General features: G+C 42.9%; 5 protein-coding genes, 1 long non-coding RNA gene and 1 other non-coding gene across 9 annotated transcripts; 3 read left to right on the top strand and 4 right to left on the bottom strand.

Annotated features, from left to right (window-relative positions):
- Positions 1–46068: 46068 nt before the first annotated feature.
- On the bottom strand, positions 46069–52189 carry HNRNPH2 (heterogeneous nuclear ribonucleoprotein H2). 2 transcript variants are annotated; one of them, XM_005594146.4, is made up of 2 exons: positions 52092–52189; positions 46069–48299 (listed from the first exon to the last, which is right to left on the bottom strand). In XM_005594146.4, the coding sequence occupies exon 2, from the start codon at positions 48244–48246 to the stop codon at positions 46897–46899; it is 1350 nt and encodes a 449-aa protein (XP_005594203.1). In that variant the 5' UTR covers positions 48247–48299; positions 52092–52189; the 3' UTR covers positions 46069–46896. The 2 variants fall into 2 exon arrangements, with proteins under 2 accessions (XP_005594203.1, XP_005594204.1); XM_005594147.4 differs by having other exon boundaries at positions 52104–52189.
- Positions 52190–52485: 296 nt separating this feature from the next.
- Positions 52486–62593, top strand: GLA (galactosidase alpha). Of its 2 annotated transcripts, none has more exons than XR_012430360.1 (7): positions 52486–52701; positions 55777–55951; positions 58274–58451; positions 59324–59415; positions 61142–61369; positions 61521–61718; positions 62297–62593. XR_012430360.1 is itself a non-coding variant. In XM_005594145.4 (7 exons), the coding sequence occupies exons 1-7, from the start codon at positions 52508–52510 to the stop codon at positions 62585–62587; spliced, it is 1290 nt and encodes a 429-aa protein (XP_005594202.3). In that variant the 5' UTR covers positions 52486–52507; the 3' UTR covers positions 62588–62593. The 2 variants fall into 2 exon arrangements, 1 of the variants encoding a protein (XP_005594202.3); XM_005594145.4 differs by having other exon boundaries at positions 61142–61303.
- Positions 62594–64296: 1703 nt separating this feature from the next.
- On the bottom strand, positions 64297–69322 carry RPL36A (ribosomal protein L36a). Its single transcript, XM_005596080.5, is given in 6 exon segments — positions 64297–64364; positions 64634–64756; positions 68397–68464; positions 68646–68751; positions 69162–69191; positions 69193–69322. Coding segments are annotated over 6 exon segments (432 nt in total). The 5' UTR covers positions 69277–69322; the 3' UTR covers positions 64297–64343.
- Positions 69323–73713: 4391 nt separating this feature from the next.
- Positions 73714–110997, top strand: BTK (Bruton tyrosine kinase). Its single transcript, XM_005594143.4, has 19 exons — positions 73714–73843; positions 84784–84954; positions 85482–85580; positions 88758–88826; positions 90376–90457; positions 98105–98233; positions 98556–98623; positions 99365–99552; positions 99971–100033; positions 100753–100807; positions 101399–101478; positions 101658–101785; positions 102517–102591; positions 103133–103304; positions 103824–104040; positions 105390–105454; positions 106106–106224; positions 106744–106901; positions 110493–110997. Exons 2-19 carry the CDS (start codon positions 84814–84816, stop codon positions 110562–110564), a joined length of 1980 nt encoding a protein of 659 aa, XP_005594200.1. The 5' UTR covers positions 73714–73843; positions 84784–84813; the 3' UTR covers positions 110565–110997.
- A 737-nt stretch (positions 110998–111734) lies between these two features.
- TIMM8A (translocase of inner mitochondrial membrane 8A) lies at positions 111735–114792 on the top strand. The gene is made up of 2 exons (XM_005594144.5): positions 111735–111926; positions 113787–114792. The coding sequence occupies exons 1-2, from the start codon at positions 111795–111797 to the stop codon at positions 113946–113948; spliced, it is 294 nt and encodes a 97-aa protein (XP_005594201.1). The 5' UTR covers positions 111735–111794; the 3' UTR covers positions 113949–114792.
- A 572-nt stretch (positions 114793–115364) lies between these two features.
- LOC141409465 (uncharacterized) lies at positions 115365–116193 on the bottom strand. Its single transcript, XR_012430361.1, has 2 exons — positions 116016–116193; positions 115365–115699 (listed from the first exon to the last, which is right to left on the bottom strand). It is a non-coding gene; the product is annotated as an uncharacterized lncRNA (long non-coding RNA).
- Positions 116194–135640: 19447 nt separating this feature from the next.
- On the bottom strand, positions 135641–135747 carry LOC123571448 (U6 spliceosomal RNA). The gene has a single exon (XR_006695611.2). It is a non-coding gene; the product is annotated as a U6 spliceosomal RNA (small nuclear RNA).
- Positions 135748–144179: the final 8432 nt, after the last annotated feature.

Raw genomic sequence — 144179 nt, 5'->3', positions numbered from 1 at the left:
ATTGATCCCTAACCTAATGGAGAGAGGCACACAAAAAATACAAGAGTCCCTTGAAAGAGCAGCCATGGTACAGTTTGCCAAGAGCACTTGCAAGAGAGTGCCGGAAATGTAGTCTGAATCCATGGGATGAGGAGCCTTGCATGCCAGCTGGGAAAGAGTGCATAGTTCTCTTAGGTGGGTAGCGGATTGCCTCTGAGGGTGTTTGTGTGACGGTATTAGAGCTAACTTCAGGGAAACCGTTCTGAGCAGCTGTGTGTAAAGTGGCCTGGTTCTGGAAGTCATTATAGGCGTATGGTATTTGAGGACTTGAACCACCTGCTCTCTCCAGGGAGCGCTCTACAGTGTGGACATTAGCCAACCTTGATGGAGAAAGACAGAATGGAGACAGATGCCACCTGGTGATTAGAATCAGAGTTGCAATTATGAAAGTCAGAACAGAGGACTTTGCAAGGGAAAGAGGAAAGGAGGGAGAGGCTTGGACTTATTGGCATCAGCCAGATCTTTCTGGAATGTACCACTCACTGTCAGCAATCCTCTGAATATAGGACTTTCTGTGGTCTCTAAGCCCTAAAACTAGACATCCACTTCCTGCCCGAGCTGAAGCGAAAGCTGCATGTGTAAGTGTGTGATTATTTGGGGTGAAGAAGTTTGAGACATAGCAACACACACGTAAGTAGATACATCACCGAATCAATTACTCTGCTCTTTTCCCAAGAAACCAGCATATTGTACACATATTTCCAAGACATAATATATGTGTATCTAATTTTTTTCAGTTGGGGATACATATTTTTGCTCTTTACAAATTTTTATCTTTTTTTTTTTTTTTTTTTTTTTTTTTTTTTTTTTTTTGAGACAGAGTCTCACTCTGTCGCCAGGCTGGAATGCAGTGGTGCGATCTCGGCTCACTGCAACCTCTGACACCCTGGTTCAAGCGATTCTCCTGCCTCAGCCTCCGGAGTAGCTGGGATTACAGGCATGCATCACCATGCCCAGCTAATTTTTGTATTTTTAGTTGAGACAAGATTTCACCATGTTGGCCAGGATGGTCTCAATCTCCTGACCTCGTGATCTGCTGCTTCAGCTTCCCAAAGTACTGGAATTACAGGCGTGAACCACTGTGCCGGCCTACAAATTTTTATCTTTTTTTTTTTTTTTTTTTTTTTTTTTGAGACGGAGTCTCGCTCTGTTGCCCAGGCTGGAGTGCAGTGGCCGGATCTCAGCTCACTGCAAGCTCCGCCTCCCGGGTTCACGCCATTCTCCGGCCTCAGCCTCCCGAGTAGCTGGGACTACAGGCGCCCGCCACCTCGCCCGGCTAGTTTTTTGTATTTCTTAATAGAGACCGTGTTAGCCAGGATGGTTTCGATCTCCTGACCTCGTGATCCGCCCGTCTCGGCCTCCCAAAGTGCTGGGATTACAGGCTTGAGCCACCGCGCCCCGCACAAATTTTTATCTTAATAAATGTTCCTGATTACAAAATTTCAAACAAGCCAAAAAGGTATATGTGTAAATTAAATTTATCCTGTCTGTTTCATCTGCCTGACTCTCACTTCCTGACCCAAATATTTTCACTGAAAATAGGTGCATGTTCTCCAGATGTTTATGTACATGTAATTTACTACTGTATAGCTACATATAAAGAAAAATATTTACATAAAATATACAAAATACACATATTCTTCAAAACTGTAGTCATATTATACATGTTCTTCTGCAATTTTCCTATTTCACTTAATATGATACCTCCGATTTTCATTGACATTTCATTAGCTAATGTTTACTGACATAAATATTGCTCTTTCAGTGAATTTTCTTTTGACCTCATTGACCCACTGTTGGTCAGTAAGTCTGCATAACATATCACAAATATAAGCCCCATTCGTTTGCAAATATTCTCTCTACTTTTCTTTCTTTTTCTTTTTTTTTTTTTTTTGAGACGGGGTTTTGCTCCTGTTGCCCAGGCTGGAGAGCAATGGCACGATCTCGGCTCACCGCAACCTCCGCTTCCCGAGTTCAAGCGATTCTCCTGCCTCAGCCTCCTGAGTAGCTGGAATTACAGGCATGCACCACCATGCCCGGATAATTTTTTGAATTTTTAGTAGAGATGGGGTTTCTCCATGTTGGTCAGGCTGATCTCGAACTCCCGACCTCAGGTGATCTGCCTGCCTTGGCCTCCCAAAGTGCTGGGATTACAGGCGTGAGCCACCATGCCCGGCCTATTCTCTCTACTTTTCACATAACTTTTACCTTTTTTTCTGCTATACACAGTGTTTTAAATTTTTCAATAATGTTAATTAAAATTATGCAGCTTTGTAAATTTAAAATTATTACAAAATAAAGTTTAGCTTTAAAGATAAATAATAAATCACACCCATTAGGATGGCTATTTTAAAAAAAGAGAGAAAATAATAAGTGTTGGTGAGGATGTGGAGAAATTGGAATACTTGTGTATTGCTTGTAGGAATGTAAAATGGTGCAGTCACTGTGGAAAATAGTATGGCAGTTCCTCAAAATATTAGGCATAGAATTACCATATGATCTAGAAATTCCACTTCTGGGTATGTAGCCAAAAGAAGTGAAACAGAGACTTGAACATATATTTGCACACCCATGCTCACAGCATTACTCAGAATAGTCAAAAGGTAGAAACCACCAAATGTCCATGAATGGATGAATGGATAAACAAAAGATAGTATATCCATACAATGGAATATTATTCAGCCTTCAAAAGGAAGGAAAGTCTGTTACATGCTGACTTAGAAGACATTATGCTAAGTGAAAGAAGCCAGACACAAATGGACAAAACCTGTATGATTCCACTTATATGAGCTACCTGGAGTAGTCAAATTTATAGAGAGAGAGAAAAGGATGGTTGTTGCCAGGGTCTGAGGAAAAAGAGAATAGGAAGTTATAATTTAATGGGTATAGAGTTTTATTCAAAATGAAGAGTTCTGGAGATGGACAGTGGTGATGGTTGTACAACAATGTGAGAGTACTTAATGCCACTGAGCTGTACACTTTAAAATGATTAAAATGGTAAATGTTATGTTATATTGTATAAATAAATAAATAAAACAGTTCATTATAACAGAAATTGAGCAATACCCTGGAGAGCATCAAGTGCCAGCACCCAGGGAAATTAGAGCATTCAGAGCCCTGGAGGCTTCAGGACACAAACAGAAAAGCTTTAGAGTAATTTCAGTTTTCACTATTTAAGCCTCTCCTAACTACCAGCCCACCCTCAAGGATAGGGATTATGCAAGTGCATGAACACTAGGAGGCGTGGCTCATTGAGATCATCATCTTAAAGGCTGCTTACCTCATTTGTCCATGTCTTTATATTGGCTACTGGGAAGGCTTCCTGTATCATAAGAATTAGTCACATATATTAATAGTTTGCAAATATTTGCTGTCATCATTTTAGACAAGCTTTACTGATTTTTTGCCATATACTGTGTTTTAAATTTTTTAGTAATAATATAATTTAAAAGTAATACAGTTCACTATTTTAAAAAATTAAGCCATACCCTGCCCAGCATCAATTACCCAGACAGATTGGAGTACTTAGAGCCCTGGTGGATTCCAGACACCATGGGAAAAGCTTTAGAGTAATTCCAGGTTTCACTACTAAGCAAACATTTATAAGACAGTTTCCCTGATTTACTTAACATCTCCTAACTTCCTATACCCTGATCTGAATTACGGATTTAATAATAAGTAACTTGAATAGCTAAGATCAAGGGAGATCCCAGGAGCCTGGAGCTTAATCCCTCACCCACCAGGCTCCCCAGGGTAGATGTGATGAAATCACCATTGCCCACACGAGCTGTTCTAAGGACCAGTGACTGGTTCCCTTACATTTTAGGAGAATGATATAGTGTCACCCCCTGCCTGAGTGAATGGCCCATGTCATGGGCCTGGGCACACTGCAAACTCTGACCCCTTTGCTTTGACTCCAGGCCATGTACTTCCACCAATCCTCTCAGCTCAGTGCAATTCTCTGTGTACCCTTTAAAGAATGAATGCTGTTTTGTTTATTTGTTTGTTTGTCTATTAGCCAGATCAGTGGTTCTCAGACTGTGGTCCCTAGAGCAGTAGCATCAGCATTACTGGGAACTTCTTAGAAATGCATATCTTTGGGTCTCACCCAGATGGTCTGAATCAGAAACTCTAGGGGCAGGGCCCAGCAATTAGTGTTTATACACCTACAGATGATACATGCTGAAGTTTGAGAACCTCTGCTCCACTCCATAAATGACTGATAGAGTTTTATATGTTATCACCTCTCATGAGCCACAGTCTCCTCAGTGGAGGTGACAGATCCCCCTGCTTTACCACAGTGGTAGGAAAAAATGGGAAAACCTGTGCAGATAGTATCTGGTGATACTTCTGCATTGTAAGAGTAATTACCTTCTGGGGCTGAGAAAAAAAAAATAGAAAATCCCTATGCCATTTCCTTTTTTAAAAAATTATGTTTTCTTGTCCTCCTTATTTTACCTTTTACATGACTCTAAAAGAGAATATAATGAGAAAATCAACAAAGAATGTCTGGCACATAAAAGGACTTCAACAAATGTTAGTCAGGCCGGGCGCGGTGGCTCAAGCCTGTAATCCCAGCACTTTGGGAGGCCGAGACGGGCGGATCACGAGGTCGGGAGATCGAGACCATCCTGGCTAAAACGGTGAAACCCCGTCTCTACTAAAAAAATACAAAAAACTAGCCGGGCAAGGTGGCGGGCGCCTGTAGTCCCAGCTACTCGGGAGGCTGAGGCAGGAGAATGGCGTGAACCCGGGAGGCGGAGCTTGCAGTGAGCTGAGATCCGGCCACTGCACTCCAGCCTGGGCGACAGAGCGAGACTCCGTCTCAAAAAAAAAAAAAAAAAAAATGTTAGTCCTGGTCTACCCTGCTTTCTTTCTCACATAAAGAGAAGACTTTGATATAAACTGCATAGAGCTATTATAGCTATTTTAGCTAGAGAGCTATTATAGATAGCATCTGGAAATGTAAGCAAGAAATGAAATACACAGGTAGGCCAGCTTCGTGAAGGCCCACAGGCACCCAGGCACCCAAGCACCTGCCCTCCCCACTGCAGCCATTGCCAAGATTTATAAGAAGAAAGTCAATTAAGCTAAAGAGGTGCTCAATAAAGAGCCCAAGAGAAGATCTGAAGGTAGTAGTTCAAGCCTGCTCCTGCAGAAGTTAAAATTAAATCATAAACAAAAGGCAAAGTGAAAGCATAAACCTTAAGTAAAAAGTACAAACATAAGGGAAAGGAAGGGCAAAAGGGAAACTCACTGGAGTGGCTAAACAAGACACTAAAGATGGCAAGAAAGGGAAAACATAAAAGGTGAATCCAGCCTCTGATGCAGCAGGATGAAAAGAAGCCAAGTCTGAACAGCATATTTACACTCAGTATTATCAGGGGTCCCAATACTTACTTCTTCTACAATATGGGGGAATGGTTTTTATCAAGCACTTTGAAAATCCAAGTTTTTTAGTAGCTCCAGGAACACATTTTTTTTTTTTTTTATACTTTAAGTTCTAGGGTACATGTGGATAACGTGCAGGTTTGTCACATATGTATACTTGTGCCATGTTGGCGTGCTGCACCCATCAACTCGTCAGCACCGATCAACTCGTCATTTACATCAGGTATAACTCCCAATGCAATCCCTCCCCCCTCCCCCCTTCCCGTGATAGGCCCCGGTGTGTGATGTTCCCCTTCCCGAGTCCAAGTGATCTCATTGTTCAGTTCCCACCTATGAGTGAGAACATGCGGTGTTTGGTTTTCTGTTATTGCGATAGTTTGCTGAGAATGATGGTTTCCAGCTGCATCCATGTCCCTACAAAGGACACGAACTCATCCTTTTTTATGGCTGCATAGTATTCCATGGTGCATACGTGCCACAGCGACAGGAACACATTTTTAAGAAGGAAGAGATTCTACCCCATTCCATTTTTATTTTATTTATTTTATTTTATTTATATTTAGATAAGTGTCAATGCTTTGTTTAGAAGAGGAAATCATGCACTAGCTGCCTATTTTTCTGTAAAGCTAGAAATTAGTGGGATGTTGAGCCGGGCACGGTGGCTTACGCCTGTAATCCCAGCACTTTGGGAGGCCTGGGCGGGCAGATCACCTGAGGTCAGGAGTTCGAGACCAGCCTGGCCAACATGGTGAAATCCCGTCTCTACTAAAAATACAAAAATTAGCCGAGTGTGGGGCCGGGCGCCTGTAATCACAGCTACTCGGGAGGCTGAGACACGAGAATTGCTTGAACCCAGGAGGCAGAGTTGCAGTGAGTGGAGATCACACCATTGCACTCCATCTCAAAAAAAAAAAAAAAAAACAAGTGGGGGGGGGCGGATATTGAATTAAAGGAAGCTTTGACTGTCTTATATGTCAACTTAACATTCCATAGGTTGGATGCAAGGGTAGTTTTTATTTCCTTTTATATGAAGCATAACGAAATGGTAATTTAGAATCACAATTTCACAGTTAACATGTCATAAATATTTCAAATTACTTATTTATGTTATTTTACTAGTTACCAAGCAAGAAAGCTATCAAAGGCTATTGGGGTTGTGTCAAAAGCATTCAGGAGCCAACTTGAAAATGATCGCAACAGCAAATTTTAGCATCATTAAAAATAACTGCAATGAACTGATGAGTCAAAACACATCGAATATGTTAAAACTCTAAGAATTCATAATAATACCAAAAAAAATCTTTATTGGCCACCTTTGAAGGATGATGCTAAGGGAATCCAAATTGCCCCTCACAGTGACCAGTTATTGAGATAAATTTTCCATTTATAGAAGGTTTTTTAGGCCGGGCACAGTGGCTTATGCTTGTAATCCCAACACTTTGGGAGGCTGAGGCTAGTGGATCACCTGAGGTCAGCAGTTCGATACCAGCCTGGCCAACATGGCACCCCCGTCTCTACTAAAATACAAAAATTAGCGGGGTGTGGTGGTGCACACCTGTAGTCCCAGCTACTCAGGAGGCTGAGGCAGGAGAATCGCTTGAAACCGGAAGGCAGAGGTTTCAGTGAGCCAAGATGGCACCACTGCACTCCAGCCTGGGCAACAGAGTGAGACTCCGTCTAAAAAAAGGGGGTTTGGGGGTTTCTGTTTGTTTGTCTTTGAGACGCAGTCTCGCTTTGTCACCCAGGCGAGGGTGCAATGGCACGATCTCGGCTCACTGCAGCCTCCGCCTCCCAGGTTCAAGTGATTCTCTGCCTCAGCCTCCCGAGTAGCTGGGATTACAGACATGCACCACCACACCCAGCTAACTTTGTATTTTTAGTAGAGATGGGGTTTTGCCATGTTGGCCAGGCTGGTCTTAAACTCCTGGCCTCGGGTGATCTGCCCACCTCTGCCTCCAAAAGTGCTGGGGTTACAGGAGTGAGCCACTGCACCAAGGCCTTTTTTTTTTTTTTTTCACTAATAAATGAAGAAGGAATTACAGAAATTGAATATCACCATCTTACAATTCCCTAAGGAAATAATGAATCTAGGCTATGACCATTGATGGCCACTAACATCTCAGAAAAAAAAAAAAAAGAGCTTCAGTCAGGTAGTATGTAATTCTTGAAAGAAATACAAACAACAATTATGAAATATTCCTTCCAGAAAATCAACCCTGAGTCAAAACAAGCCTCTAGATCTCCCAGTTTACAGGAAAATAGGAAACAAAATAATATGTTAATCAATACCACAGGGATGGAGTCAGCAAATTCCAGAATGTGGAAAATTTTACAGGCTAAACAATCTGTTTTCTTCAACAAAGAAGTTGAAATAATTTTAAAATAAAGCTGGGTGTAGTAGCGTATGCCTGTAATTCCAGCTACTTGGGAGGCTGAGGCAGAAGGATCACTTGAGCCCAGAAGTTCAAGACCAGTCTGGACAACATAGCAAATCCCCACCTCAAAGTACAATAAAATAATTTTAAAATAAAAATACACAGAGAACCAACAAATTAAGAGAAACTTTTAAAAAGTCAATAAAATACAATATACGGACTTTGAATCCTGTTTTAAACAAATTATAAAGGAAAAATCAGACAATTAAGAAAATTAGAACACAAAATGAAGATTTAATAATTTTAGGGAATATTGTTAATTGTTTGATGAATAATAATAATACTGAAGTTATGGATTTTTAAGTCGAAACTCTTTAGGAGGATTAAATGAGATTAGTTATGAGTTTATAATTGTTGAAGTTGGTTGGTGAGAATATGGCAATTCATTACCATTCTATTTTTATGTATGTTTGAAAAAGTCCACAATAAAAAGAAGTACATATCTATAGTACTTTAAAATTCAACAATCAAAAAACAACACCATTAAAAATGGGCAAAGGACATGAACGATACTTCTCCAAAGAAGACGCCTATGAGGCTAGCAAATAGATGAAGAAGTGCTCATCATTACTAGTCATCAGAGAAATGCAAATGAAAACCACAATAAAATACCATCTCATACCAGTCAAAATGGCTTTTGTTAAAAAGAAAAAAAAAGAAAAACAGGTGTTGATGAGGCTGCAGAGGAAAGGGAATACTTATACACTGTTGGTGAGAATGTAAATTAGTTCAGCCACTATAGAGAACACTTTAAAGATTTCTCAAAGAACTAGAGTTGAACGACCATTTAACTCAGCACCCCATTACTGAGTATATATCCAAAGGAAAATAAATTATTCTACCAAAAAGACACACACACCCATATGTTCATTGCAGCAGTATTTACAATAGCAGACATGGAATCAACCCAGGTACCCGCCCACCAATGGTGGATTGGATAAAGAAAATGTGGTACATATTCACAATGGAATACTACACAGCCATTAAAAAAGAATGAGATCATGTTCTTTGCAGCAACACCAACGTAGCTGGAGGCCATAATTCTAAGCAAACTAATGCAGAAACAGAAAACCATATATCTCGTATTTTGACTTATAAGTGGGAGCTAAACATTGGGTGCACATGGACATAAAGATGAAAACAACAGACACTGGGGACTACTAGATGGGAGGCTGGAGGGGGGAGAGGGTTGAAAAACTACCCATGAAGTACTATGCTAACAATCTGGGAGATGAGACAATTTATACACCAAACCTCAGCAACATATAATTTACCCATGTGACAAATCTGCACATGTACCCCCGAACCTAAAATAAAAGTTGAAAAAAAAAGCATTCATATTCATATATCTTCTTTTTATACACAAAATCATAATAAACCATGGAGGAGCATTATCTTTTTGTGCCTTTGTTAAGATGCACATTGTGATAGTTGTGTAATTCTTAAGTAGATTATAAATTATCTTTAAAAGAATTTAGTGGTAATAATCTAAAATTGTGTCATTACTACAAATATGCTCTTTGTGGAGTATCTAATAACATGCTTTGCTTAATAACTTGAAAGAAAATACAAATAGATTCAATTAATGTCCTTACTAAGATTTAAGCTCATCACAGACATAAATGCAGCATTGGTCTAGTTTGATGGAAATGATTTGGCAAAAGCTTAATAATGGGATCAGAAAAGAGAGTATAATTAAATGTGTTCTGTAATTAAATGTTTGCCTACTTGGAGACTTAGGACTGTCCACTTCCACTCTAATTCATAACTTACTGCCAAAGCACCATGTTTCCTATTACCTTGGGTCATTTGTACCTGCCATTCCTTCTACCTGGAATCCTCTCATTTGTCCTCTACATTTGATGGGCTAACTTCTGCTTATCCTTCAAATCTCTTCTTACCCATTGCAATGGACTAAATGTATCCCTCCTTCCCTCAAAAAATCCACATGTTGAAATCCCAATGCCCAATGTGATAATATTAGGAGGTAGGGCCTTTGGGAGGTAATTAGGTAATAAGCATGGAGCCCTCATTAATGGAATTAATGCCCTTATAAGAAGAGGCCAGAAAGCTAGTTTGCCCTCTTTCTACCATGTGAGAGTACAGTGAAAAGTTAGTAGTCTGCAACCCTGGGAAGAGGGCCCTCACCAGAGTCCAGCCATGCTGGCACCCTGATCTTAGACTCCAGAAAGGTGAGGAATAAACTCTTGTTGTTTACAAGCCACCCAGTCTATGGTACTTTGTTATGACAGCCCGAATTGACAAAGACATTTACTTTGGGAAGGATTCGCTACCTCAATGGTGTGCTAGAGTCAGCTTGGCCTGACTTACAAGAGCCAATTATGAACAACTCTTCCCAATTCTTTGTTCAGTTGCATCAATATAGCACATTGAAATTGGCCATGATGAACAGGGCATGGTGGCTCATGCCTGTAATCCCAGCACTTTGGGAGGCCGAGGTGGGCGGATCACGAGGTCAGGAGATTGAGACCATCCTAGCTAATATGGTGAAACTCCATCTCTACTAAAAAAAAAAAAAAGAAGAAGAAGAAAAGAAACAAACAAACAAAAAATAGCCGGGCGTGGTGGCGGGCACCTGTAGTCCCAGATACTCGGGAGGCTGAGGCAGGAGAATGGTATGAACCCCGGAGGCAGAGCTTGCAGTGAGCCGAGATTGCACTACTGTACTCCAGCCTGAGCAACAGAGTGAGACTCCGTCTCAAAAAAAATAAATAAATAAAAAGGAATTGGCCATGATGGAAGTATTTACACCATGGAAGTCAACAAACACTACAGATCAGAGCTTCCATTTTTTTTTCAGAGAACTGATTGTTAAACATTTTCCAACACACCACTGCCCTGCTCCTTCCCCACCCCATCCCAAGTGTGGGTTAAATGGCTCTGCTCTAGGCTCTGATAATGCCCTAAACTTACAACCATCACTATGTTCTGTAGATTACTTGTCAGTCTTCCCCTCCAGGCTGAAATTTTCTTGAGGGTGAAGATGCTATATCTCTAAAATCTTACTTAGCATCTGGCTTACAGAGATATATAGGGAAGTTTAAACTTTCTTTTTTTTTTTTTTTTTTTTTTTGAGACGGAGTCTCGCTCTGTTGCCCAGGCTGGAGTGCAGTGGCCGGATCTCAGCTCACTGCAAGCTCCGCCTCCCGGGTTCACGCCATTCTCCTGCCTCAGCCTCCCGAGTAGCTGGGACTACAGGCGCCCGCCACCTCACTCGGCTAGTTTTTTGTATTTTTTAGTAGAGACGGGGTTTCACCGTGTTAGCCAGGATGGTCTCGATCTCCTGACCTCGTGATCCGCCCGTCTCGGCCTCCCAAAGTGCTGGGATTACAGGCTTGAGCCACCGCGCCCGGCAAGTTTAAACTTTCTAAAGCTCTTCATGGTCCAGGCTCCCTCTCTCTCCTCCCTATCAAACAGCAGATGCCTATCGTACTTGCCTCTCTGATTCACCCTCTTCTAGGCTGCCATTGCTCATATCTTCTTACAACTAACATCGAGGGACTGCAATAGCATGCAGATCCAGTAATACCTGGCATAACAGATTTCCAAATCTACTCATATACAGGAGATAGAAGTGGTACCACAAGCAGAGTTCTGGTGTAGAGGAGAACCCCCGTAAAACAGATGTGACCAGAAGCCTCAGAGTTCTAGCTCAGCTAGCCTTCCTTGTCGGTGACTACAAATTCTTAGACTGCTAGAAGCACCCCGGAAATTCCAAGAGTATTTAAGTCTTGCTACTCCACAGTCTTGCTACTCAAACTATGATATGAAGACAAGCAGTATCAACACCACATGAAAGCTTATTAGACATGCAGCTTAGGCCCCACCCAAGACCTATTGGATAAGAGCCCACATTTTAACCACATACCCCAGGTGATCTGTTACACATTTCAGTTTGAGAAGCATAGGTCTATAGAACATCAAATTTACTGAAACTGAGCAATTAGGGGCTTAGAGCCATGGAGTTCAGAGTGTTAATGTTAGTGGCCCTTCATAATAACAAATACTATTTTTGTGTCATGAAAATATGGTAAAGATTTATATTCATTTTGGCATTGAATCAAAAAAGAACTCTATGACTTAGCAAGCTCAAATCAATGCAACCCTGAATCTTGAAAGCACACCATCTCAAAATGAAGCACCATAATAAACACCACAGTTAAACAAGCCTGGATTTGAGTCCTTCCTGTTCTACTCACTAGTTGAGTGATCCTAAAGAAAACTATCTAACCTTTCTAACTGTTCATCTCCTCATCTGTAAAATGGTGAGAATAGTACTTTATTTTCAGGCTGGTAATAAGAATTAGATAAGAAAACCTATATAGTAACCGGTGTGTTGTAGTTGCTCATTTAGTGTAAGTTCTCTCCCTCCCTACTACCTGCTTTCTGGGAAAAAAAAAAAAAAAAAAAGAATCATAATAAAACAAACAGCCCAGCTGGGTGTGGTGACTCATACCTATAATCCCAGAACTTTGGGAGGCCGAGGGGGGTAGATTCCTTAAGGTCAGGAGCTCGAGACCAGTCTGGCCAACATAGCAAAACCCCGTCTCTACTAAAAATACAAAAATTAGCCAGGTATGGTGGTGCACGCCTGTAATCCCAGATACTCAAGAAGCTGAGGGAGGAGAATCGCTTGAACTCGGGAGACAGAGATTGCAGTGAGCTGAGATTGCACCACTGCACTCCAGCCTAGGTGACAGAGTGAAACTCTGTCTCAAAAAAAAAAAATTAAAAAATAAAAATAAAAATAAAAAACTAGCCCAACCATGTCATGGAGAACCTCTGGAAATTTAACAGCAAAAAGGAAAATAAACAATATTTTGCACATTATGTGATAACACTATTTCTGCATGATATAATGAGTTGTTCTGATGGGACAAGGTGTGAAAATAAAATATAAAAGCTATTGGAAGCCCCAAGACATTTAAAGGCTTGAGAGAGATGTAACTGTGATCTGAGTCATGTAGCATGTATTTATAACTTCTGCTTCTTAGATTACAGATTAACTCTCTTCCTCATTGTTCTTGTTCTGTAAATAACTAGGGAAGATCAGAGACTAGACTTCCTGCTTCCAATCACTGATCTTTGTTATAGATCAATTGCCTCCTTTCTTGTCCTGCATCTAACTCAGATCGGATAACACCCCCAAACGGTTATCCCATGACAGTTATATCTTCAGTGTGGAATGTTAAATAAACCTTTCCTGAAATAAAAAGACCACCTCGACCAATTGTATCATTGTAATTATACATTAAGGCTTCCATAGAAAGACACTGAAATTCTGCTAAACTTCCCCGAACCTTATCTATATAAATGATCTTGAACTTCTACTCTTTGGAACACTGACTTGCATTCTTTGAAATCTGTGCTTCCTGGGCAGGCTGTCCTCAACCTTTTTGCTTGAATAAACTTCCAAACTATATTGTGAACTTTTTGGTTATTTTAGGTTGACACAGAGTTGAAAGAAAAAACATTACATTCTTTTTAAATGAATTGGTAGGATTTCCTTTCATTCTTTGGACTTTCTAGATCAGTGTATGGAGTAAATATTGTATTCATTCATGCTCTCTGGGAAGCACATTTTGGTCTTGTGTCTTCACCTATCAAAAAAACATACATGGAGAAGGACAAGGCAAGATGGCTGAATAGAAGCCTCCAGTGATTATCTCCCCAACAGGAACACCAAATTTATCAACTATTTACAAAAAAGCATCTTCAAAAGAACTAAAAATCAGGTGAGCACTCACAGTACCTGGTTTTAACTTCATATCACTGAAAGAGGCACTAAAGAGGGTAGGAAAGATCATCATGAATTGCTGATGGCACCTTTCCCCCATCCCCTGGCAGCAGCCATATGACATGGAGAAAAAATTCATGTGCTTGGGAGAAGGAGAATGCAGCGACCTTGAGACTTAGCATTGAACTCAGTGATGCCCTGTCATAGCAGAAAGCAAAACCAGGCTGAACTCAGTTGATGTCTGCCCATAGAGGGAGCGTTTAGACCATCCCTAGCCAGAGGTGGTCAGAACTTGAGTTCTGACAAGCCTTGTCACCACAGGCTAAAGTGTTCTGGGGCCCTAAATAAACTTGAAAGGTAGTCTAGGCCATAAGGACTGCAATTCCTAGGCATGTCCTAGTGCTGAACTGGGCCCAGAGCCAGAAGACTGAGGGTCCCGTGATCTATTGAGACACAAGCCAGGGAGGCTCAGTGAATGCTTATGCCACCCCACCTCCAACCCCAGGCAGCGCAGCTCACAGCTTTAAAAGAGACGCTTCCTTCCATTTCTGTAAAGGAGAGGGAAGAGTAAAGAAGACTGTCTTGTATATTGGATACCAGCTCTGACACAGTAGGATAGGGTGCTGGGCAGAGTTGTGAGGCCCCTATTCCGAGCCTTAGCTCCCAAATGACATTTCTAGACACACCGTGGGCCAGAAGGGACCCCACTCCCTTAAAGGGAAAGACCCTGTCCTGGCAGAACCCATCACCTGCTGACTGAAGAGCCCTGGATCGCTGAATAACCAGCAACAATATCCAGAAAGTACACTATGGGCCTTGGGTTCTGAGATGTGCTGGTTTCAGGAGAGATCCAGCACATTCCCAGCTGTGGTGGCTGTGGTGAAAAACTGCTTCTGTTTAAGAAAAGCAGAGGGAAAAGTAAAGAGAACTTTCTCTTGCACCTTAGGTATGAGCTTGGTCCTTGGAAGTAGAGCACTAAGTGGGTTCTTGGGGTCCCTGATTCCAGGCCTTGGCTCATAGACAGCATTTCTGGACCTGCCCTAGGCCAGAGGGGAGTTCACTGCCCTGAAGGATGAGTCTCAGGTATGGAAGCCCTCACTACAAGCTGACTGAACAGCCCTTGGGCCTTAAGTGAATATTGATGGTAATCTGGAAGTACTTCCCCATGGGCCTGTGGTGGCAGTGACTACAGAGTGAGGCTTATGTGCCTGTGGGAAGGGGAGGGAAGAAAGACACAAGTTTAACTGGCTTTGCCAGTTGTAGAGCCCTAGGGCTTTGAGCAAACATAGGTGGTAGCCAGGTAGTGGTTACAGAGGGCCTTGGGCAAGACCCAGTGCTGTGCTAGCTTCAGGTTTGACCCAGAAAATTATCAGTGGTGCTGGCCACAGGTGTACTTTTGTCACTTAACCCCCAGCTCCAGGAGGCTCAGCACAAAGAGAGAGAGAAAGAAAGAGACTCTGTTTGTTTCAGAGAAAGTAAAGGAAGAGAAAAAGAGTCTCTTCCTGGTAATCCAGAGAACTCTTCCAGATCTTATCCAAGACCACCAAGGTAGTACCTCTATGGGTCTGCAGAAGCCCTAGTGTTACTGGGCTTAGGGTGTCCCCTAATGCATACAGCTTAGATCACAACATCCAAGTCCTTTTGAATACCTGGAAAGCCTTCCCAAGAAGGACAGGTACAAATAAGCCCAGACCGTAAATAATACAATAAATACCTAGTTCTTCAATGCCCAGTCACAGATGAACATCCACAAGCATCAAGACCATCTAGGGAAACATGACCTCACCGTACAAAATAAATAAGGCACCAGGTACCAATCCTGGAGGAAAAGAGACATGTTGTCTTTCAGACAGAGAATTCAAAATAGCTGTATTGAGGAAATTCAAAGAAATTCAAGATAACAAAGAGAAGGAATGCAGAATTGTAACAAATAAATGGAAATAATTTAAAAGAATCAAGCAGAAATTCTGGAGCTGAAAAAATGCAATTGGCATACTGAAGAATACATCAGAGTCCTTTAATAGCAGAATGGATGATGAAGAAGAAAGGATTAGTGAGCTTGAAGACAGGGTATTTGAAAATACAGTCAGAGGAGACAAAAGAAAAAAGAATTTAAATAAATGAAGCACAACTACAGGATATAGAAAATAGTCTCAAAAGAGCAAATCTGTTATTGGCCTTAAAGAGGAGGTAGAAAAAGAGATGGGGTAGAAAGTTTATTCAAACAGATAATGACAGAGAACTTCTGAAACCCAGAGAAGATACCAATATCAAAGTACAAGAAAGTTATAATGGTGGTTTGACCCAGGCGAAGTGGCTTATGCCTGTAATCCCAGCACTTTGGGAGACTGAGGCAGGAGGATCACTTGAGGTCAGGAGTTCCAGACTAGCCTGGCCAACATGGTGAAACCCCGTCTCTACTAAAAATACAGAAATTCGCTAGTGTGATGGTGCGCGCCTGTAATCCCAGCTGCGTGGGTGAGGCACAAGAATTGCTTGAACCTGGCAGGGGGAGGTTGTAGTGAGCCAAGATCACACCACTGCACTCCAGCCTGGGTGACAGAGTAAGACTCTGTAAAAAAAACAAAACAATTAGATCCCATTTGTCAATTATGGCTTTTGTTGCCGTTGCTTTTGGTGTTTTAGACATGAAGTCTTTGCCCATGCCTATGTCCTGAATGGTACTACCTAGGTTTTCCTCTAGGGTTTTCATGGTATAAGGTCTAACATTTAAGTCTCTAATCCATCTTGAATTAATTTTCGTATAAGGAGTAAGGAAAGGATCCAGTTTCAGCTTTCTACTTATGGCTAGCCAATTTTCACAGCACCATTTATTAAATAGGGAATCCTTTCCCCATTTCTTGTTTCTCTCAGGTTTGTCAAAGATCAGATGGCTGTAGATGTGTGGTATTATTTCTGAGGACTCTGTTCTGTTCCATTGGTCTATATCTCTGTTTTGGTACCAGTACCATGCTGTTTTGGTTACTGTAGCCTTGTAGTATAGTTTGAAGTCAGGGAGCGTGATGCCTCCAGCTTTGTTCTTTTGACTTAGGATTGTCTTGGAGATGCGGGCTCTTTTTTGGTTCCATATGAACTTTAAAGCAGTTTTTTCCAATTCTGTGAAGAAAGTCATTGGTAGCTTGATGGGGATGGCATTGAATCTATAAATTACCTTGGGCAGTATGGCCATTTTCACGATATTGATTCTTCCTATCCCTGAGCATGGTATGTTCTTCCATTTGTTTGTGTCCTCTTTTATTTCACACCAAAAGCAACAGCAACAAAAGCCAAAATTGACAAATGGGATCTAATTAAACTAAAGAGCTTCTGCACAGCAAAAGAAACTACCATCAGAGTGAACAGGCAACCTACAGAATGGGAGAAAACTTTTGACATCTACTCATCTGACAAAGGGCTAATATCCAGAACCTACAAAGAACTCAAACAAATTTACAAGAAAAAAACAAACAACCCCATCAAAAAGTGGGCAAAGGATATGAACAGACATTTCTCAAAAGAAGACATTCATACAGCCAACAGACACATGAAAAAATGCTCATCATCACTGGCCATCAGAGAAATGCAAATCAAAACCACAATGAGATACCATCTCACACCAGTTAGAATGGCGATCATTAAAAAGTCAGGAAACAACAGGTGCTGGAGAGGATGTGGAGAAATAGGAACACTTTTACACTGTTGGTGGGATTGTAAACTAGTTCAACCATTATGGAAAACAGTATGGCGATTCCTCAAGGATCTAGAACTAGATGTACCATATGACCCAGCCATCCCATTACTGGTTATATACCCAAAGGATTATAAATCATGCTGCTATAAAGACACATGCACACGTATGTTTATTGTGGCACTATTCACAATAGCAAAGACTTGGAATCAACCCAAATGTCCATCAGTGACAGACTGGATTAAGAAAATGTGGCACATATACACCATGGAATACTATGCAGCCATAAAAAAGGATGAGTTTGCGTCCTTTGTAGGGACATGGATGCAGCTGGAAACCATCATTCTTAGCAAACTATCACAAGAACAGAAAACCAAACACCGCATGTTCTCACTCATAGGTGGGAACTGAACAATGAGATCATTTGGACTCGGGAAGGGGAACATCACACACCGGGGCCTATCATGGGGAGGGGGGCGGGGGGAGGGATTGCATTGGGAGCTATACCTGATGTAAATGACGAGTTGATGGATGCTGATGAGTTGATGGGTGCAGCACAGCAACATGGCACAAGTATACATATGTAACAAACCTGCACGTTATGCACATGTACCCTAGAACTTAAAGTATAATAATAATTTAAAAAAAAACAAAAACAAAAACAAAAACAAAACAAAACAAAAACGGCCAGATGCAGTGGCTCTTGCCTGTAATCCCAGTACTTTGGTGGGAGGCCGAGGCGGGCGGATCACGAGGTCAGAAGTTCAAGACCAACCTGGCCAACATAGTGAAACCCTGTCTCTACTAAAACTACAAAAATTAGCTGGGCATGGTGGCACATGCCTGTAGTCCCAGCTACTTGGGAGGCTGAGGTAGAAGAATCATTTTAACCCGGGAGGTGGAGGTTGCAGTGAGCCGAGATCACTCCACTGTACTCCAGCTTGGGCAACAGAGTGAGGCTTCATCTCAAAAAATAAAAAATAAATAAATAAATAAATAAATAATAAACAAAACAACAACAACAACAAAAAAAACCTGCAATGAGATACCATCTTACCCCAGTTATACCCCAGTTAAACTGATTTTTAACCAAAAGACAGGCAATAACAAATGCTGGCAAGGATGTGGAGAAAAGGGAACCCTTGTACACTGTCGGTGGGAATGTAAATTAGTACAACCACTATGGAGAATAGTTTGGAGATTCCCTCACAAAAGTAAAAATAGAGCTACTTTGCGATCTAGCAATCCCACTTCTGGGCACATAATCAAAAGAAAGAAAATCAGTATACTGAACATATATTTGCACTCCCATGTTTATTGCAGTACTATTTATAATAGCTAAGATTTGGAAGCAACCTAAGGGTCCACCAACAGATGAGTGGATAAAGAAAATGTGGTACTTATACACAATGGCATACTCTTCAGCCATAAAAAAGAATGAGATCCTGTCTTTTGCAACAACATGGATGGACCTGGAGGTGATTATGTTAAATGAAATAAGCCAGGCACAGAAAAACAAATATTGCATGTTCTCACTATTTGTGGGAGCTAAAAATTAAAACAATTAAGCTCATGGAGATAGAGTAGAAGGATGGTTACCAGAGGCTGGGAAGGATAGTGTGTGGTGGGGAGGAAGTGGGAATGGTTAAGAGGCACGATAAAATAGTTAAAAAGAATGAATAAGACCTAGTATTTGCTAGCACAACAGGGTGACTATAGCCAAAAATAATTTAATTGTACATTTTAATAATAACTAAGAGTCGAACTGGATCGTTTGTAACACAAAGGATGAATGCTTGATGTGATGGGTACCCCATTCTCCATGATGTGATTATTACATATTGCATGCCTGTATCAAAACATCTCATGTAACCCATTAATATATACACCTACTATGTATCCACAAAAACTAAGAATTAAAAAATATTAAAACTTGAAAAAACGAGACACAAGCCTGACAGACAGGAGGTAGTAGACACTGAATGCTGGGTGGGCAGCCGAGCTCCCAGACAGCCTTTTCCAATTCAGGGCCACCATAATCTAAGCATCTTCTCTTCACATGTGTTTGTTTCATTATCAGATTGTTGTCTGACCATCTCTTCACCTCCCACTCTGCTCTGTAGACATCAAGAGAAACCTTGTCAGGGTTTAGTCGATGTTACTGTTATTTCGTCACCACTGGATCCTTTGGATTTAGCATAGGACCCAGCACTAAGTAGGCATGTTCAGAAAAGATTTGTTGAATGAATAGGTAATAGGTAGGTAAAATTAAGGGGACTGTGGTGATTTTAAAAAGATGTCCAAAATTATTTGATATTATTCCCTCTAAAAGTGTACGCTAATCTCCTTCCCCTTAAGTGTGGGTTGGAGTTAGTGACATGCTTCAAACTAATAGAATTTGGCAAAAACAACAGTGTGTAACTAGATCATAAAAGACATCACAGCTTTCTCCTTTATCTCTCTCTCTTTCAGATCATTCCCTCTGGAGGAAGCCAGCAGCCATATCATGAGTACACTCAAGCAACTCTGTAAAGAGAGCTACATGGTGAGGAACTGAAGCATCTTGCAAACATCTCTGTGCGCTGTCTTGGAAGTGGATCCTTTAACTCCAAACCTTCAAATGACTTCAGTTTCGGCCTACCTCTTTTTTTTTTTTTTTTTTTTTAGCCCAGGCTGGAGTGCAGTGGTGCAATCTTGGCTCACTGCAACTTCTGCCACCCAGGTTCAAGCGATTATTCTCCCTCAGCCTCCTGAGTAGCTGGGATTATAGGTGCCTGCCACCATGCCTGGCTAATTTTTGTAGTTTTAGTAGAGATGGGGTTTCACCATCTTGGCCAGGCTGGTCTTGAACTCCTGACCTCATGATCCACCCGCCTCAGCCTCCCAAAGTGCCGGGATTACAGGTATGAGCCGCCACACTCAGCCTCAGCTGACCTCTTAATTGCAACCTCATGAGAGACCTGAAGCCCAAAACACCCAACTTAACCACTCCTAGATTCCTGACACTCAGAAATATATGAGGTAATAAAAAATTATTATTTTACGCAGCTAAGTTCGGGGGCAAGTTGTTATGCAACAGCAGATAACTCATAAGAGATTTTCAAACAAATTGCTCCCTTCAAAAGGCAGATATATACCACTACAGATACTAGTGGAAGCAATGTAGGAAGTTGCCATTCTATGCCCCCTTGTTTTATTCTGCCCACAGCATATACCACATGTCTATGCTTCTTCATGTATTACTCAATCAGCTTTTGTGAAGGCCCTAGCATAGTTCACAGGTAAAATTGAATGAGCAAAATGAACACACTTACTATATGAGACCATCAAAAGGGGACTAAAAATCTGCTCAAAAAGAACCAAGAGACAAGAAATCAGAGTGGCTGAAGAAATAATAAGTGGTTTCAAAGAGGAAGTAAAAACATTTTCAGTATATTCTGCAGAGAATAAAATTGTTTTTCTAATCAACAAAAACATAAACTAATATCAATTGAGAAATACTAAATGGGAAACAAATGGAAGAGTCAACATTATATGTAGGAAATGTTCCTATCCAACTCACATAAGCTTCCATAAATTTGAAAATGGTGCTATCAGCAGTGAGGTCTTCTGCAACAGAAGGGAAAAAATGTAATCACAATCAATAAAGACAACTGTCAATTGGAAATAAACGTGTGTTATGTGCCTACTACGTGCCAAGCAAGGGAATCTGCATGGGGAAAAGTGGCTCACTTTTTCACTACATCCAACTTTGTAGCTACCACCCAAGTACAGAACTCTCCTCCCCAGGGTAGGCACCACATACTCACCCTCTCCTCTTTTCCCTCCTCACATCTTCCCTCCACAAAATAGATAGGGGTAGGGGAAAGGAATCTGGAAATAGTGCTGGAGGAGCAAATTTATGCCAATGCTGCTAATGAGACTTCATAATAATAAACACCATTTATGTAACTTGAATATGTATTCAATATTTATATTCATTTCGTCATTTAATACCAAAACAACTTTATTCCTCCACCCTTCTCTAATCTCCAGCAATCTGTTTCTTTACCAAAGACAAGGCTGGCAAGACACCCTCCCCAAGACTTGTTTTCTTCTCCTCTAAAAGTAGGTATCAATGGATTTGATCTGAGGATGTGGTGACATCATGTGTGTGCCAAGGCCAAGTCCTGTGAAAATTCAACCCTAGCATGTTAAAGGATTGTGGAAAATGAAGGAGTCTTTTGAGGCAGCAGAAAATGGTGCCGTTTGCCAAGAGCACAGAGTTCTTGGAAAACAGGACTGAAAATGTGGTCTTGATCCACCGTGGGGGGAGCTTTGACTGCCAGCCCAGTACTCTACAAATAATGTCAAAAAACCCAGGATAGCAAATATACCATTGGCTAGGGTTGGGGATACTTTGGCATGAGAATGCCAAGAATAGTAATATTTCAAATGATAATGATGTAGAAATGGTATCTTTTGTGTCCTTCCTCTTATTTCAAGATCTTACTTATTATGGTTAAAATACATCATGTCTTACGTTCTAAAATTTTAACTCCTAAATTTAATCTCAAATAAAGCTGTGTACATATAAACATCTGCATTTTGCCCACAACTTTTTGACAGTAATGTTATTCCAAGAGCTTGGAGGATGGGGAAAGAGACAGCCAGGGCAAGCAGTATGTCCTTCTGTTGGTAGTCATAGTGATTATAGTCAATAATAATTATTGTATACTTGAAATTTGCTAAGAGAGTAGATCTTAAGTGCCTTTACCACACATACACACACAAAATGGCAACTATGTGAGGTGATGAGGTTGTAATTAACTTGATTCTGGTAAATATTTCACACTGTATACATATATCAAATCATCACAGTGTATACCTTGGATATACACAATATTTATTTGTCACTTATACCTTAATAAAGCTGTGGATAACAGAGAAATTATTCTGACACTTATTGAAATGGTAAGGAAGACTTTATTCAAGACTATTACAAGAGGGGAGAGAGATTGCACTCAACTCCAAATTCAGCAAAAATAGCTATAGATGTATTGCCAATGAGAAGAATGAAAAGGTCAGTGGATAGAGAATTAACAAAAGGAGATATCAAGGGTAGGGGGATTCTTGCTAAAATTGTCTAACAGGATTCTTGGTAAAGGGAAGCCAAGGACTTAGACATCAAGGGTGGGGAATAAGAAACGATCTAATATCAAAGGTGACTAGATATAAAAGGTGGGGAGATTCTCCCTAAAATAACTTAGCAGGAATCTTGCCTAATGGCAGACCAACGTCATGCCCTGGTTAAGCAGAATGCTCAGATGAGCCCAATTAAAGTTTGGTCAAGGAAGGTGTCCTAGTCTGTATCTGCTGTTATAACAAAATACTTAGATTGGGCTGCTTTGTAGATGCCGCTGACACACAGAGACCTCTGTCACCAGCCACAGTCAAACCCACCATGTTCTTCAACATCGCCACCCATGGTGAGCCCTTAGGCTGCATCTTCTTCTGTTTGTAGACAAAGTTCCAAAGACAGCAGAAAATTTTCATGCTCTGAGCACTGGAGAGAAATAATTTGGTTATAAGGGTTCCTGCTTTCACAGAATTATCCCAGACTTTATGTGTCAGGGTGGTGACTTCACATGCCATAATAGCACTGATGGCAAGTTCATCTATGGGGAGAAATCTGATGACCAGAACTTCATCCTGAAGCATACAGGTCCTGGCATCTTGTTCATGGAAAATGCTGGACCCAACGCAAATAGTTCCTAGTTTTTCACCTGCACTGCCAAGATGAAGTGGTTGGATGGCAAGCATGTGATCTTTGCCAAGGTGAAAGAAGGCATGAATATCGTGGAAGCCATGGGGCACTTTGGGAGCAGGAATGGCAAGATCAACAAGAAGATAACTATTGCTGACTGTAGATAACTCTAATAGATGTGACTTGTGTTTTAACCACCAGATCATTCCTTCTGTAGCTCGGGAGAGCACTCCACCTCATTTGCTCACAGTATCCTATAATCTTGGTACTCCCACTGCAGTTTTTTGGGTTCCATATTTTCCTTACTCCTTCTATGTCTAGTTGTATTGCAGTTAAGTTTATGATTATGAAATAAAAACAAAATAATAAAAATACTTAGACTAAAATAATTTATAAAGAATAAAAATTTATTTTTCATAGTTCTGGAGGCTGTAAAGTCCAAAATCATGGTGCTGGTAGGATTGGTGTCTGATGAGGGCCGCCCTCTGCTTCCAAGATGGCACCTTGTTGCTGCATCCTCCAGAAAGGAGGAGCACTGTGTCTTCACATGATGGAAGGGACAGAAGGGCAAGAGAGTGCCCTTCAACCTTGAGCCTTGTTATAAGGGTGCTAATCCCATGTATGAGGGCAGAGACCTCATGACTTAAAAGATATGGCCTCCCAAAGGCTACACCTTTTAATACTGTTTAATTGGGGATTATATTTCTTTTTTTTTTTTTTTTTTTTTTTTTTGAGACGAAGTCTCACTCTGTCACCCAGGCTGAAGTGCAGTGCATGATCTCGGCTCACTGCAAGCTCCACCTCTCGGGCTCATGCCATTCTCCTGCCTCAACCTCCCGAGTAGCTGGGACTACAGGTGCCTGCCACCACACCTGGCTAATTTTCTGTATTTTAATAGAGACTGGGTTTCACTGTATTAGCCAGGATGGTCTCGATCTCCTGACCTCGTGATCCGCCCACCTCAGCCTTCCAAAGTGCTGGGATTACAGGGGTGAGCCACTGCACCCAGCCAATTGGGGATTATGTTTCAACACAAATTTTGGAGGGGTCACCATCATCCAAACTATAGCAGTGTCTTTGCCAGGGGATAGTGGCCTGGAGACAGGATGATAGAGGTAGAGAGAGGTCTGGGAAGCCTTTATGGGGTGGAAAACTGGGGGCAAGTATGGGTTGCTGTCTCTGAAGAGCCCTCCCAACAGGCGGACCTGCCTTTTGGTCAAGGTTGAGGAAAACCCTGTGTGTTCTTAAAACATATCTCTTCTATCCTTGAGTTTCAGGAGCTTTACACAGCAGCTAAAGTCCCCCATGGTCAGGACCAAGGATGTCGGGTTTGAGTGTGCTCATGGATAAAGAAGGTGTATAAGAAAAGAGGAGGACATGTCTTGGGTATGGCTGAGAGTCTGACTCCCAGGGAGTTATTTTATTTGCTGAATCCACCAAGGTCTTTCCCAGTGGAGTCTTGTGCTGTACTAATCTGGTGACCCCTTGGACATACCTGCTTTGCACTGACAAGACTGAGTGTGGGAGCAAGTTGTGAAAAGGATCTTATGACACTCCCAGCCTGGTATCAGGCACAGCAAGCAGATTTCATTCCATCAGCAGCTGTTTTGCAATAGCTCTCGAGGCCTGTCTTGGAGAATTCTTCATTTTTTTGCTGACAGCACTAGGAATTCTCCCTGATGGGAAAGGAGTTTGATTTGTAAACATATTTGCAATGCATTTTCATATCACTTTGCCAGGTGAAGCAGAGAAGATATGCCATGCTTACACATAGGTTTGTTTCTGTTTTGGTTACCTCTTTTACGATTGGATGAAAAAATGCAGGAATAAATGAATGGTTTGTTAACGGAATCCATGCATCCATCAGTCAGTAATTCCCTGCAGTAGAACCACCCTGAGCACTTGTTAAAACACAACTTATTGGGCTTTACCTCCAGAGTTTCTGATTTAGTCTGGGGTGCAGGGAGTGGGGAGAGGAGCAAAGAATTTGCATGTCAAGTACTGCTCATGTTCCTGGTCCAGGAATAATACGCTGAGAACCACTAGCACAAGCCATCAGTAGAGATCCTCTTAGGCCATGATTATTGTGGCTGCAGACTTTCTTTTTTTTTTTTTTTTTTTTTTTTTTTTTTTTTGAGACGGAGTCTCGCTCTGTCGCCCAGGTTGGAGTGCAGTGGCCGGATCTCAGCTCACTGCAAGCTCCACCTCCCAGGTTTACGCCATTCTCCTGCCTCAGCCTCCTGAGTAGCTGGGACTACAGGCGCCCGCCACCTTGCCCGGCTAGTTTTTTGTATTTTTAGTAGAGACGGGGTTTCACCGTGTTAGCCAGGATGGTCTCGATCTCCTGACCTCGTGATCCGCCCGTCTCGGCCTCCCAAAGTGCTGGGATTACAGGCTTGAGCCACTGCGCCCGGCCAAGGCTGCAGACTTTCTGACTGATCTTGCCAACTAGTTCACGCACATAGTTGAAAATGACCCAGTGTTTCGGGGGGTTGTAGGTGGCCTACTCTACCTCCCAGCAAACTCTCCTGGGTAGTAGTGTTAGATTTGAGTTAGAGCACTGCTGGTGTGTGTGTGCATGTGTGTGTGTATGTATATTCACATGTATATATACACATGCACACATCTGTGCTGCTGTCCTGACAGGTACTGCTGTCCTTTGGCACACCTCTAGTGCTGACCACTGACCTTCTTCAGGCTCTCTCCCCTTTGCCTTTCATGAAATCTGGGCTTTTTCAAGGTGAAGGAGATGGTAGGTTGGCTGCTTTGCTGAGCCCTTCAGCAAGCAGACCATCATGGTGAAGTAAGAGGATCGTGGGCTTGGAGCCAGGTACTCCTGGGATTTGCATGGAAGTTCTGCCTCTTAGCAGTTATGTGAACTTCTAAGACTTTCAGGGCCTGTCTGAGGTTCAGCAACATTATCAGTAAAGCTGGGATTATGTCTCTACCTCACAATATTGTTGAGAGCATTAAATGAGAAACCGTGGAGGAAGCACTTTACAGTGTCAGGCACATAGTAGGCATTCAAAAAATGTTAGTCCCTTCCCACCCTATACTCATTTTGATGTTCTTTAAGAATACTCTGACCATGGCAGGGCGCGGTGGCTCACGCCTATAATCCCAGCACTTCGGGAGGCCAAGGCAGGTGGATCACGAGGTCAGGAGTTCGAGACCAGCCTAGCCAACATGGGGAAACCCTGTTCTACTAAAAATACAAAAAATTAGCTGGGCATGGTGGCGAATGCCCCTAATCCCAGCTACCTGGGAGGCTGAGGCAGGAGAATTGCTTGAGAGGCGGAGGTTGCAATGAGCAGAGATCGCACCTCTGTACTCCAGCCTGGGCAACAGTATGAAACTCCATCTTAAAAAAAAAAAAAAAAAAAAAAAAAGAATACTCTGACCAGGCGCAGTGGCTCACACCTGTAATCCAAGCAATTTGGGAGGCCAAGGTGGGCAGATCGCTTGAGCTCAGAAGTTCAAGATCAGCCTGGGCAACATGGTGAGACCCACGTCTCTACTAAAAATACAAAAAAACAACCAGGCATGGTGGCACATGTCTGCGGTCCCAGCTACTTGGGAAGCTGAGGTGGGAGGATTGCTTGAGCCCAGGGGACAGAGGTGGCAGTGAGCCAAGATCATGCCACTACACTCCAGCCTGGGCGACAGAGTCAGACCCCGTCTCAGAAAAAATGAAAAAAGAAAGAAAAAGAAAAAAAAAAGGGAATAACCACCCAAGACAGCTTCTTTTTAAAAATAAATATAAAAAAGAATGCTCTAAGGTAAAATGCTTTCTGAAGTGGTTTCAAAGCCCACAGGCCCACCATGGTCTCTGCCCCAATGGTCCAATGTGCATAAAGCAAGCGGGTTTTGCAGGAGAATAATTTTTATTTTTGTATCATGATTAATCGCCACTTCTAAGCCCTGTCCTGTTTTCCATACTCAATCAATACTTCTCGACACTACTTCATTTATCAGGGAATAGTAATAATGACTGACATTTATGGAGCACATTCTATGTGCCAAGCACTGGGTTTGTCTATAGACATTTTCTCATTTAATCACCAAAACAACCCAATGACTTGGTATACCTGTGATCCACATGGATCAGATGAGGAAACAGATGTGCCAGATGAGGAAACTCAGACTCAGAGAAAGTAAGTACTTTTCCCAAAAATGTTTTTATGAAGACATTCCTATTGCACAGCACTGTCCTAAGGGCAGAATCTCGGCTCACTGCAACCTCTGCCTCCCAGGTTCAAGCAATTCTCCTGCCTCAGCCTCCCAAGTAGCTGGGACTACAGGTGAGCGCCACCACACCTGGCTAATTTCTGTATTTGCAGCACAGCCAGGGTTTCACCATATTGGTCAGGCTAGACTTGAACTTCTGACCTCGTGATCTGCCTGCCTCGGCCTCCCAAAGTGCTGGGATTACAGGCGTGAGCCACCGCGCCCAGCCCTATATGGTAAATTTTTTAGAAGGCTGGTGTCTTGGAGAATGTGATTCACTCTATCCAGCGAGCAGAACTCCCTCACATGAAACCACTATTAAGAGATAGAGAACACGGGACTCATCTTCACTTCAGTCCATTCCAGAGGCAGGACATATAAGGTCAAGAGTGGCCATAGAGGGCTTCAAGGCTAAGGTGTCATTCAGTGAACCTGCCTACAGCCATAAGAGGGAGAATATGCAAACCCTGAAACAGATGACTATGGGAATTTTTAAATGAAAACAGGAAAATGCACATGTTATAATGTCAATTTTTAAAAGAGTAATTCAAGATTATATGTTCAAGATTTGTTGAAAAACTGGAGGAAAATATGCCAGAATGTCAACAGTAATTTCCTCTGGCTCATTTGTTTTCATATATATCTTTTTGTACTTTCATAAATTTCTAAAGAAAACATTGTTACTACATGATCAGCAAAACATACACCATTAGCAAAACTAGAAAAGAAAATCATCACTATATATGCCTTTAAGAAATGTGGTGCAGGCTGGGCACGGTGGCTCACGCCTGTAATCCCAGCACTTTGGGAGGCCGAGGCGGGCGGATCACAAGGTCAGGAGATCAAGACCATCCTGGCTAACATCGTGAAACCCCGTCTCTACTAAAAATACAAAAAATTAGCCGGGCGTGGTGGTGGGCGCCTGTAGTCCCAGCTACTCAGGAGGTTGAGGCAGGAGAATGGCATGAACCCAGGAGGCGGAGCTTGCAGTGAGCTGAGATCGTGCCCCTGCACTCCAGACTGGGCAACAGAGCAAAACTCCGTCTCAAAAAAAAAAAAAAAGAAAAGAAAAGAAAGAAACATGATGCATAAACTTTTGTAATACCAAATGTGGGGCAATTTTTCAACTGCCTGTCAGTGAATTAGGAAACGCTGAACTGGGAAGGAAGTGCAGAATACAATAGAGCCAAAAAATGATGCTCAAGATGGGATGCAGAAAATATGTATTTAGAGCCACCTCTGTGCAAGGCGCAGTTAATCTTTAATCCATACCTAAGTCATAGTGATATGTGTCTGCACTTGTTTTTGTTTGCCTTATCCTGGGGAGTGAGACCCAACTCCTTCATTCCCCCAGGTATACTATGTATCCTCACAGCCCCTCTGAAATGGCAAAGAGTTCCAGTCTGAAGTCTGACCTTCCCAAGTGAACAAGCCGTTCTTACAGCTGGGAGGAAATAAACATGTGCCAAAAAGTAGGTTTTGGATACAGAGACAAGCATGACCATCTAAGACCCAGGAGTGCAGGGAATGGAGGGCAGAAGCTGAAAGGGGAACATCTGAGGCTTAGATCCTTCAGAGAAGCCTTCCAAGATGCTGCTGCCTAGAGCTGAGAACTAGGAATCCTCCTGGCAGTTAATAAACTTCCAAGATCCCATGAATTGGATACAATCCATACTCTCTAAATATTTATTTTCTTCCTTCTGAGACTCTATCCCCTCTTCCTACACTAACCTTAAAGCTGCTTGCTAGTAACACAGGTCCCTAGCAGGGCCATGCCTCATTTGTGGAAGATAAATAGTTCTACTCTAGGATCAACAGCAACCCCTCACACAATGTCTAGCAAAGAGTCAATGCTCAACAAATATCTGTTGAATGAATGAACAAATGGATAGACGGATAGACAGAGGTTTGGTTAAAGCCTTGTCTGGAGATTATGGGCCATCAGTGTTTGATTTGCTTCTGTGGTTAGGCTGAGTCATTTTGGTTTCAAGCAGATAGTTGGTTAACAGTGACTGCAATGGGGCTAAGACAGAGAAAGGCTAGACTATTTGTCACATGCTCTTTAAATCTGAAGCAAAAAGAAATAAAATCAATGGATGGGGATAAGGCATATTGCTTCTGTCACATATTAGCTGAGTGGTGGTATAGAAACTGGTTCTCTTTTCTACAATCAAGTTTTCTCATTCTCCAAAATCCAATAGTGTTTATTACCTCAGAGTTGATTAGACCTCCTTAAAAACAACTAGCCCTATGTTTGACACAGAGCAATCATTCAGCAAGTATCAGTTTTCTTTCCACCAAAACTTCCCTACAGAAGATAAAACTTTGAGATCAACTAAATAGTGCAGCTAGCTAAAAAGCTCTCAAAAATGAGTCAGTAAGGAGAGAAATAAATAGGCATCTGTGTTATGATTGACATTCACTGTTACTCCTATGTAGTAGGAATGAGTCATCTGGCAGAGTCTGGGGTAGGAAGAAAAACCATAGCCCTATTTTTATTTACTCAGATGTCCGTAATATCTTATTACGTCTGCTCAAGGAAAGATATAGAACATTTGTCAGTGCCAGACCTATCACCATACAAGATGTAAGACCTTGGTGAAGTCAAGATGCCCCTCCTGTCTTCACCTCAGTAACAGGATAGCAACAAGTAGCTGTGTCAAACCAACCACCCAGGAATGTTGTGGAAGCCAATAAAAAAAATCTTCTCCATTCTTATATGGTCAGAAACATGTTATGTGAGCCCAAGGACAGATTTAAGAGTCATATTGCAAGTATAAGTCCTCCCCCTAGTTGTTACAGTAGTAACAATAAAAAGAGTTATTTAATATCTAATGGAGCAGGGCTAGATGTCATCCAAGAATCAAAAGTCACAAGTTCACAATCTTTGGAAATAAGAAAGCCATCCAAAATTAAGTGGCCTCTCGGTGGCAGGCAAAGTGCTTTAGCAATATTAACTCATTTAATTCTTAAGACAATTGGCTGGGCGCAGTGGCTCATGCCTATAATCCCAGCACTTTGGGAGGCCGAGGTGGGCAGATCACCTGAGGTCAGGAGTTTGAGACCAGCCTGGCCAACATGGTGAAACCTCATCTCTACTAAAAATACAAAAATCAGCCGAGCATGGTGGTGCATGCCTGTAGTCCCAGCTACTCGGGAGGCTGAGGTTGGAGAATCGCTTGAACCCAGGAGACTGAGGTTGCAGTGAGCCAAGATCACGTCATTGCACTCCAGCCTGGACAACAAGAACGAAATTCCATCTCAAAAAAAAAAAAAAAGAAAGACAACCGAAGAGGTAGGCATTATTATACCCATGCTCTGGATGAGAAAACTGAGGATCATAGAAGATAAGTCATTGTCTCAGGATCAAATAGCTAACAAGTGGTGCAGCAGGGACTCAAAAGCAAGTCTGTCTGATTCCTATGACACCAGTTCTTACAGAAATACCACAACAGAGCTGGGCACAGTGGATCATGCCTGTAATCCCGGCAATTTGGGAAGCCAAGGCAGGAGGATTGCTTGAGTACAGGAGTTCGAGACCAGTCTGGGCAACATAGGGAGACCCCATCTCTACAAATAACTTAAAAAATTAGCCGGGCATGGTGGCACATGCTACTCGGGAGGCTGAGACAGGAGGACTGCCTGAGCCTGAAAGGTTGAAGCTACAGTGAGCTGTAATCACACCACTACACTCCAGCCTGGGTGACAGAGGCTCTGTCTCAAAAAAAAAAAAAGGAAAAGGAATACCAAAACAGAAGTGAAGGCCCAAGTATACATATCTAATTCAAGTGCAAGGGAAAAGGAAGAAATGTTCACTCCTAAGAGCTATTCTTTAACCACAGACTTCTTCAATCCTACTTTCCTGAATAAACTGTACATTTGAAGGGATATGAACATTTAATTGGCAGGGTTAAGTGTAGAGTCAGCATGAGTGCCTGAAGTGCCATGAACTCTCTCTCAAAAGGACACAAAAAGTAAAGAACAGAGAGGAATGGAGAGAAAAAGAAATATAGGAAAGGGTCAAGGGAAAGGGAAAGGAGACTGACAAAAGGAGCTAACCTTTGTCTTAACCTTTTTATTGAGCTACAACAGTCACAGAATAACATGCACAAATCTCAAATGCGCAGCTTAATGAAATTGATATATGTATACACTGGTGTAACTAGACCAAGATATAGAACATCTCCATCGCCTCATAAGATTCCTTCATGCCCCTTCCTAGTTAATCCTCACCTCCAGAGGTAACCACTGATCTGAGTACTGAAAATGCACATTAATTTGCATTTCCTATAATATATAAATGTAGTAATACAGTATATACTCTCCTTTTTAATCTGACATATTTCACCCAGCATAATTATTTTGAGATTTGTCCATGTTGGTATATATATGAATGATTTATTCCATTTTATTGCTAAGTAGTATTCCATTTTATTGCTAAGTAGTATTCCCTTGCATTGATATACCACAGTTTATCTACTCACTTGTTTACGCACATTTGTCTGTTTCTAGTTTGGGGCAATTATAAATAAAATTGGTAAGAACATTGGTGTATACATCTTTATATACACATAAGCTTTCATTTCTCTTGAAATGAAATTCCTAGGAATGGAGTTGTTGAGTTATAGAATGCTCTACTTTGGATATAGTTTGTCCTCACCAAAACTCATGTTGAAATTTGATCCCTAATGTGGAATGTTGGGAGGTGAGGCCTAATGGAAGATGTTTGGGTCATGGGAGCAGATACCTCATGATTGGCTTGGTGCCATTCTCACGGTAGTGAGTGAGTTCTCCCTCTTTCAAAACTGGATTCATTCCCTTAGGAATGAATTAGTTCCCCACAAGAGCAGGATTTTATAAAGCCAGGATGCCTCTTGGGTTTTGCCTCTTCACATGTGTTCATTTCCCCTTTGACCTTCTCTGCCATGTCAAGAAAGCTCTCAGCCAGGTGTAGTGGCTCATGCCTGTAATCCCAGCACTTTAGGAGGTCGAGGCAAGCAGATCACCTGTGATCAGGAGTTCGAGACCAGCCTGGCCAACATGGTGTAACCCCATCTCTACTAAAACTACAAAAAAATTAGCCAGACACGGTGGCGTGCACCTGTAGTCCCAGTTACTCAGGAGGCTGAGGCAGGAGAACTGTTTGAACCTGGGAAGTGGAGGTTGCAGTGAGCCGAGATTGCACCACTGCACTCCAGCCTGGGCGACAGAGCAAGACTTTGTCTTGAAAAAAAAAGAGAGAGAGAGAGAAAGCTCTCACCAGAAGCTGAGGCCATGCCCTTGAACTTCCCAGTCTGCAAAACTAAATAAACCTCTAAATAAACCTCTTTTCTTTATAAATTACACAGTCTCAGGTATTCTGTTATAATAACACAAAATAAACTAAGACACAGAGTAAACATGTTTAGCTATAGAAGATTTTTAAAATACTGAGTCTTAGACCTCTATTCCCTTCCTAGCCTGGCTTTTTTATTTTAGGGATGTTAACTTTACTTTTCCCCACAAAATGAAAATTATATGTACTCTCTATAGAAAATCGGAAAATACAGCAAACTAGAAGGAAAAGAAATCAAAACTCTTGTAACCTAGGGTTCAAATAAGCTCTCTCCTTTCTGAGATTTGGCATTGACTCGAGAATGCAGCTAGAGAGTTTCTGGAAAAGTCACTGGACAGACCATCAAGCATAAAACCAACTTACAAATCCATGGAGATGGTCTCTATGAAAGAGTCAGAGTCTAATATACTGAAAGGCTTGATTTGAACAGAGCCTCTACTCAGGCCCAGAAAGGCAAACAACTCCATGTTCACTGCCAGCCTTCCTAAACATTCTTACTACATAGCCGAGTGGGCAAAGAAACACAAAGCACAGTTTATTCCTATTCTGGCAACTGAGCTTGTGCCTACTGAAGAAAAAAAAAATGCTTAGATCACCTTTTAACATGTGCTACACCCATACAATGGAATGCAATGTAGTCCTTAAATGTGATTATACAGATCTATGTTTATCAATGAAAAAGTATGATCAGGACTTATTTTTAGGATATATTTTAGAGTGATGGTTAAGATCATAGGCTTTAGAGTCAGACTACCTGGCTCCAAACCTAGCTCTTTGTCCTTAAACAAATGACACAACTTTGCTGTACCTCCATTTCACCATCTGTGACAAGGGGGTGATAATAATAATACCTACCTCATAGAGCTGCTTAGGGGATTAAATAAAACACTAGAACACTTAGAGAAGCACTTAGAAAAAATAAAGCTTGGCTCATAGTAAATTTACCATCAACAACCAGAAGTGAGCCATTAACATTTCTCAGCAGTCCTTCTATATTTCTCTGGTCAACCTACAATCTGCCCTCACCCTTACAACTCATTGAACCTTCTCCATTCTCTTTAGCCTTCCAACTCCTCCTCCTTATTATCTCTACATGCAGATGACCATACCCTCATTTACAGAAAAAATAATGGGGTTGGGGGACTCTTCAGAAGGAAGTTCTCTCTCATCTTCCTAACACCAAAATAAATCAACTATACCTGCACACATCCTACCAGCAGTTAGTTCCTCAATTAAGGCAGATACTCTTGCCTTCTAGTGAACACTAATTCCTCCACCTAAGCTTTCGATTCCAGATGCTCCTCTTTCTTAACAAATGTACACTATGATTTATCCTATCTCTCTGCTGTATTTTTAACCACTCACTCCCTACAGACCCTTAATTGTAAACTTCACACATCCACAAAATTTCTCCCTATTAAAAAAAGTCTTCGGCTGGGTGTAGTAGCTCAAGACTGTAATCCCAGCACTTTGGGAGGCTAAGGTAGACAGATTGCTTGAGCCCTGGAATTCGAGACCAGCCTGGGTAACATGGCGAGACTCTGTCTCTACAAAAAATACAAAAATTAGCCCAGCGTGGTGGTGTGCGCGCCTGTAGTCCCAGCTACTCAGGAGACGGAGGTGGAAGAATCGCCTGAGCCCAGGAAGTCAAGGCTGCAGTGAGCTGTGACTGTGTCACTGCACTCCAGCCTGGGCAACAGCATGAGACCCCGTTTCAAAAAATAATAACAATAATAAATTTAAAAGGCCTCTCTTGACCCCTAGTCTCACTTCTGCTTCCACCCTGACTTTTCCATGCCCTTCACAGCCAAACTGCTTCAAATAGTTGCCTATACTCTTTGTTTCCATTAACTTGCCTACCAGCCGGGCGCAGTAACTCACACCTATAATCCCAGCACTTTGGGAGGCTGAGGTGGGCGGATCACCTGAGGTCAGGAGTTCGAGACCAGCCTGGCTAACATGGCAAAACCCCTTTTCTACTAAAAATACAAAAAATTAGCCAGGCATGGTGGCGCGCGCCTGTAATCCCAGCTACCTGGGAGGCTGAGGCAGGAGAATTGCTTGAACCCGGGAGACGGAGGTTGCAGTGAGCCGAGATCGCACCATTGCACTCCAGCTTGGGCAACAAGAGTGAAACTCCGTCTCAAAAAAAAAAAAAAAAAAAAAAAGGTGCCTTCCTCTCTCTGCTAACCACACTCCAATCTATTCCATTCTAGATTTCTGCCCTGTCATTCCATGAAAATAGATCTGTCCAGGACACCAATGCCTCCATATTCTTAAATTTTACCAGTCCACATCTTATTTGACCTCTGAGCAGCAATGGACATTGTTAACAGTCCATTCCCTACTTCTTGAAACAGTTTCTTTTTTGGCTTCAATGACACAAGTCCTTTCTAACTTTCTTTTAAACCTCCCTGCTGCTGTTTCCCAGTCTCCTTTGCAGCATGACCCTCCCGTACTCAACATGAAATACTGGAGTTTCTCAAGGCTCCCTCTTTGATCTCCTACATTCTCATTCTGATACTCTCTGGCCTAGACAACCTTATCCCCACACATGGCTTGAATTATCACCTATATCCATACAGCACACAATTTATATATCCAGTATATAGGCCCCTTCTAAGCTCTAGATCCATCCATCCATCTATATAACTTCTCTTGGGTGTTCTCAAAGATACGTCAAACACAACATGTCTAAGACTAAACTCACAATCCTCATACCTGAACTTAGTATTCAATGTGATCTTAAACGTCCTGCTTCTTAATGCTGTTACTCCAAACATCCAGTTGTACAAGCCAGAAACTGAGAAGTCACCCTTGATCGCTCACTCTCACTGTAAGATATAGGGGGGAGTAAACAAAGTGCGGATTTTCCTATACTCTCTATTTAACACAGAATGCTTCTGTAGCCCCAGATGTATGGGAGAATTTTCCCGTATACCAAGCAATCAATTTTGCAGCAGACGCCAGCTGGATGTCCTCTAACTGAATTCAGTTGTCACTACCTACCTGGAGATAGTGTCAGATCCCATAGTTTGAGAGCTCAGGCTCACAAGACTGCTCTCCACTTCAGATGCCAGGTTGTAAGCTGTGCTTCTGACTGACCCACTATAAATCAGGGTTCCCATGACCCTCTCCTTGGGTTTGATTAATTTGCTAGAGAGGGTCACAGAACTCTGAAAAACATGTTTACAGGTTTATTATAAAGGATATTACAAAGCATATAGATGGACAGCCAGATGGAACAGTCACATAGGGCAAGGTACAGGATAAGGGGCACCAAGCTTCCATGCCCTCTCCAGGAACAGCACCCTCTAGGAACCTCCATGTGTTCACTATCCAGAAGCTCTCCAAACCCAGTTCTTTCACGTTTTTATAGAGGCTTTACGGCCAGGCACGGTGGCTCACGCCTGTAATCCCAGCACTTTGGGAGGCCGAGGTGGGCGGATCACATAAGGTCAGGAGTTCGAGACCAGCCTAGCCAACATGGCAAAACCCCATCTCTACTAAAAATACAAAATTAGCTGGGCATGGTGGTGCATGCCTGTAACCCCAGCTACTTGGGAGGCTGAGGCAGGAGAATCGCTTGAACCCAGGAGATGGAGGTTGCAGTGAGGCGAGATCACACCGTTGCACTCCAGCCTGGGCAACAAGAGTGAGACTCTGTCTCAAAATATAAAAATTAAAAATAAATAAAATAGAGGCTTTACTACGTAGGCATGATTGATTACATCATTGGCCACTGCTAGTCAATTTAACCTTCAGCTCCTCTCCCTTCCCCAGAGGTTGGGGATGTGGTAAAAAAGTCTCAACTCTCTAATCCTGCCTTGACCAGCCCCCTATCCTAAATCTACCTAGGAGCCTCAGCCACCAGTTATCTTTTTAGCATGCAGAAGATACTCTTTTTTATTTCTATTTCTATTTTTATTTTTTTGAGACGGAGTTTCGTTCTTGTTGCCCAGGCTGGAGCGCACAGGCGCGATCTCAGCTCACTGCAACCTCCACCTCCCAGGTTCAAGCGATTCTCCTGCCTCAGCCTCCCAAGTAGCTAGGATTACAGGCATGCGTCACCACGCCCAGCTAATTCTGTATTTTAAGTAGAGATGGGGTTTCACCATGTTGGTCAGGCTGGTCTCAAACTCCTGACCCCCAGTGATCCACCCACCTCAGCCTCCCAAAGTGCTGGGATTATAAGCATAAGCCACCACACCCGGGGCAAAAGATACACTTATCACCTCAGAGATTCTAAGGGTTTTAAAAGCTGTAATTCGGGAAAATGAGGATAAAGACTACATGGTTTGAACGTTTGTCTTCTCCAAAACTCATGTTAAAATTTAATTACCCGATGGGCATGGTGGCTCATACCTGTAATCCCAGAACTTTGGGGGGCCGATACGGGTGGATCACCTAAGGTCAGGAGTTCGAGACCAGCCTGGTCAACATGGTGAAACCTTGTCTCTACTGAAAATACAAAAATTAGCTGGGCATGGTGGCGGGCACCTGTAATCCCAGCTACTAGGGAGGCTGAGGCAGGAGAATCGCTTGAACCTGGGAGGTGGAGGTTGCAGTGAGTTGAGATTGCGCCACTGCACTCCAGCCTGGGCAACAGAGTGAGACTCCATCGCAAAATAAATAAATAAATAAACAAAATAAAAATAAAAAATTTAATTGCCATTATAATGAAACCATCTTTGCAAAATTATAACTGAGGAAATTATGACAGTGAAAGAAATCAGACCTAACCAACTCCACCTTGCTTCTAACCTTTAAGCTGTCCTTGCTCATTCTTGGGCGTAGGTCAAACTAACTTTGGGAAGGAATTCAGTTTGTGGATTGATTCTGAAACAAAATGAATCATAGGCCTTTCCCAAAGAAAAGACCCCCTTCTTGCCTGGGGACTAGTCTGCCTTTGCAGGACTAACAAATTAGCTACAAGATTAGAAATTACAGTTTAGGGGTCATGCAGCCTCTGGCTCCAAGAGTCTGAACCTCCCCAAATTGCTCCTGGGGATAACATCACTATTGTAAAACCTAAAATCAGCCCTTGAGATACTTTTCAGACCCTACACTCCATGGATGAGCTGACACCACCCAGATCTGTAATCTGGCTCAACCAGTTCTGCCATCCCACCCAGGAACACAAAACTGCAAGAAAGACTAACTTCAACCCTTTATGATTCCATCTCCAACCTGACCAATGAGCACTCCGTACTTCCCAAGCCGCTACCTGCCAAATTATCTTTAAAAACTCTGATCCCAGCCAGGCACAGTGGCTCACGCCTGTAATCCCAGCACTTTGAGAGGCTTAGGTGGGCAGTCCACTTGGGGTCAGGAGTTCGAGACCAGCCTGGCCAACATGGTGAAACCCCATCTCTACTAAAAAATACAAAAATTAGACCGGCATAGTGGCGGGCACCTATAATCCCAGCTACTCGGAAGGCTGAGACAGGAGAATCGCTTGAACCCGGGAGGCAGAGGTTGCAGTTAGCTGAGATCACACCATTGCAGTCCAGCCTGGGCAACAGAGCAAGACTTTGTCTCAAAAATAATAATAATAATAACTGATCCCCCAAATGCTCTGGGAGACTGATTTAAGTAATAATAAAACTCTGGTCTCCTGCACAGTCGGCTGTGTGTGAATTACTCTTTCTCCATTGCAACTCTCCTGTCTTGATAAATCGGCTCAGTCTACGCAGCAGGCAAGGTGAGCCCACTGGGCAGTTACAGTAGCAGTGTTAAGAGGTGAGACTTTTAAGAGGTGATTAAGTCATGAGGGCTCTACCCTCACAGGTGGGATTAATGCCATTATAAAAGGGCAAGATTGGTCTCCTCTTGCTCTATCTCTTGGCCCTTCTTTCTATCTTCTGCCATGTCACGATCTAGCCTTCCTCTCCTCTGGAGGACACAGTGTGTGCAAGGACCATCTTGGAAAAAGAGAATGGCCTCACCAGACACCAAACCCGCCCACACCTTAACCTTAGACTTCCTAGCTTCCAGAACTGTGAGGCAATAAATTTCCGTTTATAAATTACCCACTCTCGGGTATTGTCACAGCAGCACAAAACAAACTAAAATAAAGATTAAATGTGTACTTCACAATATCACACTCTCATCCTCCCAATTCCAATCCATTGCCAAGTCCTGCGGATTTTACCTACTAAGAAACCCTAAAATATATCAATCCACTCCATGTAAACCACAGCTACTGTAGTGCAAGGTACTATTACCTCTACTCTAGATTGCTGAAATGGCTCCTAATGAAACTCTCCAGTACATTCTGACTCCTTCCCAATCCTTTATCCACCACACTGTAGCCAGGGAAATATTTTCTTTTTCTTGCTTTTTTTTTTTTTTTTTTTTTTTTAAGACAGAGTTTTGCTCTTGTTGCCCAGGCTGGAGTGCAATGGCATGATCTCAGCTCACCACAACATCTGCCTCCCAGGTTCAAGTGATTCTCCTGCCTCACCCTCCCGAGTAGCTGGGATTACAGGCATGAGTCACCACGCCTGGCTAACTTATTGTATTTTTAGTAGTGACAGGGTTTCACCATGTTGGCCAGGCTGGTCTCCAACGCCCGACCTCAGGTGATCCACCCACCTCAGCCAAAGTGCTGGGATTACAGGCATGAGCCACTGCGCCTGGCCCCCAGGGCAATATTTTCAGACAAATCTGATTCTTCTCCTCATCCCACAGGGCTTCCAATGGTTCTCAGGATATAGATTGAATGGCTTAAGGTGGCTTGTAAGGCCCTACATGCCCTGACCCCCACCACACTGCTGTCCCTACTGCCTGTTGAACTCCAGCCACTTTCATTCAGTCTCTTTTACTCACCATGCTATCTCTGAACACATAGCCTCAAACCAGCTCCTCCAATTCTCACCTCCAATCTAATTAGCCACTATTCTTCCTTTAGCTCTCAGCTCAATAATTGCTTCTTTGAAGCAATTCCTGACCACCTTGACTAGTCGAATACCCCTATTTTACAGGCTCTCATTGCACCATGTACCCTCCTTTTCATACTTGTCCTCATTGCAATACACTTGTATGGCTATTTGCTTGCGACTTGGCTCCCCACTGTACTATGAGCTCTTTGAGGACAGGGACTTAATAGGTGTTTTTGCTCAAATTTCCTCAGCACCCAGCACAAGGCCTGGAAATAAATTGGTGTTTTTTTGTTTGTTTGTTTGTTTGTTTTGTTTTGTTTTGAGTCGGAGGCTCACTCTGTCACCCAGGCCGGAGTGCAGTGGCGCAATCTTGGCTCATTGCAACCTCTGCCTCCTGCATTCAAGTGATTCTCCTGCTTCAGCCTCCCAAGTAGCTGGGATTACAGGCGCACACCACCATGCCCAGTTAATTTTTGTATTTTTAGTAGAGAAAGGGGTTTCACCATGTTGGCCAGGCTGGTCTCGAACTCCTGACCTCATGTGATCCACCCGCCTTGGCCTCACAGAGTGCTGGGATTACAGGTGTGAGCCACTGCACCTGGTGAATTGGCAGACTTTTGAAAAAGAATTGTACCCCAGCAGGTCAGGCTAATATATACTACTAGAAGCACTGTCTGAGAGTGTCTTCTGCCAAACGGAAACAGAGCCAGACACTAGCCAAAAGCAGTAAAGGCATATTTTGAGTACTATTGTAATAGGGGAAAAGAGACTTTAGTATAGAATTAAGCTCAATCCAAAGACAAGTAGGGCAAGTGTGGATTTACAGTCAAGCAGCAGAGTGAGGGAGCCAGTAGAAAGAAAATTCCTAAGGGGAGAGAGACATCAAGGGTAGGGGGATTCTTGCTCAACTGACTAAACAGGATCCTTGCCCAAGGCAGGACAAGGTGATCAGGTATCAAGGGTGGGGGAATTTCTTAGCAGGATTCTTGCTAAAACTGGGCTAGGCAGGCCAAGGACAGGGCCCAAGGACAAGGCATAGTTGAAAAGAAGGCTCAGAGGAGCCTGTCCAAAGTTTGCTCAAAGAGAGAGACTTTGTTACTTTCTCAGGCCAGTGTATGTTTCTTTATCTTTATGTCTTACTTTGCTGCTAGTCTCCCCACAAAATAGATCATATCCCCACTACTCTTTACTTATTATTCCAAAGGCATTTTAAGAGCTTGAGTTATAATTTATATTTCATAAAGTTCTCCTCCTTTTCAATTGCAAATTCAATAGTTTTTAGTAATTTATAGAGTTGTGCAAACGATCACCACATTTTCGTTATCTCTAAAAGACGCTCCATGCCCATTTGCAGCCACTCCCAGTTCCCACCCCATAGCTGCTTTTGAAAGCCATCATATTTGCCTGAGGATGAAAGGTACAGCCTCACTGGAAAAGCAAAAATCAAAACTACCACGCGTGAAATAATTTGAGAACCACCAAGCACTAATTGTGCATTTCTGATTATTTGCTCAAAAACATTTAAAGACAAATCAATGTGAACTAAGGAGTGGGGGGAGGTTTCAAGGAAAACGTAGAACATTTTAAGGTTTTTCTGCAGAGGAAAAAGTGCGCAAAAAAAAAAAAAAAAAAAAAAAGGAAAAGGAATTGGAGTTGAAAAATACTCCAACGAACGAACCAACATGTTTTCAGAACTTTTTGAAGTTCCAATATGGTGCTGTCATGGTCGGTGAGCTGTCTGTCCTTGATCCAGCAAGCAATGTGAGTTTCTAGAACAGAAGGATAAGGATTTATCGCAAGCCATAAAAGTTGAAGCAACACTCAACTGAAAATAAACATGTATTGAGCGCCTACTGTGTGTCAAGCAAGGGGCTCTGCGTAGGAAAAAAGGGGCTCTGCGTAGGAAAAAAACGGCTCCCCGCAGCTCCCCCTGCCCCGGCCAGGTGGCTGCATGCCGCCTTCCACCTACTCCCTGGACTGCCCTGGGGCTGAGAACGCCCCTGGCGCGAGAAGCTGGACTCCCCCCGGGGACCGGCCCGAGATCACTCGGAGCCCGGGCGCCCGGCACAGGTCAGACGCAAGGGGGACACAGCTGGGGCCGGCCCTTCCTTCCCTTCTCCTGTCGCACGACTAGGCCTGCGCCCGGTCCCGACCTGCCGCCCTCCCCCTCCTCCCAGTGAGACCGAAAAGAGCCCGAAGGGCCTGGGAGGGAGGGCGGGTGAGGTTCCCAGGCCTTTCCAGATGCCCTGCCATGTTTGGCAAAGCGATTGTCTTCCCTCTCGGAGCTCCGCGGACACCTGACCCCTCTTCCTCTCCTTCGCCACCTTCCGTTATTCGCCACGCTGGCCACTTCCCCTCTGCTGCCTCCCGCTGAAGCCCCAGCCCGGCCGCGGCCGCCATTTCCCGGCAGCCTCTTCCCTGTGCCTTTAGCCCTGAAAGGAAATGTACTGGGGCGGGGCGGGGGGGGCGCTGTGTGAGGGTCTCCGGAAAGCCGCCGGGGAGGAGGGATGGATTTTTTCCAAACTCTCTCCGCTCTCCCGAAGCCCCCTACCTCACCCTTTCTCCCCGCCTTCTTGTGGGCTTGGGAGCGAGAGAGGAGGAGCTGGTCCTAGCACTGGTCACCGCCACCCTCACCCCACAGATCCTGGGGCACGAGTACCCTTACACCACCCCATAAGGATCCCAGCCATGTCCTCTGTCCTTCTCCGGAGCTCATTTCCTCCTCTCCTCCAGCTTCCTGCCCTTTCCCCAAGACAAAGTTGATGTTTACCCTCCCTGAGACTCAATTTCCTCATCTCTAAAGTGGGATGACATGTAAAGACATCTTGTATATGTGAAACATGCCCTGTGCAAAAGAGGGGGAGCAGGAAGAGGGATGGAGGGAGAAAAAGGGCCCTGGAAAAAGGGTCCTTGGAATGTACGGGTAGATGTTGTAAAGAATGTATCGGTCAGAGCATTAGGATAGGTCAGTGGTTCAGAAAATAATTACTGAATATATTATTTTGATTCTTAGATGTTATCTCTCAGTACTTATCTCTTCTTTCAGAAGCCTAACATTCTCTTCTCAGAGGGCCAGAGCGATGTGTGTTCTGTGCATTTATCTATGCTGACCACTGCTGTGACGGAGGTGGTGGGGCGTCCATTCACAGGCTGCAGGCACAGGGACAACATAACTGTGGAGTCCTAATTAGAAAAAAGAAGTCAGGCTGGCTGGAGCAGGGGAAGGCAAAGAGAGAAAGCAAATAAGCTACAAATTTGTCTTTCTTCATGGTCCAGAACATGTAAACAAAAAGAGGAAGCAGATAAGCTATAGGTCTGCTTTTCTTTATAGCCCAGGACATGCGGCTTCCTGCACAGATAACATACATAACTCACAAACTTCCTGCTCACTATCAAACGCCTCAATTTATCAAACACCCCAGCTGACAGAAGAATGCAAGTTAGCTCCCTACTGCCTTGGCTTTCTCAATCAGCCCAAAAACCATCCTGTAAAATCTCCAGCAAGCCTTTGTTTCTTTGCAGTCGGCTCCTCTCTTGCAGGCTGCCCGTTGCCTTCTCGAAATGTATTTTCCTACTTTCTCTAATAAATCTGCCTTTCTTTACCTACAACTGTCTTGGTAAATTCTTCTACCCCTGCACCACCAGCCCAGTTAGTCGACACTCCCCCGCGACGATAACCCCTCACCTTCCCAGCGGAGCCCTGCACCATGCTAACCTGAGCCCCTTGGACTTGCCTGCTTTGCACTCACGAGAAGACAATTTTGGTCAGTGTGGGAGCAGCTTGTAAAGGGCTCTTGTGACACTCCCGGCCTGGTATAAGGCACAGCAAGTGGAATTTCCTTCCATCAGCAGCTGTTTTGCAATAGCCCTGGAGGCCCATCTTGAAGAAACCTTCATTTTAGCTGACAGCGCTAGGAATTCTACCTGATGGAAAAGGAGCTTGATTTATAAACACGTTCACAATGCATTTTCATATCACTTTGCTGGGTAGAGAAGGCAGAGAAGATATGTCATGCTTACACATGGAATTGTCTTTGTTTTGGTTACTTCCTTTAGGGTTGGATGAGTGAATGCAGGAATCAATGAATGGGTGGATAACGGAATCCATGTATCCATCAGCCAGTAGTTCCCTGCAGCAGAACCACCCTGAGCACTTGTTAAAACACAGCTTATTGGCCGGACAGAGGTTCACACCTGTAATCCCAGCACTTTGAGAGGTCGAGGCAGGAGGATCTCTTGAGCCTAGGAGTTCGAGGCTAGCCTAGGCAACATAGTGAGATCCCGTCTCTATAAAAATCATTTTAAAAATAACTGGGCTTGGTGGTACTCACCTGTGGTCCCAGCTACTCAAGAGGCTGAGGTGGGAATATCGCTTGAGCCTGGAATTCAAGGCTGCAGTGAGCCGAGATCGCACCACCGCACTCCAGCCTGGGCAACAGAGCGAGACCCTGTCTCAGAAAAACACAAAAAACAAAACACAGCTTGTTGGGCTCCACCCCCAGTTTCTGATTCAGTCGTTGGGGGAAAGGGGGTGGGGCGGGGGGGGCAAAAAATAATCTGCATATCTCACAAGGTGGAGGTTCATGCTGTTACTGATTGGGCACCACACCCAGAGAACCACTGGCACAAGCCATCCGATACTTTTAGGCCGTGATAATTGTGGCTGCAAATTTTCTGCCTGATCCTGCCAAATAGCTCACACACGCAGTTGAAAATAAATCCTCTGACTCAGTGTTTGGGGGGTGTTGTGGGTGGGCTGCCCACTCTACCTCCCGGCACTTTCCTGGGTAGTAGTGTTAGATGTGAGTGTTGGAGCACGTGTGGTGGTGTGTGTGCATGCGTGTGCACACCAGCTATACTGCTGTCCCTTTGGAACCTCTAGTGCTGACCACTGACCTTCTCCAGGTTCTCTCCTTTGCTCCCCAGAGCCCTTCTGAATTTTCTTATCCAGCGAAGAAGAGTAAGTGAACATTTAAGATCACAAGGAGCCCTCCATTGTCTCCTGGGATTTGGTGCCATCTAGTGGCTAACTTGAGAATCTTTGCTCAGACTTAGAGAAACTTCTGGAAAATTAACTAAGTAGCCTGGGAAGGCAAAAACACCTACTTGTTTACCCTCTGAGAAAGGCTTCCTGGACAAGGACTGGCTCAACATGATAGGAGTCAAAATGGATTTCTTGCTCTCCTGAAAGCTGTGATAAAAATTAGAAGTCATCAAAGAATCTCAATCACGTCCCACTGCATCTTCAGCTTGAATGATTTTCCAGAATTGATTTTCATTTCCTGAATGAAATGGAGTCAGGTAATACCAACTTGGTATTTGCCTCCCATCTCATTTCTCTGGGTCCCAAGCTCTGAACAGCCCAAGTATAGCAATACAGTTCCCAAGGGGTCAGTGAAACTACAAAGAGATCTGTAGTTCAAGGTACAGTTGGTACTGATCAGAGGGACATCGGGGTCTTAAAGTCATTGAGGGGTGGAATTGTTAATGACCACTGTGATCCAGACAAAAATCTAAGACATCAGCACACAATGCCACAGGTGCTCAGAATCCTCATGAGAGGTGCGAGGTATTGTAAACATGTGGTTTGGACTTTAATAGAAAACTTAAACTACTTGTTATGAGAACAAAGGGGAGGCGATCAGGGATCATAAAGGAAGCTGCTCCTTAAAGTTGTTTGGGGAACTGTGATGGGTCTCAAAACGTGGTCTTGAGACCAGCAGTATCAGCACATTCTCAAGCAACATCCCAAAACTACTGAACTGTAAACTCTAGGGATGGGGCCTAGAAATGAATGTTTAAACAACCCCTGCAGATGATTCTGATGCACATGAAAAGTTTGAGAACGCTGGTTTAAGATAAGCTTTAGATGCCCTAAAATACACCTGAGAGTGTTTAGAGAATCTCCTAATGAATTCATGGAGGAGACAATTTATTTCCTTAACATAAGCCTGCTTCTTTTTTATGTTTTGTTTTTGACACATAATTGTAAGCCTACTTCTTTTTTAACATACAAAGGTGCCTTCTAGTTTGTGATGAAATACAAAGGATTATTTATTCGCTTTCACTTCTTTGGATTTTAGAGAATACTATCTTGGTAAGTGGCTCCAAAAGTAGCTCAATAGTCCTGTAGACATGGTAAGTTTTTTTAAAAAAGAAGAAAATGTTCAACTTTAATATTAATCAAAAAAATACAAATTAAAATTGCAATGAGATATCATTTCTCAACTAACAGACTGGCAAAGATCACAAAGAATAATGTGCATCAATAAGGAGGGCATAAGGGGGAAAATAAAGCACACACTCCAGGTAAAAAGATAAAGTACCAGAATCTTGCTGGTAACACAAATCAGAAGCCTTAAAAATGAGTATATCTTTGACTCAGCAATCCCATTTCTAGGGATATATCTTAGAAATAATTAATAATATATGCAACAATGAACATATAAAGATGCTAAATATATTGTTTATAATTTTAAAATTAAAAATTTTAATTTTGAGGGAATTATAAAGTCAATCAGCGTGCCCATATGACAGAACATAATAAAAATCAATCAGCACAAGATTTTTTCCAGTTTTTAAAAGGAAGATTTATTTAACAAGTTTCACTTAGTACAATACATCTAAATGGAAATCACAATACAAGGAAAGATTTAAACCAAAGCCTCAGAATTTCATACAAACAACACGACCAAACTTCTAAAGTATTGGTATTACATCTTAAAATTGTCCCGTATCCTTAAAAAAAAAAAAAAAAAAAAAAAAAAAAAAAAAAAAAAAAAAAAGTGTACACTCACGTGCCTTACAGGATATTAAACCAAAAAGCTAGAATTAACAAACATGCCAAATGTTTTCACTTTGAATCGTAGACACAGCTCCTATATTTGAGTTTTACAGAAAAGCATGTTTCTCAACATGCATCCGAAGTTTTCAATGTATTTGTGGTATAAGAGCAACATTTAACATAAGTGAAACTGCATTAACCTAAATACGCTTACTGCTTAGGTACACTCCTACAACATAACTAACTTGAGGAAAGCTAAAAATTGTTTTAACAGTTATGGTCAATACTGAACTTTGTTATTATGTCCTAGATGAATGTTTCAGTGTTCAAAATTACTGAGCTTGAAGTTTTAAAATAATCTCAACTTCCACTTTACAGTAAGCATGAATCACAAGCCTGTAATGCAAAACTGTTAAACTTAACTCTTGTTTTCTTAAAAAAGGAGAAAGAAAGATAAAGAAAGAGAAGCTGACCAAGAGTGATCAGAATCAATTATATTTCCCATTTACCAATCATACTGGATATACTAGACATCCCTCCCATTCTATTCAACTCCCACAAATGTACAGCTTTTATATATGGAGTAGCTGTTTGGTGCTCCTTCTCTACCTAAGCAAGGTTTGACTGATAGTCACTGGAATTTTCCTGCAGAACTTGGTCATATCCACTCATACTGCTCTGACCACCATAACCACCTCCATAACCACCACTCAGCTGCTGGCTAGCAGGACCTCCATAACTAGACTGGTTGGATAAGCCCATCCCTCCCATCATTTGGCTACCATAAGCCCCACCACTTGCCCCTGCTGTAGAATTCAAAAAAAGTTCTACATAGCTGTGATCGTAAGCACCCCCACTTGTTCCTGCAGTAGAATTTAAGAAGAGCTCCACATATCTATGTTGCATATTAGCTTTGTCTTTTGCCATAGCTGCCACAGCATCTTCATGAGTAGCAAATTCAACATCTGCCTCACCAGTAACTCTGCCATCGGGTCCAATTTCAATATGTACTCTCATGGGATTAAGAGGTGAGAAGAAATTATAAATATCATTCTCAGTGGCTCTGTAAGGTAACCCCCTCATGTGTACACAGTGCCCTGTGGTGCTCTGGAAACTGGACCCACCATCTCCATATCTATGATCAGACATTCCTGAAAAACAGTAATTGAGGTCTCTTCCAAATCTATCAGACCCAAAGCCATATCCATCATTATAGCCACCATAGTCATCATAGCCTCCATACCCTCCACCGTAGGCACCACGCCTCATCCTTTCAAACCCAGCTCCTCTGCCAATGCTATTATACCCTCTGCCAGCCCCCGGCCTATCATAGGGACCTGGCCGCTGCATAGCCATGAGCTTTCGAGGGGGATCATAGTGGGTTCGAACTTCAGCTCGGCTACTCTTGAAGATCTCAATGTACCTGTGCCCTATTCTTTCCTTGTGTTTCTTTAAGGCCTTCTCAGCTATCTCCTGCGAAGCAAACTGCACAAAGGCTTCCCCTGTGCTTCGCCCCTGAAAGTCCACTGGCAGTGTCATCCCATTTGGCACAATTTCCAACCCTGAAAAGAACTGAACAATCTCTTCCTTGCTACAGCCAAATGGGAGTCCTCTAAGCCGGACGAAGCCATCGTTGGCAGTATCAGGGCTATTCGGACCTGTATGCTTCAACACCCAATCCATTTCAACACTGTTAGACTTGAATACTTCAACGTATCTGTGTCCCATGGTTTCTCTGTCCTTCTTCAAAGCCAATTTCACTTCCTCTTCAGATTCAAGTTCAACAAATGCTTCACCACTTGGTCTGCCTTCTCTGGTGTAGATGAAACGAATACCTGATGTGCCATTTTGGATCTTGCAATCAGAGAAGAAGCGCATCACTTCATCGGCTGAGCAGGACCAGGGTAGGCCCCTGACCTTCACCACGAACCCCTCCCTGCCTTCCGTGCTCAGCATCATGGTGACTGTTGGGCTCTTGGTGGCAAGTTTGGCTCAATGCAATTTTAGTGTAGCTGAAAAAAAAAATTAGAAGACTACTGTCATGGAAAAATGCCCGTGATATAGTAAGATAAAAAAGCAAACTATTAATAGAAAATTCAACTATGCTGACAGCTTTTCTGTAAGATGTCTGTATAAACAAAGAGTTCACCAAATTTTTAACTCATTCATTTTTTAAGTTATTTATTCAATGCCTATTACATGTTGGATACCATTAAAAATTAATAGCAATCGGCCGGGTGTGGTGGCTCACGCCTGTAATCCCAGCACTTTGGGAGGCTGAGGCGGGTGTACCACCTGAGGTCAGTAGTACCACCTGAGGTCAGGCGGGTGTACCACCTAGAGGTCAGAGACCAGCCTGGCCAACATGGTGAAACCCTGTCTCTACTAAAAATACAAAAAATTGGCTGGGCGTGGTGGCAGGCGCCTGTAATCCCAGCTACTCGGGAGGCTGAGGCAGGAAAACCACTTTTATGTACCCAGGAGGTGGAGGTGAGCCAAGATCACGCCACTGCACTCCAGCATGGGCCACCAGAGCGAAACTAAGTCTCAAAAAATAAATAAATAAATAAAATAACATCAACAAATCAGTGGGATAGGTCAACAAATAAAAGATGGCTATATCTGAATATACACACATAAAAAACTTCACTAGATCAAAAGATTAAACAAAACATTAAAATACAAACAAAACACAGGTTATATACGTTCTTTATATAATCTCCTTATATACAAATGTATGCAAATCAATAAAATCAGGGAAATATTTGGGCTTCAGAGATAAATGAAAAAAAGACATTATTGGGAATTCACACATTCATTTTAGAAATATTTTTTAGTTGCCATGTCCAATACTCAGCTCTGGCATACAAGAATCAATAAGCCCAGAAAGGGCTTATGATCCTACAGGAGCACCAAATATCATTATTAAAGATGTAAATGCAAATATACATTATACTTGCCATGACCCTCTGGGTGGGGTATAAGCATAGTATCAAGGAGGGACTAGTTGATCAGTTCTATTGGTTGGAGGTCAAATGGTTAAATGAAACAGACTAACCTGCCCAGGGATCCATAAACGATTTTTTAAAATTATGATAAAGCACAAATAGGAGAGGGAAAAGCAAGAGAAAAGGCTGGCAAGGCATAGATCAGATCCCAAAGACTTTTATGCAGTGCTTAGTTAAGACTGCATAAAAAAACTGGAAAAATAACATGGAAGATCCATAAACCTACCACTCAGAGTAACCACTAATATGTTCATTCTAACTTAAAAAAAATCCCAGTGCAGCAAATTTAAAGAATTAAAACTGTATAGAAGTATATACACACTATATACACTAAGCACCTTTTAAGACTTTTAAACCGGGGAGTTTGTGGGGTGACTTCACCAAAACTCTTTCAGACAGATCACCCCGGCAACAGTGTGGTACTCAGACGTGGAACTAGGGAGATTAGTTAGAACTTGTCTCTTAAATATACGTTAAAGGAATCGCCTAAGGCAACAGGAGTAAAATGGAGAAAAGCTATATCTACACATACCAAAAAAAGTGGAATCTGCGGGACTTGATAACAGATTAAGTATGAGAGAATACAGGTATAGGAGGATACAGGAGAGCAATCTGGGAAATGTTCAAATTTAATCAATCTTCCAGCAAGTTAAAACCAGAACTAATCATTATTTTTCACCCATCAAGATTATGGAAATTAAACGGTGACAGTAAATCAGTGCTATGCAGAGTTCACAAACTAATAATACACTACTAGAGGAGTGATAATTGATATAAACTATTTCCTTTTTGATAAATCCCACTATATCCTGAAAGCAATTTGATAATATGCATCACGCCTTTTGACAGCAAATACATTTCAGTTATGTGCCCTAAGGAGATGATCTGAAATTCAGACAAAGATTTATGGAGCTATATATTCTTTGAAAAGTACTTTATTAAGAAAACTGGAATATTATGCATTTAATTTTAAAAGTTACAAAAATATTTAATAACATGAGAAATTACTTATGCTATAATTATAAGTGACCCAAGAGCACAGCTGCTTTACAATCTCAACTATGTACAAAATACATATTCCCATACCCTTTGACACTGCTAGAATCCTTCCAGGAATCTAGTCAACAGAAATACTTAGGAATGTTCCTTGCAGCACTGTTAGTAAAGGCAGAACACTGGAAACCTAAATAGCCATCATTAGAGGAATGGCTGAATGAATTATACCTTATCCTTAAAATGGAATGCAATGCAGCCATTTAAAAAAAAATCTATCTGCCTTGACCCAGAAAGATCTCCAAAATACACTAAATGAAAGAACATACATAGTATGATCCTACTTATAGTAAAAGATTAGCATGCATGTATATACGTATGTAAATAAATAAAAGAAGATCTGGAAGCAAACTTGTTTTTGAGAGAACTGAAGGGTAGGGGGAGTGAAGTGGGCTTTTCGCTTTTTACCCTATATACTTCTATACAGTTTTAATTCTTTAAATTTGCTGTACTGGGATTTTTTTTAAGTTAGAAAGAACATATTAGTGGTTACTCTGAGTGGTAGGTTTATGGATTTTCCATGTTATTTTTCCAATTTTTTTATGCAGTCTTAAATTTCTACAGAAATTACTTTTACTTCAGCAAAAAAGCAACATAAAACAAATTAAAATGTTTGCATTTCTGGGATTTGGTATAGGAAATTTTATAAAATTGTCCAATTTTGAATGTGGATGGTTATCTGATATGGTCTGTGAGCATTGGGCCTCTTGGAAACAAAGTACAAAGTGTAATAACGGCCATAAAACTACACTGAGGAAACGATTTAACATTTACTGATTGCATATTAAGTGCCTAGCACACTGCATCTGCAGTGATAACAGTTTTCCTATTAACCATCCTAAGGTCTCAGTGACAGATTTACAGGCTGTTTTTTATTACATTTTGTACAATTTTTTTTTTTTTTTTTTTTTTTGGCTTGCCTTATCCCTGGGATAACCCGTCCCATTTAATTCCCTGCACCACTCTATCCCTTAAGAGCCCTTCTGTAGGGGCAGAGAGGTTCTACTTCATTACTGCGTCTCCTGGGAAGGCCATCAGGACTGCTGGCTCAAGTGGGAACCAGGACTCTTTGTGAGTTAAGAATTTGTGTATTTATATGCGTGTTACACACATTTTTAAAAAAACTGTAACGACATAAGGTTGAGTAGTCGTCTCTGGGTGGTGAATTACGTGTATTTTTAAATTTTATACTACATTGTTATTTTTCAAATGTTCGAAATTGAGTATGTAGATTGTTGTTATCAGCAGAAAAATAAACATTATTCGAATACTCAATTCAGTAAAGTAATTTATTGGGCGCCTTTGTCAAGCACGCATTTGCCTAGATGTGACTCTACAGATAAAATTCACTTGGGGCCTCCCCCTACAGACAATCAGGCAGTGGAGACTGAGTGCCTGAATAGATAGACCAGCACTCAGACCACTATTTTCAGTATCTGTTTTTCTTAACTCAGGGCTGTGGTTTTCAAACCTTTTTCGCCTTACGGTCACCCTTAGGGGTCCCCCGAGACCGGCCCAGACAGACAGATATACAAAAACACATACACAGTCATGAGCGTCCACCATTTCCCCACCAGGCGCAGCACAGGCGGCTTCCCGGCACTGAGATGGGGGGGAGGAGGGAAGAGAGCGCGAGGGGGGAGGGGAAAGCAGAGAACGAAAGAGGCGGAGGCGGCCCCCGAACCCCGCTTTGGTCTTCATCATCACCACCCCTGGGTCCCCAGTTCCCACCCACACACCAACCTCTAACGATACCGGGTAATTTTCCTCCTTCTTCCCTCAAACGGCTATAGCGAGACGGTAGACGACGACCAGAACTACTTCTGCTCACGTAAGCGAGTAATCACGTGAGCGCCTACGTCATGTGAGATCTCGGTCACGTGAGCAACTCTCGGCTTAAACTCGGGATCACTAAGGTGCCGCACTTCCTTCTGGTATGGAAATAGGGCGGGTCAATATCAAGAAAGAAAGAGGGTGATTGGTTAGCGGAACGTCTTACGTGACTGATTATTGGTCTACCTCTGGGGATAACCGTCCCAGTTGCCGGAGAAACAGTAACGTCATTATTTAATAAGTAATTGGTGATTGGTCCTCCCCTGAGGTTAAACTTAAAAGCCTAGGTTACCCGCGGAAATCTATGCTGTCTGATCACTGTGACAATGCAGCTGAGGAACCCAGAAATGCATCTGGGCTGCGCGCTTGCGCTTCTCTTCCTGGCCCTCGTTTCCTGGGACATCCCTGGGGCCAGAGCACTGGACAATGGATTGGCCAGGACGCCTACCATGGGCTGGCTGCACTGGGAGCGCTTCATGTGCAACCTTGACTGCCAGGAAGAGCCAGATTCCTGCATCAGGTATCAGATATTGGGTACTCCCTTCCCTTTGCTTTTCCATGTGTTTGGGTGTGTTTGGGGAACTGGAGGGTCTCAACAGGAACAGTTGAGCCCGAGGGAGCGCTCCCCGACCCGACTCTGCGCTGCTTTTTTATCCCCAGCAAACTGTCTCGAATCGGGACTAGCCCTAAACTTTCTCTGTGTGATGGGATGGGGGTCCGGCCAGCAGCCCCTGTTTGTTTCTCTCTCTATCTCTCTCTCTCTCTCTCTCTCTCTCTCTCTCTCTCTCTCCCCCCGCCCCCCCCCCCCCGCCTTCTCTTTCTCTTCCTCTTCTCTCCTCTCTCTATCTCTCTCTCCCTGCCCGGTTCTCCTTTTTCACTGCTCCTTGCAGAGCAGGGCCACCCCATAGGCAGTGTGCCCAAAGTAGCCCTGCCCGGTTCTATTCAGACCCTTCTTGTGAACGTTTGTTCTTCCTCTGCCGGATGCTAACCGTGAGAACATCTAGGATGGGTAGGAGGGATCGGGGACTAAGATTCGTGCCATTTTTTCTCCTTTTGGGGTCGTGGATTTCTCGGCAGTATCTCGAGAGAGTTAGAGAGACCCTAAGGTCGCTGAGATCTCTCCCACCTCGCCTATGAGCGTGGCATCAGGCTGGAAGGTTGACATGGAGGAACTTTATACATTTACACGTTTGGGTGAGGGTTGAGGCTGAATTAGATAGGTATTGAACGTGTCTGACCCTCACAATTCTTATCTGTAAATTGGGATTACAACCTTTTAATTTCAGGGAGCTGACAAAAAAGATCTGAAAAATAGTTCTTATCTCACACAGGTGAACTTTCAAGGAGATAACCTATTTAAAGTACATAGCACAGCGCTTGACCATTCAATTGCGCGTACAGAGCAAATGTTCCCTAACCTGGAATCGATGGGAAAATGAATGTAAACCTACAAATCTGAATGAATATGTGTATTTTTCTGGAGAGAGGATATTTACTTTCTTCAGATTCTCAAAGGGCTCTGTGACTTTAAAAAGGTTAGGAATCACTGATAGATATTGGTAAAAGGTGGCAGTCACAGTACATTTCTGTGTTCATAAGTTATTCCTATGAATATCTTTACAGATAAAGTCAGGATGTTGGTCAGACCTCACAGAAGAAATTGGCCTTCTAAGTTTCATGTGACCCTGTGGTACAGTATGTGTGGCAATTTTGCCCGTCACGGATTTTTTTTTAGTGGTATTTGCATCTGATTAGAAAACTAATGCATGATCATTGCAAAAAATGTAGATAAAGAAGAGCAAAATGAAAATAAAGATTTCCCCCCACCATTCCACCACCCGGAAATAATCATGATTAAAATGTTAATATACAACCTTGCAATTGTTTTCTATATAAATGAAAACATAGATTTCTTTTTTTCATTATATTCCATAAAAAAATGGATCATGTTTATGTCATGTTTGGCTAATGACAAGACCCTGGCACCCAGCCTGGGCTCAAATTCTGCCTCATTGTTACTTAACCCTGTGACATTGGGTAAATTACACTTTTTTTTTTTTTTTTTGAGATGGAGTCTCGCTCACACCATTCTCCTGCCTCAGCCTCCCGAGTAGCTGGGACTACAGGCGCCCGCCACCACGCCTGGCTCATTTTTTTTTTTTTTTTTTTTTTTTTTTGTATTTTTTAGTACAGATGTGGTTTCACCATGTTAGCCAGGATGGTCTCCATCTCCTGACCTCGTGATCCGCCCACCTCAGCCTCCCAAAGTGCTAGTGCTGGGATTATAGGCGTGAGCCACTGCACCCGGCCTTAGTTTTTTTGTTTGTTTGTTTGTTTTTTGTTTTTTTTTTTTTTTTGAGAGGGAGTTTCACTCTGTCACCCAGGTTGGAGTGCAGTGGCGTGATCTCTGTTCAGTGCAAACTCCACCTCCCGGATTTAAGCAATTCTCCTGTCTTGGCCTCCCGAGTGGCTAGGATTACAGGCGCGCCACCACAACCAGCTAATTTTTGTATTTTTAGTAGAGAGGTAGTTTCACCATGTTGCCCAAGCTGGTCTCGAACTCCTGGCCTCAAGTGATGTGCCCATCTCGGCCTCCCAAAGGACTGTTATTATAGGCGTAAGCCACTGTGCCCAGCCTTCCTTTATCTTTTAATTAATGTGCATGTATGTAATCTTTTAGGTGAACTTTTTGTGATGTCGTGCCAAGTTCCTTAAAAAGCCCTTTCGGAAGCTGGGCAGGTGGCCCACACCTATAATCCCAGCATTTTGGGAGTCCGAGGCAGGTGGATCACTTGAGGCCAGGAGTTCAAGACTAGCCTAGCCAAAATGGCAAAAACCCTGTCTCTACTAAAAATACAAAAATTAGCCAGGTCTGGTGTCTCATGCCTGTAATCTCAGCTACTGGGGAGGCTGAGGCAGAAGAATCGCTGGAACCTGGGAGGCAGAAGTTGCAGTGAGCCAAGATGGCGCCACTGCACTCCAGCCTGGGCGACAGAGGGAGACTCCATCTCAAAAAAAAAAGATAAAAAAGAAACCTAAGTACTTTTGGGCTTTGTTATGGATTTTGTTAAATATGTAAAGGATTGCAGGGAGAATTAACTTATTTTTAATATTGAGTATGCTTATCCAAGAGCAAAATAATATTTGTCTATTTATTCAAATCATTTAGAAGCATCATAGTTTTAACATATGGGCCTTGCACATATCTTAAATTTATCTGTAGGCATTTTAGGTTGTTCAGTTGTTCTTGTGAATGGGATCTTTTTCTCCAAATAGGATTATTGTTGATATCTGTTGATTATGTTAACTTTGTAGTTTCTTACTTTACTGAACTGTCTTCTTAGATCTAATAATCTTTTCAATTTCATCATATATTTCTCATTCCTATTTTATTTGGGGTTTTTAGGGCAGAAGTATTAAGGGGATAAGAGAGACAAAAGAAAATCTGGAAAAACAATTCATTTTACCTTACATTGCTTGTAATTACTACCACAGTATTACTGGATTGGAAAAAATTGTGAAATTCCAAGGTGCCTAATAGGTACCTAAGTGTTCACTTAATGAATTGTAATGATTATTGGAATTTCTCTTTCAGTGAGAAGCTCTTCGTGGAGATGGCAGAGCTCATGGTCTCAGATGGCTGGAAGGATGCAGGTTATGAGTACCTCTGCATTGATGACTGTTGGATGGCTCCCCAAAGAGATTTAGAAGGCAGACTTCAGGCAGACCCTCAGCGCTTTCCTCATGGGATTCGCCAGCTAGCTAATTATGTGAGTTTATAGATAATGTTCTTTTTCATTCGGAGGACTGTAAGCACTTCTGTACAGAAGCTTGCTTAGAAACAGCCCTCGTGGCCGGGCGCAGTGGCTCACACCTGTAATCCCAGCACTTTGGGAGGCCGAGACAGGTGGATCACCTGAGGTCAAGAGTTCGAGACCAGCCTGGCCAACATGGTGAAACCCCGACTCTACTAAAAATACAAAAAATTAGCTGGGCATGGTGATGGACGCCTGTAACCCCAGCTACTTGGGTGGCTGAGGCAGGAGAATCGCTTGAACCCAGGAGGTGGAGGTTTCGGTGAGCCGATATCGCACCATTGCACTCTAGCCTGGGCAACAAAAGCGAAACTCCATCTCAAAAAAAAAAAAAAAAAAGAAAAAGAAAAGAAAAAAAAGAAACAACCCTCATGACACTTAGAAAGTAGAATAGCTGGCTGTTATCTGAACATCGAATTGTAAGGCTTATCATGTGGACTTTGCATTCCATCAGCAGACAATTTTTTTTTTTGAGACGGAATCTCATTCTGTCTCCCAGGCTGGAGTGCAGTGGCGTGATCTCGGCTCACTGCAAGCTCCGCCTCCCAGGTTCACACCATTCTCCTGCCTCAGCCTCCTGAGTAGCTGGGACCACAGGCGCCCGCCACCACGCCCGGCTAATTTTTTGTATTTTTAGTAGAGATGGGGTTTCACTGTGTTAGCCAAGATGGTCTCGATCTCCTGACCTCATGATCCGCCTGCCTCAACCTCCCAAAGTGCCGGGATTACAGGCGTGAGCCACTGCGCCCGGCCTACAAATGTTTTGCAATAGCTGTTGAGGCCCATCTTGGAGTTCTCCTTTTGCTAAAACGACTGAACTCTCTAGGAGGAAAAAGGAACTTGGTTCTTGACATAAGCGTGCATGCATTTCCATATAACCTTTGGGAAGCTATTGCAATGGTACTATAAACTAGAATTTTAGAAGATAGAAGGAAAATATTCTGGAGATCATTGAAGAGAAATAGAGTCCAACACTAGTTAAAGATGATGAAGACATTGGCCGGGCGCGGTGGCTCAAGCCTGTAATTCCAGCACTTTGGGAGGCCGAGACGGGCAGATCACAAGGTCAGGAGATCGAGACCATCCTGGCTAACCCGGTGAAACCCCGTCTCTACTAAAAAATACAAAAAACTAGCCGGGCGAGGTGGCGGGCACCTATAGTCCTAGCTACTCGGGAGGCTGAGGCAGGAGAAAGGCGTAAACCCGGGAGGCGGAGCTTGCAGTGAGCTGAGATCCGGCCACTGCACTCTAGCCTGGGCGACAGAGCGAGACTCCGTCTCCAAAAAAACAAAGATGATGAAGACAGATTTTTTTTTTTTTTTTTTTTTGACAGACTCTGTCACCCAGGCTGGAGTGCAGTGGCACAATCTCACCTCACTGCAACCCTCCACCTCTTGGGTTCAAGTGATTCTCCTGCCTCAGTCTCCCAAGTAGCTGGGACTATAGGCACACACCACCAAGCCCGGCTAATTTTTGTATTTTTAGTAGAGACGGGGTTTCACCATATTGGCCAGGCTGGTCTTGAACTCCTGACCTTGTGATCCGCCCACCTCGGCCTACCAAAGTGCTGGGATTTCAGGCATAAGCCACCACGCCCAGCCGATGAAGACAGATTTTATTCAGTACTACCACAGTAGAGGAAAGAGCCAAGTTCAATTCCAAATACAACAAAGACAGGTGGAGATTTGTAGCCAATGAGCAGATTGAGGGGGTCAGTGGATGGAATATGTAAGAAGACATCAAGGGTAGGGAGCTTCTTGCTAAAGGCAGACCGTGAACTTAAACATGAAGGGTGGGGAATGAGGGAAATTGATCAGATATCAATGGTGGCAGTAATGACTTAGCAGGATTTTTGCTAAGGGGGCTTGCTAGGACAGACGTAGGAAGCCAAGGTGGAGGTCTAGTCGAAAAGAAGGCTCATCAGAGAAGTCTAACCAAAGTTTCGTCAAGGAGAGTCTTTGCCAAGGTAAATCTATCATTGCCCTCAAAAGGTAACTTTCAGGATCCCATCAGGAAGATTAGCATGGCTGCTAGCTTTCTCCTCAGTTCTGGGCTATAGCTCACACGCATAGTTTGAACTAGCGCAGCAGAACTGGGGGATTTATTCTTTGTCTGCCAACAAACTCATTTGGGTGATTTTGGGGGTTTGTGGGAAAAAGCCCCCAATACCTGGTGAAGTCACCTTGTCTCTTCCCCCAGCCTGGAATGGTTCTCTCTTTCTGCTACCTCATGATTGTGCTTCTACGATGGTGACTCTTTTCCTCCCTCTCATTTCAGGTTCACAGCAAAGGACTGAAGCTAGGGATTTATGCAGATGTTGGAAATAAAACCTGCGCAGGCTTCCCTGGGAGTTTTGGATACTATGACATTGATGCCCAGACCTTTGCTGACTGGGGAGTAGATCTGCTGAAATTTGATGGTTGTTACTGTGACAGTTTGGAAAAGTTGGCAGATGGTATGTTTTATTCCAGAGATTTAGCCACAAAGGAAAGAACTTTGAGGCCAAGGTAGCTGAGCCAAAGAACCAATCTTCAGAATTTTAAATACCCTGTCACAATACTGGAAGTAATTATTCTCCATGTGCCAGAGCTCCCATCTCTTCTCTTTCAGTTAATTAATTAATTAATTCATGTAAAATCCACACATGCCTAACCATAGCTAATATTGTGCACTTATAATTCAAGAGGGCTCTAAGAGTTAATTAGTGATTGTAACTCTCTATAACACCATTTAGGAGAGTCCAGGTTGTCAGTTGGTCACAAAGAAAGAAGCATCTTCATTCCTGCCTTTCCTCAATATACACACCATCTCTGCACTACTTCCTCAGAACAATCCCAGCAGTCTGGGAGGTACTTTACACAATTTAAGCATGAGCAACTGCCTGTCCCTGCTGCTAGTTTAAACATGAACCTTCCAGGTAGCCTCTTCTTAAAATATACAGCCCCATCCGGATGTGATGGCTCATGCCTGTAATCCCAGCACTTTGGGAGGCTGAGGCAGGTGGATCACTTGAGGTCAGGAGTTCGAGACCACCGTGGCCAACATGGTGAAACCCCGTCTCTACTAAAAATACAAAAATTAGCTGAGTTTGCTGGCACATGCCTGTAATCCCAGCTACTTGGGAAACTGAGACAGGAGAATCACTTGAACCCGGGAAACGGAGGTTGCAGTGAGCCAAGATCGCACCACTGCACTCCAGCCTGGACGACAGAGTGAACTCCGTCTCAAAAAATAAAAATTATATATATATATATAGAGAGAGAGAGAGAGAGAGCCAGCTGGAAATTCATTTCTTTCCCTTATTTCACCCATTGTTTTCTCATACAGGTTATAAGCACATGTCCTTGGCCCTGAATAGGACTGGCAGAAGCATTGTGTACTCCTGTGAGTGGCCTCTTTATATGTGGCCATTTCAAAAGGTGAGATAGTGAGCCCAGAATCCAATAGAACCGTGCTGATAGATAGAACTTGACAACAAAGGAAACCAAGGTCTCCTTTAAACTCCAACATTACTTAATATCATCCTACCATCTCTCCCAGGTTCCAACCACTTCTCACCATCCCCACTGCTATAATTATAGTCTAAGCTACCATCACCTGGAAAGTCATCCTTGTGTCTTCCCCTTTATTTCACCATTCATGTCCTGTCTATCAACAGTCCTTCCACCAGTATCTCTAAAATATCTCCTGAATCAGCCCACTTTCTTCCATCTCCACTACATGCACCCTGGCCTTCCAAGCTACTATCGGCTCTCACCCAGACTGCTGTGACAGCCTGATCTCTCTGCTTCCACTCTGTCCCAACGCCCATCTATTTTCCAAGCAGCACTAGAGTTATCTTATTAAAATGTAAATATCAGTTGTTTTTTTTTTTTTTTAAGAAAAAACCCTGAGACTTAGCAGAGTTATAAAAAATATAAATGACATCATCAGTTCCCTGCTTAAAACCCTTAACTAGCTTCCAATTGCACTTGGAATGAAACCAAACCGCACTGATCCAGCCCTTGCCTGCCTCCCCAATGTCCAAGGGGTCATGGCTCTTTCCCTGGCTACACTGGTTTTCTTTCTGTCCTTCAACACTGCAAGCCTATTGCTGCCCCAGGGCCTTTACACTTGCTTTTTTTCTGCCTGAAACAGTTCTTCCCCAAATATTTTTAAAGGGCCGGGCTCCTTAACATTGAAGTCTCAGACCAAACGCCACATATGCAGACAGTTCTTCTCTAACTACTTTAAAATAGCCCTCTGTCCATTCATTCTTTATCACATTAACCTGTTTAATTTCCTTCTCAGAGCTCCACACTATTTGGAAGTATTTGTTGACTTGTTACCATGTCTCCCCACTAGAGTGTAAGTTTCATGAGGGCAGGGACCTTGTCTGACTTTGACTGTATCCCTAGCATATGGTTAAGTGTTGAATGGTTATTTATGGAATGAATCCCTATTATTCCCTCATCTCTGCAAAACAGTCTTTTTTCTCTTTTTTCTCAGCATCTTAAACCTGATATCCCACCTGCCTATCTACAAACTTTTTTTTTTTTTTTTTTTTTTTTTTTGCGACAGAGTCTCACTCTGTCACCCAGGCTGGAGTGCACTGGCGCCATGTCGGCTCACTGCAACCTCAGTCTCCCAAGTAGCTGGGCTTACAGGCGTGCACTACTACATCTGGCTAATTTTTGTATTTTTAGTAGAGACAGGGTTTCACCATGTTGGCCAGGCTTTTCTCAAACTCCTGACCTCAGGTGATCTGCCTGCCTCGGCCTCCGAAAGTGCTGGGATTACGGGCGTGAGCTACCGCGCCCAGCCTCTACAAACTTTTTATTCCATTAACAAACTATATGCCTAGGATTTAAGTTTTCTTAATGCTTGATGGAGTCCTATGTAATTTTGCAGCTTTTAATTGTACTCATTAAGATCATTTTAGTTCTGATTATAGAAGTAAATTAACTTTAAGGGATTTCAAGTTATATGGCCTACTTCTGAAGCAAACTTCTTACAGTGAAAATTCATCATAAGGGTTTAGACCTCCTTATGGAGACCTTCAATCTGTAAACTCAAGGCTACAAGTGCCTCCTTTAAACTTGACTGTTTTCATCTCACAAGGATGTTAGTAGAAAGTAAACAGAAGAGTCATATCTATTTTCACAGCCCAATTACACAGAAATCCGACAGTACTGCAATCACTGGCGAAATTTTGCTGACATTGATGATTCCTGGAAAAGTATAAAGAGTATCTTGGACTGGACATCTTTTAACCAGGAGAGAATTGTTGATGTTGCTGGACCAGGGGGTTGGAATGACCCAGATATGGTAAAAACTTGAGCTCTCCTTGTTCAAGACCCTGCAGTAGGCTTGCTTCCTATTTTGACATTCAAGGTAAATAGAAGTAAAGTTCCTGGGAGGAGGCTTTATGTGAGAGTACTTAGAGCAGGATGCTGTGGAAAGTGGTTTCTCCATATGGGTCATCTAGGTAACTTTAAGAATGCTTCCTCTTCTGTTGTTTGAATTATTTCATTCTTTGTCTCAGTTAGTGATTGGCAACTTTGGCCTCAGCTGGAATCAGCAAGTAACTCAGATGGCCCTCTGGGCTATCATGGCTGCTCCTTTATTCATGTCTAATGACCTCCGACACATCAGCCCTCAAGCCAAAGCTCTCCTTCAGGATAAGGATGTAATTGCCATCAATCAGGACCCCTTGGGCAAGCAGGGGTACCAGCTTAGACAGGTAAATAAGGGTATATATTTTAAGATGGCTTTATATACCCAGTACCAAGTTTGTCTTGGGCCTAAATCTATTTTTTTCCCTTGCTCTTGATGTTACTATCAGTAATAAAGCTTTTTGCTAGAACTATTATTTCCAAAATAATGCTATAGTATCATTTTAATTTTTCCTACAAGTGCTTGATAGTTCTGACATTAAGAATTAATGCCGGCCGGGCGCGGTGGCTCAAGCCTGTAATCCCAGCACTTTGGGAGGCCGAGGCGGGTGGATCACGAGGTCAGGAGATCGAGACTATCCTGGCTAACACGGTGAAACCCCGTCTCTACTAAAAATACAAAAAATTAGCCGGGTGTGGTAGCGGGCGCCTGTAGTCCCAGCTACTTGGGAGGCTGAGGCGGGAGAATGGCGTGAACCCAGGGGGCGGAGCTTGCAGTGAGCCGAGATTGCGCCACTGCACTCCAGCCTGGGAGACACAGCGAGACTCCGTCTCAAAAAAAAAAAAAAAAAGAATTAATGCCAAACTAACAGGGCCACTTATCACTAGTTGCTAAGCAATCACACTTATTTTCTTGGTTTTTCAGGGAGACAACTTTGAAGTATGGGAACGACCTCTCTCAGACTTAGCCTGGGCTGTAGCTATGATAAACCGGCAGGAGATCGGTGGACCTCGCTCTTATACCATCGCGGTTGCTTCCCTGGGTAAAGGAGTGGCCTGTAATCCTGCTTGCTTCATCACACAGCTCCTCCCTGTGAAAAGGAAGCTAGGGTTCTATGAATGGACTTCAAGGTTAAGAAGTCACATAAATCCCACAGGCACTGTTTTGCTTCGGCTGGAAAATACAATGCAGATGTCAATTAAAGACTTATTTTAAAATGTTTATTTTGTTGCCAACTACTACTTCCCGTCCACCTTTTTCTCTATTCACTTTAAAAGCTCCCTTTCCACCAGGCTCAGTGGCTCATGCCTGTAATCCCAGTGCTTTGGGAGGCTGAGGCAGGCGGATCACCTGAGGTCAGGATTTCGAGACCAGCCTGGCTAACACAGTGAAGCCCTACTAAAAATATAAAAATTAGCCAGGTATGGTGGCGTCTGTAGTTGCAGCTACTCAGGAGGCTGAGGTAGGAGAATCACTTGAACCCAGGAAGTGGAGGCTGCAGTGAGCCAAGATCATGCCACTGCATTCCAGCCTGGGCAACAGAGTGAGACTCCATCTCAAAAAAAAAAGTTCTATTTCCTTGAATAAAATTTTCCAAAGTTGAAACTTTAGTACTAAAACTACTAAACACATATTTACTCATCCAGATACCCACCCCCCTTGTTGAGATTCTCTCCCAATTATCAAAATGTGTAATATTTAACTACAAAGAGCTATAAACATCACTAAGACTGAAATGTAATAAAAAGGATTTATAGGCCAGGTGCGGTGGCTTACGCCTGTAATCCCAACACTTTGGGAGGCTGAGTCGGGCAGATCACGAGGTCAGACGATCTAGACCATCGGGGTCAACATGGTGAAACCCTGTCTCTACTAAAAATACAAAAATTAGCCAGACGTGGTGGCAGGAACCTGTAATCCCAGCTACTCAGGAGGCTGAGGCAGGACAATCACTTGAACACAGGAGGCGGAGGTTGCAGTGAGCTAAGATTGCACCAATTGCACTCCAGCCTAGGCAACAAGAGCAAAACTCCGTCTCAAAAAAATAAAAGATGTATAATTTGGAACTGTTAGGAGGCATTTTAATGAATGGTTATTTTGTCTCTTAAGATTCTTCCACCAAGTTTAGCCAGACATGGTGGCTCACACCTGTAATCCCAGCATCTTGGAACACTGAGATGGGAATTTCACTGAAGGTCAAGAGTTCCAGACCAGCTGGGTAACAAAGAGACCCCCACCACAAAAACAAAGTAGTCAGGTGTGGTGACAGGGACCACTAGTCCCAGCTACTCAGGAGGCTGAGGCAGGAGGACCACTTGAGCCTGCAAGCTCAAAGCCGTAGCAAGCTATGATCCATACCATTGGCATTCCAGTCCACATGAGAGGGAGACCTTGTCTCAAAAAAAAAAAAAAAATTCCACTAGAGTTTCATACGCCAGAAAACCTGTTCTTTGTAGTTATTTTGGCATAAATACGTCTACTTTAAAATGTGAGGGGGAATGTCAAAATGTTTAAGAGTGTAAGACCAAGTCCATAGACAATATTATATATGTTACAGCGTAACTGTGTCTGGAGAACAATGCCAAAATTCTTTATTAAATTAACTGTTATACCAAAGATCTGAGACTTAACTCTTAGTAAAAACATCTGATATTCACTATGTGTTACTGACTTCTCCCTATTAACCTGAAATGTGTCTACTTACATAACCAATAACCACTGCATAACGGCAAACTGCATCTCATAAGGCCCCCAGTGATTGAAGTGCCAAATTAGAAAATTGCAACATACGATGTGAACTCAACCATTCAGCTTCAATCCAAAACAAGTAGTACCAGGAAGAGGCATAAATTTCCCCACGGGCGGAATTGTGTTGATGGCTCTAGCTTATTCCCTCCCAAAAGATGAACGGCAAACAAATGAACTGAACATAAACTCAAGATTTTATTGTCTTCATAATAAAAGATGACACTTAGAACTGGATCACTTGGCCCTGTAACAGAACAGAAAAAAGTTGAGTTTTGTATTTTGCCATGAACTACTGCCCCATCAAGAACATTATCTGTTCCTAAAATGTTCACCATGCTGTTAAGCTTCCTCATTCTTCCTTTCCTCCTTGTAGCAGAAAATCTCACATACCTTTAGCTATAGATCTAGTATTTTTAGAGGATTACCCCTGAGCTCTACGCCAACAATGAATGTTCACCTTTTCAAATAATAAAGCTATGAAAAATATTGCACCTTCCACCCGCAATTATATACCTTTCTCTTCTTATCTCCTCCCAGTTCAAAATGCTTGCATCTTTTAATAGCCAGCATTCTCTTAGATCTGCAGTTGGGCTCAACGCACTCAAGCCTTAGCACAATCTTCTTTGTAGTTTTAGCCTGGAAAAAAATTAAAGCCTTAATAAATAACTACAGAAGATCAGTTTCTTCAAAAATGACTGCTTTAAATAGTACTCAGTGTACTCTTAAGCCATAGGGAGAAAATAATCTAAAAATCAGTGAATTTAAGAGAAAATGTGTAGAACTTGAGGACTAAAAAAAATAAAGGCTGGGCACAGTGGCTCATGCCTGTAATCCCAGCACTTTGGGAGGCCGAGGCAGGCAGATCACAAGGTCAGGAGTTCGAGACCAGCCTGACCAACATGGTGAAACCCTGTCTCTACTAAAAATACGAAAAGTCAGCCGAGCGTGGTGGCTTGCGTCTATAATCCCAGCTACTCGGGAGGCTGAGGTAGGAGACTCACTTGAACCCGGGAGGCAGCGGAGGTTGCAGTGAGCAGAGATCGAGCCACTGCACTCCTGCCTGAGACAGAGCGAGACTCCATCTCAAAAAAAAAAAAATCTATATATATATAAAAAGAGAAAACGTGGTAATAGCAAAGATGGCATGTCATCCAGTTTAAATCCAAACCCCACTCAGATCAAACATCCTAAAGATTCCTATCAAATGGGCCACCCTGAACTTGTGGCCATTCAGCAGCTCTGCATAGTTCTTTAATCCCAACAGTTTGTGAGGCTGAGGCAGGAGGATTACTTGAGCCCAGAGTTTGAGACCAGCCTGGGCAACACAGTGAGAACCTCGTCTCTATAAAAGATCAATAAATTCTAAGACTACCTAGAATTTATGTGCATTCAACTGAATTATGTAACTCAAACTACACTCCCCACTAATACTCAACTTTTTTAATTGTTCCTTTTTTTTTTTTTGAGACGGAGTTTCGCTCTTGTTGCCCAGGCTGGAGTGCAATGGCGTGATCTCAGCTCCTTCTCCTGGGTTCAAGCAATTCTCCTGTTTCAGCCTCCTGAGTAGCTGGGATAACAGGTGCCCACCACCACGCCCAGCTAATTTTTTTGTTATTTTTACTAGAGACGGGGGTTTCATCACGTTGGCCAGGCTGGTCTCAATCTCCTGACCTCAGGTCATCCACCCGCCTCGGCCTCCCAAAGTGCTGGGATTACAGGCGCTTAGTAAGCCACCACGCATGGCCTTGATTGCTCTTTTTACCTAAACAGAATATTGTTTACAAGTTTCATATTTACCAAAAAATTGCAAACATGCTACAGAGTTCTCATAAACCTTACAACCAGTTTCTCATCTTACATTAGTATGACTTATTAACAAACCAACACTGATGCCTTATTAACTCAAGTCCATACTTTTTTAAATTTCCTTGTATTTTCCTAATGTCCTTTTTCTGTTCTAGGACCCCATCCAGGACACAACCTAACATTTAGTCATCATGTCTCTAGACTCCTTTGGCTGTGGCAATTTCTCAGACCGTTTTGATGATCTTGACAATTTCAGCACTACTGGTCAGGTATTTTGTAAAATGCCCCTCTTGGGATTTGTTTTTCTCATGATTAGATAGAGTTATGGGTTTTTTAGTGTCATTTTCATCACACCTTATCAAGGGTGTATATCAACATGACTCACGGCTGTTGATGTTAACCTTGATTACCTGGCTGAGGTAGTGCTTGTTAGGTTTCTCCACTGTAAAGTTTTATTGCATTTTTTCTTTGAGGTACAAACAACCCAATTACACTCTAAGTTATTTTAAAATATGCAACTAAGTTATTGACTTTAGTCACCCTGTCGTGCTATCAAATAGTTGGTCTAATTCATTCTAATTTTTTGTACCCACTAACCATCCCCATCTCCCCCCACTACCCTTCCCAGCTTCTGGTAACCATCCTTCTACTCTCTATATTCGAGTCCACTTGTTTTGATTTTTAGATCCCACAAATGAGAACATGTGATGTTTGTCTTTGTGTGCCTATTTCACTTAACATAATGATCTCCAGTTCCACCCATGTTGTTGTAAATGACTGGATATCATTCTTTTTATGGTTGAATAGTACTCCATTGCATATAGGTCCATTTTCTTTTTTCCTTGTTTTTTTTCTTTTTTGAGATGGAGGCTTGCTCTGTCGCCCAGGCTGGAGTGCAGTGGTGTGATCTCCGCTCACTGCAGCCTCTGCCTCCCAGGTTCCAGCGATTCTCCTGCCTCAGCCTCCCGGATAGCTGAGATTACAGGCCTGCACCACACGCCCAGCTAATTTTTGTATTTTTACTAGAGACGGGGTTTCACTATCTTGGCCAGGTTGGTCTCGAACTCCTGACCTCAGGTGATCCACCCACTTCGACCTCCCAAAGTGCTAGGCACGAGCCACTGCGCCCGGCTGCATATAGGTACATTTTCTTTATCCATTCATCCCCTGATGGACACTAAGGTTGCTTCTAAATCTTGGCTATTATAAACAGTGCTGCAACAAACATAGAAGTGCAGATATCTCTTTGGTATGCTGATTTTCTTCTGGGTATATACTCAGCAGTGGGATTGTTGGATCATATGGTAGCTCAATTTTTAAAAACTCAAATTTCTTAATAAGCTTGCCCCTTTAGCAAGAGTTCTGATACTGCTGCTAGCTTGCAGTTCTTAACTGGCCAAAACCTAGTTAGAACCTGTCTTCTAAACAAGTTATCCAAATGTGAAAAGGTATAAAAAAGCATTCTTTCTGCCACCCTGAGACCAAACTACTTACTGCATCCAAATGAGCACTAAAGTCATTCCTTAATACTTTCTGGAGCTAAACTGCACGAGAGGCAAAGTGCCAAAAGAAATGCTGTGTTGGGCCGGGCGCGGTGGCTCAAGCCTGTAATTCCAGCACTTTGGGAGGCCGAGACGGGCGGATCATGAGGTCAGGAGATCGAGACCATCCTGGCTAAAACGGTGAAACCCCGTCTCTACTAAAAAATACAAAAAACTAGCCGGGCGCGGTGGCGGGCGCCTGTAGTCCCAGCTACTCGGGAGGCTGAGGCAGGAGAATGGTGTGAACCCGGGAGGCGGAGCTTGCAGTGAGCTGAGATCCGGCCACTGCACTCCAGCCTGGGTGACAGAGCGAGACTCCGTCTCAAAAAAAAAAAAAAAGAAATGCTGTGTTGGAGAGAATACTCCATTCCAATCATCGTGCTAGTAACTTTAATGGTTAGCCAAATCACCTAAGGTTTGAGAATAAACAGAAACTCACTCAGCCTGAGAATATGGAATTCAGGAGGAGGCTAGCAGACAGGCCTAAATGGTTATTCTATAAGAGTTTTAAGACTTCACGAGAACAGGTAGCTGACTGCAGGTTTCTGTGATGAGAAACAACAGAACTTAGTGCAACCAACAGTCGAGGATTCAGACATGACGACAGATAAGAAGCAAGGCCAATGAAAGGATTTACAAGTGTACTCACACCTCAGTTCTTAGGAAAGCAGGGCACATTCCTCGATTTTTTGCCTCTTCAGAAGGGAAAGGATAAAAAATCGTAAACACTGAAATAGTGCAGTATTGTGGACTAATCAGACCTGAGTTGCATTCCCAGCTCCATCACCTACTAGATATATCACTGCAGTCAACTGTGAAAACTTCGCTAAACTAACGCTATACCTATATCATGAAGTGTGTGGACTAGAGACAAGTATACATCCTTACTGCAATTAAGTGGGAAACGTCAAATAGTAATTACCACTCACCTTTTTCCGGAAAATCGGCTTAGTTTGCCCACCATAGCCACTCTGCTTCCTGTCATAACGCCGCTTTCCTGGGAAAACGAATTGGTATTTGTTATAATACCAGCAAGTAATTCTTACAGGTTTTATCTTAATTTTGCAGCAGAAATATTAACGCTCAAGTCGGGCGTGGGGGGGAAGAGACCTGGACCCGTATGTTACTCTACAACACAAATGTCACATTAACACCAAATTATGCAGAATCCATCTTACCCTGGGCATACAGAGAATCCTTGCCCTTCTTGTACTGTGTCACTTTGTGGGGTTGGTGCTTGCCACACTTCTTACAGAAAGTCCGGCGGGTTTTAGGGACGTTAACCTAGTAAAGAAACCGTTCAGAACGTGCAGTGTTATTTGACGACAATGGCACAACGCCCTACCTCACCCAGCTAAAGCTAAGGCACTCCACGAGTACTCCTCACTACATGCTAACTCTGACTACAGGGTGGGTCAGCCCCATGTGCTTCAAGCAGAGCTTCCTCCCTCCGTCGAGCCCCAAAGAGGGAAAAGATCTTATTAACTCCACCCCCGGCTAACTCTACCTCTTTGCACCCATCACTTCAATTCCTGGCCCCGTAGCCCGGTCCCTTTAGGGTTGATCCCGGCAAAATTGGGTTGCTCCGGTATATCGAGTCCACACAGGAGCCTGGACCCATCCCGGCACAGCACCGGCGACGAAGGGGGGATAGATTACGCTGGATATTACTCGGCCCCACCAGCAAGTCCTACCATGCTTGCGAGAGCGACACCGGCACGGGAAGAAAGAAAGAAGCCGCGCCGCAAACGGAAGTATATAGGAGGTTCCCGATCGCACTTCCTCATGGGAGTCGGTAGGAGCAATCATAGAGTGTAAGGCTCGACGCAGCGCCCTCCGGCTGCTGAGAGGACTCAGTTCCGAGCCGCGGGCGGGAGCTTAAGGAAGGACTCCGCCTAAAGGGTGGTCCACTCACCCCAACTTCCGCCCCGCAGCTTTGCAGCGTTTCGTCACTTTATCTCTTTTGGTGGACGCTGCTACATAGTGGCGTTCAGTGAAGGGAGCAGTGTTTTTCCCAGATCCTCTGGCCTCCCCGTCCCCGAGGGAAGCCAGGACTAGGGTCGAAAAGAGGGGTCCTCCACCTCCACGTTCCATTCCTGTTCCACCTCAAGGTCACTGGGAACACCTTTCGCAGCAAACTGCTGATTCAATGAAGGCCTGGAGGGAGCCAATTGCTCCAGTTCATCAATCACATGGCCAGTTGGTCCATTCAACAAATGGTCATTAGATGCCCATTATGTGTCAGGCACTGTTCAGGGGAAGGGCTACAGTAATCTAATAGGCTTATAAATGTACAATTATGAACTAAGTACTTTGAAGAAAAGGAACAATGATTGGCGTTAAAGCAGCACCCTTCTGTTGAGGGAGTAAGTCAGCTGCTCTAGGTTCTGAAAAGTGACAATGAAATTGTTCGGCTCCTGTAATAGCAATCATCAAGCCTAGAAGTAGAAAGTATCCAGTGGCTCTTCCCTTCCTTGCAGACCTGGCAGAAGGCATATACTAGGTTTCAAGAGAGTCCAGCATAGAAAGACTGCAGGGTACTAAACATTTTAAATAGATTGTGTCATACAATTCTCACAGTAATTCTAGGAGACAGGTGGTACTATTATTCCCATTTTACAGGTTAAGAAATTGAGGTCGTAGGATGTTAAAGGATTTTACCAATGTCAACAGTATTTAGTGAATCTAGGATACAAACCTGGGTAGACTGACTCTAGAACCTGGGTTCCTTTAACATTATAAAATACTGCTGTTGTGGCCTGGTGATTATAATAGCTAATATATATATATATATATGGCGCACTTACTATATGCCAGGCATTCTCCTAACCACCTTACATACTACCCCTTTTAATCCTGACAGCAACCCCAGGAGGTATGTACCAGTATTAGTATTTAACAGGTGAGGACACTAAGGCACAAGAGATGTTAAGTTTACTTACCTGAAGTCACACAGGTTGTTATTTTTTTGTGGAACTGGAATTTGATACTAGGTAGTCTAACACTACAGCCTTGCACTTAACCACTACATCATACCAAGGAAGCAGGGGCATCTGCAGTGTAGAGGATGGTGAGGAGACAGAATTGGGCTGAGACACAGGAGGAGGTGGCAGTGGAGTAGGGACTGATGAACCATGACAGTCTGGGGTATCTTGCTTGCACAACCCTCCAGAAACATGCGTGGGACCTGAGCTGACACTCTGATCACCCCCTTTTTTGTTGGGTGGTCTCTGGGAATGAGATAATAAAAATATTACCACTACCTGCTACATTTCCTGAAAGTTTCTTTGCCAAACTTCCAGCATTTTCTTTTTCTTTCCAGATTCTTAAGCAATCTCACTGGCCTTTAGGGGTTTATGTTAGTAACATAGAAATATGAAGACCATGAACATGGCCCCTCTTCATTTAATCAACCTTAGTTCTTTCTATCATACCTGTATTACATGGCTTTGTGGGGTTTTTGCTTGTTTTTGCTTACTTAAAAAAATTTAATTGACAAAAATTGTTTATATTCAAGGTGTACAACATGATGATTTGATATGTGTATACACTGTGTAATGATTACCACAGTCAAATTGATTAACATATTTATCATTCATCACCATCCATAGTTACCATAGAGGAGGTGAGGACACTTAAAATCTGCTCTCTTATCAAATTTCAATAATACAATGTTATTAACTATGGTCACTATATTGTACATTAGATCCCCAGAGCTTATACATCCTATAAGTGAAAGTTTGTACACCAATGCTGACACTGAGGTGGGAGGATCACTTGAGCTGTTCTCTGTTTTGGACATGTTCCTGCTCATTAATTTCCCCTAAGATAAGGCACTCAGAACTGGATGCAGGACTCTAGGTGTGGTCTGGCTTTGCAGAGTAGGTGGCATGTTACCTTCCTCTGTCTAGATATTTTACTTCTGTCAGGAAGCCTCAATGTCACGTTGGCTTTTCTGGAAGCCATGTTAACTGACATGACATGCCTTTTGATTACTATCAGCAAAAACCCCTGAACCATTTTCACAAATGCTACTGCTACTCCACTTTCTCCTGGAGTCATTTGAAGTTCAAATTTGGGGCCCAGTTGTGAGACATCACCTTTAGCCCCGGTAAAATACACTTTGTGGAATTTGGCTTCTCACACCAGGTGATCAAGATCTTTTTGGAAACTAATTGCCCTCTTCCATCATCCAGTCTAGCACACAGAGCCTTGCACCATTCATAAACTAACTGGGCTACTTTTTATATTTTCCTCAAAGATCATCAACAAAAATGTTGAACAGGATAGCACCAAGAATAGAACCTTATATTGCATTGGGAATCTGTTCAGGTGACACTCAGCTGTTCATTTGTGCTATCTGAGTACAGTCCTCCTGTCAGTATGGATGAGTGTGCTAGGGGAGTGGTCGTGGGCAGAGGGTGAAGAAGAGCCTACGTCTACTTGCTCTTTTCCCTTGTGCTCCTCTCTCTCTCTTGTTTAGCTCTCCCACTGGATGCCTGTCACCTCCCAGTCCCCACCCCAAGATGGACCTTGAGAAGGGACAGGGCATGTGACAACAAGTGACATAAGATGAAGAAAAGAGGAGGGAAGGTGAATGCCTGTGACCAATCCTCAGGCAGGTGAGTGGAGCAGCTATTGGGGGTGACTAGCAAAAGGATAGAAGTTGTCAATAAAGTAAGGCAATCGTACAACACATGCTGTCCATCTATCTTGTGCAAATGTGAGGATCAACCACTATATCATCAGTCTACAAATACTTTAAATGTTTTTATTTAAAGTCCTGTTGGTGACCGGAAGAGGTGGCTCGCCCCTGTAATCCCTGTATTTTGGGAGGCCGAAGCAGGAGGATCGCTTGAGTCCACGAGTTTGAGACCAGCCTGGGCAACATAGTGAAACCCCACCTCTACAAAAAATACAAAAATTAGCCCAGCACAGTGATGTGTGCCTCTAGTCCCAGGTACTAGGGAGGCTGAGGTGAGAGGATCACTTGAGCCCAGGAGACAGAGGCTGCAGTGAGCCATGATCATGCCGCTGCACTCTAGCCTGGGCTTCAGAACAAGACCCTGTCTCAAAAAAAAAAAAAAAAAAAAAAGGTCCCAAGGCCTGTTGGGGATTGGGGGTGAGGGGAGGGATCTTAGAGGATGGGTCAATAGGTGCAGCAAATCACCACAGCACACATATACCTATGTAACAAACCTGCACCTTCTGCACATATATCCCATTTTTTTGTTTGCTTGTTTGTTTGTTTTTTAGACGAAATAAAGAAAAAAAAATAAGGTCTTGTTGACTTAAAAGCTCGGATGAACTTGTAGTGGGACCTGTGATCTGTTTCTACACTAGGATACAGTGCCTTGGGGCAAGGAAATATGGTAGTGCCCAAGATGTCAAGGTGGGCAGGCAGATCAGTCAGCAGGGGCTCCAGTGTCATGGTCTGCATTCAATACTGGCTGCATTTCCTAGAAGAATCCCTGGGGGAAACATTGCAGTTGGAGCATAAAGTAGGGGGCCCCTGAGAAAACCTCCAGGCTTCAAGTGACACTAGTCTGCTTTACGGGTTTACACGACTCAAGAGAAAGGTGTACATTGACAGATAATCCCTGAGGCTGAATCTTAAAAGAAGAAAATCAACATCCACAGAAAATGGGGAAGGGCACAAGTATTTCTGTGGGCTTATATTCCGACATTTTTATCTGTAGGGGAAAAATGCTTTCTTAGAAAATGACTCAGCAGGGGGAAGTCTTGTCTCTACCTCTGTCTGGCTCTGTCCTTTGGGGTCCCTTCACTATCAAGTTCAACTGTGTGTCCCTGAGACTCCTCTGCCCCGGAGGACAGGAGACTCGAAAACACTCTTCCTGGCCAATCTCTTTGCTCTGTGTCTGCCAGCCCCCAGCATCTCTCCTCTTTTCTGTAAGCCCCTCTCCCTGTGCTGACTGTCTTCATAGTACTTCAGGTATGTTGTCCCTTTACCTCTAGGAGGATAGCTTGATGACCTGTCTGCTCAGGCCAGCCCCATCTAGAGTCTCAGTGGCCCCAGTCATGTTGAGAAAGGTTCTTTCAGAGACAGACTCAAGATAGTAGTGTCAGAGGTCCCAAGCAAATGAAGGGCGGGGACAGTTGAGGGGGTGGAATAGGGACGGCAGCAGGGAACCAGATAGCATGCTGCTGAGAAGAAAAAAAGACATTGGTTTAGGTCAGGAAACAAAAAAAGGGAACTGAGTGGCTGTGAAAGGGTGGGGTTTGCTCAGACTGTCCTTCCTCTCTGGACTGTAAGAATATGTCTCCAGGGCCAGTGTCTGCTGCGATCGAGTCCCACCTTCCAAGTCCTGGCATCTCAATGCATCTGGGAAGCTACCTGCATTAAGTCAGGACTGAGGTGGGTCTGGGGTATGGCAGGGGCTGGGCAGCAGCAGCAATGTACCTTTCTTGGGACCCCTAAAAAACAGAGAGACAGCATGGCTGGTGCCATTTATCAGCTAGCAGACGAGGCTGACGGAGGGTGGGAGTGTCATCAGCACAAGGCCCTGGCAGTCCCGTCTGGTGATTAGAGAGGCTGAAAAGGTCCTTTCCGACAAGAGCTGTGGGTGGGGTGAACAGGAAGAGAAAAATGTGACATGAGGTGACCATCCGAACAGGTAGCAAATGTTAGAAAGGGGTACCTCTGGCAAACTTAGTGGAAAAGTAATATTGCAGGGAGCAGTCAGATAAAAACAAGCCCTTCTGTCAAATAGTGCTTGAAGACTCAATAGGGATACATGGGTCAATGAAGCCCTTAGAAAAAGAAATACTAAGAGGCAGATTCTCTGAGAACATGGTAAAGGCTCACGCTCCACATTATGCAGTTGACTTTTGTGAGCTAGGGAAAGGCCCGGCTAGGCCAGGGTGTAGGCTACCTGCCTTGAGCTGTACCAGGCCAAATGTTGCCAGGATCAGAGCCGGCTTTGTTGAAAGGACTGTGTGAAAGCTGTGCCAACCTCGTGGTAACAATGGGTAAAAGACTGGGCCAGGAGAAAGCAGCCTCTGCCTCAGCCCGGACAGTGCGGCCAACCCCTCAGGTTCTGGCAAAGGTTTCTCCTCTTATCATTGCCCTCCATGTGCATGGCTTGCTTGTCTCTTGTCTTCATTATTTCTCCTTTCTTTTTCTCCTCTCCAACCTCCTCCTCTTCCCACTCATCCTCCTTTCTCTACCTGTATCCCTTCTTCACTATACCCTCCTCTGTTCTGTTGATTACCATAGACTCTGACATACAGTTAGCACTTAATAAATAATTGCCGAATTACATTGACTTTTTCTTGCTCCTTTCTTCCCCTGCTCTTTTCCCTTTTCCTTTCCCTTTCCCTTTCCTCCTCCCTGCCTGCCTAGTACCTTCCCCATAAGGTGGTTGTGAGCAGTAAATGTGCAAATACATGTAAAGCATTTAAAACAGAGCCTGGCAATGGTAAGTGCTGGATCTCAGTATTTGCTATAATTTTTACTCTGCCTCAGACCTGCCAATGTCCCCCAGAGGGCCTACCTAGAGCAAATTGTAGGACATTTAGAATAAAAGTGATTGGTGACCCCAATCAAGACATCCTTGGATAAGTTGCCCAGACTCCAAATGAACCAATTTCTTGGCCACCTAGCTCTCAAAGCTGAAAGTCTCTGTCTCATGCCATGCATGTCTAGAGGCAGGGAAGCAGCAAAGCCCAGTGGCTATGGGGGGTCTACACAGCTCAGTGGCTGTCATCTTTGCTCATGGCAACCTAAAGCATTATACCCAAACAGTGTCCCTTAGGGCTTGCCCTATCTATTCTGATTCCTTTTATATTCAGACTATTTAAACTGCTTGCTTGTGTTGAAGTCCAAATTTCCATTGCATATGGCTGTTGATGTTTTTGTTTGGAATTCTTTTTTTTTTTTTTTTTTTGACATGAAGTTTTGCTCGTGTTGCCCAGGCTGGAGTGCAATGGCACGATATTGGCTCACCACAACCTCCGCCTCCCAGGTTCAAGCGATTCTCCTGCCTCAGCCTCCCAAGTAGCTGGGATTACAGGCATGCGCCACCACGCTAATTTTGTATTTTTAGTAGAGACAGGGTTTCTCCATGTTGGTCAGGCTGGTCTTGAAATCCCAACCTCAGGTGATCTTCTCGCCTGGGCCTCCCAAAGTGCTAGGATTACAGGCACGAGCCACCACAACCAACCTGGAATTCTTTGTAAACTCCTATGGTGTGAACTAATGTAACTTTCCATCCACTTATAGGGGATTGGTGCAATTTTAAATTATCACTATGATTTGCTATTTCCATTCGAGCAAATTTCCTATAGAGTTTCCTTTCAGTGGACTAGACCCATATCAGGAAGTGACTTAGGTATAAAGGGAAGATATAGCTTTCAAAAACCAAAGTTTGGGTGTTCTCCAAAGAGTTATCAGATACCCCCTTCTACTCCCGCAATGATCTGATTGCTGAGATCTGATTGTAACTACTGAAAATAAGGAAGAACTAGAATTTTCAGTGACACAGTGCTCAACAAGAAGCTAGAAAAGAGGCCTTGACATATTTGACTCCAAAGCTACTTGGTTATGCATGAAGCCATCTGGGGAGGGGAAGGAGGAGGGAGAACTCCTCTGAGGACCCTGAAACAATTGGGCCACGTGTGACTTTCAGTTTCTATGGAGATTCATGTGCAGTGGCTGAGGGTGATCTGAGAGCATTGGAAACCCAGAAGCTTTAATCCCAGGCTCTTCTATCTGCTCTTAGAAAGTTCTCACAAGATATCTTTAGGATTATATTGGTTATTTGAATCTCAAGGAGAAGCTGATCTCACTGCCCTACCTCCCTGAACTGAAAACAAACTGTAGTCTGTTAGCTCACCCTAGAAGAAAGAAATTCTAGAGTCAAGAGAAGTTAAGTTTTAGACAAGTTGGAGGTTGGAATATACTGGAGTTTAAGATCGTTGACTCAATGAAAAAAACAAAACAAAACAAAACAGACTTGTCTGCAGTAAAACCAGAGTTTTAAAAATGATTAGAAATGGACCAGAAAAGAGATAAGGATAATGAGAAAGGGGGTTCTCTAAAACTATTTGGAGCTGAAATTGGGACAGTGTTTCTGGAAACTATTTTGGCAGTATGCATCAAAATGCAAAATGCACATACTTTTTTGACTCAGGAAATGATGCTTGTATAGAGATCCTAATAACATGGGAAAATAATTAGGAATAATGTTAAATAAGAATCTTAGACCATTTTTGGAAAAAGGTACCTTGAATGGATGGATAGATAGATAAATAGATACATACATACATACATACATACATAGATGTTACAAAAAATAGGTAAATTAACTGATTGTGCAATATGATCTCAAATATTATAAGAAACATGCACAGAAAAAAATGGAAGGAAATATGCCAAAATATTAATGCCTCTGGATGAGTTTATAATTGATTTTTTTCTTTTTTATTTCCCTGTACTTGACATATTTTCTACAATATGCATGTTTTATTTTACTATATTTTGTTTTGTTTCGAGATAGGGGTCTCCCTATGTTTCTCAGGCTGGCCTTGAACTCTTGGGCTCAAGCGATCCTCCCATATCAGCCTCCTAAGTAGCTGGGACTACAGGTGCACACCGCTGCACCCAGCTGCGTGTGTTATTTTGATATCGATGGAAAAAATAAATAAAATGTTTAAGCCAAGGAAAACAAAAACTAGGTTGAAAAAGAAGGCCAAAGGGGCACACAAGTCCAGAGTGAAAGACAGACACCCCAGCAGTCACCTTCAGAGCAGAGGGAAAATATTGAAAGTATTACCACCGATCTGATCTGGCACTGACTGTAAACTTGCAGATTGGCTCTCTGGCTCTCCTTCCATCATCAGTTGGCCAGAATATATTGTCGCTAGTGCAAGACAAAAAGAGATGATGAATCACAGAGACCTAGAAGTTTCCAAAACCACAGAAGAAAAATGTAAAATGCTAAAAACATAAGGCCAGGCGCGGTGGCTCAAGACTGTAATCCCAGCATTTTGGGAGGCCGCAGCAGGCGTCATGGTGTGCGGCTGTAATCCCAGCTACTCAGGAGGTTGAGGCACGAGAATTGCTTGAAACTGGGAGGTAGAGATTGCAGTGAGCCAAGATTGCACTACTGTACTGAAGCCTGGATGACAGAGTGAGACTCTGTCTCGAAAATAAATAAATAAATAAATAAATAAATAAATAAATAAATAAAACATGAACTGCTATGGAAGAACCAGAGAGCCCTACGGCCTCCTGTAAATGACTACAGCAGGAGAGTTTCCCTGGTCAGCATGCAGCCAGAAAATTGAGTTTGGCTTGATGCCTTCATCACAAATTTGGTCCCCTGTAGCCCTGACTATGAAGCTTATCATAAAATAATTAGGTTTCACTGGGGCCCGAACAAAAGCATCTTGGGAATTTAACAAGATTGATTAGGTTGCTTTGTTGCTGTGGTTATGATTTTTTTTCTTTTTTTTTTTGAGATGGAGTCTCACTCTGTCACCCAGGCTGGAGTGCAGTGTCACAATTTCGGCTCACTGCAACCTCCACCTCCTGGGTTCAAGCGATTCTCCTGCCTGAGCCTCCTGAGAAGCTGGAATTACAGGCGCGCACCACCACGCCTGGCTAATTTTTGTATTTTTAGCAGAGACGGAGTTTCACCATGTTGGTCAGGCTGGCCTCGAACTCCTGACCTCGTGGATCCACCTGCTTTGGCCTCCCAAAGTGCTGGGATTACAGGTGTGACCCACCGCGACTGGCCAGTTATGATATTTAAAGAAGACTTCTCTTCTGGTCCCAAGGCCAAGGAATTCTCAATTGAAATCTCAGTTAGAACCTGAAGGATGCTTCTTGGGACTGGGAAGAGATTTTCTGTAGGCCAAATTTAGGCTCCCACTAGAGATAGTTGATAATTCTACCACATTTCATAGTGAAGCATCGGGAAGACAGGACTGAAAAGGCAAGAAGGAATGATGCAAAGTGCATAGTCCAACAGATAAGCTGGACCTGGGTTTGCCACTTTGTCTAAGTAACTGAGAATTCATTCTGAGATTAAAAAATCACAATAATGTTCACAGCAGCATGGTTTATCATTGAAAACAAACAACCTAAAGTCCATCAACAGGAGAATGAATAAATTGGAAGGTATTAATCATATAGAATATTTTATGCATATAAAAATGAATTAAAACATATGAAGTAGAACTACCCAGATAAATAAATAAAACCTAACATATTATATTGAGGGGAAAAAAGCAAGTTGCTGAAGAATGTGTACCATATATATATATAAATTTTATTTTATTTTATTTATTTATTTTTTATTTATTTTTTTTTTTGCGACGGAGTTTCACTCTTGTTGCCCAGGTTGGAGTGCAATGGCGTGATCTGGACTCACTGCAACCTCCACCTGCCGGGTTCAAGCGATTCTCCCGCCTCAGCCTCCTGAGTAGCTGGGAGAGTAGCGTTGGCCCAGCTAGTTTTTGTATTTTTAGTAGAGACAGGATTTCACCATGTTGGTCAGGCTGGCTGCTCTCGAACTCCTGACCTTGCCGTCCACCCACCTCAGCCTCCCAAAGTGTTGGGATTACAGGTGTGAGCTACCGCACCTGGCCATATGTAAATTTTATTTTATTTTATTTTATTTTATTTTATTTTTTTTGAGACAGAGTCTCGCTCTGTCGCCCAGGCTGGAGTGCAGTGGTGCGATCTCAGCTCACTGCAAGCTCGGCCTCCCGGGTTTACACCATTCTCCTGCCTCAGCCTCCCGAGTAGCTGGGACTACAGGCGCCCGCCACCTCGCCCGGCTAGTTTTTTGTATTTTTTTTTAGGAGAGACGGGGTTTCACCGTGTTAGCCAGGATGGTCTCGATCTCCTGACCTCGTGATCCGCCCGTCTCGGCCTCCCAAAGTGCTGGGATTACAGGCTTGAGCCACCGCGCCCGGCCTGTAAATTTTAAACATGTAAACCAATACTATATAACTTTTACAGATACTTACATCTGTAATAATAATATGAAAACATACTTAGGAATGATAAACACCAAATTCAAGATACTGGTAATCTCTGAGGAGGGAGAAGACTAAGATTTTGGAGTACATAAAGGGGTCTTGATTATATAGATAGTATTTAAGTTCTTAACACCTCAGGCAGTATGGCACAATGTTAGGATTTTGTAGAGCTAAGCGGTGAGTCCATGATTGTAATGTTATAGACTCTGTACTTTCTATTTGAAATATTTCATAATATAAAACAAAGTATATTTGAGGCCACGTGCGGCAGCTCACACCTATAATCCCCGCACTTTGGAAGGCTGAGGCAAGAAGATCACTTGCATCCAGGAGTTTGGGACTAGCCTAGGCAACAAAGTGAGACCCGTGTCTCTAAAAAAAATTTAAACATTAGCTGGGTGTGGTAGTGCACACCTGTAGTCCTAGCTACTTGAGAGGCTGAGGTAGGACAATCGCTTGAGCCTGGGAGGTGGAGGCTGCAGTGAGTGGTGATCCTGCCACTGCACTCCATCCTGGGCGATAGAGTGAGACCCTGTCTCAAAAAAATAGAAGGTATATTTGATCAAAGTTTTATATTCACAGTAAGCAATAAGAACCCTAGGGACAGAGAAGGGTGGATGTTCCACCTAAACACTGTGCTTTCATTCCATCAACAATGAAACATCCAGGAAAGGAAACAAGCGACTCTAGAAATTCACTAGTTAGACAGAATCTCCTTGGGCATGATTTAAAGAGAGAAAATGTAAGAAAACCTGGAAAGACTAAGAAGAGTTCTCATGTGGAAAAAAATATAATTGACAGTTAACAGGGACAGATCATCCTTACCAGCCTGGAGGAATACTGCAGAGGAAAGAGCTTAGGATCTTAAATACTTTCTTATCTCCTGTATTTACCACCATTTCCTCTCTTGCTGAACATTCCTAGAAAATGGAGAGGAGTTTGTCCCAACTGCTCTTTGATGATAGCCCCAAGGCAGATAGCATCAACCTCATCAAAGACCAAAAAACAAATAAACAAACAAAAATCCCTCCAGTAGGCAATGAAACACCACAAAAAGAGCAAGGGCTATAGATGATATACCAAGAGCTATAGATGGATGAGGTTGGACAAGTCACATAACCTCTGTGAGTGTCAGTTTCCTCATCTGTTTGTTGTGAGGAATAAATGAAATAATACCTGTAAAATACCTGACAGGTAGAAGTCACCGAAAGGAACAGAAGTTCCATTCCATCCCCTTAAGGAAAGACAGGGAATGGCCAGAATCTTCCTAACCAAATGAGTAGTAGTTTCAAGGAGAGATCAAGAGAAAACACTACTTCTTGGATATTTTGGCTAAGTAGTTATTTGAAGTACAGTTGACTGGTTATTTTAAGTCATATCTCATAGACTCTTCCCAATCATAGGCTGGCTGTGTAGTTTTCTGAATTTTGCTCTGGTATTCTTCTTCTTCTTCTTTTTTTTTGAGACTCCAGGCTGGAGTGCAGTGTCACAATCTTGGCTCACTGCAACCTCCGCCTCCTGGGTTCAAGCGATTTTCCTGCCTCAGCCTCCCAAGTTGCTGGGATTACAGGTGCCTGTCACCATGCCCAGCTAATTTTTTGTATTTTTAGTAGAGACGGGATTTCACAATGTTGGCCAGGCTGGTCTCTAACTCCTGACCTCAAGTGATCCGCCAGCCTTGGCCTCCCAAAGTGCTGGGATTACGGGCGTGAGCCACCACACCTGGCCTTATTATTCTTAATAGTATTTTATCTTACGAGCAAAGATAAGAGCCCAAGATGGCTTAGTTTACTGATTCTGCAAGTGCTATTTCTATTAATTCTTTGGCACAGTGCAGTTTGTATGATGGCTGAACTCTTGTTAATAAGCTTCGTCTTTCTGAATTCTGCTGCTCCATAGGGAGCTAGGAGGCTGCAAAAGGTGGCCATGTAAAAATCCTTGCATTTATAGTTTAATAAAGAGAACATTATAACACTGGAACTTTATATTTTAAATGAAGAGCTGTGGGTCTATTATTTCTCCTCCCCCATTTCTTTCTATGAACAACAGTGGTGTGTGTGTGTGTGTGTGTGTGTGTGTGTGTGTGTGTGTGTGTTTGAGACACTCATGTCACTTCCATTTCCACCCTTCACCCCGAGTGGAGCTCAGGGTCGGCCATCATTGTGCATATTTTGTGGTCAAACTGACTCTGTAGGCTACTGAAATTGTTTTTTTAAAAAAATGGGGCCTTTACTGGCCGGGCACGGTGGCTCATACCTGTAATTCCGGCACTTTGGGAGGCCAAGGTGGGCAGGTCACCTGAGGTCAGGAGTTCAAGACCAGCCTGGCCAACATGGGGAAACCCTACCTCTACTAAAAATACAAAAATTAGTCAAGCATGGTGGCACTTGGGAGGCTGAGGCAGGAGAATTGCTTGAACCCAGGAGGTGGAGGTTGCAGTGAGCCAAGATTGCGCCACTGTGCTCCAGACTGGGCAACAAAGCAATACTCCATCTCAAAAAAAAAAAAAAAAAAAGAGGCCTTTAACAATAAGTACCCACAGAAACTTTACCCTCTAACTACTTTTTAACTCATAGCTGTGTGTTACACATCAACCTTCTGGAGACTCAAAGATGGATCCATTTCCTTTCACATAGCTGAGTGATGGATCAAGTGGTGCCTAAGGAAGAGCTACCACATTTTCAGGCTGTGTGAGTCTGGACTAGATCACAAAAAATAGGAGAAAAGCAGTCAAAGAACGTGATACCAAATCATGGCAATTCTGGTAGACCTCTAGCTCAACGATCTAGAGGTGGAGGCCATTTCACCTTTTGCTCAGAGGGGCGATGGCTAGTGAAAGACTTGCTTACTTCCTCATAGTCAGACCAGCACCAAACCCTGCCCCAATACAGATATTTGAGAGAGAGGAAGACTTCCTCTTGTACAAACTGGATTTATTCTAAAACAGAAAAAGAGTAGAGGCAGCTTCCAGAAGGACCTGTCTTATAGGAAGTAAGAGCAGGGGCCAAGAATGAAACAGATGGTGGATCTAAGCAGGGAATGTATCCACTAAGAGCCTGCAACAAAACTAAAGGTAAAATGCTGCCTGCGATCTATTCAACTAAGAGAAGTACACCAGACGTGGTTTGTTGGGATGCTTCTGACCCCCATTTACCGGTCATGGTACTCAATTTGTTTAGGGTTTTATTTTTTATCCTGTAATTTGAGTCTTTGATTGTGAAGAGGTACTTAATTATAATTTGCCACTAGAACGATTGTGGTATGATTACAGGGATCTCAATGAGTTGGTAGTTCCAGAGAATAGAGTAGTATTATTTGGTTACCACTACTCCTGAGTAAATGCATAATTGTAATGTTAAAATGAACCTCTTTGAGGTTAGAGCTAAAACTGAGTGTTGGAAAGGGCTGATTGTAAACTCATCAATTTGTCACTCCAGTGAGAGACCATTTAAACCAGGGAGTCAGGTTGTGTGGCAGAGTGGAGGGAAAGGTTTGCACTCTTGCCCAATTTTTCTCAAAATCTAATTTACAAAATATTGAATCAATCCACCTCCAGAAGATGGTGGCATACACATGGTAGATAAGTGGCAAAGCGATCGTCCAGAACACCCCTGGTGTTCCTTTGACCTATTTTCGTCTCCCCAGCATGAGAATAGAACCTCCTACACCACAGGAAAGAGCAGAATAACAGTGTGGATAGCCCCCAGGCTTTCATAAAATTCACTCCCTTGCTTTCCTAGTGTGAGCAATAATCTGCTTAAAAAGTAGAAAAAAAAAAAAAACAACTGCTGACTTTATTCATTCTTCTTGCATGGTGCCACCAAAAGCATAAGGAGTTACTGAAAAAAAAAAAAAATTCCCACCCCCCACCCCGCCATAGGAAAAATCCCTACCTCTAATAAAACTTGAGTGGAGGTCTGGTGGTTTTTTCATTACTTACTTAGTGTTTTTTTGTTGTTGTTTTTGGTTTTGTTTTTTGAGACGGAGTTATGCTCTTGTTGCCCAGACTGGAGCATAATGGCACAATCTCGGCTCACTGCAACCTCCGCCTCCCAGGTTCAAGCGATTCTCCTGCCTCAGCCTCCCAAGTAGCTGGGATTACAGGCACCCGCCACTACGCCCGGCTAATTTTTGTATTTTTAGTAGAGATGGGGTTTTGCCACATTGGCCAGACTGGTCTGGAACTGCTGACCTCACAGGTGATCCGCCAGCCTCGGCCTCCCAAAGTGCTGGGATTACAGATGTGAGCCACCAAGCCCGGCCTAGTGTTCTATTTTTATGACAGCATTTGTTTTCACTTTATCTTTCCAACGAAAGTTCGGAATTAGTAATAATATAACATTGTGCATAAACTGTAAGTGAATAACTGATATGAAGTGTTGCTTGGTGTGAATAAAAAAGCCAATGGTGACTTTGGGGATTTTATTTGTCTTTCTGTGTTTCAGTTACCTAAATTCAATCCTTCTGGAGTATTGTAGGTTTGGGGAGGCTAAATGAGTTGCGTTTCATAAATGAACAGAGGTGGCATTTATATCAGTAAGACAGTTAGTTGCATCAATTTTGCCTGATGCTCTCTAAAAGAACTAATTTAAGCTAAATGGGGAAAAGGTCAGAAAACAACAACTACCCCCCTCCCACACACACACACACCAAAAAAACATATATATATATATGTTTTCAACTTTAGAACAAAGCTTCTATCCTTTGTAGCTCTGTCAGTGGGTGTGGGCAAAATCAGTTGGGCAGCAGTTAGTGTGTGTCCATAACTGCAGGTGCAGCCTCCATATCCTTATTAGTTCCCTTGGTTACAGACCCCAGTGGGACAATGTTTGAAAAATTACATTCACTGTCTAGGAAATTGGGAACTGAAAGTCCAATATTTGCCTCAGTGGAGTTCTGGCACCTGCATTATCCCTTCTGGGTATATCAAGATCAACAGCTGCACAGATACTTGCTTTTCACAGATTCTACACATATCATATAAAGGTGAATAGTGTAAAGCTACCTCTTCGCCTTACTAAGCACACAGGTGTGTGCCATTTAACATCTAGAGCATTCCATTGCCTTATATAAGAACCCAGTTTATATGAGCTCACAACATCGAACCAATCTCCCTAATTCAGTGTGCATCCATTATACCTAAAACCTGACAGAGCTGGGGGCTGTGGGAGGAGGGTGGTAGGAAGAAATTATTTTGTGAGCTGTGCACATTTTTGTTCCATTTGAAACTAGGTAGCTAGGCTGAGGGGGAACCAAGAGGGATGAGGATTAATGTCCTGGGTCCTCAGGAACTTTCATTATCAACAGCACACAGGTGAGCTCCAGAAAGAAGAAGCTATGGCTGCAGTGATTCTGGAGAGCATCTTTCTGAAGCGATCCCAACAGAAAAAGAAAACATCACCTCTAAACTTCAAGAAGCGCCTGTTTCTCTTGACCGTGCACAAACTCTCCTACTATGAGTATGACTTTGAACGTGGGGTAAGTTTCTCGACTATGAAACCTGAGTTTCAAGATGTCAAGGACTTGGCCTTAGATCTTTCTTGGGGAAGAGGTAAATTTTCATTGGTAGGAGGAGGGGGGTAGAATGGACCTAAGTCCCTTCAAATTCAGCAAAGTATTTCCTAGCCTGTAACTAGCTAAAGCCGGCAAGTCAAAGGTCCTAAGAAGCCAGAAGGAAAATATTACCGTGGAATCTTGGAATTGATGAGCACTCATGAAATGATTATTGAGAATGAAATCGAAGAGTTGGAAATTGCTTCCTTACTTCCTATGAGTAAGGCACATACAGTCATTCACTCTTCCATGGTATTTGCCCTCCATTTGGTAGTCAAAGATTAGATTTATAGATCTGGAAGGATATTTTTTTCTTCCCCCACATGACAGGTGCTGATGTAGCCTGTGCGTGCCACCTCACTACGTTGAATGATTAGATAACAAAATCTAATCATCTGGTTGCTTAATACCTCTTAATCTTTCTCCGTTTTCTTCCTCATTCTATTTCTCAGAGAAGAGGCAGTAAGAAGGGTTCAATAGACGTTGAGAAGATCACTTGCGTTGAAACAGTGGTTCCTGAAAAAAATCCTCCTCCTGAAAGACAGATTCCGGTAAGAAGAGACCAATGTCTGAGATGGGGAACAGCAGATTTGAAGAAATTTGCAACATTTAAATTCTCTGTAAATAGACTGGTGATGCTGTGCAACGTGGAACACAGTCAAATTTCCTTTAAAAAATCTTCACTCTACCACATTGGTTATAAAGAATCTTAGCTTCTTTCTTTCGATTCAGAACATCTCACTAAACCTGGAAAATTTGTTAACACAAACTTTTAAATGATGCTATATCAAGTTTTTGAACTGATCAGAGATCATTGGTTTTATTCCCTCAGTTACCAGGATCAGATTTAGAGGCTTGAGTTAAGTCTGAATGCCAGAATCCTAGGGCTCTGAGTCACATGATATTCTTTAATACCTACTATTCATTCTCCTCTCACTTTCCAGAGCAAGAGGCATAAAACCTACTGACTTTTGAGTTCACTTTTAAAAAATATATATCAATTTCAGTATTTTCTTTTTTTCTTTCTTTTTCTTTTTTTAGACAGAATCTCGCTCTGTTACCCAGGCTGGAGTGCATTGGTGCCATCTTGGCTCACTGCAACCTTCATCTCTTGAGTTCAAGCAATTCTCATGCCTCAGCCTCCCAAGTAGCTGGGAGTACAGGTGTGCAACACCATGCCTGGCTAACTTTTCATATTTTTTTAGTAGAGACGGGGTTTCACTATGTTGGCCAGACTGGTCTCAAACTCCTGGTTTCAAGTGATCCGCCTGCCTCAGCCTCCCAAAGTGCGGAGATTACAGGAGTGAGCCACCCACTGTATCTGACCATTTTTGGTATTTTCTTGATCGCAAGAGAATTGCATATTTATTATAGAAACTCTGGAATATATAAAAAACACAAAAAGATTAAAATGATGCATAATCCTGTTACCCAGTTAAAACAACTATTAACATATTGGTGTACCTAGACTTACTAAACCTGGAAAACAGATGTTTTTCTTCACTAAGAACACATACAGATACACTTATATATGTTATACATTTAAAACATAGACTCATAGTACACATCTTGCTTTGTAACCTACTTTTTCAATGTAACGATACGTGGGAAACTGTTCCTCATGACAATAGATACTCTCTAATAACATGATTTTAATGACTGCATGGTATTCCCTATTATGGATGTATTGTAATTTGTTTAACTAATCTCCCATTATTACACATTCAGTTTGTCTACAAGTGCTTGATAGTATAAACCATGTTGAGAAGAACAATCTTGCATACATCTTTCTGTACTTTTTTTATTCTTTTCCTTATGATAATTTCCTAGAAGTAAAATTTTGTTCTTCTCTTTAAGAAAATCTGTGCACTTTGGTTATTTTTATCTTTTTATTTCATTTTCTAGAAGTGGAATTGAATTTCATACACTACAAGCTATGTATGAGAGTGCCTGTTTCTGTACATTTTTTCCAACACTTGATATTTTATGTTGTTGTTGTTGTTATTATTATTATTATTATTTGAGACGGATTCTCGCCTGTCGCCCAGCCTGGAGGGCAGTGGTGCGATCTCCGCTCACTGCAACCTCCACCTCCAGTTCAATTGATTCTCTTGTCCCAGCCTCCTGAGTAGCTGGGACTACAGGTACCCACCACCACACCCGGCTAATTTTTGCATTTTTAGTAGAGATGGGGTTTCACCAGGTTGGCCAGGCTGATCTCTAACTCCTGACCTCAAGGGATCCTCCCACCTCGGGCTTCCCAAAGTGCTGGGATTACAAGCGTGAGCCACTGTGCCCGGCCCAACACTAGATATTTTAAATATTAGTTAATTTGACAGCCAAGAAAAATAGCATTTCAGGCAGGGCGCGGTGGTTTACGCCTGTAATCCCAGCACTTTGGGAGGCCAAGGCAAGCGGATCATGAGCAGGAGTTTGAGACCAGCCTGACCAACATGGTGAAACTCCGTCTCTACTAAAAATACAAAAATTAGCTGGGCATGGTGGTGCGAGCCTGTAATCCCAGTTACTCGGGAGGCTGAGGCAGGAGAATTCCTTGAACCCGGGAGATGAAGGTTGCAGTGAGCTGAGATCGCACCACTGCACTCCAGGCTGGGCGACAGAGCAAGACTCCATCTCAAAAAAAAAAATATATATATATATATAGAGAGAGAGAGAGAGAGAGAGAGAGAGCATTTTGTTGCTTATTTTGCAATTTCTTTTATTCATAAAGTTGGTCTACTGCTCATTTATATTTTATTTGTGAATTGCCCATTAATTTTTGGTCCTTTTTTTTTTTTTTTGAGACGGAGTCTCGCTTTGTCGCCCTGGCCGGATCTCTGCTCACTGCAAGCTCCGCCTCCCGGGTTTACGCCATTCTCCTACCTCAGCCTCCCGAGTAGCTGGGACTACAGGCGCCTGCCACCTCGCCCGGCTAGTTTTTTGTATTTTTTAGTAGAGACGGGGTTTCACCGTGTTAGCCAGGATGGTCTCGATCTCCTGACCTCGTGATTCGCCCGTCTCGGCCTCCCAAAGTGCTGGGATTACAGGCTTGAGCCACTGCGCCAGGCCCTTTTGGTCCATTTTTACATTGCGATGTTTACCTCATTTCTAATACTTTTAAAGAGATCTTGATATAAGAATATTAATCCTTTAACTGTAATGTATGCTGAAAATGTTTTTCAGTTTATCCTTTATCTTTCAATTTTGTTTATGATGCTTTTTGCCATATAGGGATTTAAAGTCTATGTCATCAAATTAGTTCAGTTTTTTCTCAATAGTTCTAAGTTTTATAATTATATTAGAAAAAGCTTGCCTCCCACAAAGTTATATAAATAATCGCTTATATTTACTCTCAGTCATTCATGGTTTTATTTTTTATATTAAGCTCTTGAATTCATCTGGAATTTTCTTTGGTGTATGGTGTAACATAGCTACCTAACTCCTCTCCTCCCCACAACATTAGTGGTTAAATATTTGTCCCAACAACAATTTTTTAGAAACCTTCATTTTCCCAATGATTTGAAATACCTGAGTCTCTCTTGACTGGGTATGCGCTGGGTCCTATTGTATATGTGTCCCTATTGACCTATAGAAAGTAATCACTAAGCATCAGCCTTGTCTGTGCAGGAGAAACTTCTGAAGCCACAGCAAAAGGCTTCCAGTACCTAAGGAAATTCAGAAAAGAGTAATGCATCAACCAATAACCATTTTTTCTTATTTCATTACAGAGAAGAGGTGAAGAGTCCAGTGAAATGGAGCAAATTTCAATCATTGAAAGATTCCCTTATCCCTTCCAGGTGAGTTACTTTCTCTCACCAAGTCTTGAAAGGCCCCTGTAACACAATTAGAAGGGGTGGTGGGGTGCAGGGCAGAGGGAAGGCTACGAGGACCCAGTAAATAGAAGTTGAGGTGGACAAAGATGCTGAACCAAGAAATGAGACCGGCATGGGTTGAGAATGTTTGCTTTTCTATTTACCTAATCTAATATAGTTTCTTTTAGTCTCTATACCTCAAAAAGAATACATAGCAGGACCAATTCTATCATAGTCTGTCTTGTCTATGATAACTGCATTGAGAAAGATGCTCTGCTTGTTGAGTGAGCATTTCACTTCCTTCTGGTTCTGATAATCTGTCTAATGGTGGTCATGTGGGTTGAAGACAGAAAAGGGGAGTAGTATTAGGAAGTTCAGTATGAGGAAGACTTATTAGACTTAGCATAAACCTAAATTCTGTTGTAATCTGGAAGAGCTGAAGTGCCACATATGCATCTGTTTAGGAGAGCAAGAACTACAAATTTGGTCTTCAGTTTGGCTTGCTTACATCCTGAGAACTCTGTAGGCCACATGTCGTGAATATAGCAGCCTCTGCAACAGTGAAAGCCAGAAAAGGAAGTGGAAAGTCTCAGGGGAGGGGGCTTTCTGTCATGGATTTATGAGCACAGCAAGACTAACAAGCAAAAAGAAAAATGTAAAAGGATCTTGTTCATGTCCCTGACTATATCAAAGTTACAAAACCTTTGAAAGAGGGGTATTTCAGATACAGTTTTTACTACCAATGCCTTTCAACAAAATGACATTGTTTGGCTGCACTAGTGAATAATGCTGAATAGCAGATAATTTTAAATTAATTTATATTTGACTTTATAATTTATTATGTGATGTCTATAAACTCTGTGAGGGTTGGAACCACATCTTATATATTTCGTGCATCTTCATAACACCTAGCATGATGCCTGTACATGGTTAAAAAAATACTATTTGACTTGATGATATTGCTTATTATATAACTTGCCCTTTTTGAAGTAGGTTTGTAGTTCCAAATTTGATTTATTTTGGCTAATATTGGTGAGGGGAAGCCACTAGGTAGTGGAGGTGGAGGTAATTAGCCATGAATTAAAATTTTACTCCATATTATCCAAGTGAATAACCTATATGTACTAATCAAGACAATTTATATAGATTATCACTTCAATTCTCTTCTATACAAAGTCAGAATTTAATAATAAGATAAAATACCCTTTGTTGGATAAACAAAAATGTTATCTCCAGCAAGGGCAGACTGAGACATTATAAAATAAGTTTATGCATGAATTGAAACACAAGTCAGGAGGGACCTAAGAGGATGAAAAATTCTAAGAGCTTTCAAATGCTACATCCTTAGATATGAAGAGTTCAGGAATCCTTCAGATAGTTCACATAACCTGAACACCACTGCTGACTGAAGATTCTGCCTTTCTTTGTTTTCTACAATGAATATACAAATTGTCCCCTAAGATTAGTACCTTGAAGGTCGTTCTCCTTTTTTTCTGAATCCTAACCGCGGAAGTCTGTGTTTTCATTGATCCAGGTTGTATATGATGAAGGGCCTCTCTACGTCTTCTCCCCAACTGAAGAACTAAGGAAGCGGTGGATTCACCAGCTCAAAAACGGTGAGAATTATTTGGAAAATAAATGTTTCCAAAGAAAGAAGGAAAGGAAGGAAGAGGAGATAGGTGGGAGGAAAAGGAAAGAAGGAAGAGCGAAACGAGAAAGAAAGAGAAAGGAGAAACGTAGAGAGAAAAGAAGAAAAAATGGATAGAAGGGGAGAAAAGAAAGAGAGAGGGAGGGGAGGAGGGAGACAGGAAGGAAGGAAGCAAGGAAAGAAGGAAGGGGGCCAGGCGCGGTGGCTCAAGCCTGTAATCCCAGCACTTTGGGAGGCCGAGACGGGCGAATCACGAGGTCAGGAGATCGAGACCATCCTGGCTAACACGGTGAAACCCCGTCTCTACTAAAAAATACAAAAAACTAGCCGGGCGAGGTGGCGGGCGCCTGTAGTCCCAGCTACTCGGGAGGCTGAGGCAGGAGAATGGCGTGAACCCGGGAGGCGGAGCTTGCAGTGAGCCGAGATCCGGCCACTGCGCTCCAGCCTGGGCTGCAGAGCGAGACTCCGTCTCAAAAAAAAAAAAAAAAAAAAAAAGAAGGAAGGGGATGAGGGAGGAAAGAAAGACAAATAGAAAAGAGAGAAACAAAGGAAAGTTTGTATTTTGCTTCAGTATTAGTAATACAACTGAGCTTAGTATTCTATCATATGAATAAAAGATAAAATATTAGACTAAGAGTTTCCCAGTTCTACCACTATCTCTCTAGTGCAATTTTGTAATTGTAGGCACCTCCATTTCTCTATTTATTAAAAAAAGTCCCATTTTTCACACTGAATACAAGGGTGATGTGGCATCCAATGGTTATGCAATATTTAGAATCCTAAGCATAAAATACCTAGCTCCAAAAAATTAAATAGATGATGTATGAGAGTGCTTGAAGTCAGAGTCAGAGAACCTGGTTTCAAGCCCTCTTTTACCACTTACAAACTGGGCGATTTCTGGCCAGAAGGTCAATAAGCTTCTTTGATGCTCAGTTTCTTCCTCTCAAAAGAGAATAATGGTAATTCATGCCACACCTACCTCTGGGGTTGTTGTAAGGATTAAATGAAGTAATAATACATGTAAAAGCACATGGAAAACTGTAAATCACTGTACATGAAAGCACTGTACATCTCTTTGTTGTGGATAAATATTTCCCAAGGAAATATTTTATATTCCTTGCTTTGTGAGGACCTAAACTTGAACAGTTTCAGCATTTCACATCAACCATACAGTGTGTTCAGATAAACTTGACTGTAAATGCTTGCAGCACAGGATGCATGCACACATATTTGCCTATATATATAGCCACATGTCAAGTGACTGAGAGATTAACTGGTTGAGTTGACATCAGGAAAGGCTGCCTAGAGAAACAGGAAGGATGGCAGACTGATAATGGTATGGTTGGGTTATTGCATGACAGCTCTTTGTCTTAATAAACATTTAGATTCTGATACTCACTGGCTGGCTATACCAGCCTTGTACACTCCATTGAATGCAAGTTTGATTGGTCAAAATTATATTAGTCAAGTCTTTCAAACTGAAAGGAAACAGGAGGAATGAAGATGAAGGATCATCTATTCAGTTACTGCTATATGCCAGACGTTGAGCTAAATACCTTGTATATATTATCTCATTTAATTTTCACAACAACCTTGGGCTAAAAACAACAACAACAACAATAACTAACACGTAATGAGCACTTACTATGTAGCAGGCTCTGTGCCTAGTGCTTCAAATGTATTACTTATTTTATCTTTGCAATAGCCTTAAGAAGTATGTCTTATTCCTCTATTTACAGATGAGGAAACCAAAGCTCAAAAATGTTATGTAACTTGCTCATGGGCACACAGTGAATGGTGGAGCCTGAATTCTTATCACATCCCTGTGTCTGTATAACTCCAAAGCCCAAGCTCATTACATAGTTTTGTGCTGCTTGGTTTCCAAGTCCAGAAATTTCACATGTAGTCGGTTGCAAAATATTCTATTGTAAAGCTATGTTGAATATTACAAATAGGTGATATCCTGCACTACACAGTTCAGTTCTTGGCGTATTTTAAGATAAGAGGTCTGCTTTAGCCCTTGGGCTACAAAATGAGCAAACTCTTTAATACTGCTTATTGTGATACAGGCTCTTCTTTAAGTTCTTTACATATATTAACTTTGTATTGACCATATGAGGCAGTTATCCTATCATCCCCATTTTACAGATAAGAAAACTGAGGTACAGAGAGGTTAAGTAACTTGCCCAAAGGCACTCAGTTAGTAAATGGCAGCGTCAGGCTTTGAATTCAGGCTCCAAACTCCATGTCCTGAACCAGTATGCTATTTCCAGCCAGAGAAATATTTGCAGAGACTGGGATAGGAGCTCTGCAGGACATATATATTTGTACTTCTTTAGTTCTCTCCATAATGCCTCATACAGTGCCTTGCACACAGAAAGGGATCAATAGTTGTGTTAACTGATTTATCCGTGGGAGTAAACAACCACCACCAACTTGGGCTCCACATCGATAAATGGCTAGGTTTTAGCCTGGAAATGGGGAAATGTAAGGCAGACTAGCTGAAGGAGAAATAAGGGAGAAACTGGCATGCTCAAGTTCGTAACTTCTTTACACTTCATATACTAATTTCAAAAGCAGTCATAGTTTAGTCCAACAAATATTTATTTATTTATTTTGAGATGGAGTTTCACTCTTGTCACCCAGGCTGGAGGGCAATGGCACGATCTCAGCTCACTGCAACCTCCGCCTCCCGAGTTCAAGCGATTCTCCCGCCTCAGCCTCCCGAGTAGTTGGGATGACAGGCACCTGCCACCATGCCCGGCTAATTTTTGTATTTTTAGTAGACACAGGGTTTCACCATGTTGGCCAGGCTCGTCTCAAACTCCTGACCTCAGGTGATCCACCTGCCTCTGCCTCCCAAAGTGCTGGGATTAAAGCATGAGCCGTCGCACCTGCCCCAACAAATATTTATTGAATGTCCACTATATTCAAGGGTGAGTAATGACCGAAGATAAGGATATCCAGCTTGTGAGCTTGTGAGCTTGTGAGCTTGTGATCTTTGTTTCTTTCTTTCTTTCTTTCTTTCTTTTTTCTTGAGATGGAGTCTCTCTCTGTTGCCCAGGCTGGAGTGCAGTGGCGTGATCTTGGCTCACTGCAACTGCCGCCTCCCAGGTTCAAGCGATTCTCCTCCCTCAGCCTCCCGAGTAGCTGGGACTGCAGGTGTGCACCATCGTGCCCGGCTAATTTTTGTATCTTTAGTAGAGACAGGGTTTCATCATGTTGGCCAGGCTGGTCTTGAACTCCTGACCTCAGGTGATCCACCCGCCTTGGCCTCCCAATGTGCTGGGATTATAGGCGTGAGCCACTATGCCCAGTCAAGCTTGGTTCTTAACTCAGATATTAACCTTACAATCTTGATTATACGCTGCTCTTAAAGTTCATTAGCTAAGTAAATTTACAACAGGCTAAAAATTAAGCCAAAATAAATAAACAGAAACACCACCACTTCAGCTGGGTCATCAGTGTGACCAGGGAGTGTGGCTAGGCACATCTTTGCCTTCTCTTCCCTTAGGTTTCAACAAAGGCATTTTTTTCCCCAGTAGTTCCACCGAGGTACAGTCTTATTGAACCATCCTGGGCTAACAACAGGAGCCAAAAAGTAGGCACCTTCCAACAAATACCATGACTGCTGGGAGATTTAGGTGCAAGTCCTAACAATCCCAGGACAGTCCCAGGTGCTGCCAATGTCAATAGTGAGTCACTCTAGGAGCCACAAAATAATGATGTTATTCCACTCTTTTTGTTTTTTCTTGTTTGCTTTTATGTTTTTATTATCCTGCTCTTGGGTAAAATGCACCAATAAGAAATCATTGACATGAAAAGGGGATTTCATGAGAATACTGGTTACCTTTGCAGGGATATTGACTGAAGAGGCATGAGGTGCTGGATCTCAAGGAGGTTAAATGGGTGTAGAAAAATATGGTTTGCTATACACATTAGATCTGTGCACTTTATTATATGTAAATTATACCTCAATTTTATTTATTTATTTTTATTTATTTTGAGACAGAGTGTTGCTCTGTCGCGCAGACTGGAGTGCAGTGGCACAATCTTGGCTCACTGCAAACTCCGCCTCCTGCATTCAAGCGATTCTCCTGCCGCAGCCTCCCGAGTAGCTGGGATTACAGGCGTGCACCACCAAGCCCGGCTAATTTTTGTATTTTTGGTAGAGACAAGATTTTACCATGTTAGCCAGGTTGGTCTCGAACTCCTGACCTCAAGTGATCTGCCTGCCTCGGCCCCCCAAGGCGTGAGCCACTGCACCAGGCCTATACCTCAATTTTAAAAGCAGAGTCTCAGATACCTCATATCCAGCTGCCACATTTTCTCATTTCTCATGGTGCTTGCCATGCAAAGGTTATATTCCTGAGGGCTTAACCACAGACTCTCTCTCCATGTCCTTTAATATGGCAGTGGGCCCTTCTATGTTCCAGCACCACAAATATTTGCCTATACTTATTCTTGAATCTTTGTTTGGTCAAGCTCAATAGAACCTATCCTAATTGCAAATTCAAAAGTAGGCAAATGACCTGACCTCGCCAAAATGAATAGAAGAATGGCATTGGCAAATCTCCAACAAACAGTATGGAAAGGAATGATTCATGTATGCCTGAAACAGAATTTTAGACATTAACCTGATAAATATGGATAGAAAAGACCAACCCATCAAGTGCTTGGAGAATGTGTACTATTAGTGCTTCCCAATAGGGCTGGCCATGTGCATTGGTGGAGCAAGCAGTCTCCCCTAGCCCTCCCACTTGGACACCCTGCTTTTGCGATCCTCTCCTAAGTAGCTGGAAATACCAGCTTTGGATTAGCCAACAAAAGAAGGGGTGTCATCTTCAAGGGACCTCTTAAGAGGCAGACATTATCTGAGAATGTAGGGAGGTTTCTTAATGAGTGTGCTAGGGGTAGGGAAAGCAAGAAGCCTTATTTCCCCTCATTATCATATTAGCAAGCTTAGTTTATTAGAGTGGCTAGTTGTCGATTAGGTATTCTTTGGCATGTCTACTGGTGCCCAGCCCTGCAGAAGACAGAGCAAACCTGAGGGTCTTCAAATCCCTAGGTGACAGGGAGTGGCATGGGGGGAGGGGCCAGAGGGTGGATGTGGTAGGAGTAATCAATCCTGGCAGGGAGAAGTATCAATGATATTGTTCACAACTACCAGTGCTTAGTAATAACAAAAGGCAGACTTTGGGTTGGTTTTACTATTGCTTTAAAATTCCCTCTAGTGGCTCATGCCTGTAATCCCAGCACTTTGAGGGGCAGGGGTGGGGGTGGGGGTGAATCACGAGGTCAGGAGTTCCAGACCAGCCTGGCCAATATGGTGAAACCACGTCTCTGCTAAAAATACAAAAATTAGCTGGGCTTGGTGGCGCATGCCTATAGTCCTAGCTACTCAGGAGGCTGAGGCAGAAGAATCGCTTGAACCCAGGAAGCGGAGGTTACAGTGAGCTGCGATCACGCCACTGTACTCCAGACTGGGCAACATAGTGAGACACCATCTCAAAAGAAAAAAAAAATTCCTTCTATGCAGTGCAGTCCCTTATAGTCTGAACTCTATCTGAACAGATCCCACCATTCTGTCCTTGGTACATTGGTGAAGAGGAGTGCTGAAAAAGTCAGGGTGAGGGTGGGCAGGGGAGAATGGTCTCCAAATCTATGTGGAGAAAAGCATCAAAATGGCTCTTAAAAAAAAAAAAAGAACTTTTGTTCATTTGCCTGCAAAATGCACCAGCCACTAGAAGCTTTTAGGCTTTCCCGCAAAGCCTTAAGTGAATGAAGTGTGACTAGCAAGTCATTAAGGATTTGAGTTGTTTCTTTTTCTTTTCTTTTCTTTCTTTTTTTTTTTTTTTTTTTTTTTTTGAGATGGAGTTTTGTTCCTGTTGCCCAGGCTGGAGCACAATGGCGCGATCCCGGTTCACTGCAACCTTCGCCTCCCGGGTTCAAGAGATTCTCCTGTCTCAGCCTCCCACATAGCTGGGATTATAGGTGCATGCCACAACACCCAGCTAATTTTCGTATTTTTAGTAGAGACAGGGTTTCATCATATTGGTCAGGCTGGTCTTGAACTTCTGACCTCAGGTGATCCACCCGCCTCTACCTCCCAAAGTGCTGGGATTACAGGCGTGAGCCACCACACCCAGCCGAATTTTAGTTGTTTTCTACAGTGGAAGGTTTTGTTTTGCTTTTGTCTTTTTTTAAAAAAGTTATGCCAGCCACTGGACCTGGTGGTGAGTGCTTCTAGTCCCAGGTATTTGGGAAGCTGAGGTGGGAGGATTGCTTAAGTCCAGGAGTTCAAGGCCTGCCTGGGAAACACAGGAAGACCCCCCCATCTCCAAATAATAATAATAATAATAATAATAATAATGATAATAATGATGATGATGATGTTATGTGGGATTCTTCTTAGCCGTAAATGCTGAAATGTGTATGTTCTCAAATGTGCGTGTTCTTGGACCAGCCTGGGTCTTTGCTCCAGTGTTTGCTGCTGTCAATTATTTCAGTTGTCTTTGCTTATCTCAGTTATCTGACACTATGAACCCTGGGTGACTTTTCTTTCTTTTTTTCTTTTTCTTGAAACAGAGCCTCGCTCTGTCACCCAGGCTGGAGTGCAGTGGCGCAATCTCAGCTCACTGCAACCTCCGCCCGCCAGGTTCAAGCGATTCTCCTGCCTCAGCCTCCCGAGCAGCTAGGATTACAGGCGTGCTGTAATTTTTGTACTTCTAGTAGAGACAGAGTTTCACCATCTTAACCAGGCTGGTCTTGAACTCCTGACCTCATGATCCACCCGCCTCAGCCTCCCAAAGTGCTGGGATTATAGGCGTTAGCCACTGCGTCTGGCCGACTTTTCTAATTGACTTCATGTTAAGGTTCTTGATATGCCATAGTATTATAAACACCAATACTAATTCCTCCTCTCTGCATCCACTCTATTCTTTGCAAAATACTTTTATTCTGGGAGATCTTTTGGGCCTCACAACTCCATGAGGGAAATGAAGCTGCTGTATTACCTCTGGCAATGAGCTCAGTCTACTTCAGTGGCCCTAGGAAGATTCAAATCATGTTGATTCTAGAGGCAAAGTCACCTTCATTTGCCCTTGAGATCAGCTCTGTTGACTATTCTATATAGAAAGCCTCATGCAGAAGTTCTCACTGAGGCTAATTATCTCTAAAAGATCACTCAAGGAACTGAGAAATCAGTATTACAAGCTGGAGAGATTGGCTTGGGCACATTGTTTCCCTTATCTGGGAAACAAGCACCATGATGAACACCTGCCTTATAGGAAGATTGTAATGGCTACTGGGAAAACATAGATAATATGTTTCTGTTATTGGGCTCTAGAGCCATCAGATAGTCTTATCTCGTTGCTTGGGAGATAACTCCTCATCACAGACCACTAAAGAAAACTGCACAGGAAGTGTCTGGGACCAGGGCACAGTCACGCAGGCCAGTCATGTGAGCCAACCGGTCCTGAGATCTGCTTTCCTTCAGGGTGGCCAAGGAGGAGGCAGTTGTTTGAAGTTCACCACTAAGCTCAAAGAGGAAAACATGCAAATGGTGGCTTCTCCTCCATGTCAGACGTGATCTCTCTCTTCTCTCCTACTACAGTAATCCGGTACAACAGTGATCTGGTTCAGAAATACCACCCTTGCTTCTGGATCGATGGGCAGTATCTCTGCTGCTCTCAGACAGCCAAAAATGCTATGGGCTGCCAAATTTTGGAAAACAGGAATGGAAGTAAGAGATCTGATCGATGTAATTTCTTCCTCCTTTGACTCTGTTTCTATCACTCTCCCAAGGGTCTGTCAAGCCCAAGGACATAGCATAAGGTTGTACATTTTGGGTGCTAAACAAAGGGTCCTGGGGGAGGGAGGAGGTACATGAGGGCTGAAATCCAGTTGGTAATCTGCTCTCCGAGCTATGTGACCTGGCATGCCTAGCTACTTTTTCTAACTTTCCTAAAGGCACTCAATATGGGCGGTAAAGTCCCTGACCAAACCTGTCCTTGGGCCCTTTCCTAAAGTACATTCCATATCATCACTGGCTTCTTGTTTTGCAGGCTTAAAACCTGGGAGTTCTCACCGGAAGACAAAAAAGCCTCTTCCCCCAACGCCTGAGGAGGACCAGGTATACAGGGAAACTGGGTGCTGCCACTGCTTAAATGGAAATTTAGAGTCAAACCCTGAGAACACTCCAGAGTCTTAGAATTACCCTGGGACTTGGCAGTGTTAATTGGTATTCTTGCTAAGACGGGGGATTTGTTCTTCTAATTAGGATTTTCTCTTCAATGGAAAGATAGAAGGCTCTCAGCAACCCTGTAATCCAATCACCTGTTTAGAACAAAGCCTGATTTTTTTTAATGGAAAGTTTTCTGGTTTTTTTTGTTTCGTTGTTTTTGTTTTTTTGACACGCAGTCTCGCTCTGTCGCCCAGGCTTGAGTATAATAGCACAATCTCGGCTCACTGCAACCTCCACCTCCCAGGTTCAAGTGATTCTCCTGTCTCAGCCTCCTGAGTAGCTGGGATTACAGGCACGCACCACCACGCCCAGCTAATTTTTGCATTTTTAGTAGAGATGGGTTTTCATCATGTTGGCCAGGCTGGTCTTGAACTCCTGGCCTCAAGTGATCCGCCCGCCTTGGCCTCCCAAAGTACATTGGAATTATTAAACGCTCCATAGATGGTCTTTATATGCATGCAAGGCTGAGAACTCCTGCACTGGTGCTTAAAAATAGTTGTTGAATGACTGCTGAGTAATATTTTATTATGCCTGGTTTGAGCGTCTTGAGTAAGCCAGAGAGAGAGTTGGGAGAGAAAAGAGTACTTGATATCTAGACAAACCCTCCTACCTTTTCTTCTAACTACACAGATCTTGAAAAAGCCACTACCGCCTGAGCCAGCAGCAGCACCAGTCTCCACGAGTGAGCTGAAAAAGGTTGTGGCCCTTTACGATTATATGCCAATGAATGCAAATGACCTACAGCTGCGGAAGGGCGACGAATATTTTATCTTGGAGGAAAGCAACTTACCATGGTGGCGAGCACGAGATAAAAATGGGTGAGTCCACACCAGCCCTTCCTGAGCCCGGTGCCCACCCACTCCCTACATGTGAAAAGTGCTGCAGCATAATTCCCCTGATCAGCATCCTCATCAAAGACTGTTCTTCCCACACCAAACTGAACATGCTGTCCCTCCAAGTACTTTCCAGTGTGCAGCTCTCTATACATGGCCTCTACCACCTCTCTGAGCCTCTGTTGTTGGGCACATAATAACCAATGTGACATGTACAGAAGCTCCGCACCTCACTGGCTCACTGCCTAACCATACATCAGAGACGTGGTTGTCTTTGAGGGAAGTGCATGATACATATACCTCCATCTGAGATTTGTTCTGAGCTCAGGGATGTGGGCATAGGAATCTGTCTCCTGGAGGATGGGGAGATGCTGGATGAACTGCCACATTGTCTTCTTCACAGGCAAGAAGGCTATATTCCTAGTAACTACGTCACTGAAGCAGAAGACTCCATAGAAATGTATGAGTAAGTATGTTTATGTCAGTCCACAATCTTTCAGGAGGAACTCTCTCTCTCTCTCTCTCTCTCTCTCTCCATATATATGTGTATATATATATATATATATATCACACACACAAGTGTATATATGTATACATACACTGGTGTATATATAGGTATATTATGTATACATATACAAGTGTATATATATATACACTTTTTTATACTTTCAACATATTTTTTATTTCAAGATATATATTAAAATTAGTGTCATCTGAATCAAATGATGCTACCATCTCAAATTAGTGTGTCTGTCTTACCTTTACCCCCCAAACACCCTCCACTTATGAGAGCTGGAGAGGTCACCATGCCCTCAAATTCAGAATAATCACACTCAAAGGAAAAGGAGTTGATGACTTCATGAAAGAATTAAAATGTCAAACTGCTACTGTTGTTCTTTCCTCCCTAATCATGGAAGTGGATTGTTCTCAGGTGCCCCAGTCCCTGATCTCTTCCCTGCAACTCCCTGCTGCCTGCCTTTGCCTGCTACTCTCCATTTCCATGAATCTTCAATGCCAACCTGGGTTTGGGAAAGCAATACAGTGTGCTATGCACGTGACAGATGGTCAGTAAATAGGGTTTGAGTGAGTTGACTGAATCACCGGCATGGACAAGCCCTGGAGGGTGCTGTAACCTCCAATCTGCTTATGACCAGGAGCCACTCAAGCAGCACTCTCCCTTCACAGGTGGTATTCCAAACACATGACTCGGAGTCAGGCTGAGCAACTGCTAAAGCAAGAGGTAAGTGTGGAACCACTAGCACACAGCATTCTCCTTGCATAAGTGAGGATCTTGAACTGAGGGCCTGTTCTGCCCCCCACCTTTGGACAAGGCAGTGTCAAAGCTGCCATCGTCTGGGGTCCCAATTATACCATTTTTTTTTTTTTTTTTTCCTGAGACAGACTGTCAGTCACCCAGGATGGAGTGCAGTGGCGCGATCTGGGCTCACTGCAACCTCCGCCTCCCAGGTTCAAGTGATTCTCCTACCTCAGCCTCCCGAGTAGCTGGGATTACAGGCACAAGCCACCACACCCAACTAATTTTTGTATTTTTAGTAGAGACGGGGTTTCACCATGTTGGCCAGGCTGGTCTTGAACTCCTGACCTCACGTGATCCACCTGCCTCGGCCTCCCAAAGTGTTGGGATTACAGGGGTGAGCCACCATGCCCGGCCTGCACCTTTTAATATTAAAAGCAATGAGGCTGTAGCTCAAGCGTGGAACTTGGCAGTAAAATCAGGGGTTGTTCTATTTTCTCTCTCAAGTTTGGGCAGGTGGGATGCAGGTGTGAGCACCACTTCCTCCTACAGACAGCTTCTTTTTTGTTGTTTCAGGGGAAAGAAGGAGGTTTCATTGTCAGAGACTCCAGCAAAGCTGGCAAATATACAGTGTCTGTGTTTGCTAAATCCACAGGGTGAGTGCTACTATTCCAAGGCCCTGAGGACAAAGAACAGGGGTACCCTCCCAACAGCTCCTTGATAGTGTGCCCGTCCCACTTCCTCTGTCTCTGAAACTCAAAACTCATCTCACTTCACTTCCTGGGTTCTGCTGACCTTTGTGCCCAAGTTACTGACTAAGCATCCACTTCTTCAGGGACCCTCAAGGGGTGATACGTCATTATGTTGTGTGTTCCACACCTCAAAGCCAGTATTACCTGGCTGAGAAGCACCTTTTCAGCACCATCCCTGAGCTCATTAACTACCATCAGCACAACTCTGCGGGTGAGTACCAGGGGCAACTGAGAAGGAGGTTACAGACACCAGGATAAGCAATGTAAGACAAGGTGATAAGAGAAAGAATCCACCTCACAGGACAGTGTGAATTCACTGTGAAAGGAAATACCTGTGATATTGGGTAGAAGCTGGTAAAGAGGTGGTCAGAGGCAGGCCTACACCCAACAGGGACTGACTCTTTATTTGGTGACTGATGCTCAGTGTTAAGAGAAGACACAAAAGAGGCGGGCAGCTGATTCATCAGCAAGTATTCATCGAGTTCCTACTGTGTACTCAGCGATGTCCTCAGTTCTAGAGGAGAACACAGGAACATTCTGAGTTGAGGTCCTTGTCCTCAGAACATACAGGTTAGACAACATCAGAAGAAAGTTTCTAAGCACTGTAAAAATTCTAAAAACTGAGAGATCAGTGAGGGCATGGATATGGGGGAAAACTTCATCAAGAAGGTAGGATGTGAGCTAAGCCTCAGCTGGGAGGTGGGAATATATTCAGTTAGGCGGTGTATTTCAATTAGTATTTTCTCTTTTTTGTCCCTGAAAAGTATTTTGTGAGAGGAGAAACCTCTGGAAATATGTGGGTTCACGGAGATCTTCTGGGATTCAAAATGTACTAGAAAGATACACACCAGAAGTGTGAGGCTTTAAGTGAGGAGGCACTTAAGTGTGAGGCATCCCATCTCCTACACCATGCCAACAGCATGACCTCTCTCTCTGTTTCAGGACTCATATCCAGGCTCAAATATCCAGTGTCTCAACAAAACAAGAATGCACCTTCCACGGCAGGCCTGGGATATGGTAACTCCTTATTTCTCTGGGATAGGGTGGACTGGCCAGTTGCAAAAACTACCTTTGCTGGCCTTGCCTTGGGGAGTGTCCTTGAGGTACCCTGTTCTGCAACAACTGCCTCGAGGACGCTCAAGACAGATCCAAGCACTGATTTTCTCCCTCTAGTGGCTACTACTGGGACTGCAAAAACATAGATTCATAAAGGGCTTTGTCGTTGTGTTGGGTGTTTTTGTCTTTTATTTTTAATTGTGGAAAAATTTTCAGTACTATCCCTGAGTTCATTAACTACCATCACTAACATAATCATAAAGGATCTGGGGAGGTTGCTTAGTCTATCTTCTTGCCTTATGGCCACCTTGAACCCAAAATTCCCAGATTCCTCTAACCAGTTAATCCCGTCTCTGAGATTGACTTAAGCAAACACAGATTAGTACTTCTAAAAATTTCCCTTTTACTACTTTTCCTATTTCTACCCCAGTAGGGATTCTTATCTATTGTAAGAATTATACATTCATGACCCCAAAGAATCACACCAAGACTTTGTTGTTAGGATCATGGGAAATTGATCCAAAGGACCTGACCTTCTTGAAGGAGCTGGGGACTGGACAATTTGGGGTAGTGAAGTATGGGAAATGGAGAGGCCAGTATGATGTGGCCATCAAGATGATCAAAGAAGGCTCCATGTCTGAAGATGAATTCATTGAAGAAGCCAAAGTCATGATGTGAGTTATAGCCCAAACTCAACTCTCAATCTATTTGCTGGAGTCTAGGAATTCACACAACAATCCACTGAGGTTTAAAGATGACTTACAGTGAGAGAGGTTTGGGACGAGGGATTGAAGTTAACCTTCAACTGGTGGTAGTCCTAACTGCTAAGATAATGGTTTTTGTGACTTAGATATTGGTTGAGAATAGTGGTGATCATGGGTGTGTACCATCTCAGTAGCATTTGGGGGTAGATGTAGAAAATTAAACTTTCAAGAGAAAGACAGATTCTAATTTAGCCTTAGCATTCTTTCATTCCTGGACTCATTTCCTTTTCAATTGATGGGCTCCAAATCCCTGCTTACTTCCACATATTAAGCACTTTTGGGATTTAGGGTGGAAAAGAGGAAAATAAACTTGCTGGTATGACTCCTTATCTGATGCTCTACTACTAGGTCAACCCCTTCCTCCACAGCCCCTTTATTGCTAGTATGCAGAGCCAAAAGGGGAAGACTAGATCCTTGCCTTTCCTGTAGGAATCTTTCCCATGAGAAGCTGGTGCAGTTGTATGGTGTCTGCACCAAGCAGCGCCCCATCTTCATCATCACGGAATACATGGCCAATGGCTGCCTCCTGAACTACCTGAGGGAGATGCGCCACCGCTTCCAGACTCAGCAGCTGCTGGAGATGTGCAAGGATGTCTGTGAAGCCATGGAATACCTGGAGTCAAAGCAGTTCCTTCACCGAGACCTGGTGGGACCTTAGAAGAATTGGCTTAGGACCAAGGGCTGATGGGGTGGAAGTAGCAGTGGAGGATATATCATACATGGTTGAGGGGGGGCTGCTGGTGCCATCATTTCAATTTTATCTAGAAAATACTGTAAGTTAGGCGTGCCTCTGCCCCAATGCTGAGCCCATCAAATATCTCCAGCCTTAGCTCCATGAAGTCTGCCATGGTGAGAATCAGAGCAGTCACTCACCCTCAACCCTCTACCACCTACAAGAAAATGGTGGAGTCTTTCAGTGGCCATTCTGAATTTGGAACAGAAGGGACTGTGCTTCCTAATGGGACTGCTCCTGTCATGGGGTCATCATTTGGTTCCTTCAGAGTCACATACTTGGGCCTGTGGATGTATTTGGCCCACATGTGTTTTTGTTTGTTTGTTTTTTTAATGTTATATAATAATTAGCAAACCCTTAAAAAGAAACATTTCACTTAAAAAAAAAAAAACACCCTGGAATTTCCAGCTTCTCTTGAAAATCTAGACCATCTGGAAATACCAGGTCCACATTCTCACAAACCACTTCCTTTCCTTTAGACCAGGCGTGTAGTCTCCATTTCCTGCAATCTCCATCCACTTCACTTCACTCTTGCTTAACTTGCCTGGCCCCTGTAAGCATCAGAGTTTGCGTCCCTGTTTCGGTCAGGCCAAGGCTCAAATTGTCCTAGTCTCATTGGCAGAAAAGCAGAAAGCAAAACAAACTTACTTCTCATTCTCCTTTTTTTTTTTTCTTTTCGAGATGGAGTCTCGCTCTGTCACCCAGGCTGTAGTACAGTGGCGCCATCTCAGCTCACTGCAACCTCCGCCTCCCAGGTTCAAGTGATTCTCCAGCCTCAGCCTCCCGAGTAGTTGGGATCACAGGCACCCGCCACCATGCCCAGCTAATTTTTGTATTTTTAGTAGAGGCGGGGTATCGCCATGTTGGCCAGACTGGTCTCGAACTCCTGACCTCAGGTGATCCACCCACCTCGGCCTCCCAAAGTGTTGGGATTACAGGCATGAGCCACTGCACTCAGCCTCTCCCTTAATTCTTTCAGCATACCAGTGAGGGAATGGGGTGGTATGGAATTGCCCATGAGAATGCAATCGTTCTGTATGTCCTCAGTGCTTTACCTAGGACTGCACAGCAGGTTGCTTTCCACATGGTGGAAATGAATCAAAATTTCTTGGTGGCATCAACAGATTCCTATTAGGTGGGAAGGTGTCTGTAGTCGAAGGAGATGAGGCTTCCCTGCCTTCATTCTACTGGTCAGCAGAAGCTTTGTGCCTTTAACCTCTGTGCTGGGGACGGAGTCTCACTGGTATCTGTTTGCACTACAGGCAGCTCGAAACTGTTTGGTAAACGATCAAGGAGTTGTTAAAGTATCTGATTTCGGCCTGTCCAGGTGAGTGTGCCTTTTTCATCTTTCCCTCCAGAAGTAAAAATAGCACAGTATGAAACATGGGTAGGTGTTATAGTTTTAATCCTCTCCTTTTCTTTTTTTTTTTTCTCTCATTCTAGTGTTTTCTGCCTATCTTTCTATTCTTTTTCTTCCTCTGAGTTATTTAAGCCACCTCTTTCATCCTTTTGTTTTATCATCATATCCCTTTCCTCCCTTTCTCCCTTTATCTCTACCTCCTCTTTTTTTTTTTTAGCTATTTCCCCAATACCTTATCTCGATCTATTAATCCTGATGACTTTATTCCATTCCTCCTTTTTTCTTAATCAAATTCCCAGTGACAACTGCAGATAAAAGGAAGGGAAGGAGAAGAGTAGAGAAAGGAAAAGTATAGAGAAGAGGAAGGGAGTACCTACTAGATCTTATTTCACATCATCCTTCTTGTAACCATATTGTCAATCAGGAAAGCTCAATCAGATACAAAAACAGGAAATTCGTTAAAAGTAACATTTGTAGAAGATACTAGTTGAGAAGGATAGACTTTTGAGAAAGCCTGTAAGTGTGTGTTTGTAACACTCTTGTGACCGCGCCAAGAAAACGTAAGCAAATACCAAGCTCTCCAAATCCTAATGACAACAAGTCCTGGATCCCTTGCAGGTATGTCCTGGATGATGAATACACCAGCTCAGTAGGCTCCAAATTTCCAGTCCGGTGGTCCCCACCGGAAGTCCTGATGTATAGCAAGTTCAGCAGCAAATCTGACATTTGGGCTTTTGGTAAGTGGATAAGATTACATAGATTATACAGCTCAAAGGAAAAGAAATGCAATGGGAAAATTCACACTTTGCAACCTCCACAGAGAGATTGTTCTTGCTTTCATTCATCTAATCCTTGGGGAGTGCTTACTGTGTGTCAGCCACCCCAGGGGTTTCTGAGGATAAAAACTAAACTGGACATGATCTCTGTCTTTTTAGAACTTAAACCATGTTAAATAAAACAATTCATTCAGTTTTTGACAGCTTCTGAATACTGATTATGTACCAGGCACTCTGCCAGACCCTATAACTACAAAGACAAATAAGATGCTGTCTCTCTTCTAGAGGAGTTAATAGTCTAGTACGACCCTGATCTCCATCTAGTGTGGTCAGCACTATAGCAGAAATTTGGGCAAAATGTAAAAAGCACAGAGTGGGGAACCAACTGATTCTAATCTTTGAGGTTGATCTAGGAAGACTAGGACCCCCTGCTATCCAAAAAGACTGCAAACTAATTTAACACTTTTTTTCGTCTTCTAGGAGTTTTGATGTGGGAAATTTACTCCCTGGGGAAGATGCCATATGAGAGATTTACTAACAGTGAGACTGCTGAACACATTGCCCAAGGCCTACGTCTCTACAGGCCTCATCTGGCTTCAGAGAAGGTATATACCATCATGTACAGTTGTTGGCATGAGGTAAGTGTTTTATGACCTCTTAAATTATTTCCTTGAATCTACTTGCCCATTTAGCTGGCCATTCAGCCACAGACTGATAGCTGCACACGTTCTTTTTTTCCTTTTTTTTTTTTTTTTTAAAATTTGAGACAAGGTCTCGCTCTTTCACCCAGGTTGGAGTACAGTGGCGCGATCTCGGCTCACTGCAACCTTCGCCTCCCAGATTCAAGCAGTTCTCATGTCTCAGCCTCCCAAGTACTTGGGATTACAGGCGTGCACCACCACACCCAGATAATTTTTTTTTTTTTTTTTTGTGACACAGTCTTGCTGTCACCCAGGCTGGAGTGCAATGGCGCGATCTTGGCTCACTGCAACCTCTGCTTCCCGGGTTCGAGCGATTATCCTGCCTCGGCCTCCCGAGTAGCTGGGACTACAGGCACATGCCACCACGCCTAGTTAATTTTTGCATTTTTAGTAGAGACAGGGTTTCACCATGTTGGCCAGGCTGGTCTTGAACTCCTGACCTCAGGTGATCTGCCCACCTCAGCCTCCCAAAGTGCTGGGATTACAGACGTGAGCCACCGCGCCCAGCCAATTTTATATTTTTAGTAGAGATGGCATTTCACCAAGTTGGCCAGGCTGATCTCAAACTCCTGGCCTCAAGTGGTCCGCCCACCTCGGCCTCCCAAAGTGCTGAGATTAGAGGCGTGAACCACCATGCCAGACCTTGCACACATTCTCTGACCTTGGCCTGCACCTCGATCATCCGATGGCCAGAGGCTTTCCCAGGCCCACTCCAATTCTCACTAGAGTGTCATTAGTACACTCCAATGCCAACTCAGCTTTAGGGAGTGGGGTGTTGTGGGGCCATGTCATCTAGCATAAACAGGCAGCCAGAGGCACTCAGACAAGTGAATGGGCATTACAAAAGAAAAGTCATGAAAGTTTGTTCATTCCTTTGTGTGTCATTGGCCCTTTCTTCTACTTTATTAGCTGCCTACTGTTTCTGGCTGAGGTCCTAAATGAGAATTTTTTTTTTTTTTTTTTTTTGAGACGGAGTCTCGCTCTGTCGCCCAGGCTGGAGTGCAGTGGCCCGATCTCGGCTCACTGCAAGCTCCGCCTCCCAGGTTCATGCCATTCTCCTGCCTCAGCCTCCCAAGTAGCTGGGACTGCAGGTGCCCGCCACCATGCCCGGCTAATTTTTTGTATTTTTAGTAGAAACGGGGTTTCACCATGTTAGCCAGGATGGTCTTGATCTCCTGATCTCGTGATCTGCCCACCTCTGCCTCCCAAAATACTGGGATTACAGGCGTGAGCCACTGCACCCAGCTAAATGAGATTTTTTTAAAAAACCCTACTGCTTGAAAGAGAACTAAAATAGGTAGTGGGGTTTTTTTGTTTGCTTCGTTTTGTTTTTGCTTTTTAATATGGTGCATTGTGGGGTATGTGGGTAGGTGTGGTATTTTGGAAATAAGGAAATCTGTCCTACTACTATTAAACTGCTTTGCTCCTCTTACCTCGAGTTCTTCCCAAGATGCCTTCTCAACTTTTCAGTAGATCCTTGGCAACCCAAATTTCTAGTAGGAAATAAATGCTCAACTCTTCAGAGTGTCTAACAAGTGCATATGTGAATCTGGAGCCCTCTTGGTGAGGTGAAAAGTGGGTATCTGGATCCGAGCATGGCTCGTTTCCCTCGAACAAATGACAGATCACAGAGAAAGGGTGCAGAATGGGAGGACTCCTTCTTTCTCCTGTGTGATGCAGGATTAAGGGTGATTGGCTATGCTCCCTCCCAACCAGGACCTTCTTACTCTGCTAATTAAAAATGATTTCAGACAGGTATTTTATCCACAGCCTGTTTAGAGGAGTGGTCAAAATTGGATGTATATCAGAAACCCTAAAGAACTCTTAAAAATGCAGATTACTGGCTGGGCACGGTGGCTCATGCCTGTAATCCCAGCAGTTTGGGAGGCCAACGTGAGCGGATCACGTGGTCAGGAGATCGAGACCATTCTGGCCAACATGGTGAAACCCTGTTAACCAGGAGTGGTGGTGTGCGCCTGTAATCCCAGCTACTCAGGAGGCTGAGGCAGGAGAATCACTTGAACCTGGGAGGCGGAGGTTGCAGTGAGCCAAGATCCTGCCACTGCATTCTAGCCTGGGTGACAGAGCGAGACTCCATCACCAAAAAAAAAAAAAAGCAGATTACTGGGACTTTTCTCCAGAAATTCTCGTTAGGTGTGCCTGGAGTGGAACTCAGAAATCTCTTTTTAAACTTCCCAGGAAATTCTGATACTCAGCTAAGTTTAAGAATCACTGAATTAAGGAATCAAGAAATTGATGACCATTGGTTCTGACAGATTGAGAGCATTCTGGCATGAATGTTCCCTAAACCACTAAATACTAAATACCTTGGGGGCTTATGGGCTATGGCCATCAAAAAGAACCTAGTCTTAGGCTGGGTGCGGTGGCTCACGCCTGTAATCCCAACACTTTGGGAGGCTGAGGCAGGTGAATCACCTGAGGTCAGGAGTTCAAGACCAGCCTGGCCAACATGGTGAAACCCCGTCTCTACTAAAAACACAAAACTTAGCCAGGCATGGTGGCGTGCGCCTGTAATCCCAGCTACCTGGGAGGCTGAGGCAGGAGAATCGCTTGAACCCGGGAGGTGGCAATGAGCTGAGCTCGCACCACTGCACTGCAGCCTGGACAACAGGGTGAGACTCTATCAAAAAAAAAAAAAAAAAAAAAAAGACCCTTAGTCTTTGTGTTACCAGAGAGTGATAACAAAAACAAAACAAAACAAAAAACCCTTAGTCGTTTTGTTACCAGACAGTGGTAACACAAGGTCCCAGGTACTCAGAATCCCTGCTCAGTGATACGGCCTGTGGTTTTGAATTTTTTTTTTTTTTTTTTTTTGAGACAGGGTCTTGTTCTATCGCCCAGGCTGGAGTTCAGAGGCCTGATCTCGGCTCACTGCAACCTCCGTCTCCCAGGTTCAAGTGATTCCCATGCCTTAGCCTCCCAAGTAGCTGGGATTACAGGCGTGCACCACCATGCCTGGCTAATTTTTGTATTTTTAGTAGAGACGGGGTTTCATCATGTTGGTCAGGCTGGTCTTGAACTCCTGACCTCGTGATCCACCCACCTCTGCCTCCCAAAGTGCTGGGATTACAGGCGTGAGCCCCCGCGCCCGGCCTGGTTTTGAAATATTAATCACTGAAAATTAAAAATTATCACATGAGATTTCTGTTCTGCCAACCACTTGAACTTTTTTGGTAGCCATTTTTCACTTGAGGATCCAAAATAAGAATGTGTTGTGTACAGTTACATAATGAACTTGCCCTCAATTTTGATCAATGTGATTGTCAGTTTAATTTGCAAATTGTTCTTATCACACTAATAACCTGAGTTACTAAAGATGAAAAGTGCACAAATACTTTATGGACAGCTGCTATTTCTTTTCTTTTCTTTTTTTTTTCCTTTTGTGATCGACAGGGCATGCTACTGGGCATACAGCATGTATTTAATAAACATTTGCTGCTTACTCATTGCATTTCCCTTGAATTCTGGATTCTAGCCACTCTCACTTTACTTTTTCTTTGGTTTTAGAAAGCAGATGAACGTCCCACTTTCAAAATTCTTCTGAGCAATATTCTAGATGTCATGGATGAAGAATCCTGAGCTCGCCAATAAGCTTCTTGGTTCTACTTCTCTTCTCCACAAGCCCCAATTTAACTTTCTCAGAGGAAATCCCAAGCTTAGGAGCCCTGGAGCCTTTGTGCTCCCACTGAATGCAAAAAGGCCCCTCTCTACATCTGGGAATGCCCCTCTTCTTTGATTCCCTGGGACAGTGGCTTCTGAGCAAAGGCCAAGAAATTATTGTGCCTGAAATTTCCCGAGAGAATTAAGACAGACTGAATTTGCGATGAAAACATTTTTTAGAAGGGAAGATGTAAATAGTCGCACAAAGGGGTCCAACAGCTCTTTGAGTAGGCATTTGGTAGAGCTTGGGGGTATGGGGGTGGGTGGGCAGAATTTGGCAAGAATGAAATGGTGTCATAAAGATGGGAGGGGAGGGTGTTTTGATAAAATAAAATTACTAGAAAGCTTGAAAGTCTTTGGTATCTCTATTAATCATACAGCCTCCCTGAAGCACCCTATCTCAGTATTCCAGAAAGCTGCTGTGTGGCATTAGTTTGGCATATTCCTACACTGAGAACTCGACAGGATCCTCCGGGTTTAAGCCCTCTTGTTAACTCCTGCCTCTGAATCAGAGATGCATTATGCCAAAACAATGCCTGTTACAGCAGGCATGCAATGTTATTTGAATGAATCTGAAAGTTGGGCACAAACTGCCAGAGTCTCATTTCCCTACGTCGGGAGAGGAAAACTTCATCAAAAAACGAAAGCCAGTGGCCCAGGATAGCCAAATAACCGACCCAGCTGTTCGGTCAGCGCACAACTCTGGTAGCTCAGAAAACGCGGGCCAATTTGGAAATGGACAGGGGCGGAGCTGTTGGGCCAGCACGGAATGGACCACGTGGTCTGAAGTAAATTCCTTTTCTCCTTTGTTTTCTTTTTGGAATAACATCTCAACGGCACCTCGGCTCTGGGTTTATTAAGCCCTGCGATCTCAAGGCGCAAGGCTGGGCGCAACCAGAGGGTTGCGGGGTTGCGGGGTTACGGGATTGCGGGCTGCAGGAGTGGGACCCGCCGACTCCGGGAACTAAGCACCCGCGCCAAGGCTTGTGAGGCGGCGGGGTGGAGTTGGGCGCCTGCCTTGCGCCGACGCAGTGCACTCACGGGGGCGGTCCCAGAGGCGGCGAGCTGTGGTTCCGGTTCCGTCGCGGAGACACGTGAAGGTCGGCGAGTTGGTACGGAGTTCGTCTCTGCAAGCCTGGTCACCCTGGGATGGATTCCTCCTCTTCTTCCTCCGCGGCGGGTTTGGGTGCAGTGGACCCGCAGTTGCAGCATTTCATCGAGGTAGAAACTCAAAAGCAGCGCTTCCAGCAGCTGGTGCACCAGATGACTGAACTTTGTTGGGTGAGGAGCCTGGGGCTGGGACCTGAACAGTGTACCTACTTTCCCTCTGTCCTTGTACCGCGGGACTCGCGACAACGTCGGGGATTCGGGGAGGGGGTGGGCACCTGGCAGCACCCCTTGATTTTCTCAGGTTCCTGTGGCCTAGCCGGATGGGAGAAGGGTGACTCCGGTTCTCTGGGGACTGTCATTCCGGACCTCGGCTTTGTTGGTGCAGAGGACTGGGTATCAAAGAAGACTTATGCCACTGGACACCCAGCACTTTCAGGCACCCGAGGTTGAAGCTGCCTAGTGCTGGTCACCAAGACTGATTGGAGTCCCCAGTACTGGGATTTTATTTTTGGCAGCCCGAATCCCAGAGAGTCAGTGAATCAGTGAATCTGCTATTCCTGGACTTCTCGGGATTTACCTTCATTACCTAGTTCTAACCCTCTCCGCTGAGAAATGAGTGGCTCCAGCCCACTAACTATAAAAGTGGTGTAATCTTTTCCAACGTACATACTTATTTGCTTTCTTGTTGGATTGTTGTGTAATACCAAGCCGTTTCGGGTCTGAAGGTTAAGGAATTGAGCCTGCCCTGTGAGGGGACTTTGGCAAAAGGGTGGAAGGCATTTGCAGCTTGACAACGTGTTCTGCTTGCCAAGGACAGCTCTCCCTTAATGTACACAATTCACCGAATTCAGAGGCCAAGGATAATTTTCCTTGGAATTAGAGAGTCTGAGGCTTGTGTACATGGCAGAGAATAATGAACGAAATTTTTGAACCACTTAACTTGAACTATATACAGTCATTGGTTTCCACAGGCCCTTTCCCATAAACTTATGGTATTGCCGGATTATGACACCTACCAGATGCTTACTTAACTCTGGTCTGCCTTGGACCAGAGTACTTTTGATTCTTTTTAAAAAATATCTGTGATTGGTTACTTTGGGGACAGGAGGGCGTGTGGTTAAGTACTATTGCAAGAATCTGTAAGGTGCCAGGCGTGGTGGCTCATGCCAGCACTTTGGGAGGTGGGTGGATCATTTGAAGTCAGGAGTTCGAGACCAGTCTGGGCAACATGGCAAAGCCCTGTCTCTACTAAAAATAGAAAAAATTAGTTGGGCGGGGTGGCACCCGCCTGTAATCCTAGCTACTCAGGAAGCTGAGGCACGAGAATGGCTTGAACCTGGCGGAGGTTACAGTGAGATCATGCCACTGCACTCCAGCCTGGGTGACAGAGCCAGACTCTGTTTCAAAAAAGAAAAAAAAAAAAAAAGAAAGGTAAAAAACCTGTAAGCTATGAACCCTTTAGGAAAATTCATACAATTTTCCATTCATCGTAACAGGATTCAAGAATCTCTAGCTTAAGTAGACAAGGTTATAGAATCTCAAGTCATAGATTTTTTTCTTCTTTGGTAAGTTTTAGGGTATCTTGCTGTAATGATTTATCCTTTCACCCTTTTATTCTGTAGTTAACTTAAAGGCATTTAGTGCAAACAGCATTGTGGAGTTACAACCAAATTCATCGAAAGGTTACTTCACTTGTATTTTGCCATTTTCTTGCTCTGGAATATCCCAGCTCTGCCATTTTCTGGCCCTGTGACTTTGGGCAAAGTATCTCTGTGCCGCAGTTTCCCTCTTTGTAAAACAAGGATTTATAATAGTATCTATTCCATAGGATTGTTGTAAGAATTTAATGTAAGGCTAGAGAACATTGCTATATACTTGGTCAGCTGCCAAATGTGAACTATTATTAACATATCAAATACTATTTTTAGGTAGTTTTTTTTCTCTAAGCAACAAGAAAGGGACCCCTGCCCCCAACCGTCTTTTTTTTTTTTTCCAAGTTCCCTTTGTGATTCTGTATCTTGTCCTGAGCAGGAGAAGTGCATGGACAAGCCTGGGCCAAAGTTGGACAGTCGGGCTGAGGCCTGTTTTGTGAACTGCGTTGAGCGCTTCATTGATACAAGCCAGTTCATCTTGAATCGACTGGAACAGACCCAGAAATCCAAGCCAGTTTTCTCAGAAAGCCTTTCTGACTGATCTCAGCATTACCTCTTTGGAAAAGGAAGGTAGTTCAAGAAATGAAGAGCTGTTGATGGGATGATTGAAGAAACGGCTATGAGAGGATTGGCTCCCATCTTTTGTTACTCTTGGGACATCCTGTCATCTGAGAATGAACAAAGACCAATTTTTTTGTGTGTGAAGCTTGAGGGTCATATGTTTGCTTGTATTTTTTAATGCTAATCTTGTGAAAATAATTGACAGGTGAATGGAAAACTCTATTTAGATGCATATTACTGTACATGGGACTATGCTTTTCTCAAAGCCCCATTAACTGCTTCCTATAATTTTGATAGTGGGACCACATACGTAAAAATCTCTCATTTGTGTGGAGTCATTTCTGATTTCAGGGAAGATCCTTGTGTTTATCAGAAAGGGCAGAAGTGGGGGAAGAATAATTTGGTGTCCTTATCTAGTGTTTGATTATCAGTGTTGGAGAAAAAGATCTATAAGAGTGTTTATACAGTACACTTCAGTTTTCTTGATGATCTCCCTTTCCTATATGATGATTTGCTTAAATATCCATATTAAGTATAGTCTCAAGGTAGGATAGGTAGCCTAAGAGTCTAGAGGCCTTTACTTATAAAGGAATCTAGCCAGTGAACATAATTCTTATTACTAGACTGCCACAAGGAAGAAGTTAACTTACCCTGTATATCAGGGTACAAAAAATTCAGTGATGTGCCTAAATAAGTTATAAAGATTTAGGCCAATCAGAAGCTAACAGCAGTTTCAGGTAGAGGTGCATGCCTAATGTTAATTAGTGTAGATTCCATTTATTGCATTTTTTTGATCACTGAAATAAAAGCTATATAAGATTCAACTCTGTGATTGAGAAGGCATTCTATTGCAGTTATTATCTGCAACCCGGAGAGATTTAGCATGGGCTGATTGATTCCAAGGCTAAAATATAGTCAGTCAGTCTGGGTACCTGCTCTGTGTAAGGTACAGCACAGTATTCCAGGGGTTCCTGACCTTTTTGAGAGAAAAGAGAACCTTGAGATAACATGGGAAGGGAAGCAGTTCTGTGCTGGCAGTCAAGTCCCTGAGTACAGTAGAGGTTGTATTGACTGGATTCTCCTCTTATTATTTCAAATCCTTGTAGACTAGAGTATAGACCTAAAATGGACCTACTTGTTGGGAGCCTCTAGTGCAAATCCATGAAATCTGGGGAAATGAACATCTCTAAAAGCTTCAAGTTCCTGTTAGATTTTCCCCATAAAGGTACTACAAGGAAATTTTTTTTTTTTTTTTTTTTGAGACGGAGTCTCGCTCTGTCACCCAGGCTGGAGTGCAGTGGCGGACTAATTTTTGTACTTTTAGTAGAGATGGGCTCTCACCTTGTTGGTCAGGCTGGTCTCGAACTCCTGACCTCATGATCTGCCCACCTTGGCCTCCCAAAGTGCTAGGATTACAGGTGTGAGCCACCGTGCCCTGCTGGAAATTTTTTAAAATCATGATGAAAATACAGTTAAACATTTAAATTCATATTCTGTGCCATTGTTTTTAGTGACAGGATTTCAGCAGTGCAGAGAAGCAAAGTCCCTGCCCTTGAGGAGCTTGTGGTCTAGTTAGGGGAGGTAGACAATAAACATAAATATGTCATTGTAATAAGTGCCATGGAGAAAAAAAGCAGAGTAAGGGTGTTAGGGAATATTTATGGAGTGTGATTATTTTATATAAGATGGTTTGAGATGGCCTCCTTGGGAAGGTGGCATTTCAACAGAGACCTAGGGCCGGGCGCGGTGGCTCAAGCCTGTAATCCCAGCACTTTGGGAGGCCGAGATGGGCGGATCACGAGGTCAGGAGATCGAGACCATCCTGGCTAACCCGGTGAAACCCCGTCTCTACTAAAAATACAAGAAAATTAGCCGGGTGAGGTGGCGGGCGCCTGTAGTCCCAGCTACTTGGGAGGCTGAGGCAGGAGAATGGCGTGAAACCGGCGGGGCGGAGCTTGCAGTGAGCCGAGATCGCGCGCCACTGCACTCCAGCCTGGGGCACAGCAAGACTCCGTCTCAAAAAAAAAAAAAAAAAAAAAACAGAGACCTGGATGAACTAAGCAACCAAACCTTGTGGGTGTCTGAGAGAAGAACATTGCAGGCAGGAGTTAACAGTAAGTCCGAAAGGCCTCAAGGTAGGAACTGCATGCATGATGCCATGGAGAACAGTCAAGAGGTCATTATGGCTGAGGTAAAGTAAATTAAAGAAAATGGTAAGAAATAAGGTTGGAGAGACCGGGTGTGGTGGGCTCATGCCTGTAATCCCAGCACTTTGGGAGGCCAAGGTGGATGGATCACCTGAGGTCAGGAGTTCAAGACCAGCCTGGCCAACATGGTGAAACCCTGTCTCTGCAAAAAATATAAAAATTAGCCAGGCGTGATGGCAGGCACCTGTAATCCCAGCTACTTGGGAAGCTGAGGCAGGAGAACCGCTTGAACGCAGGAAGCAGAGATTGCAGTGAGCCGAGATGGCCCACTGCACTGCAGCCTGGGTGAGAGAGTGAGACTCTGTCTCAAAAAAAAAAGAAATAAGGTTGGAGAAAAATGCATGCAATGGATCACGGCAAGGAGTGTGTGTTCACTGATTATGTGGGGCTTTGTAGACCATGGCAAGGACTTTGGGCTTTTACTAAGCAAGATGGGGAGCCATTTGAGGGATTTTTAACGGGTGAGTGATGTAATATAACTTAATTTTAGGAGGGTCTGGCTGCTCTTTGGGCAACATCACATGGTGAAGAAGTTGTAACAGTAGCAGTAGTAGTAAGTATAATGGCATTTAGAAATCCAGGAAAATGAGACTTTAAAATGCATATACCTTTTATCTATATGTCCCTGTTGACTTTTTTCCTACAAAATTTTAATGTGAGGCTGGGCACGGTGGCTCACATGTATAACCCCAGCACTTTGGGAGGCTGAGGTGGGAGGATTGCTCGAGCCCAGGAGTTTGAGACGAGCCTAGGCAACATGTCAAAACCCCATCTCTACAAAAAATGCAAAAACTAGCTGGGCATGATGGCACATACCTGTAGTCCCAGATACATGGGAGGCTGAGGTGAGAGGATCACCCGAGCCTGTGGAGGTCGAGGCTGCAGTGACCCATGATCACGCTACTGCACTCCAGCCTGGGTGACAGTGAGACCTTGCCTCAAAAATAAAAAAAAAAAGTGTTCTTAAAACCTCAAGTCATAGGAATGGTTCTTTAGTCTTTTCCTTATTATTATATGTATTATGTTATTTATTACTATATTATTCCCTCTTCGTTTTTTTTTTGAGATGGAGTCTCGCTCTGCTCCAAGCCAGTGGCATGATCTCGGCTCACTGCAATCTCTGCCTCCTGGCCTCAACCTCCTGAGTAGCTGGGATTATAGGCACACGCCACCACACCCAGCTAATTTTGGGGGTTTTTTTTGTTTGTTTTTTGTTTTTTTGAGACAGAGTCTCGCTCTGTCACCCAGGCTGGAGTGCAGTGGCGTGATCTCGGCTCACTGCAACCTCCACCTCCCAGGTTCAAGCAATTCTCCTGCCTCAGCCTCCCAAGTAGCTGAGATTACAGGCGCCCACCACCACGCCCAGTTAATTTGTGTATTTTTAGTAAAGACAGGATTTCACCATGTTGACCAGGCTGGTCTTGACCTCCTGCCCTTAGGTGATCCACCCGCCTCAGCCTCCCAAAGTGCTGGGATTACAGGCCACTGTGCCCAGCTTAGTTTTTGTATTTTTAGTAGAGACGGGATTTCACCATGTTGGCCAGGATGGTCTCGATCTCCTGACCTCATGATCCACCTGCCTCGACCTCCCAAAGTGCTGGGATTACAGGCGTGAGCCACCGCGCCTGGCCTCATTTAGTGTTAAAGTGTTCTCATTACATGTGCACACAAACTTAAATGTCTTTGCTTTACAGTATTGCTTGCTCAGCGAATATATATCATGAGAAAGGTCTGTCAGATTCATACAGTATACTTGAGCACCAATTATGTGTTTTGACACTACTGGGCACAAAGACAATAGAAAAGAAAAGGTGTAACAAATCCCCTGTCTGAGGTTAATAAGCCCCAGAGCAACAATTTGGGCTTTTGTTTGTTTTGTCAATCTCAAAATGCATTTTCAGAACCTTGATAGGTGATACTGTTAGCCCTGATGACATTCAAAGTCCTCATTTCAAATATTCAAGGTAGAAAATTCAAAACAGTTGTAAAACAAAATAATTGGATTAGCAGACCCTTTTCATGAAATGAAATCTTACTTAGAAGCCTGATATGTAAAGCAGAAAAGCCAAGCTGCTCTGTTGGTGGGTATCTGGAAGCCTGCCTACTGTTGTGTTGTCACCCACCTGCACCGCCAGTGATGCCTAAGGCTCGTCTTCAAGCTTCCAGGTTTTACCAAGCACACTCTGAAAGTGAGTCTGTGTACGATCATTAGGGATAATAGAAGGAAATCAAGCAAAAACTTGCTCTTTATTTACAATAAACTCCATAAGGAATTTGAATTCTAAAGTTAACAAATCAATGAACTCCATGTAAAATAATCTTTACATGGGATAATGGAAAACAATCGATGGTCCTTTTCTTAAAAACCAATTTTTCCCCATTGCAATACCTTTTTTTTTTTTTTTTTTAAGATGAGGTCTTGCTCTGTTTCCAAGGCTGGAGTGCAGTCATTCCCATGTAGTATGTACTTTTCCCAACTACTGCCATGACTCACTTGCCATTTTCAAGGAATAGCAGCCCACTGCTCAAATGTTAATTCGCTTTGGCAACACCTACACAGACACACCCAGGATCAATACTTTGTATCTTTCAATCCAATCAAGTTGACACTCGGTATTAACCATCACAAACTTCTTTATAAACCGATATGGAGTGAGCTCCAATACATATTGTTAAATTGAAAAAGCAAGATTAAAGACTACCATTTGTGTAAAAAGGGGGGGGATTAAAACACATATTTGCTTGAATAAGCATTAATTAACTCTTAAAGGATATTGTTAACATTGATTGCCTCTAGGGAAAAGAACTGGGTGGTTGGAGAGTAGGGGTGGGAGACTTTTTGCCATATATTTTTTCTTTATACCTTTTGAGTTTTGAATCATGTGAATGAATTACGTATTCAGAAAAAATACGTATTATTTTAAAAAATAAAATTTCTCTCCATTTCAGCACTATAAACTCTGTACTAAAAAGTGGGGACGTGTGATAGAAACCACTTTTAAGAATAAAAAACCTATATATTCAACTACAATACTTTCAGATATCCCCTAGTCTCAAATAGATTCTTTTCTTTTTTTAAATTTTGTAAATTATTTCTTCCATGATGATTTGAATGGACTTTTTTTTTTTTTTTTTTTTTTTTTTTTTTTGAGATGGAGTTTTGCTCTTGTCGCCCAGACTGGAGTGCAATGGCGTGATCTCGGCTCACTGCAACCTCCGTCTCCCAGGATTACAGGCATGGGCTACCATGCCCAGCCTGACTATCTTCCAACAAGTACAAGTATTTCATAAATAATATCTGACCATTTCTAGCCAATTGAGTAATTTGTTACATAATAAGCCACCTCACATCTTTCAACAAGAAATACATTAAATTTGAATAGTAAAGACATTATACAATGAATTAGGACACTTTTAAATTTTGTTTTAAATATTTGTTTGGGGGAGAGGACAGCACACGTCTACTTAATGAAGAGAAACATTTTTACAGTGCAGAGGTCTTTTATGTTTTTGCACCTATTATGCTTGAATTCATAGGGGATGGGTTCCAGCAGCCCAGACTCCTTTCCATTGGTTCTCACAAAGTACGCTTCTCTGGGTGGAGCAGCCTGGCACTTGAGTTGAACCCTGGTACCTCTCTTTTTGGCTTCCTTCTTTTTCTGATCATTTTCCCTCATGTGTTTCAGGAAGCTATCTTGGCTCTTAGAGCGCTTAATGTACTCAATCCGCACATTAATTCTCTTGGCAAGAATCTTGCCCTTCGCTTCTTTGTTTACAACAATGCCGACAGCATGCTGGTTAACATTGTAGACACAGTTTTGCCATGGTAACACTTATGGGACATTCCTTTTTGAATAGTATGCATTCCCTTGATGTCTCTATATGTGTATATATATATTTTTATATGTATATAGAATATATATATAGAAATATATATAGTCCATAATGAACATATATTTTTCTATATACATATAGAAAAAAATACATATATATATATATATATTTTGAGATGAAGTCTCGCCCTGTTGCCGAGGCTGGAGTGCAGTGGTGAGATCTCGGCTCACTGCAACTTTCACCTCCCAGGTTCAAGTGATTCTCCTGCCTCAACCTCCTGAGTAGCTGGGACTACAGGCACATGCCACCACGCCCGGCTAATAATATCGCCTTTCTTATAGATTCACGTGTACATGGCCAAAGGAACAACTCCATATTTTCTTTTTTTTTTTTTTTAAGACAGAGTCTTGCTCTGTTGCCCAGGCTGGAGTGCAGTGGCGTGATCTTGGCTCACTGCAACCTCTACCTCCTGGGTTCAAGTGATTCTCCTGCCTCAGCCTGCCGAGTAGATGGGATTACAGGCGTCTGCCACCACGCCCAGCTAATTTTTGCATTTTTAGTAGAGATGGGGTTTTGCCATGTTGGCCAGGCTGGTCTTGAACTCGACCTCAAGTGATCCTCCCGCCTCAGCCGTTTTCTAAAAGGCCTAGAGAACATCTATCGGGTGCCTCTCTTACCCTTTGTGTTCGTCATTTTGGCAAAGTACTGGAAGATGGCAGTTCTGGCCGAAAGGAAGCTCTTTTTTTAAAAAAAGAATTGCACTTCCCACACAACACTGGCATATCAAATAGATTATTTACATCTAAGGACCTCGAGCAGGGCTGAGAATAGGGTAGGGTGAGTGAGACACTTGCTTCATGTGCAAAATTTAAGGGGGTACCAAAAAATTCAGTTATCGAGAGGAATGATTTTTTGTTTGTTTTTGTGACAAGTCTTGCTGTCACCCAGGCTGGGGTGCAGTGGCACCTTCTCAGCTCACTGCAAGCTCTGCCTCCCGGGTTCATGCCATTCTACCTCAGCCTCCCGTGTAGCTGGGACTACAGGTGCCCACCACCACGCCCGGCTAATTTTTTTGAATTTTTAAGTAGAGACGGGGTTTCACCTTGTTGGCCAGGATGGTCTCGATCTCCTGACCTCGTGGTCCGCCCACATCGGCCTCCCAAAGTGCTGGGATTACAGGCGTGAGCCACCGCACGCAGCCTGAGGAATGATGTTTTAATGAAATATATAAAAAATCAAATTAATGCAAATGTCCATGATGAACAAAATATCAATATTTTTAATAAAGACAGGACCAGTAACAGTGCCATACTGAACCATATTGAAGCCTGAGGCAAAAGGCAAAATACAGGTTCCATATACAGGTTTTTATGTATTCTTGAATAATTAAATTTTTCCTGGAACATTAAAGGAGTTGAAAAAATATTGAAAAAGATAAATTACAAGTCACAGCAATTAAGTTTAAAACATGTTATTTACACCAAAACTAGAATTTATTAAATTCTACTTTCTTGGCTTTAGTGGAAGCAAACTCATTCAAATTTTTTTTTTCTTGAGACGGTGTCTCGCTCTGTCACCCAGGCTGGAGTGCAGTGATGTGATCTCGGCTCACTGCAACCTGTGCCTCCCGGGTTCATGCGATTCTCCTGCCTCAGCCTCCCAAGTAGCTGGGACTACACGTGCGTGCCACCACACTCAGCTACTTTTTGTATTTTTAGTAGAGATGGGGTTTCACCATATTGGCCAGGCTGGTCTCAAACTCCTGACCTTATGATCTGCCCACCTCAGCCTCCCAAAGTGCTGGGATTACAGGCATGAGCCACCGAGCCCAGCCAGGAAATATTTTCATTAAAATCAGAAGCTTGGATACTTTCAGACTGGCCAAGACAGTTCCTACAATTGTGACTTTTCTGAGGTAAAATCATCTGGCGCTGAGAATTTTTTTATTTCTAAAAATCAAACAGAGCCTCTAAGAGAGAAGACCCAAAGCAAAACAATCATGGATCTAAATCAGCAAGGGCTGGAAGGTGGTGGTAACTTCACAAAATTGAAAAGTTGGGATCTCGTTATACAGAAACAACCAGCTATGACTTGTGATCAAAATCCAGAACAATCAAATGGAAATTACAGTGAAGATGAACAAAAGGGAAAGCAGAAATGGAGAGAAGGAGGAGGAGAAGCAGGTGGAAAGAGAGAGTGAGAAAAAGAAGAGGAAAATGAAAAGGAGCTGGAAGATGAACAGGAAAATAAAAAAGGAAAGGGAAAATGAGAAACAATATCCCAAGAAAAGATTAGTCAGCAAATCCCTCATGGACACTCTCTGGGCAAAGTTGAAGTTAAACAGGTGCCCCAGGATACAAGAGAGTTTATCACTCTCATTTGAATTTGGCATGACACATAAACAGATAAGTCAATGGTTTTGTAAGAAGAGGAAGAAATGTAATAAAGAAATGTCCAAGAGAAAGCATAAGAAAAACGTAAGAGATGGGGGGGAGGTCTCTCTGGGTTGCCAAGGCTGGTCTCCAACTCCTGCCCTCGGGGGATCTTCTTCCCACCTTGGCCTCCAGAAGTGCTGTGATTACAAGCATGAGCCATTGTGCCTGGCTGAGACTTCTTTTCTTTTTCTTTTTCTTTTCTTTTTTTTTTTTTTTTCTGAGACCGAGTCTTGCTCTGTCTCCCAGGCTGGAGGGCAGTGGCGTGGTCTCAGCTCGCTGCAGCCTCCGCCTCCCAGGTTCAAGCGGTTCTGCTGCCTCAGCCTCCTGAGTCTAGCTAAGAAGTTTTATATGACACCATTCTCACCAATAAATGGAGTTCTGAAAGGATAAACAAGAACATATTAACAATTGTTAATTCCGTGGGGTAGAACTAAATGAGGGGAGTGCAAAGGAGTTCCTAAATATCCTATTTTTACACTACTGTGGTTTTAAAGTTTTTATAATGGATGTTAATTGATTTCATTTCAGAAAAAAATCAATAAAGAAATTTCCAACCTCCGGAAGTGTTTTGAGACTGAAAGGGAAATCCATTGTAGAAGTTAATGGGTTCAGTGCATTCTGGAACTTGTCACTCTATCTGTAAATATCCCTTCCAGGCTGGGCGTGGTGGCTTACGGCTATAGTCCCACCACTTTGGGAGGCCGAGGCTGGAAGATAACTCGAGATCAGGAGTTCGAGACCAGCCTGACCAACATGGTGAAACCCCATCTCTACTAAAAATACAAAATTAGTTGGGCATGGTAGCCCATGCCTGTAATCCCAGCTACTCGAGAGGCTGAAGCAGGAGAACTGCTTGTGCCCGGGACGGGGAGGTTGCAGTGAGCTGAGATCATGCCATTGCACTCCAACCTGGATGACAAAAGAGAAACTCTGTCTCTAAATAAATAAATAAACATCCCCTAAAAAAAAAAAAAAGTCAGAAGCTTGGCTGGGCACAGTGGCTCATGTCTGTAATCCCAGCACTTTGGGAGGCTGAGGTGGGAGGATCATTTGAGGTCAGGAGTTCGAGACCAGCCTGGCCAACATGGTGAAACCCCGACTTTACTAAAAATACAAATAATTAGCCGGGAGTGGTGGCGCATGCTTGTAATCCTAGCTACTCGCGAGTCTAAGGCAGGATAATTGCTTGAACATGGGAGGCGGAATTGCAAAGCCGAGATCACCCTATTGCAGTCCAGCCTGGGTGACAAGAGCGATACTCTGTCTCAAAAAATAAAAAATAAAAATAAAAATCACAAGCTTAGGTCTAATATATAGAATTTGGGGGAAGTTCTAGTAATCTGGTGCAATTTAAATGCAAGGTGGACATTGAAGAATCTCTAGAAATGAAGACCACAAGGTAGACATGGACTACATAGTTATGCCATGCTAAAGAGTTTAGATTTTATTTTGAAGGTGATGGGGAACCTCTCAAATATTTTAAGCACCTAATTCCAGAAGATTACAATCACATGAGTGAGTGCCAAAGTCAAAAAGGAAAAAACTAGAGTAGAGACTTAGTCGATTTCTAAGGTAGAAATGTAATTCCAAGACAGGCAGACTAGGTTCTGAATATGAGGAGTAAGAGGAAACAAAAGAGGACGACCCCTCAAGACTCACCATAAACAATCTGTTCTTTATCCATATTACATTACATCTTCTTCCTGACATGTGTGAAAGGAAATAAGTTACTCTCTCTTTTCTACAAAGCATGCCAAGCACCTTTTATTTGTGGGGCAGAGTTCACCATAAAAAGTTGAGAACCGCCGGGTGCGGTGGCTCACGACTGTAATCCCAGCACTTTGGGAGGCCGAAGCGGGCGGATCACAAGGTCAGGAGATCGAGACCATCTTGGCTAACACACGGTGAAACCCCGTCTCTACTAAAAATACAAGAAAATTAGCCCGGCGTGGTAGGGGGCGCCTGTAGTCGCAGCTACTAGGGAGGCTGAGGCAGAAGATTGGAGTGCACCCGGGAGGCGGAGCTTGCAGTGAGCCGAGATCGTGCCACCGCACTCCAGCCTGGGCTACAGAGTGAGAGTGTGTCTCATAAACAAACAAACAAACAAAAACTTGAGAACCATGAGCCATTAATCTGATCAAGATTCTCATACCCATCCAGAATACATATGCACATGTAAGATGTATCCTTCTCCTCGCCCCGGCTACAGTCCATTTCAAGAAAGTCTTCTTTTAAGAAACTGGCAAAAAAAACGGATATTCTGCCAAATATGCCAAGATTCATATATAGATAGAAAGGTTCCCCATCACCTTCAAAATAAAATCTAAACGCCTTAGTGTAGCATAATTATGTAGTCCATGTCTACCTTGTGATTCTCATCTCTAGAGATTCTTCAATGTCTACCTTGCATTTAAGTTGCACCAGATTACTAGAACTTCCCCCAATTTATTCTACATAAATATGAATGTATGTATTCATATGATATACAGTGACTGGTAGATCGACTGTTTTGTTTACTTTTTTAGGCAAGCCAAAATATTTAAAGATAAAATAGGGCAGAAAAAAAATCCATTTACATTCTTCTATGAAAGAAAGGAGGATGCCCTTCTAAATAAAAATTCTTTAAGAATTCAATCTAATATTGGCATCTAAGCCAATGCTGCTTGCCATCCTAAAATTATTTTCCTTTTAAAATAATCTTTGATGTCCATTTCCAGTAATATGGTAGCCAAAATAACCTGAATGAAAGTCCTCCCACACTACAAAACACTTAGAAATACCAAATGAGATACCATCTCACACCAGTTAGAATGGCAATCATTAAAAAGTCAGGAAACAACAGGTGCTGGAGAGGATGGGGAGAAATAGGAACACTTTTACACTGTTGGTGGGATTGTAAACTAGTTCAACCATTATGGAAAACAGTATGGCGATTCCTCAAGGATCTAGAACTAGAAGTACTATATGACCCAGCCATCCCATTACTGGGTATATACCCAAAGGATTATAAATCATGCTGCTATAAAGACACATGCACACGTATGTTTATTGCGGCACTATTCGCAATAGCAAAGACTTGGAATCAACCCAAATGTCCATCAGCGACAGACTGGATTAAGAAAATGTGGCACATATACACCATGGAATACTATGCAGCCATAAAAAAGGATGAGTTTGTGTCCTTTGTAGGGACATGGATGCAGCTGGAAACCATCATTCTCAGCAAACTATCGCAAGAACAGAAAACCAAACACCTCATGTTCTCACTCATAGGTGGGAACTGAACAATGAGATCACTTGGACTCGGGAAGGGGAACATCACACACCGGGGCCTATCACGGGGAGGGGGAAGGGGAGAGGGATTGCATTGGGAGTTATACCTGATATAAATGACGAGTTGATGGGTGCTGACGAGTTGATGGGTGCAGCACGCCAACATGGCACAGGTATACATATGTAACAAATCTGCACGTTACGCACATGTACCCTAGAACTTAAAGTATAATAAAAAAAAATTAAATAAATAAAAAGATATTTAAGAACAGAAAAAAAAAAGAAATACCAAATACAATATAAAATCCTTTTAAATGTACAGCTGAACTTGCAAGTAAAGGAAATCCCCAGAGGTCAAAACAAAGTGGAAAAACCCAAAACCAGAACATTGGGTAGGAGTTAAAATGTCAGTTGCTCCACTAGGGGTGGGGGTGGGGTGCAGGTAACTTAGTTATCTCATTAAGTAAGATGGTCAGGGTTTTTGTTTTTTTCCCCCATAGGTTATCAGGGAACAGGTGGTGTTTAGTTATATGAATAAGTTCTTTAGTGGTGATTTGTGAGATTTTGGTGCACCCATCACCCGGGCAGTATACACTGAACCCAATTTGTAGTCTTTTATACCTCACCCCCTTCCCACCCTTTCCCCCTGAGTCTCCAAAATCCATTGTGTCATTCTTATGCCTTTGCATCCTCATAGCTTAGCTCCCACTTATAAGTGAGAACATACAATGTTTGGTTTCCCATTCCTGAGTTACTTCACTTAGAATAATAGTCTCCAATCCCATCCAGGTCGCTGTGAATGCCATTAATTCACTCCTTTTTATGGCTGGGTAGTATTCCATTGTATATATATACCATGGTTAATTTATCCACTGGTTGATTGATGGGCATTTGGGTTGGTTCCACGTTTTTGCAATTGCAAATTGTGCTGCTATAAACGTGTGTGCAAGTATCTTCTTCATATAATGACTTCTTTTCCTCTGGGTAGATACCCAGTAGTGGGACTTCTGGATCAAATGGTAGTTCTACTTTCAGATCTTCAAGGAATCTCCACACGTTATTTTTTTTTTCTTTTTTCTTTTTTTTTTTTTTATGACAGAGTCTCATTCTGTCGCCGTGGTGCGATCTCAGCTCACTGCAACCTCCGCCTCAGCCTCCCGAGTAGCTGGGATTACAGGCGCACACCACCACGCCCAGCTAATTTTTTGTGTATTTTTAGTAGAGACGGGATTTCACTATGTTGGGCAGACTGGTCTCGAACTCCTGACCTCGTGATCCGCCCGCCTCGGCCTCCCAAAGTACTAGAATTACAGGCGTGAGCCACCGCGCCCGGCCCCCACACTGTTTTCCATAGTGGCTGTACTCGTTTATATTCCCACCAGCACATAAAAGTGTTCCCTGTTCACTGCATCCACACCAACATCTACTGTTTTTTGATTTTTTGATTATGGCCATTCTTGCAGGAGTAAGGTGGTACTGCATTGTGGTTTTGATTTGCATTTCCCCAATCATTGGTGATATTGAGCACTTTTTCATACACATTTGTATATCTTCTTTTGAGAATTGTCTTTTCATGTCCTTAGCCCACTTTTTGATGGGATTGTTTTTATCTTGCTGATTTGTTTGAGTTCATTGTAGATTCTGGATATTAGTCCTCTGTCAGATGTATAGATTGTGAAGCTTTTCTCCCACTCTGTGGGTTCTCTTTACGCTGCTGACTGTTCCTTTTCTCGTGCAAAAGCTCTTTAGTTTAAGACCCAGCTGTTTATCTTTGTTTTTATTACATTTGTTTTTGGGTTCTTGGTCATGAAGTTCTTGCCTAAGCCAATGTCTAGAAGGGTTTTTCTAATGTTATCTTCTAGAATTTTAATAGTTTCAGGTCTTAGATTTAAGTCCTTAATCCACCTTGAGTTGATTTTTGTGTAAGGTGAGAGATGAAGATTCAGTTTCATTCTCTTACATGTGGCTAGCCAATTATCCCAGCACCATTTGTTGAAAAGGATGTCCTTTCTCCACTTTATGTTTTTGTTTGCTTTGTTGAAGATCAGTTGGCTGTAAGTATTTGGGTTTATTTCCAGGTTCTTTATTCTGTCCCATTGATCTATGTGCCTATTTTTATACCAGTACCATGCTGTTTGTCTGACTATGGCCTTATAGGATAGCTTGGAATCAGGTAATGTGATGCCTCCAGATTTGTTCTTTTTGCTTAGTCTTGCTTTGGCTATGTGGGCTCTTTTTTGGTTCCATATGAACTTTAGAATTGTTTTTCTGTGATGAATGATGGTGGTATTTTGATGGGAATTGCATTGAATTTGTAGATTGCTCTCGGAAGGATGGTCATTTTCACAATATTGATTCTACCCATTCATGAGTATGATATGTGTTTCTATTTGCTTGTGTCATCTATGCTTTCTTTCAGCAGTGTTTTGTAGTTTTCCTTGTAGAGGTTTTTCACCTCCTTGGTTAGGTCTTTTCCTAAGTATTTTATCTTTTTCGCAGCTATTGTAAAAGGGGTTGAGTTCTTGATTTGATTCTCAGCTTGGTCACTGTTGGTGTATAGAAGAGCTACTGATGTGTGTACATTAATTTTGTATCTGGAAACTTTGCTGTATTCTTTTATCAGTTTCAGGAGCTTTCTGGAGGAGTCTTTAGGATTTTCTAGGTAAACAATCATATAATCCACAAACAGCGACAGTTTGACTTCCTCTTTACCGATTTGGATGTCCTTGATTTCTTTCTCTTGTCTGATTGCTCTGGCTAGGACTTCCAGCACTACATTGAAAAGAAGTGGTGAGAGTGGGCATCCTTGTCTTGTTCCAGTTCTCAGAGGCAATGCTTTCAACTTTTCCCCATTCAGTATTATGTTGGCTGTGGGTTTGTCATAGATGGCTTTTATTACATTGAGGTATGTCCCTTGTATGCCAATTTTGCTGAGAGTTTTAATCATAAAGGGATGCTGAATTTTGTCAGATGCTTTCTCCGCATCTATTGAGATGATCATGCGATTTTTATTTTTAATTCTGTTTATGTGGTGTATCACATTTATTAACTTGTGTATGTTAAACCATTCCTGCATCCCTGGTATGAAACCAACTTGATCATGGTGGATTATCTTTTTTTTTTCTTCTTCTTTTTGAGACAGAGTTTCGCTCTTGTTGCCCCGGCTGGAGTGCAATGGCACAATCTCGGCTCACTGCAACCTCTGCCACCTGGGTTCAAGCAATTCTCCTGCCTCAGCCTCCTGAGTAGCTGGGATTACAGGCATGCGCCACAACACCCAGCTAATTTTGTATTTTTAGTAGAGATGAGGTTTCTCCATATCGGTCAGGCTGGTTTCGAACTCCTGACCTCAGGTGATCAGCCGGCCTCAGACTCCCAAAGTGCTGGGATTACAGGAGTGAGCTACCACGTCTGGTCCCTGGATTATCTTTTTGATATGTTGTTGGATTTGGTTACTAGAATTTTGTTAAGGATTTTAGCATCCATGTTCATTAGGGATATTGGTCTGTAGTTTTGTTTTTTGGTTATGTCCTTTCCTGGTTTTGGTATTAGAATGATACTGACTTCATAGAATGATTTAGGGAGGGTTCCCTCTTTCTCTATCTTGTGGAATAGTGCCAATACAATTCTTTGAATGTCTGGTAGAATTCTGCTGTGAATCCGTTTGGTCCTGGACTTCTGTTTTTTGTTTTTTGTTTTTTTTTGAGACAGAATCTCACTCTGTCACCTAGGCTGGAGTGCAGTGGTGCGATCTCAGCTCACTGCAACCTCTGCCTCCTGGGTTCAAGTGATTCTCCTGCCTCAGCCTCCCGAGTAGCTGGGATTACAGGTGTGTGACACCACTCCCGGCTAATTTTTTTGTATTTTTAGTAGAGACGGGGTTTCACCATATTGGTCAGGCTGGTCTTGAACTCCTGACCTCATGATCCACCTGCCTCGGCCTCCCAAAGTGCTGGGATTACAGGCGTGAGCCACCCCTCCCAGCCCTTTTCTTGGTAATTTTTAAATTACCATATCAATCTCGCTGCTGGTTATTGGTTTGTTCAGAGTATCTAATGCTTCCTGATTTAAGCTAGGAGGGTTGTATCTTCCCAGAAATTTATCCATCTCTTCTAGATTTTCTAGTTTAAGCATGTAAGGCGTTCATAGTAGCCTTGAATGATCTTTTGTATTTCTGTGGTGTCAGTTGTAATATCTCCCCTTTCATTTCTTATTGAGCTTGTTTGGATTTTCTCTCTTCTTTTCTTGATTAATCTTGCTAATGATCTATCAATTTTATTTATCTTTTCAAAGAACCAGCTTTTTGTTTGTTATCTTTTGTATTTTTTTGTTTGCTTGTTTCAATTTCATTTAGTTCTGCTCTGATCTTGGTTATTTCCTTTCTTCTGTTGGGTTTCGGTTTGGTTTGTTCTTGTTTCTCTAGTTCCTTGAGGTGTGACCTTAGATTGTCTGTGCTCTTTCAGACTTTGTGATGTAGGCTTTTAGGGCTATGAACTTTCCTCTTAGCACCGCCTTTGGTGAATCCCAGAGGTTTTGATAGGCTATGTCACTACTGTCATTCCGTTCGAAGAATTTTTTAATTTCCGTCTTGATTTCATTTTTGACCCAATGATCATTCAGGAACAGGTTATTTAACTTTGATGTATTTGCATAGTTTTGAAGCTTCCTTTTGGAGTTGATTTCCAGTTTTATTCCACTGTGGTCTGAGAGAGTGCTTGAGATAATTTCATTTTCCTTAAATGTATTGAGGCTTGCTTTGTGGCCTATCATATGGTCTGTCTTGGAGAAAGTTCCATGCACTGTTGAACAGAATGTATATTCTGAGGTTGTTGCATGGAATGTTCTGTAAGTATCTGTTAAGTCCATTTGTTCCAGGGTATAGTTTAAATCCGTTGTTTCTGTCTTGATGACCTGTCTAGTGCTGTCAGTGGAATATTGAAGTCCCCCACTATTATTGTGTTGAGGTCTGTCTCATTTCTTAGGTCTATTAGTAATTGTTTTATAAATTTGGGAGTTCCAGTGTTAGGTGCATATATGTTTAGGATTGTGATATTTGCCTGTTGGACAAGGCCTTTTGCTGTTACATAATGTCCCTCTTTGTCTTTTTTAGTTGCTGTTGCTTTAAAGTTTGTTTTGTCTGATATAAGAATAGCTACTCCTGGCCGGGCATGGTGGCTCACGCCTGTAATCCCAGCACTTTGGGAGGCTGAGGCGGGTGGATCACAAGGTCAGGAGTTCTAGACCAGCCTGGCCAATATGGTGAAGCCCCGTCTCTACTAAAAATACAAAAATTAGCTGGGCATGGTGGTGAGTGCCTGCACAGCTACTCAGGAGGCTGAGGCAGGAGAATAGCTTGAATCCAGGAGGTGGAGGTTGCAATGAGCTGAGATTGCACTACTGTACTCCAGCCTGGGCGACAGAGTGAGACTCCATCTCAAAAAACAAAAACAAAAACAAAAAGAATAGCTGCTCCTGCTCGCTTTTGGTGTCCCTTTGCATGAAATGTCTTTTTCCACCCCTTTACCTTAAGTTTATGTGAGTCCTTATGTGTTAGGTGAGTCTCTTGAAGGCAGATAGTTGGTTGGTGAATTCTTTTTTTTTTTTTTTTATGGGACGGAGTTTCACTCTGTCGCCCAGGCTGAAGTGCAGTGGTGCAATCTCGGCTCACTGCAACCTCCGTCTCCCAGGTTCAAGTTGGTTGGTGAATCTTATCCATTCTGCAATTCTATATCTTTTAAGTGGAGCATTAAGTCTATTTACATTCAATGTTAGTACAGAGATGTGAGGTACCATTCCATTCATCATGCTATTTGTTGCCTGTATAGCTTGGTTTTTTTTCTTTTTGTTTTTAAATTATTTATTTATTTTTTTTAAGACAGAGTTTCGCTCTTGTTGCCCAGGCTGGGGTACAATGGCACCATCTTGGCTCACTGCAACCTCCGCCTCCCAGGTTCAAGTGATTCTCCTGCCTCAGCCTCCCAAGTAGCTAGGATTACAGGCAAGTGCCACCATGCCCAGCTAATTTTTGTATTTTTAGTAGAGATGGGGCTTCACCATCTTGGCCAGGATGGTCTCGAACTCCTGACCTCGTGATCTACCCTCCTCAGCCTCCCAAAGTGCTGGGATTACAGGTGTGAGTCACCGCGTCTGGCCTGCATTTTTGTTTTATTGGTCCTGTGAGATTTATGCTTTAAAAAGGTTCTGTTTTGATGTGTTTCCAGGATTTGTTTCAAGATTTAGCGCCCCTTTTGGCAGTTCTTGTAGTGGTGGCTTGGTAGTGGCAAATTCTCTCAGCATTTGTTTGTTTTTAAAAAACCTATCTTTCCTTCATATATGAAGATTAGTTTCACTTGATACAAGATTCTTAGCCGGGCACAGTGGCTCACGCCTGTAATCCCAGCACTTTGAGAGGCCTAGGCAGGCGGATCACCTGAGGTCAGGAGTTCAAGACCAGCCTGACCAACATGGAGAAACCCCATCTCTACTAAAAATACAAAATTAGTCAGGCATGGTGGCGCATGCCTGTAATCCCAGCTACTTGGGAGGCTGAAGCAGGAGAATCGCTTGAACCTGGGAGGCAGAGGTTGCAGTGAGCCAAGATCTCACCATTGCACTCCAGCCTGGGCAACAAGAGCGAAACTACGTCTCAAGAAAAAAAAAAAAAGATTCTTAGCTGATAATTGTTTTGTTCGAGGAGGCTGAAGATAGGGCCTCAGTCCCTTCTAGCTTGCAGGATTTCTGCTAATAAATCTGCTGTTAATCTGATAGATTTTCCTTTATAGGTTATCTGGTACTTTTGTCTCACAGCTCTTAAGATTCTTTCCTTCATCTTAACTTTAGATAAGCTGATGACAATGTGCCTAGGTGATGATCTTCTGACAATGAAATTCCCAGATGTTCTTTGTGCTTCTTGTATTTGGATGTCTAAGTTTCCAGCAAGGCTGGGGAAGTTTTCCTCGATTATTCCCCCAAATACGTTTTCCAAACTTTCAGATTTCTCTTCTTCCCCAGGAATACCAATTATTCTTAGGTTTGGTCATTTAACATAATCCCACACTTCTTGGAGGCTTTGTTCATATTTTCTTATTCTTTTTTCGTTGTCTTTGTTGGATTGGGTTAATTCGAATACCTTGTCTTTGAGCTCTGAATTTCTTTATTCTACTTGTTCAATTCTATGGTGAGACTTTCCTGAGGATTTTGCATTTCTATAATTGTGTCCATTGTTTCCTGAAGCTTTGATTGTTTTTTATTTATGCTATCCATTTCACTGAATATTCCTCTCTTCACTTTTTTTTTTCTTTTTTTTTTTAGATGGAGTTTCACTCTTGTTGCCCAGGCTGGAGTGCAATGGCACTATCTCAGCTCACTGCAACCTCCGCCTCCCGTGTTCAAGCAATTCTCCTGCCTCAGCCTCCTGAGTAGCTAGGACTACAGGCATGCACCACCACATCTGGCTAATTTTGTATTTTAGTAGAGACAGGGTTTCTCCATGTTGGTCAGGCTGGTCTCGAACTTCTGACCTCAGGTGATCTGCCCACCTTGGACTCCCAAAGTGCTGGGATTATAGGCATGAGCCACCATGCTCGGCCTTCTCTTCTTGTTTCATTTCCTTTCTTTTCTTTCCTTTTTTTTTTTTTTTTTGAGATGGAGTCTCACTCTGTTGCCCAGGCTGGAGTGCAGTGGCACAATCTTGGCTCACTGCAACCTCCGCCTCCCAGGTTCAAGCGATTCTCCTGCCTCAGCCTCCCAAGTAGCTAAGACTACAGGTGTGTGCCACCACACCTGGCTAATTTTTTTGTATTTTTAGTAGAGACGAGGTTTCACCGTGTTAGCCAGGATGGTCTCGGTCTCCTGACCTCATGATCCGCCCACCTCAGCCTCCCAAAGTGCTGGGATTACAGGTGTGAGCCACCGTGCCTCTCCAATTTTTTTTATTTCCTTACATTGGGCTTCACCTTTCTCTGGTGCCTCCCTGAGTAGCTTAATTACTAACCTCCAGAATTCTTTTTCAGGTAAATCAAAGATTTCTTCTTGGTTTGGATCCATTGCTGGTGAGTTAGTGTGATCTTTTGTGGGTGTCAAGGAAAGTGTGATCTTTTGTGGGTGTCAAGGAACCTTGTTTTTTCATATTACCAGAGTCAGTTTTCTGGTTCCTTTTCATTTGGGTAGGCTCTATCAGAGGGAAGGTCCAGGGCTGAAGGCCGTTGTTCAGATTCTTTTGTCCCATGGCATGTTCCCTTGATGTAATACTCTCCCCCTTTTCCTGTGGATGTGGCTCCCTAAGAGCCAAGCTGTAGTGATTGTTACAGCTTTTCTGGATCTAGCCACCCAGCAAGTCTACCAGGCTCTGGGTTTGTACTCGGGGTAGTCTGCACAGAGTCCTGTGATGTGTACCGTCTATGGATCTCTCAGCTGTGGATACCAGCACCTGATCTGGTGAAGATGGAAAGGGGGTGAAATGGACTCTGTGAAGGTTCTTAGCTTTGGTGGTTTAATGCACTATTTTTGTGCTTGTTGGCCTCCTGCTGGGAGGTGGCGCTTTCCAGACAGCATCAGCTGTGGTAGTATGGGGAGGTGGGCGGGGCCCTAGAACTCCCAAGAGTATGTGCCCTTTGTCTTCAGTTACCAGGGTGGGTAGGGTAGGATCATTGGGTTGGGGCAGGGCTAGGTGTGTCTGAGCTCAGAGTCTCCTTGGGCAGGTCTTGCTGCAGCTGCTGTGGGGTATGGGGGTGAAGCTCCCAGGTCAATGGAGTTATAATCATAGAAGGATTATGGATGTCTCTACTGTGTTGTGCAGGTTGTCAGGAAAGTGGGGGAAAGCCAGCAGTCACAGGCCTCACACAGCTCCCACAGAATCCAAAGGGCTGGTCTCACTCCCACTGTACCCCCACCCGACAGCACTGAGTCTGTTTCCAGGCAGTGAGTAAGCAGGGCTGAGATCTTGCCCCAGGCTACCCACCTCCCAGCTGTGAAAGCAAGTATGGCTTTCCTTCTTACCCCGCCTGTGGAGTCTGCACACCAGATTCATGCCCCACCCCCTAACAAGTTCTGGCCAGAAGACTTCTCCATCAGTCCATCAGTTTGAACTGTCTTTTTTGTTTGTTTGTTTGTTTGTTTTTGAGACGGAGTTTTGCTCTGTCGCCCAGGCTAGAGTGCAGTGGCAGGATCTCAGCTCACTGCAGCCTCTGCCTCCTGGGTTCAAGTAATTCTCCTGCCTCAACCTTCCGAGAAGCTGGGATTACAGGCACGCACCACTACACCTGGCTAATTTTTGTATTTTTAGTAGAGACGAGGTTTCACCATCTTGGCCAGGCTGGTCTCGAACTCCTGACGTCCGGTGATCCACCCTCCTCACCCTCTCAAAGTGCTAGGATTACAGGCTTGAGCCACTGTGCCCGGCCTCAGTTCAAATTGTTACAAAGTTCGGCTGGAGATTTCTTTCTCCCTGTGACCTTTTCCAAGTGCCTCTGGCCACCCTACCAAAGGACCCCTGTAAGGCCAGGCAGAAATGGTTTGCTAGGGGACCCAGTGAGCTCACAGGGCTTTTCCCACTCTTTCCTCTACTCCTGTATTTCGCACGGTATCTAAACTGACTCAGCTCCAGGTAAGGTCAGAATCTTCTCCCGTAACCTAGGCCTTCAGTTTCCCCGTGGGGGTGTGTGTTCGGGGGCAGAAGAGCTCCCTTTCCCACTTCCACAGTTTGGGCACTCACAGTGTTTGGTGTGTCTCCTGGGTCCTGCAGGAGCAGTCCGCTTTCTTCAGAGGGTCTGTGGGTCCTCTTGGGTTTCCTGATTTATTCCTGCAGTCGTTCCGGAGCAAAATTTCATGATGCGAGCGTCCACATGTTGCTCTGTTCGTCCAAGTTGGAGCTGCAATCTAGTCCTGCCTCCCATCTGCCGTGATCCACCTTCTTCTTCTTCTTTTTTTATATGGAACACTTCACGGATTTGTGCATTATCCTTGTGCAGGGACCATGCTAATCTTTTCTGCATCATTCCAATTCCAGTACATGTGCTGCTGAAGCGAGCACACATGCTTAGGTTCTGATGGCCTTGTAGAGGCAAGAGACAGAGCCTTCGGCCTAAGTAAGGCAGGGGGTTGGAACTGAAACACCTGTAGGAAGTTGGGAGTTTCAAAGGACTACACCTTCAATAAGGTTGAACTAGACAAAAATTCATTCGCTAGCATAGGAAGACAACCTGGGCTCTAAGAAGGTAGAAAACAGGTCTCCCTCTGAAGCCTGCTTTCACATGGGTTTGGGATTCAAAATGTATAACTCCTACAATGTCCAGGAACCCTCTACACCAAACAATAAGTATAAAGTGTATACTCACTTAAGAGTATAACTATTGTTATTCCTACCTAGCAGAAGCAACACAAAACAACTCTAGAGAGACATATCCCTCACAAGATCCCCACAAGTAAAGCTGCACTGAACACAATTTAAAATAAAAAATTATAAAACACATGAAAAAACACCACACCATAATCAAATGTCTGAAGACACAACACATAGACCCTGAAACATGCAGACTCGTCTAATACACACTATAAAATATGCTTAAAATGATTAAAGATATAATTGAAAATGTAAGAAAAGAACAAGACATTATTTTGTTTTTACAGATTTGAGGATACAAATGCAGCTTTGTTACATGGATATATTGTGTAGTGGTGAAGTTTGGGCTTTAAAGTGTAACCATCACTCAAATCATATACATAGAACCCATTAGGTAATTTTTTTTTTTTTTTTTTTTTTTTTTAGGACGAAGTCTTGCTCTGTCGTCCAGGCTGGAGTGCAGTGGCGCGATCTCCACTCACTGCAAGCTCTGCTGCCTCCTGGGTTCACGCCATTCTCCTGCCTCAGTCTCCCGAGAAGCTGGGACTACAGGCGCCTGCCACCATGCCCGGCCAATTTTTTTGTATTTTTAGTAGAGACGGGGTTTCACCGTGTCAGCCAGGATGGTCCCGATCTCCCGACCTCGTGATCCGCCCGCCTCGGCCTCCCAAAGTGCTGGGATTACAGGCGTGAGCCACCGCGCCTGGACGAGGTAATTTTTTTTTTTTTGCGACAGAGTTTCGCTCTTGGTGCCCAGGCTGGAGTGCAGTGGTGCAATCTTGGCTCACTGCAATCTCTGCCTCTGGGGTTCAAGCGATTCTTCTGTCTCAGCCTCACAAGTAGCTGGGATTACAGGCGCGTGCCACCAAGCCCAGCTAATTTTTTGCATTTTTAGTTGAGACGGGGTTTCATCATGTTGGCCAGGCTGGTCTCAAACTGCTGACCTCAGGTGATCCACCCGCCTCAGCCTCCCAAAGTGCTGGGATTACAGGTGTGAGCCGCTGAGCCTGACCCATTAGGTAATTTTTTATCCCTTACACCTCTTGCACCTCCCACCTTTCTGGGTCTACAGTGTCTATTATTCCACTCCAGTACACTATTTTTAAAAGGCCAGGTAGTATTGAAAAAGAATTCTAGACATGAAAAAAAGTTTTAAATTTAAAAACTCAATAGACATGTTAAACCACAGATTGGGCACAATTAAAGAGAAAAGTGGTAACTAGAAAAATAGATATATAGAATGCAACACAAAGAGATAAAGAAATAAAAAATATGAAAAGAGGTAAAGAGACATGCAGGACAAATTTTGAAAGTAATATTCAAAGAAGTAATGATTGAGGGTATTCTAGAACTGATTGTTTAAAAATGTGAATTCTCGGGCTGGACACGGTGGCTCATGCCTGTAATCCCAGCACTTTGGGAGGCCAAGGCAGGTGGATCACCAGGTCAGCAGTTCAAGACCAGCCTGACCAAGATGGTGAAACCCCATCTCTACTAAAAATACAAAAAAATTAGCCAGGCGTGGTGGCAGGCACCTGTAATCCCAGCTACTCGGGAGGCTGAGGCAGGAGAATTGCTTGAACCCGGGCGGCAGAGGTTGCAGCAAGCTGAGATCGTGCCACTGCACTCCAGGCTGGGTGACAGACTGAGACTCCATCTAAAATAAAATAAAATAAAATAAAAAGAAATGTGAATTCTCAAATTCAGAAACTGTGAGTCCTGAGCAAGATAAATACAATAAATTCACATTTAGACCATTTTATTGAATCTTTAGAACATCAAAACAAATGATCCTGGTGATAATACTTAACATTTTCTATGTGCCCCATTGCTCTAAACACTGTACCCAAGAGATAATCATTTAAATATATTGTTATATTTTCTTCCAGTGTTTTATCGATGTATGTATATGCACAATACAAAAATTCAGAATAATTTTTGTATTATTCAAAACAAAATCAGAATAAACCCACACATAAAAACTTGTATTCTTCTTTTTTTTTTTTTTTTTGCTCAACATTTTACCATAAGCATTTTCCTATGTTATTAAGCAGCAGCAATAGCTGCAATAACAGCATAAATAACAACTAACATTTTAGTGTTGTTGTCAGGAGTATGGGTTTTGAAATCAAACTTTCCAGGTTTGAGTCCCAGCTCACCACTTACTAGCCATGTGGTGGACAAGTGACTCATCCTCTCTCTGATTCCATGTCCTCAGTAGTAAAAACCTACATCCTGGGGTTATTGTGAGTTACTATTTACTTTTTTTTTTTTTTTTTTGAGACAGAGTTTCACTTTCACTGCCCAGGCTGGAGTACAATGGTGCAATCTCGGCTCACTGCAACCTTCGCCTCCCAGATTCAAGCGATTCTCCTGCCTCAGCCTCCCCAGTAGCCGGGATTACAGGCGCTCGCCACCACAGGTGACTAATTTTTGTCTTTTTAGTAGAGACGGGGTTTCACCATGTTGGCCAGGCTGGTTTTGAACTCCTGACCTCAAGTGATCCACCTGCCTCAGCCTCCCAGAGTGCTGGGATTATAGGCATGAGCCACTGTGCCCCCAGTCTTGTGAGTTCCTGTTTACTAAGCTATCTGCTGGGCACTGTGCTAAACACATGAATAATGTCATTTAATAATAATAATAATAATAACCACCCAGTGGATTAGAAACTGCCCTTGGTCCTATTTTATAGAAGAGAAAAGGGGCTTAGGAAGACTCTTAGGTGATTTGCCCAAAATCATATGACCAATGATGAAGGTTTGACTTGAGTTCAGATCTATCCCCAAAACCTATGCTCTCAATTGTTGTGCTACACTGTTCTTCCATATCATTTTATTTTATTTTGTTTTATTTTATTTACTTACTTATTTTGAGACAGAGTTTTTGTCACCCAGGCTGGAGTGCAGGGGCACTATCTCGGCTCACTAAAACCTCCGCCTCTCGGGATCAAGTGATTCTCATGCCTCAGCCTCCCGAGTAGCTGGGATTACAGGCATGCGCCATCACGCCCAGATAATTTTTGTATTTTTTAGTAGAGATGAGGTTTCAACATGTTGGTCAGGCTGGTCTCGAACTCCTGACCTCATGATGCGCCTGCCTCGGCCTCCTAAAGTACTGGGATTACAAGTGTGAGCCACCCCGCCTGGCCTCTTCCATATCATTTTAAAGGCTTCATAGTATGTACAAATCATAAAGTTCACCACAATATTCCACAAATGTTGCACATTTAGATCTTTTCCATTTATTTTCTATTACAAATAACCTGGTAAAGCACATCTTTGCCCATAAAATATTGTGTGCACTTCAGATAAACCCTTTTAGTGGAATTACTCTGAAGTGGACTTACTAAGTAAAAAAGTATGACATTTTAAGGGTCTTCATGTATGTTACCAAACTGCTTTTCAGAAAGGTTGAAACCATTTACATACTCACTGGCAGTGTATGAGAGCAAAGTTGAGTTTTTAATTTTTTTAATTTTTATTTTTTGAGATGGAATCTCACTCTGTCGCCCAGGCTGGAGTGCAGTGGCGTGATCTTGGCTCACTTCAACCTCTGCTTGCTGGATTTAAGTGATTCTCCTGCCTCAGCCTCCCGAGTAGCTGGGACTATAGGCGCATGCCACCATGCCCGGACAATTTTTTGTATTTTTAGTAGAGACTGGGTTTCACCATGCTGACCAGGCTGGTCTGGATCTCCTGACTTCATGATCCACCTGCCTTGGCCTCTCAAAGGGCTGGAATTACAGGCGTGAGCCACTGCGCCTGGCATGTCATTTCTGTATGTTGGTAATCTTTCAAGTACTCTCTTCTAGCTACTTTGAAATATACAATATATTGTTTCTAACTCTAGTGACCCTACTCTGCTATGGAACATTAGAACGTATTTATTCTAACTGTATGACTGGATCCATTAACCAACCTTTTATTCATCACCTGCCTCCCACCCACACACCCTTTCCAGCCTCTGGTATCTATAATTCTCTTCTCTATTTCCATGAGGTCAACTTTTTTCTTTCTTTTCTTTTTTTTTTTTTTTTTGAGACGGAGTCTTGCTCTGTCGCCCAGGCTGGAGTGCAGTGGCGTGATCTCGGCTCACTGCAAACTCCGCCTCCCGGGTTCACACAATTCTCCTGCCTCAGACTTCCGAGTAGCTGGGACTACAGGTGCTTGCCGCCACGCCCGGCTAATTTTTTGTATTTTTTTTAGTAGAGACAGGGTTTCACCATGGTCTCAATCTCCTGACCTTGTGATCTGCCCTCCTTGGCTTCCCAAAGTGTTGGGATTACAGGCGTGAGCCACCGCACCTGGCGGAGGTCAACTTTTTTCATTTCCAGCATATGAGTGAGAATATGTAGTATTTGTTTTTCTGTGCCTGGCTTATTTAATATAATGACATCTAGTTAGTTCCATTTATGTTGCTACAAATGACATGATTTCATTCTTTTTTTATGGCTGAATAGTATCCCACTGTGTATATATACCACATTTTCTTCTTCTTCTTTTTTTTTTTTTTTTTTTTAGAGATGGGATCTTGCAATGTTGCCCAGGCTAGAGTGCAGTGGCACAATCATGTCTTCAATATCCCACTTTCAGCATTGGACAGATTTTCCAGACAGAAAAATCAACAGAGAAATTTCAGACTTAATCTGCATCATAGAAAAAGTGGATCCAATAGATATTTACAGAACATTTAATCCAACAGCTGCAAAATACACATTCTTCTCCTAGCACATGGATCATTCTCAAGGACAACCATATGTTAGGTCACAAAGCAAGTCTTAAGACTTTTTTTTTTTTTTTTTGAGATGGAGTCTCGCTCTGTGGCCCAGGCTGGAGTGCAGTGGCCGGATCTCAGCTCACTGCAAGCTCCGCCTCCCAGATTCACACCATTCTCCTGCCTCAGCCTCCCGAGTAGCTGAGACTACAGGTGTCCGCCACCTCGCCCAGCTAGTTTTTTGTATTTTTTTAGTAGAGATGGGGTTTCACCATGTTAGCCAGGATGGTCTCGATCTCCTGACCTCGTGATCCACCCGTCTCGGCCTCCCAAAGTGCTGGGATTACAGGCTTGAGCCACCACGCCCGGCCCAAGATATTTTTAAACATTGAAATAACATCAAGCATCTTCTCTGACCACAATGGAATAAAACTAGAAATCAATAATGAGAGGGATTTTAGAAACTATACAAACACATGGAAATTAAACAGTATGCTCCTGAATGACAAGTGGGTCCATGAAGAAATTAAGAAGAAAATTGAAAAATTTCTTGAAACAAATGATAATGGAAACACAACATACCAAAACCTATGCGATACAGCAAAAGCAGTAGTAAGAGGGAAGTTTATAGCTATAAGCACCTACATCAAAAAAGAAGAAAAACTCCAAATAAATAATCTAACCATGCATCTTAAAGAACTAGAAAACTAAGAGCAAACAAACCCAAAATTATTAGAAGAAAATAAATAATATAGATCAGAGCAGAAATAAAATAAAAATGAAGAAAACAATACAAAAGATCAATGAAAGGAAAAGTTGATTTTTTAAAAAGATAAACAAAATAGACAAACCCTTTGCCAGAACAGTGAGGGAAGAAAACAAAGAAGACCCAAATAAATAAAAAGAGAGATGAAAATGGAGACATTACAACTGATTCTGCAGAAACTTAAAGGATCATTAGTGGCTACTATGAGCCAATAAATTGGAAAATCTAGAAGAAATGGATACATTTCTAGACACATATAATGTACCAGGATTGAACCAGGAAGAAATCCAAAACCTGAACAGACGAATAACAAGTAATGAGATCGAAGGCATAATAAAAAGTCTCCCAGCAAAGAAAAGCCCAGGACCCAAAGACTTCACTAGTGAATTCTACCAAACATTGAAAGAAGAAGTAATACCAGTCCTACTCAAACTATTCCAAAAAATAGAGGAGGAGGGAAGCCTCCCAGTCTCATTCTACAAGGCTAGTATTACCTTGATACCCAAATTAGACAAAATACATCAAAAAAAAAAAAAAATAAAACTACAAGCCAATTTCTTTGATGAATGTAGATGCAAACATACTCAACAAAATACTAACCAACTGAATTGAACACATTAAAAAGGTAATTCACCCTGACCAAGTGGGATTTATCCCTGGAATGCAAGGTTGGTTAGACATACACAAGTCAATCAATATGATTCATCATATCAACACAATGGAGGATAAAAACCATATGATGTGGGTGGGCATGGTGGCTCACGCCTGTAATCCCAGCACTTTGGGAGGCCAAGGCAGGTGGATCGCTTGAGGTCACAAGTTTGAGACCAGCCTGGCCAACATGGTGAAACCCTGTCTCTACTAAAAATACAAAAATTAGCCGGGTGTGGTGGCACACATCTGTAATCCCAGGTACTCAGCAGTCTGAGGCAGGAGAGTCACTTGAACCTGGGAGGCAGAGGTTGCAGTGAGCTGAGATCATGCCACTACACTCCAAACTGGGCAACAGAGCAAGACTCCATCTCAAAAAAACAAAAACAAAAAAACCATATGATGATTTCAATTGATGCTGAAAAAACATTTGATAAAATTCAACATTTCTTCGTGATAAAAACCCTCAAAAAACTGGGTATAGAAGGAACATACTTCAACATAATAAAGACAATATATGACAGACCCATAGCTGTTATTAGACTGAATGGGGAAAAACTGAAACCCTTTCCTCTAAGATGTGGAACACAACAAGGATGCCCACTGTCACCACTGTTGTTCAACATAGTACTGGAAGTCCTAGCTAGAGTAATCAAAGAAGAGAGATATAAAGGACATCCAAATTGGAATGGAAGAAATCCAATTATCCTTGTTTGCAGATAATATGATCTTATATTTGGAAAAACCTAAAGACTCCACTAAAATACCATTAGAACTCATAAACAAATTCAGTAAAGTTGCAGGATACAAAATTAGCATACAAGAATCAGTAGCATTTCTATAAGCCAACAGTGAACAATCTGAAAAAGCAATCAAGAAAGCAATTCCATTTACAATAGCTACAAAAAACAAACAAACAAAAAAACAAAACACCTAGGAATTAACCAAAGACGTGAAAGATCTCTACAATGAAAACTATCGGGCTGGTAAAAAGTAATTGTATTTTTTGCAATTACTTGTTTTTTTTGTTTGTTTGCTTTTCTGAGACAGAATCTTGCTCTGTCACCCAGGCTGGAGTGCAGTGGTACGATCTCAGTTCATTGCAACCTCTGCCTCCTGGGTTCAAGTGATTCTCCTGTCTCAGCCTCCCAAGTAGCTGGGATTACAGGTGCATGCCACCATGCCCGGCTAATTTTTGTATTATTAGAGATGGGTTTCGCTATGTTGGCCAGGCTGGTCTTAAACTCCTGATGTCAAGTGATCCACCTGCCTTGGCCTCCCAAAGTGCTGGGATTACAAGCATGAGTCACTGCACCCAGCTGCCATTACTTTTAATGGCAAAAACTGCAATTACTTTTGCACCAACCTAATATAAAACATTGATGCAAGAATTTGAAGAAGACACAAAAAAATGAAAGGGTGTTCCATGTTCATGAACTGGTAGAATAAATGTTGTTAAAATGTCAATACTAGCCAGGTGCGGTGGCTCACGCCTGTAATCCCAGCAATTTGGGAGGCCAAGGCAGGTGAATCACCTGAGGTCAGGAGTTCAAGACCAGCCTGACCAATATGATGAAACCCCGTCTCTACTAAAAATACAAAAAGTAGCCGGGCATGGTGGCACATACCTGTAATCTCAGCTATTCAGGAGGCTGAGGCAGGGAGTCACTTGAACCCGAGAGATGGAGATTGCGATGAGCCGAGATTGTGCCATTGCACTCCAGCCTGGGAAACAAGAGCAAAACTGTGAAAAAGAAAAAAAAAAAGTACTATCCAAAGCAATCTACAGATTCAATGCAATCCCTATCTAAATACCAATGACAGTCACAGAAATAGAAAAAAAATCCTAAAATTTTTATGCAACCATAAACGACCCAGAATAGCAAGAACCATACCCAACAAAAAGAACAAAACTGGAGGAATTACATTACCTGACTTCAAATTATACTACAGAGCTATAGTAACCAAAACAGCATGGAACAGGCAGAAAAAC

Source organism: Macaca fascicularis, chromosome X, assembly GCF_037993035.2.
Source record: "Macaca fascicularis isolate 582-1 chromosome X, T2T-MFA8v1.1".
NCBI classification, from domain to species: Eukaryota; Metazoa; Chordata; class Mammalia; order Primates; family Cercopithecidae; genus Macaca; species Macaca fascicularis.
Note: the sequence above shows the minus strand (reverse complement) of the source record. Positions and strands in the feature narration are given on the sequence as shown.

Bases quoted from the DNA above. Each gene is read 5' to 3' on its own strand.
- HNRNPH2 (XM_005594146.4), bottom strand. From the start codon at position 48,246: ATGATGCTGAGCACGGAAGGCAGGGAGGGGTTCGTGGTGAAGGTCAGG.
- GLA (XM_005594145.4), top strand. From the start codon at position 52,508: ATGCAGCTGAGGAACCCAGAAATGCATCTGGGCTGCGCGCTTGCGCTT. The intron at 55,952-58,273 runs GTGAGTTTATAG...CTCTCATTTCAG, and splicing joins TTCGCCAGCTAGCTAATTAT to GTTCACAGCAAAGGACTGAA. The intron at 61,719-62,296 runs GTAAATAAGGGT...TTGGTTTTTCAG, and splicing joins AGGGGTACCAGCTTAGACAG to GGAGACAACTTTGAAGTATG.
- BTK (XM_005594143.4), top strand. From the start codon at position 84,814: ATGGCTGCAGTGATTCTGGAGAGCATCTTTCTGAAGCGATCCCAACAG. The intron at 99,553-99,970 runs GTGAGTCCACAC...TCTTCTTCACAG, and splicing joins CGAGCACGAGATAAAAATGG to GCAAGAAGGCTATATTCCTA. The intron at 100,808-101,398 runs GTAAGTGTGGAA...TTGTTGTTTCAG, and splicing joins AGCAACTGCTAAAGCAAGAG to GGGAAAGAAGGAGGTTTCAT.
- TIMM8A (XM_005594144.5), top strand. From the start codon at position 111,795: ATGGATTCCTCCTCTTCTTCCTCCGCGGCGGGTTTGGGTGCAGTGGAC. The intron at 111,927-113,786 runs GTGAGGAGCCTG...TGTCCTGAGCAG, and splicing joins AGATGACTGAACTTTGTTGG to GAGAAGTGCATGGACAAGCC.